This window comes from Sylvia atricapilla, chromosome 6, assembly GCF_009819655.1.
Source record: "Sylvia atricapilla isolate bSylAtr1 chromosome 6, bSylAtr1.pri, whole genome shotgun sequence".
In the NCBI taxonomy this organism is placed as follows: domain Eukaryota; kingdom Metazoa; phylum Chordata; class Aves; order Passeriformes; family Sylviidae; genus Sylvia; species Sylvia atricapilla.
Window position 1 is genome coordinate 33,770,788 of NC_089145.1, and position 144,179 is coordinate 33,914,966.

Below are 144,179 nucleotides of genomic sequence, written 5' to 3' on the forward strand. Positions count from 1 at the left end.
GACTGTCTGGCAAAATGCTACTCTGTTGATTTACAATCCTTGGGACGTCAAAGGTATGACAGGTTTTAATACAAGTTCTAGCAAGAGAGGAATTAATATTTAGCAATATAAAGAATTTGATTAGAACTTAATAACATATTGCGGTTTGACAAGTCATTGCAGTTCATAGCATAAGCTGTCAGTCACTAAATCCATGATGACGTATTTCAGATAGAAACTATGCTGTATAATAACTAAAGTGAATCATGGACTTTGTGTCATTTTTAGTAGCAATATTAAAAAAAAAAATCTCAGAACTAAAACTTCCAGATGTGAAGACACCAGATACTAGAAGATTTCATTTAACCCCACTACAGGACAGGGAATCTTGGCAGAGGTGGTGAAACTGTCAACACTGCAAAAATCTTTCATGTGAAAGGGATGACCAAGTTACAGCTTCTTGTATTTTCTGACCATTTAGAAAGAAAATTAGGACATCTCTTTGCTTTTCATTTGGGTTAAACAGCTCTATTACATTAGCATTTAAATAAGAATGGAAAAGTTGCTTACCATTTTGGAAATTACACTTGAAAATGGTTGAGTTAAAGCCATTATGAGCCTACCTTAGAATGAAGTTACCTAAGCTGGTAATGAGAAACACGTGTTCCACTGGTGTTAAAAAGCACAGTCTCCCTACTTTTCTGTTCCTAACTTTTCTTAAAGTCTCAGATCACACATTCTACAGGAATGATCCTTTATGACAGCCACAAATGACATCCTTTACATCTGATTTGTGCTGAATACAGGGTTGATAATTTAGAGGTGTATGTTTTTATTGCTGAGCAGGGCCTAGACAGAACCAAGGTCTTTTCTGCTTCTCATACTGTCAGGCTGGTGAGGGGGCTGGGGGTGCAAGGGAGGCTGGGAGGAGACACAGCTGGGACAGGTGACCCCAACCAACCAAAATGACAGATGTCACAAATTACAAGGCATACATCCTGAAATGCTGAATTCTGTTGCCCATTTAGGTTCTAGACGGCCCGTTGTTCTTTTGGAATATACCTTTCAACTGAGAATCACAATGCTCGATTTCTAAGTTCCAAACGAAGGGACAGAGAATATTGTGAAGTATGTTTTAATCTCATTCTGCTGAGATAACTGCTCAAGTTTGGCTGCTTCAAATACTTTTTTCAGTATGAACCCTTGTAACAAATACCACTGTAGAATATCAGTGTTCCTAATGCTGTATTAGGATGCATCTTCTCTTCCTTGAATTACTTTTCCCATGCTTTTAGGAGGGAGGGTTTAAGTGTTTCAAAAGGGCAGTTTAATGGAAGCTGCCACTGACTAAGCACTGTGTATCTCTGACACAGAGGTCCTTTTGTCCTTAGACTAAATCAGAGAATGTCAGAAAACTGTTTGAGCACAAGGCAACAGACATTTTCCCCTCACAGTTGCTGAAGCCTGTGACAAAAGGCATACATACACACAGCATTCCCTGAAATACCTTAAACTGGGTTCTTTCATTAATACAGTCATTCAGCCGGAAAGCTGACTGTTCGCTCTTGCAGTGCAAAATCCAAGAAGAGCAATGATGAGATTTACTGCTGCTTTTTCTTAGCTCTCCTTTGGTGCCTCTCTTTCTCCAGATACGTTTTTGCAATGACAGATTGATCTTTGCAAACAGCATACATTGCAGGCCTTGAAAGATACTATATTGCTAGAGCAGGAAGAATAAAAATGTCTGTGTGTTGGTTTTGGCTGGGGTAGAGTTGATTTCCTTGACAATGGTTAGTATATGGCTATGTTTTGGATTTGTACTAAACACAGGGTTGATAATTTGGAGGTGCTTTTTTTTTTAAATTGCTGAGCAGGGCTTAGACAGAGCCAAGGCCTTTTCTGTCAGGTTGGTGAGAGGGCTGGGGGTGCATGGGAGGCTGGGAGGAGATGCAGTTGGGACAGGTGACCCCGAATAACCAAAGAGATATTCCAGACCATGTGGCCTGGTCACACCCAGCACATAAAGCCAGGGGAAGAAAGAGGAGGCAGGGACATGTGGAGTACTGGTGTATTAATTTCTTGTCTTGCTTTGCTTGTGTGTGTGGTTTTTTCTTAATCTATTAAACTGTCTCTATCTCAACCCACGGTTTTCCAACTTTTATTCATCAGATTCTCTCCCAGTCTCACTGGAGGAGGACTGAGTAGCTGCATAGTGCTTGGTTGCTAAGAGGGGTTAAAGCCAGAATGAAGGGTACTTTTGTATCTGATTTTTTTTTTAACAAGTCAAGAAACTAGAAGTATTTCCATTATAATCCTGAAATTTACTATTAGGACTGGAGAAACTGGAGTTTGTGTTCTCAGATCTCAATTCTACTCTGGTCCATTAATTTACTCTAAATTACTTACTTCCAGGGCTTATTTTATACCTATGAAAGAAATTTTATATTTCGCTTTGAATTCTTGTAGGGTGAAATCCCCTATCTTTAAGATACATACCTTGTGTTATTTATTACAGCTTCATTACAGACTTTGGAGAAAAAGCCTTTAGCAAGAATAAGGAAGAAACACTTCAGGTCTAGCACTCTGCATTTCTGACTGCAAAATCTTATCCTAAATCTTTTTAGACATGCTGAAACACCTTCACTACAAATTTAACCTTGTGATGTGAAGTATCCTCATTTCATGTGCAGTACATGCTTACATCTTCAGCTATAAACAGCAACAATCTGCAGTTAATAAGTAATGCAAGAGCAGCTATTCAAACACCAAAGAGCAAACACTGAAGATCCTACTTCATGTTGGCCTTAAAAATCCTGATAGTTCAGCTGTGGAGTCACCCCTTACAATGACATACTTTCAAGTGAGCAATATGACAAAAACACAACACTGAATATTGAAGACTGTATAAAAGTGGGAACTAGGAAGGACAGGTGGGGTATTAAAGGAAGCCATAAATAACTTTGTACACATACAGTGTTAGAAAGAGGAACAGATTCTATGAAGCCTACCCAATCAGTGAATATAAACACAGAACCTCTTTCTTCCCAGCTCACTTTCCTCTTACAGTGCCATTGCAGAGATTGCCATCTAGAATAGACTTGGAAAAAAAAACCCCAAACATTTTAATCTAACATCTTCTAAATTGAGGTGATTAGCAAATAGCTAACCATTAATGATGCTTTTGACAAGAATGGATGCCAAAAGTTATGAAACCTTGCCTGGTAGATAAATGGTACCTTTCTCAGCCATCTGTCTTAAAAATGAACCTATATATACAGCTATTATTTCACTCAGACGCTGGCAGCTCTGCAATTGTTCATGGTCTCAGTGAAGAATACTTGTCATGCTTTTTCATTGCTCTGACTTTTAACAGACCTGTTTCAGCTTGTCTCAAATGTTGCACAACTGCACATAGCAAAGAACCAGAAAAGAACAGGTAAGATAAAGACCGAGGGCACTCACATTTTTTTTTATGCAGGCTTCAAACACCTCAGAACTATCCTGAAGAAATTTTACTAGAACATGCTGCTAAAATTGCAAATAGTTCTCTACCCATTTGTGAGAAAATACTACACAGTCTGCTGCTTTTAGCTGGTACAATTTTCTTCATAGTATCACGTAAGGGCTTTTGTTTTAAATCTGGGCTGGAAACAGTGCTGATAATTGAGGGTTGTTTGAGTTATTGCTGAGCAGACCTCGCACACTGTCAAGGCCTTTTCTGCCTCTTGTACCACCCTCAAAGTGGTTGAGGTTAAACAATGGACAGGGAGGGGACACAAGCAGGCACTTTTGATTTGCAGCATGAACAGTGCTAACACTTCCTTATTCCTAAAAAGTAATAGTGTGATGCTTTTGACTTCTTACAATTCTCAAATGAATGCAGCAATCTACTGTTAAATCTAACAGCCTTCTCTTTTATGTTTCCTTACTCTATATTTTTCTCACAGAAACAAATAAATGTTTCCAAATGCTATTTTTCATAAAACCAGTGAAAGTTTAGGAAAGGATTCTCATTAAAATCTTTATACTTCTGACAAGTAAAGGCATTTTCTGCAGAAGTCCTAGTTCCAGGATCATGCCAAAGCAAAGAAAGCTTTCCTATGTCTATTCTTTCTGAAGTAGGAAAAAACCCAACTGGTTGGGCAGTAAACCAGCATGATTATTATTGATAGTTGCACATGTTGAAGAATTCCTTTTCAATATAGTATGAAACACTATCAATGTTTTCTCATTTATTTTTTACCACATTTTCATTCTCTTCTCTCCAGGAAAAATACTGAACATAGATGAAAACTGTTTCTCTCTCTTTAGCAGCAACAGAATTTCAACACAATACAGTCTTCAAGTCCTCTGCATAAGTTATCACCCTTTTACCTACCAGGGACCTCTGAAACTGTTTAAAATATCAATTAGTAATTTGTTAGATATCTATTTTCTACACTTCTAAAGCCACCTGACTTGCCTAGTTAACAAGGTTACTTTTCTACCCTGGATACTTGGCCTGCATGCTGAAAATCTAACATAATACTATACCTCCATCTAACAGACCTTTACACTCAGTTTACTTTTGTTCAGTCATTTTAAAATAGCCAAAATACTTTTTGGGCCTGTAATCCTATGTCAACACCAGCCAAAGCTAGATCATCACTAAAAAATGCTGGCACAATTCAGACTGCATGAGGTGATAGCAAACAAAAAGACAGTAACAACTCAAATAGAAAAAGTATAAATGAAACAGATATAAAATACCATTCAGCACTTCCAGATGATGCACAAAACAGGCTGTAATGATGTGCTACAAAGTAGAAGTTGGTGCTTTGGAATTATTAGGGAAGTTACTATTTATATAAATTCATGTCATTGCATCAGTGGTAGCTGACCACTTCCATGGGGGACAAGCTTCAAAGTAAGAGAAAGCCATTTTTAATCTGAGACATTGCAACCCTTTGTGAGTACTGGACAGCACCCCAGCTCACTACCTGAAGTACTGTGTTTCTTTATCTTCACAGATGCCACGACTTGTAGCTGAAGAACAATTTTCTCAGTCAAATATTATCCCTTCAGGAACATACTAACGTATCTTTTACTTAGCAAATCTAGCATACTGAATCAGCAAACATCCATGTATCAGCTTCTTCCATGACTCAAAGATGACAAAAAACCTCTCAGCATCTTTTCCTTAATTTATACACAGCAACAAATAAGGCTGGTATTATGAAAGTCATAACACTGATTAAAAGATGACATGGTGAAATTGACTTAAAAGAACGTTCAAAAATGAACCAAACATTTTGTCTTTCTAGTTTATAGGATAAACATACAATAATGGAAAAGAACTGACAAATAGTTATGTTCAATCTACAACAAATGCTGTCCAGATCAAATTAGCTTCTGATCCACCAGAGATCTATTTCTTTTACTAAGAGGTTCATACAGGTTGGGCAGTGGGGATGTATGGTATTCAACATCTATGGATAACATGAATTCTAGCAAAACCTACCTAGTAACTACAGTAACTGAGTAGTTGACAGTATCTGCTAACAAGATATTTTTGAGATTAGGATCACAGGGGTCATACTTAAGCCTGAAAAAAGAGATGGCAGCAAAGTCAGTTTGCTTTGAGTATGGTTCTTGTGCAAGTAGAGCTCATTTCAATCTAACAGAGTGCTTCTCTGTGTGTAGAAGAATTCTACCTTTATAGTTTTATTCTTATAAGGTAATTAAAATTGCTTGGGCATTGATAAAAATTATCAATAAAATTAGATAGCCAAAAGAAGATATTAACAACTTGAGAACAAGTATTTCATAGGAGAGTAAATTATCAGAATTCTTTTTAACCTACAAAGCCTTTAGGTAGGGTGCTAACTTCAACCTATGGTAATTATTTTCTGGAATCTGCTTAGACAGGAAATGCTTTAACCCAGTTTCCACTACTTCTCTTTTAATTACAGTATTCTAGAGAAAAATTTTATCACGATAGCAGAAAATATTTTTTATTCAGTTTTGCTAGAATTCAATATAATTTTGCTAAAGTGAAATATCAAAACCTAACTCAAAAATAATGGACCTTTTGAACAGAGAACTCAAATAATCCAAAGACAGTTTTCATCACAGTAAAGTATTTAATGACAAAAATCAGGGTTTCCAGTAGTGAGTCAAGAGAGTAAGTCCCACTTTTTTTTCTCCCCTGAATGGCACAAAATAAATTTCTACATCTTTGAGAACTTCCAAGGAATTGGTTGCAACAGATATCAGCAAGTATTACAATTCTGGCAAATCATAGCAAAACCTACCTACCTTTAAGATCAGTTTTAAGAGCACACATTTTTGTTAATATTTCACATAATACACAACTTTTGCTAGACACAAAAGTAGCCTTTTAGGACAGAGTTTTCAGCACAGCAGTCAAGTCTAACAATACATTATTTTTATTCTGTTCAGAACTTTAAAAAGATAAAGAAACTATTAATATTGTTACAATTTACAAATACATTCTTTCATATGAAACATTAACCTGAATCATAGTATATGTTATGTACATGACTATCTAATAATACTAGGTCGTATACACTACAAGCTAAGTTCCAGAAGGAAACTGCTCTAAGATTTACCTTTGGATAAACATGTATACACCTTGATTTTTTTTTCTAAAAACTACCAAACTTTGTAGTTTAATGAACAGCAAGAACAAAGTAAACAGACAAACCACTTTTCCTTCATTCAGAAGACTTAAACTTCCCCTAGGAAATGGCTTTTGATGGTTGGATTAAAGTCCTGAGTTATGATAAAAAACAACAGACTTAACAGGAAGATATAAAACAACCCAGAATGCTCAAAAACTCAGGTGGCACTAAAGCAATGTTTTAATACAATTCAACTCACAAGAGGTCTGGAACTTAGCAGTGCAACTGTGATCTCATCCTGTCCAGCTGATATTTATGTAAACACTTCAAAATATATGCCTTTTTATCTAAATTTAGACAACTAATTATTTTCAGGTTTATCTGACCTGGGTTTTAGACATTTCTTCTAATTATCTGCAAGCTTAGAGGACTGGCTAGATGGCAGCAGTTCAGAATCTACTTCTTTCTCTCGAGAGAGAGACTTGTGAGGTTAGCAGCAGAATATAGTTTTAAAAGACTGGAAAATATGACAAGAACATAGATATCTATGTGGTGAGAAATGTACTCCCTGACTGATTTATAATCTATCTTAAAAAAAAAAAGCCTAACATTTTGTATCTAGCAGAAGTTTAATTTCTGTTTAAAGAACAGACACTGTTTTCCTGGTTAATTGCAGAAACACCCAGTCATCATAATAGCATTCAGACATTTCCAGGGTAGGCATTACTTACACATACCTCAACTAAGTGTTCAGAACTTGTGTTGTTAATGACCATGCTCTGATTTATAACAGAAGTGGCCAAATTCCATTTTAGTAGGTGCTAGATTTAGTAACTGTTGGATTCTGTTGGATTTGATGCTAAATAGAGCTAAATGATCATACGGTACTGCACAAATGACCCATTCTCTCAACTTCCAGTGTGAAATTAGATAAAAAAACTTCATACAAAACTGTTTAAATTATAGGAAAAAAACCCCCACAAAACAGATGTAAAGTTTGAATGCAATCAGCCACATAGACAGTGTCCTTAGTTCAAATGAGAATACTTTCTTACAGGCAAGCATTTTTTAACGAAATGGGCATTTCCATGAGATTTTCAGTTATTTCAGCTTGCGGTAAGTAAAATATTCTCAATTACTACAGTAGCTTTTATCTCTCTTACAAGCACTGCTCTGAGGATTTTAGACTGTTGTGTCATTAATAATGCAAAAATCATATTCTATAATGAATACAGTACATTCACATAATGCCAGCTTTTCTCTGGTAAGATGAGAGCAAAAATGAAGTGCAGGCATTTTCAGAAAATGAAGGCTGTACCTTCTTCAAGGATTTCTTTTCTAGTTTACTGGTTTAAAAAAAAGAAAAAAAGCGACATATTTTTCTTTTTTTCCTTTTCATTCTTGAAGCATATTAGACCATCTTAAAAATGTTAAGAAAACAGCTGTGAAGGAAAAAGGTAACCTACTTATTTTTGTACGAGAAATACAGTCCATATATTGCATGTAATGAATACAGATGAAGTAGAGTCATCCTTCCAGTGATAACATATTGAAAGCTGTGACTTAAACTAGAAGTTGGTTCTAGTGTACCAAGACATGCTTTTTTGAAAGCCTCTTTATTAAAAATCAGACAACTTGCTAACACAAATGTCATTAAAATCAGACAAATTTCTGACATATAGTTTCTCTTACTGCAGAATTTATGAAAAACAGATGTCTTGAAAATAGCGCACTCTCATCTTCCCAGGCCTTTCCATTCTCATTTTCATAAGCCTTTAGCCACAAAATCACAGGTAAAATGAAATGCTATTTTATAAGGTTGCTAAATCGTAGATTGTGTTTGAGGCACAGCTATGTGCGTATAGATGTAAAAATTACTTTTTTCCTCAATTTTAAAATCTCAAGCATACATTCTCTAGGTTTCGGCATATTATTCAAATAATCGGTGTGAAAGTGAAAACAGGAACATGTACAATGCTGATATGAATGAGACTTAGATATGCACTTCCAAATGCTGGTGCACATGCAATGCTTCCTACATTAGTTAGAAGAAACAAGTTCTTCTGTTTTCGAGGACAAAGCAGTTTGTCCTCCACTATAGCTATAACCCCAGATGTTTAATTCTAACATTCATTCACATTCTGCTGATGCTACATTAAATGAAGAAAATTATACTCCTTCTTTGGATTTTATTTCCACACACATGTCCACAATCAGTTAAATCTTTTTTTTTTTTTGTATAGCCATGGAAGAATATTACTATTTTAATCCTGATCAGCTTGTCATTTGGTCCTTTTTCAATGTTTGCTTTCACTCCTGTAACAACTGAAATACAGGTAGAAAGTACCGCAGGACTGTGTAGCAATATTAAAAAAGAGGAACAAAAGTAAGTCAGAAAAGTAGAAATGCAACACTTTTTCCTGCACAGAAACTGAAAGAACGCATCTCCACTGAACAGGAAGGAAAAAGCACACAGAAGGCTGAATCTCCTGTAAAAGCTGCTGATTGTAGCCTTTTCAGCTTCTCTTGAGAAGATTTCAACTTTGGGCAGTATCTCAGCATTTGTGCTTCATGGCAAGCTGAAAAAGAAAGAAAAAAAAAAATAAAGTGGTATCACTGAAAACGACAGTTGTATCAACCTAACGTGGCTAGTCTGGAAAAGCAGAGTCTGTAAGACAAATTCTCCAAAAGATACCTGAAATCTATTAATTCCTTTGCATACAGATATACAGTTATTTCCTTTCCTGGGACACACAGGCAAAGCCTCTCTGCCATGCCAAGGAGGCAGGCTTTATCTGCTTTCCCAGCTGTTTCCCAATATTCCAATATTTTGCTCTCTGTGAGGAAGGCTAGAGCAAGACACCAGAAACAAAAACATGCTTAAAAGAATAGTGATTTTGACCCAATGATTTTGAGTGTTAACTACAATCAGAGATTCTACACAAGTAATTTAAAACACCTATTCAGGAGCTCTACTACATAATGATGAAAATAAAGGACTGATTGCCTTTCCACTTCTGTGATTACCAATTATTTCCATTTCAAATAGTTCAAGAATTGACTTAACGAGGAATAAGAGGGAGAAGAAAGAGATGAAGAGAATTAAAACCTGTAAAAAATGTGTAGACAAACTGACTTTGCAAACCAAGCAGAGAGCTTAGGGTTAGGTTCCACATAATAAAAAATTGCTATCTGTAGATAATAGATGCTAACAAAGCTGAGATTAATGAACCCTCTGGGAAATTACCTAGAAAACAGAACTGGTAGGGGCAGTTAAAATTCACTCATTTGCTACCAGTGATGGCAAATAAATGAATGAAACTAAACTAACAAACTTCTGATACTGAAGAATATGGTTATGAATAGCTATTTAAAGAAATTAATATTTGGTGTGATATAGTAGAAATGTATTTCAGCATAAAAGAACTTAATCCAACAGTTTTCTTTCTTTCCTCAAACAGATTTTTTTTAAGTGTCTTTGGCAGTAACTCTGACAAGTGTTTATTATATGAAACTTATAACTTTTGAGATCCTGTGCAGTCACCAACAGACGGAAGGGATTTTTTAGAGGCAAAGAAGGTGTCACAAGGAGGATTTGATACATACCCTAAGCTAAGTTCAAGCCTTTATACAACTAAGTATAGATACATGCTTTCATTCAACAAACTCTTGCAGTTAAATGTCTGACTTAAACCTACTGAGTCTTATCCTGCTGAAATCTTACCTTATGTGCAGTTTCTGCGAACTGCTGAGCACTGTTTTTCAGCTCCTCTGTCTTTTCTTCTGCACGACCTAGCCTTTCACCACGTTCATTCAATGCCTGACTTGCCTTCTGTACTGCACTTGTCACACTGTCTGCTGCTGAATGGAGTATGCTGTTTCCTGCAACACCAAAAGATGCCATTAGAGCACTCAAGTGTATATATGCTTTGTATTAAATACAATTAATTTAACTTACAAAGTTCTAGAGCTGGTGTGCTATCTGGACTGACCTCACTTCACTACGTCTCTTAGGGTGGTTGTAGAGAGCGATGAGATCCCCCCGAGCCCCCTCGAGACCAAGCAAACCCAGCTCCCTCAGCTGTTCCTCAAAAGACAAGTTGTCTGGACCTCCCACAAGCCTTGCTGCCCTTCACTGGACACACACCAGTACTTCAATGCCCTTTTTGAGGTGAGGGGCCCAGTACTCGAGGTGTGGCCTCACCAGTGCTGAGTCCAGAGGGATGGTCACTTCCCTGGTCCTGCTGACCACACTACTGCTGATACAGCCCAAAGTGGCACTGGCCTTCTTGGCCACCTGGGCCCACTGCTGGCTCACACTGAGCCTGCTGTTGACCAGCACCCCCAGGCTCCTTTCTGCTGGACAGCCACCCTTGCCCAGCCTGCAGTGCTGCCCGGGATTGCTGTGACCCCAGTGCAGGACCTGGCGCTCTGCCTTTGTGAACCTCACGCTGGGTCCTTTGCCCACTGACTGAGTCTGTCCAGATCCCTCTGCAGAGCCTTCCTTCCCTGGAGAGATCAACACTCCCACCCATCTTAGTATCATCTGCAAATCTACTGAGGGTGCCCTCAATCCCTACATCCAGATCATCAGTAAAGATGTCAAACAGGATTGGCCCCAAAACTGAGTCCTGGAGAACACTGCTTGCAATTGGTCACCAACTGAATTTAGTTCCATTCACCACAACTCTCTGGGCCTGGACATTCAGCCAGATTTTTATCCATCAAAGAGTCCACCCATCAAAGCTGCAAGCAGCCAGCTGATCTAGGGGGATGCTGTGGGAGATGGTGTCAAGCACTTTACTGAAGTCTAGATAAACAACATCTACGGCCTTCCCCTCATCTACATTTTGTCTTAGGACATCAGGGGAGTCAAGCAGCGCCTTTCTCTCATAAATCCATGTTGGTTGGGCATGATTGCCTGGTTGTCCTGGCTGTCTTCATTTTTTTCCACAGCATTAAAACCAGATATATAATGCTCTTACATGAATTGTTTTGGTAACTGTATGAAGCAAATTCAACACAGATGAACTGAGCACTACAGCAAATCTGCTCTTAAAGTCTGCTATTCTTACTGAAGTACAAAGACAACTGAAAACAGACAAAAACACACTGCTTTTATCATTAATCTGCAAAGTGTACCTACTTCAAAAATATTCTCGGGTTAAAAAATAAAACCCAAACATTAATTTAAAGGGCTATTTTGCTACTGGTTTGTTGCAGTTTAGTCTCCAGCCAGCAACCAAGCACCACACAGACCCTTGCTCACCCTTCCACCAGCAGGACTGGAGAGAGAAGGTAAAAATTAGAAAACTGATGGGGAGAGATACAGACAATTTATCAGAGAAAGCAAAAGCCATGCACTACTGTAAAGTAAAACAAGGAATTAATTCATTGCTTCTTATGGACAGGCAGGAGTTTAGCCATCTCCAGAAGAGCAGGTACCCATCATACAGTAACAGTTCCTCATTAAAACAAATGTCATTACCCCAAAATTCCTCCCCTTCCTCATTCTTCCTTTTGCTTTATGTACTGAGCATGATTTCATGTGGTTTGCAATATCCCTTTGGTCAGTGGTCTAAGCTGTGTCTCCTCCCACCAACCTCCCATGCAGGCCCAACTTCCTCACCAGCATGGCCAGTACGAAAAGTAGAAAAGGCCTTGGTTCTGTGCAAGCCCAGCTCAACAGTAACAAAAACATCTCCATATTATCAACCCCATGTTCAGTAAAAATCTATCACATTGCTCCGTACCAGCCACTGTGAAAAAAATTAACACAGCCAAAACTAGCACACAGTTTCATTAGAAAACAGAAGAACAAACAACCCTTTCAGACCCGGTTTTCAAATAATAATCCTTTCCTTAGAAAGGCCAAACAAACAATGAGTAGTGAAAGTAAAGGCTGCCCTAAGTAGCCTGTGGAGCACAAGCTGCATATGCAGGAATTCCTGAGATAAAGAAAACTGCCTCACGATTTTCTTAAACTAAAACTCAACTGGTATTAAACTATGGAGGTGAGGGAGAGACTTAAGAACCTACACACAGTGACTCACAGATGATGAGTCAACATGAGAAATAGCAGAAAAACCCACCCTGGCCTCCTATATACCAATACCGTTACATTTTTACATGTCTTATTGTTACATACAGGTTTGGAGTTTTTTTAAAATATTGTTGCATTTAGAAAAGGGATGTAACAGCTGGCATTCTTGTTGAAGACATTAATATCTAACAATAGTGTGAGCTGGAACTTTGCAGAGATAGAAATTAATCTTTTCAAGTGGTCTCCCTTCAGACACTGAGGAGTTTGATTGCAAAACCAAACAACTTTATATACTGCACACTTTCTTTAAAATTTTTCAGTCAATTGCTATTTTTTTCATAAATTTTTAAGCAGATTATTATTTTGGCTTCTGTTTGGGCAGCTTTTACAATAAACACATGTACTGAGCAACACTGCACTGGGAATAGTTTTCCTTTTTTGGTGGTGTATTCTAATGGCTTTGGCCTCTTGTATAGTGCTAGTTTTCTAGGATAGGAGTTTTAAAAGTTCCCAAGAAGGAATTAATTCTGTTTTTCACAAGATCGTAAAGCCTCAGCCGAATTCAAGCAGGCTACACTTAGTACAAAACTAAGCATCTTTTTAAGTCTTAAAATGTGTTAGGGAACAGAATTTAACATATTGTTGACCTTCTGTCATGTCAATAGCAAACTACAGAACAAAAATATTTCTCATTTTCTTTACTCCTAAAAATATTCTTTATTTCTGTACTCCTAAAACTATTTGTAGATTTGTGGCCAAAGATTGGTATCTATTTCTCCCCATTATTTGCAGCAAAGAAGAATGAACTTGAAAGTCTGGCAGAACGACAGTAACTGTTTTTCCCTCTAGCTAACAAAATATTGTGTTCTCTCCAGTTAAGATCTACTGTATTTTCTCACGGGCAGTGACTTGCAGAGAAGCTGCTATTCTGAGACTGTTCTGAAGAAACACTTTTGGAGTATCTTTACCAACTGAATGTCAGTAAAACAATGAAAAAAATCTGCTCTCATCTATGTGCAACTCAGAAACCCACATGCCAGTAGTCTATGGAATTTCATCAGTGTATTTCTAGAGCACATGTAGGTGTTTGCTGCTGTAACTGACTATGCCTCATCCCTGTATTAGTATCACAGCAGGAATAGCAACACTTGCACTGGACATATTGGAAAATCATTCCTATGAATAAACCATCTACAACCTGAAAAACTTTCAAGCTGTTCTTCAGGAGGTAACTACTCAGATTCAAAATATCCTGAGAAATGTTTGCCATGTTGATGGAATCCTTTAGGATTTCAGTAAAGCTTCTCATACTGTCTTTCAGAAGATCCTTCTGGACAAAATATCCAGCTCACAGCTGGATAAACACATCATGTGATGGGTGAGCAACTGGTTCAGGTGCAAAGGGTAAAAGTGAACGGGGTGACATCAGACTGGCGACCTGCCACTAGTAGGGTTCTGCAGGGCCCAATTTTCAACATCTTCAAAAGGACTTGGATGCAGGACTCAAATGTATACCGAGTAAGTCTGCAGACAATACTAAATTGGGAGGAGCTGCTAACTCCCTTAAAGGCAGAGAGGCCCTGCAGAAAGACCTTGACAAATTAAAGGGGCCACTCAATCACCAGCTACATGAAGTTCAAGAGAGCAAAGTGCTGGATTAATCTGCACCTGGGATGGGAGAAGCCTGGATTTATGTACAGACTTAGGAACAAGATGCTGGAGACCACTGCCATAGAAAAATGCAGGTTCATTTCAAGTTGAACACAAGTCAGTAGTGCCCTGCCCTAGGGCCAAGTGTGTCCTAGGGGGCATCAGGCACAGCATTGCCAGCGAGGCAAGGGAGGGGATTGTCCTGCTCTGCTCACCTCAAATCCTGTGTGCAGTTTTGGGCACCACACCACTCAGAGGATATAAGGCTATTGGAGAGTGTCCGAAGAAGGACTACAACGGTTATCAAGGATCTAGAGGCGAAGTGATAACAAGGAGTGGTTGAGGTCACCTGGCTTGTTCAGCCTAAAGGAGACTGAGAGCAGATCACACAGCAGTCTACAACTTCCTCAAGAGGAGCAGAGGAGGGGCAGGCACTGATTTCTTCAGTTTATTTTGGATATTAGAAAACTGTTTTTTTACTCAGAGGGTATTTAGGCACTGGAATGGGCTCCCCAGGGCAGTGGTCACAGCACCAGCCTGACAGAGTTCAAGCAGCATTTAGACAATGCTCCCAGGCACAGTGTGTGACTCTTGGGGTGTCCTGTGCAGAGCTACGAGCTGAGCTTTGATGACCCTTGTAGGTCCCTTCCAACACAGATATTCTACAAGCTGTATCAGAGGCTCTTACATCCCATGAAGTCACCTTTAGGACTTTTATCATGCACAATGAAAAGTACATCCTTTAGCCACCATACCAAATACCTGAAAGATACTGTTATAATCAAGTATGCGAAGAAACTAATTGGTCTCTAGAGATACCATTTAGATTGCATCATTTGTTTTATCACACATTCATTAAAGGTTCATTGCATTCTCTATTAGCCCAATCAAATATATTTCAGCTCAATGCAGAGATTTATCTTTACATTAGTGATAACACTCTACAGTGACTGATTTGCAAACACAAGCATTCAATTTAAATTGTACATGCATTAATAAAACATTTAGCAACTACCTACTGCTGAGAAGGAAATCAAATTGAGCTTTGATTATTTGTAATTAGTATTCTTGCTGTTACTCAATTTTCTTATCTTATTGTTTTCAGTAAATTTTTCTCATCTCAACCCATAATCTTTGTCTTTCAAGCTTTCTGCTGAAGGGGGAGGGGAAGCAAATGCTTTTGCAGTTTTGGTTGGAGCACTAGAGAGGGGAATACCATTCCTAAACTGCAATGCTGCTATAAAAGACAAAATACAAGACTAAATACATTCTGCACTGATCTGACTTGAATTTTCTTTTTTTCAAGAAAATTTCTCAAGATGTTAAACAAAAAAAAAAATCAATGGACAATTATGAAAATTATAAAAATGCAAGAATCAGCAGATGCTTCCAATAAAGTTTCAGAGCAAAAATATAGATATTTATCTATATTTTCCAGGACTACAATTATTTGTGGCTTTGGGGTTTTCTTGAGTCAAAGAGTATCTTTGCATGTATATTGACTAAAATATTTCCATACATTTCTCTAAAAAAAGAACTACCTCTACTTTTAGCTCCAATAGTATTATCTCCAACATATCAAATACATCTGGATTATTCCTGCTGTTTTAACTCCCATATTTCAATATACGCAAACCAGAAACACAGAAACGAAAGAAAATCAACACAGCCTGAAACACAGCAGACAATTAGCTGACAAAAAACTGAAAGCTGCACATGAACAGAATGACTTCTGCAGACCATAGGAAATAAAATTTAAATCATGAAGATGAGGTCTTAAAAAAACCAACCGAACAAAAAACCATCCTAAAATATGACAAAATAAGTTATCTTAATAACCTTAAGAGTTAAACAATTCAATATTTTTATTGCTTACCAAACACAGCGTATTCACATTTCTCAGTGTGGCTTGCAAAATCTTAGATCTAGAAACATCTGTATTACATAAAAACAACCCTAGTTATTGGTTCTTCAAGGCACTATAAAAATCTCTTCCATGGGCAGTTAAGTAGGACAAGCTTTCTTGCTAGAGACATAAGAAAAAAAGTTTTATCTCTGATGCTAGTGCCCTTTTATGATAAACAGTCATATTAAATAACAAAGGGGCTATTAGAGTAAAACAAAAAGATTTTTTTCAATGATGAGGCATCCTGAGAACAAAAATACCTCCTGCTCTACTGAGATTTTCTTTTATTCAGTACTCCACAGCAATGATATAATGTAAATTATTCACACTTCTGAATAGTTTAATTAATTAGAGTGTCAAATTTCAAGCAGTAGAATCAGACAAATTACTTTATCATATCTTTGTGTCATTCTAGTATAGGAACTTGTCTCTGATCATTACTCTGGTCAAAGTGTTGTTAATCTTGGGGTGGGGGCAAGGGCTGTGGAATATGCTGTTACCTTTACTGCATTTTCAGCAAATTTATTCTTTTTAAGCAAGTATCTTCTTATACATAAACCCCGACAAATTAAAATCAGTATTAAATTACATTCAATCGTGATGGTTAATATTAAATGGGAGGATTGGGCTAGATCATCTCCAGAGGTCCCTTCCAACCCTAACAATTCTGTGTTTAGTGCTTATATTCAGGACAAACCATTACAGTCAAGATTACTAAATTCACATAAATTTGTACATTTTGGAAAAAACTTCATCTCTGAAGATGCAAATGAGAAAAAAAAAAACCACCTTTGTATGTAATAATGTTGAAAACCCTACAGGAAAAAAGCCTGATTTGTTTTCTATAATGGGTAATTTTCTTGGATAGTATAAACCCAATAATGTCCAAAAATCTTACTGTGCAGTGACCTTTAATCAGTAGGACAATTTTGAGTTAAAAAGGCTTACTCTGAAAAAGTTCTGGAATGCGGCAGGATCTCAAGCAATACCACTATTACAGCCAACCTGACAAGAAGCAGAACGTGTAATTAAAACAAAGAACAGCAGCTACACACCTCTGAGAAGGAGATGACAAACTAAAATATTAATCTTAAAGCTGCTCCCCTGGGGTCACAAGTGAGAACCACTGTGAACACCAAAAAAATTTGCAAGCTTTGCTGATTTTGATCAGCCAGCAGGGAAAATAACTGGAAATGGGCTAACTCCCATGTCAATTTTTATTGACACTGATGTCATCCTATAAAGAAAAACTATGAGGGTTTTTTTAGTTGAATCCTTCCAGTCATTTCTGCTAGTAGTGAAATGCTGTACTTACTACATTTCTTCCTGACCACAAGCTGAAATATTCAAACAAATCTGATTCAAAATCAGAGTAGTTTTCTGTAGGGAATATTCTGAACAAAATTAACAGATTTCATATAGGACAAGAAAATCCCCCAACCAGTGACTACTATGAAGAATTATATTTAATATTTAAAAGGAAAAAAAAATCTGTTTCTAATGAAAGCCTATGGTACAAATGATGCAAAAAAAAAAAAATCAGTCACCGCTCAACACTCACCACTGGCCCAATGCTCAGATAGTCCTTGAGCAATGTCTACCTTGAGAAAAAGCAGTTTCCCCTCCAGTTTAATTCTGAGCACACTGTTACACGGCCTGGAGCATCTCCCTGGTCAGTTTTGGTCAGCTTCCCTATTTGTGTCCACTCCCAGGCCATTTGCTAGGGGGCAGGCAGAAGGAAGAGACCATGAAGGTCTTGATGCTGTGTAAGCACATCTCACCTAAAACACTGGTGTGTAACCAACACAGTTTTGGTCACAAATCTAAAATACAACACTGTACTGGCTGTTATGAAGATAAATAAGCTCCATCCCAGGCAAAACCAATACAAAGCCTAACAGACTTTTCCCTGTCAAGGCAGTCTAAAGTCTTAACATTTAGTCTTAACACAGTCATAGCATCTCCTGATGCAATTTTTTTATTTTATTTCAAATTGAATTCACCAAAGTAATGACATTTCTTTTAGGGTGAGTGGGAGATTTAGACAGCAACATGCCCTGAAGATGAACCACAGGATTTTTCTAAACAAAGATATTTCTTGCAGACATTGTGTCAATACTATTGATTAAACTTCTGCTTAAGTACTCTTAATTATTATTGAGAAACATAATGCATTAACCTGCTACAATGGAGGCATTAACACAGTGTATTTGTCAACAGATGCCTATTTCTTCATCAGGTAAGCGACTTTGAAAATTCTGTGTTTGGTATTTAAGAAGCATATTCAAAATCCCCAACTGCTATGACCACGTAAACTGAAAATAAAGTTATGGGTCATGAATAAGAATGAAGACTGAATAAGAATTGGTGAAGGTCAGGATGAAATCAGTCAAGAGCAATGGTTGGAAAACATCAAATGAAAAATGCAGCATCTGACCTGAGAGTGACTGGCTGTGCCAGGCCTGTCCTCAGGGTAATCCAGGAGCTATACATTTAATATATATATATATTTTAGCCCCATCTCAATCACCTAAGATTGGTATGACTGACAGATTTTTATGTGAGAACAGTTTTTTCTGCTAATATGCATATTACTCCCATCTGTTTCAATCAACCACTGTCAATAATAAATAGCTTGAATGTTGCTCTTATAGACAGCATTTTACAAAAAAAAAATTCTCTTTTTCCACCCTCCAAGCTGTATGGAACCACTGAAAATAACACTTTAGAATCAATCAAGTGACCACAGAAAGCTCAAGAGGAAAATACAAGTTTTGCTAATCTTAAAGTTTCTTCTATTCTATCAAGGTTCAGGTGACTCCCACGTATTTGCTATATTCACCAATCAAAATCATGCATTTTGTTGGAAGAAAGAACTATGGGGGGGAAAAAAAAAAAGTTAAGAACTGCTCATTACTGCAACATGGCACTGAAGACAAGGCGGCAAATCTTCCACTGCTAACACTGTCACGACATGGCTCACAATAAGGAAAAATCTAATCTGGAATGATACTCAAGAAATACCACAATAATTATAAAGGATTAAATGAACTCTAGGCATCTAACTCAGGAAGCTATAGTATTTCAAAATAAACCTATCTAGACTGGTGAAGCTTTAACCAATGGTGGCACTTCACACGTCCACTGGCTGCCTCTACTTGCGGAACACATTTGTTTTGTTGAAATTATCATTACCAGAGAGTTACATTTCCTAGAATAACATCAACCCAAGGCTTTCCATCACATATGTAACACAGTACCTGGTTATAAGGTTCACAGGACAAACAAATTCTTCCCCTTCTTCTTTATCCCTGTCACTTCCCTGCCAACTGTTGCATCCTTTCATGTATATTGGTGCTGTACTGACAGCCTTGGTTAAGAGCTCTCTTGAATAAAAAAGGGAAGAGCTACTAAAAAGGCCAAAACAGAAGAAACCATTTCTGACCTCTCTCAAACAGTCATGTGAAAACCTTATTAAACAGCTTGAGATAATACGTAGAAGCTGACAGAAACAGTACTATTGTGATTGTAATCCTGTAAGATAATACACACTTACAACTTAATGAATTTCTGTATCACACAAATGGAATGTTCTCCAAATAATTTAGATATTTAAATTATCATTCAGAAAGGACAACTAAGTGATCTGAAAGACTGAACATTCATAAAAAGTAGAATCTTCACTAAATTTCCAGCTTTGAAAACTTGAATCTGAACCTAAATCTGAACATCAGCTTCTCAACTTATCTTTCAAAGACAACTTGCTCCCAACTTATGTTTTATCCATAAAATCTAGAAGTCTCATGACCTGCACAGGAGGATTGCCATGGACTTTCACCTTCTTCGAAAGTAAACAAAACACTCCTGTAAGTCTTTGCACCTGAATCTGGAAAGTCTATGGCCTTCAAAAAGCTTTGGTTACCAAGTCCGGTAACTATTTTGATGTAAGTGTACATATTCTGTACTTAATGTAGCCTTTACTAATCATGCAATATTAAGAGTCACTGTACTCCCAAGGGACACAATCAACGGTTCCATCTTCATGAAAATCTTATTCTGCCCTGAAAAGTAACACAGATTTCAGAGTAAGAAGCGATTTAAGATCTCAAATTTAAACTGGTTACAGTACTTTCCCCTGTTCTCACGAGGGCTAGGCAATTTCTTCTGACACATCTTGATCTTTTAATATGCATCAATACCAAAACCAGCCAGGAACAGATATAAATATAAAAAGGTGGGAAAATATTGCACATTAGGTTGACACAAAGAGATGTCTACATTAAAAATTCATCTAATCTGGTATTTTGTCCAAAGCATGTAAGACAGAAAAAGAAAAAAGAAAAACCCAAACCAACAGTATATTATAATCATTCTTGAAACCTCAATAAAACTATTCAGATTTGACCCCATACTTTTTGGTCTTCCTGATTTGCAACACATGAAATAAAGTCTACATCTGCACACAATTTATTTTTGTGTATCTGAAATCTTGTACTTTCAGGGCCAAAAGAGGGCAAATTTATCTCAACTCTTACATGAAAAAAAAAAAAAAGTATATTTTATTCCTCCTAGTAGTTAAGTAATACCTTTAATCCTAGCAGTTAAACAGATGCTTGCAAGTCATTTCTAACAATAACAAAGAACACCTTGTGCATCATAACATTATACTTTTAAAAAGGTCCTACCAATTACAGAGAATGTAGGAGGCAAAATGATCATCCTGACTGTTCAGCATCCTCATTAGCAAGCAACAAAATAAGATAAGCCTTACTGACAACAGAGATAAATTTCTTCCTCTCCTCTCATTAGCTATGTCAACTCCTTAGGTTTGCAAGGTACATTTTAAGATGGGGAAAAAAAAAAAAAAAATCAGTCTAGTGGGTAGCATCCCAGTTCTTGTTTTAGCCTTGAGTTTAACTTTTTTTCCACCAAAAACGCTAAAAAAGAAAGGTCCATGCTTTCCTGGATTGATTGACTGACGAATGTGTGCATATTTCAGATTTCTGCAATGACTGCAGCCTACATAGCCATTCCAGAGGTGGACTGCTGGCCAGGATCTTGCAAAAAATACTGTCATAGCTGCACCCAGAAGAGGCTGTGAAGTCTATCTGAGGACCTGAGTAAATGCCCTGATTTCCAGACTGTTATAACTAGATTAAGGCTAGTACTCTATTTGCTAGCTGAATTATGCTTGATGTGTTTGCATGAGCTTTCTTAATCACAACTTTGTGAAAACCTTCCAAACGAGAAACTGATGGAATAAAATTTCTTTACTTTTGCATCACTATCAAGCATGAACCTTGTAGAGCAATCACAGTATCCAGGTACTCAACAGCTCACTAATTGTGAGCTGAAGTTCACAGTGAATAAAGAGAAGTCAGCCATGGTCCTGGAAGGGGGATAAGGGAGTCTGAAAGACCTTCATTTGTCTAAAGTGAAAGCATATGCTACTAAAAACCTGTCGAGGCCAGCAATGATTCTCCAAACTGGAAGCCTTAAGTCAACACTGTAGAGAACTTTACACTCTGTTCCTTCCTGCCCAAAACTATAACCAGTTTTAAAGCATCATATTAGCACCAGCCTGTAGAGGAGAAGGAAGGAGGGGAGAAGCAAACAGGAAGAACAGTGTTTATATAGGTGTGCAAACACAGTATGTACTGATTAGCAAAAACAGCACCTGGCCAAGGTAGTAATTTTATATCTTTGCCAAACATAAAGAAAAGCAAATATGGAAAAACACATTTGATGTTAGTGGTCTGGCAGTGGAGCAGGAACAGAAAATGTTATACGGATCCATCAACTATGTATTATTTTAATGAAGAAAAATATGTTATGTAATAAAGTCTACAGTGAGTGAAGGTGATGTACATCCATTCTGTTTTGCATTTTATGAGTGAGTTTAAATACTGTGAAGAGAGAGACAGAAAATCAATAAATTACCTACTTAGAAAATTACTATCATGGCACAGTAGGCATTCTGAAACAATCTTTTTGTAATTCTGAAAAATCCAACACTTTGACCTAGGACATCACCAAGACTACACACTGTGTTCTATTTATTAATATTTTATATTAAACAATAATTCTAATCCATGAATATCAAAGTACCAAGCCATTGCAACTAAATTCTGTGAGTTATTTTTCAAATGGCTTAAGTAACCTGGAAGACATTTTTCTCTTTATCTGCTACCTAGACAGGTGGTCTACAGTCCCATATCTTAAATTTACCTCTCCAATGCCAGAAATGCAAAGAGCTTAGAAAACCTGGGTCAGGAGCAAGCTTTCATATACATGTTCATTTGGAGACCAAATGAAAGATCCTATACACCTAAAAACTAGCTTTTTGTTTGAAGTCAAAGAGTGGAGACTAACAATCTGTTCCAATGTGGATGCTGAATAGGTATAGTTAAGCCAGGATAGAATGACTGTTAAAATAGAGGGATAGAAAACAGAATTAAAATGGGCTATTTTAGATAGCAATGAAATTGCTTCAGCGTTTTCAGTAGACTTAAAAAAAAATTATGTACACAACTGAAATGAAGAAAAGATGAAAATATGGAGTATTTAATTGCTCAGCAATAAAATACTTAATAGTGTTTCTTAGTTGCAGATCTAGTTTTGCTGGACACAAAATTAACTATGTATTAACAAACAGAACTACTAAAATCTTTATTTCTTTATTCCTTTAACCAGGGTCCTGAATCTGGAGGTTCTACTCCAAGTGACCTGGAAAGGATTATATTTTATTACAACGTGGAACAAATGGATCACTTCCCAACATCCCAGCTTTTTTATCCCAACATTTTTTATCCTCTTTCCCTACTATTCCCAGAAAGTCTGGAGATGAAGAACGCAGTTTAACTGATGTCATTTGCTTTGTCTTCACACAGATTAAGTGTGGACCTTTTCAAACATTTAAATATGATTTTCCAATATAGTTTTTGGAAGTCCAGGACCTGGAAAGACATATTTAAAGGTAATCTGAATTGTGAGAACATGGCAGGAGGAAAACAAGGCTAATTTGTTCCACTGTAGCAGTGTATTCTGAGTTGCATTTTCAAAGGTTTACAATAATACAACAAACCACACAAAAATACAAACAAATGAAAAACAGCAAAAACCCTGCAGCCTTTATACTATACATACTACAAATTAAACCACAGCTATCAAATAAACATCTGAAAAATCAGGAAAAAAATTAATGATAGTAAATGAGACTATCCAAACAAAGTCTTCTATTTTCTTATGTCAATAAGGGAACTGTGAAAGACAAAGAAAATGCTAAAATGCTTCAGAAGAGAAATGACCTATGCTGTCAAAGTAGAAAGATTATACATACTGAACTGATCCTATCTGTGACAACAGAAGAAGTTCAGAAGACTGGAAGTCCACACTAATGAAGTCCTGTTAGTCATGATGGACTACAATGTACTAAGTTTAGAAAGATTTTTTGGGATGGCAACCATGCTGGACAAGTACGAGATAATTCATACTTCCTACTGACTTTGTTCTGATATATAGTAAATGCAATGGCCTTATGGACTTTCACAGGGACTGATAATGAAAAAGATGGTATATAGGATTTTCATACAGAAGATCAGGAAGTGATTCTTTCGACAGATCCTTTCTGACAGACGCTGGAAAGAATTAAAATTCAAAAAGGTAACAAAAGGATAACTCTGCAACAACTATACAGCAATTAATTAAGCACCATATATCTCTGTTTATTTCTAATAAGCTAGAGGCTATGTGATTTGCAAACAAGATGAGGTCAAATATTCAGAGCAGGGTCATTAAGAAAAAGCTGTCATTTAACACTTCATTTGAGTTTTCTGGTCTCAATTAACCCGAGAATTTATGCAAAATTTATTCTCAAGAGTCTAAGAAGCTCAGAAATACTGAGAAACGGATCTGGGTTCATTCAACAAAGTATGTTCCATAGAGGTATTTTGAATAGTTATTACTATTGATGCACCACTTGCATTCACTTTCCAGACTGGAAAAAAAATGGCTCTAGTAAATGACATAACAGTGAACTAATGTGGAAACGTAAGAAATATTGGGTTGTAGGAACAGAAAAGGAAGATTTTAGTTTTTGAAACAGCAGGGCATTCAGGTGGTGAATTTTTCCCTTTAACCGATGTGTCTATCAACAAAAGCTGTTTTTTTCCCTTCTTTAAAAGAAATAGAAAAGCATTCTATTTTACATTTCTAATAGTTCTGAAGTCATTATGAACATAGACAATCACCTTTTCACATCAGAGGTCAGCTAGATTAAAGGAAGTATTATATAGTATGAAGAAATAATGTCTGGTCTTGCTTGGTTACACACAAAGGTGACCAGAAGATAGCTTTCACCAATCCAGTAATGCTCAGCAGCACAAAACAGAACTGGCATCAATCTCATTTTAAGCAAAAACGGATGAATTTGAAAATGCTGTAGAATATATATTCAAACCCAAGCCTATGTTTTATCCATACACAAACGTATCTACCTAAGTATAAATATACTGAAATATACTGAGTATGTACAAATCAGACTTCAACCTTCAAAACCTATCAAAAACACTAAACTAATGAAGCTAGGTGAGGTGAAACAGTGAAAGGTATCTTCATAGAAGAAATCAGGGTAAAACTGCCAGTGAATAGCTCTGCCACTGTGACCATAAATTACATTCAAGATAAATTCCACCTCTGGGTAAGAAGCACTTCAAGAAGTCCTTGAGGTGGGCTAACAGGACTGAGAAACTGAGTGTGTCATAACTCAGGTGTGCTAAGACAAATCGATGAGTTAAGAACATCAACCTTCAGCTTACATATCATCATTTTCTATAGGAAAGCACAGAAAATACCAGCTACCTGCAGAGAGCATTTGGAACATGTTGCAACTTTTTACCAATATCATAACTAGTTTATGGGTCCAGGCAGTTATATTTCATCATTTTAACTGTATAGCTGGAGGATGTGACCTCTAGCATTTATTCCCTGTAATGCAACATGGGAGCCTGGCTAGTTTTCGTTGTTGTAGGTAGGATTTTCATAGATAACGGCTTTTTCATTTTCTTTATACCTAATTTTTTTTTTTTTTAATTTTTTTTTGGTCATGATCTGGGCTTAGTGGCAATAAATGTAAAAAAAAAAAAAAAAAAAAAAAAAAAAAAAAAAAAAAAAAAAAAAAAAAAAAAAGAAGAAAGAAAGAAAGAAAGAAAGAAAAAAAAGAAAAGGCTGTTATTTATAGTTTTCCAAGCCCACTACATTCACACAGTGAGATTCCTCTAGAGTTGAACATCACCATAGATTTTTGATTTCTCCATTGTCCTACATCAACACAATACTAAATTTTTAATTTTCAAGTTTAGTCAAATTACTGAAATTAGGAATTAATTCTCCCTTTTATAGATTTCATTTGTCTGTCACCAGGACTGCTTTTTTTCCTTCTATTTAAAAAAAACCAGAAAAGCAATTCTGTTTTACATTTCTAGCAGTTCTAGAGAATACAAAGAACAAAGATAAAGAGCTGAATGGACAGGCAACAAATGCCTTACAGAAAATCTTATCTTCTCCCATAAATGTTCTTACTTACTGCCCTTGATACCAGGACAGGTTGTTACTGTATAATGTGTGTTAGTTATAAATTAAGGAAATACCTAACTAGGATCAATTTCATATTAAAACAATGTTTATCTGCTTTCCAAACAGATAAATCTATTTAAAGTTGTTAAACTTTGAATTCTAATCTAATCTATTTAAAAAATTAATGCTAACTTAAGTAAGCAATATTTTCAATACTATTTTCAATAATTAAGATTTACACTAAAATACAGTCTAACCAACCAGACACTTTCAGAATCAGTAACTATAACAAAGCACAAAACTCCAGTCTGGCTGTGTAAACATTAAAACCTAACAACTAGATGAAAAAAAATTCTATGGCAAACAACAAAATTCTGAAGATCTTGAAGATAACACCTCACTTAGACCTTTAATCTTCAGAATGTCAAGCAAATACTTTGCTTGCTGCTTTCTACATTACCTTGTCTCAGGGTTATACGGATCAGAAAAAGGAACCAACCTTTATAATAATAAATGTATTCTCAATTTATGTATTCCTACCAGATTTTGCAAGAACATAATGCACTTTTTTTTTTCAAGAGTCTCCTTTTAGAAGTTAAATTAGAGTTCCGAGTATATGCCGAATTTCTATGAAAAAAGATCTCAACTATTCTTATCCATTCTAATCCCAATACGTGGCTTTTATGTTTAAGATCACTAAAATACTTATAGTTAAGTAAAACTGCAAAGCAGAATTAATCTTCACACAAATATGCAGGGCATAAAAGCAAGCATCTGAAATGGTCTTTGATAGCAGAAAATTAGCTTCTAATATTTTAACCTCTAAAATGACAATAACTTAGTATTTGGTATACACTGGCAAGAAATACCTAAATAAACTGCAAAACCTTTTTTTCTGTATGGAAACATGGCTGAATTTGATATGTAATTTCGAACCAGCAAAAGACCACCAAAATAACAGATATTGCAGATAATTAATCTTTGTGTTTGTTTGTTTATTCATTTTTTGGGGACCAAATTAATTTCCATCAGAACTAATTTAGAAGTGAATGTCCTCAAGAGTAGTATGTTCAAATAAACACTTTTTTCAATGTGTCTGAGGTAAGAACTGACAGGAACAACCAACTACCAGGTATTTGACAGCAGGGAGGGCAACAACCGTCGTTTTTCCCATCCTAATTCACAGAACCATAAAATGGCCTGGGTTGGAAGGGACATTAAAGATATCCTATTTCCAAATCCCCAGCATGGATAGGGATGCCACCCACTAGATCAGGATGCTCAGGGAAATTCCTAACACAGGTTTTCATTCAACTTCTTTAGTCAGTCATTAATGGTAAACACTACTAATGGTAAACACTACTAATGCTCAGCAGGTCTCAAATGTGGTAAGCCAAGATGAGTAACATTGTACGGAAAAAGTAGTCATTACCATTCTTGCACTGGCATTTTATTCTTGGAGGAAAAATAGTGAAAAATAACTCCTGCAGGGTGTCCTACAGAAAAGGTTACAAAGGTAAAGATGTCACCATTTTGGGTTTCCAAGAATATTTTGATTAATTCAGCAGAACAATTGTTAAATGCCAATGCATACAGGTAGGACAAAGCTTAAAATCAAATGCATTTCTAATATGCATCTAAAGGTGGCAGCAAATGTTTGTTCGTTATTACAGACCCAGAGTTAATCTTTGAAGAGCCTCAAATGCTGTATCTCAAGGTTCTATCCAGAAATGTGAGTCAAACGTAACCTCAATGTCAGTTTAATGTTATGTCAAGAATCAAACTGTTCCAACGAACACAATCTTTAAGTGATGAAATTTCTGCATGCCAGCCATCTCCAACTTTGCTTTTTATATTTACTGATGTAAAAGCAATACAACCTGACTAACATGGCCACCAAATAACAACATAACACAAAGATACTACAAAAAAAACCACATTCCAGTATCAGAACCTGTATGTTATAAAGGTACATAAGGGAAAAATATTTCCTACCTCAGTCAAAAAAAGCCCTCTAACCCCAAAGCCTGCCTTTCTTCTCCAGCATAACATCCAGAATGCATGTAAGCCATGGAGAGGGCTCACCTAAATTCTAAACAAAAGACAAACTTGAAATATTTAGTATAAAACACTAGTAGGAGCAATCTTGTTACAGTCTTCCTAAACTTGAATTTGTTCTTTCTTCTCAGAATGAGCACCCACACCTTCAGTTAGTTCTAATTATTGTTGCAAAGTACTGATGTCATTAACCAAGTTACAAAAAAGAGTCTAGCCTATTCAACTCTGCAGACTATACTTACATGACACGCAAATGAAAATAAGGAAAAAAAAAGATTCTGCAGAAGGAGAGTTAGTGGCAGGGTTCTGGTCTATAGGGGGAGGTGTGCCTGTGTGTGTGAGAGAGTGAAAGGAGGTAAAAGGAAGAAGGCCACAAAGAGGGTCTGGAGTTCCACAGGAACACCCTTATTTACTTAAAGTTAAGCTTCTAAACACTTCCTGCAGAAACAGGAGCAGCACGAATTTCACTTTCTTCACTCTCATTCTTTAGGAAGGAATATGGTTCAATAAGGTAAGTAGGCTTGTAAACAAGCTCTTCAAGTTCTTTCATCTTCAGTTCCACTTGGGAAAAAGTGTTCTTTGGTGGCAACTATTTTTTATTTTTGAAAATATGCATTACCTGTAAGACATACATTACACATATGATGGGCATATCTACAGAATGACTTAAAAGAATATGTGGGTGCATACATAAATATATTCTAATAATTTATATTTTAAAGTTTTACAGAGTATTAGAAGTTAAACTGGCTAACCATCCAAAAGAAAGAAGTATCACTTTTCACATCCCAGAAAGTTGACAAGAATATTACTTAAAATACTATGCAATCTTGGCTGAGGGGATGAAGTGACAAGGCTCATCTTGAAATCTGACTGCACTAAGATTTAAGTATGATTTGAATATACTGCTTTGACTAGTTAGCAAAATACACCAACATAACAGTAACAACAAAAAAAACCCAAGTTGTGAATTCTCAACTGGATATAATAAATTTCACACTATATTCTCAGGTGTATGTTCTTTAGTTTGCTTACATACCTTACTTTCTCCAGTCAGGATGAATTTGAGCTTGACAACACACTGCAACATATTTTCCAGAAAATGCCTCATGTTTTGGACTAAATGGGTTCTGATACAAACAGCTGGCTCAGTGAAGCTGATACACAGCAAGTAACTGAAATTTAGGGTCAACTATTACTTGCTTTACAGTTCTTACAGTCCTTAGTTTCAGTCAAATTTAAACCTACCGACAGGGACTATATCACCCAGTATGAGGAAAAAGTTGATAGTGTGAAGAACAGCAGAAACACCATAGCCATGAGGAGATTTATTAGTTGCTATACAATGTCTATATGCAGCACTCTGTGTGAACACACACACACACAGACTGGACTTGTGCCCAGTCAGAATGACATGCAAGGAATATGGAAATGGTCACCATCTGCTATCAGAGGATTACTGAATACTCCCACTTTATCTAGGAACTTGTCAATGGGAGAATCTGGGTGTGCTTCATGGGACATGGTACGATCTAATGTGTGTTGAAAAAGGAGAAGTTAAGCGTATGTTTATGAACCTCAGTGGCAATTTTTTTTCCACTGCGATGACACTTGTTTAGGATAAAGTTAATAACTGGGTCAGTTGAATCAGGATCTCAATTTTGGACAGGTCAAGTTTAGGAGAATAATACAAGTTCAAAGGCAAAATGTGTTGTAGTTTATTAATAACAACTTATTTCCAGGAAGGATAGAAGTGAGAAACATTAGCAAACAGATAGCCAACAGGAAACGTCACATATGAAATAGAAAAATTGTAGAGTATATCTTCACCAATTAATGTAGCCCCCTCCTCACTACCACACCAAAAAGAAAACAAAGGAAATCCTATTAACATGGAAAAGGAAAGAATGAGAGAAGACACAAGAAATTTTGCACATTTTTTTCTTAGTTTAAGAAGACACTAAAAGAAAACTATAGATTGACAAAGTTATCTGTATCTGTTATTAGCTTCAGTAGCTAAAATGAAAAGAATTAAAATGTAACAGAAGACTGTGAAGTGGTGCTTGATGGAGAAATGTTGAAGCTTAAAAATGCTTACTGCTAAGTTAGCATGTTCAGATCCAAGGTTTCAACATGTCATTAGGCTGTAGCTTATCTGAACACAGAATAATTCACATGCAAATCATTTCACATCCAATTGCAAAGTATTAAGCTTTGATTCACTCACCTCCTGTAATTTTAGATTGGCAATTGATAAATTCTGGCTTCTTGTCTGTAAGGTATCGCTGACAAGTGTGATGTAGAACCTGAAAGAATGTGCATTTTTCTGAAGCTGTGTTTGCTACCCATTGGTCAAATGCATTTTCAAATATTAAATCAAATTCTGGGGAATCCTAGAAGAAAAAAAATGCAAAACAAAAACCTGTTATTATCCCAGTTTTAAAAATGATTTGGAAAAAGATATTTTTTAAAATGTACTGTGCAGAAAGTACATTCTTCAAGTACATTTCTGCAAAAAGCAGAAAGCTCATGCAACCAATAACCATCCTGGTATTACTGCATATTTCTGAATGAAAAAGACCAAACAGGCAGGATTTTTTTTTCTTACTGTTATTTTTAATGAGGAATAATCAGCTATGATAAAAATATCTGAAAACAAAAATAATTAAGACCAAAACACTGAAAGTCAAATTCTCATAAGAAACCCTTGGTATCTTCAGATATGTAGCTATTTGTGTCATCTGTATTATGCAACTATTTATGCCTCTCAACACAAAATCTATGGTCACACTATGTTATAGAAGATGTAGCTCTGTTCTCCATGCTCAACCAAACAAATAAACTAAGTCCTAAGCAAATAACATGTCCTAGATATTGTATTTAATGCATTTTCATGAAATGCGGCAAAGGACTCAGGATAACATGAGCTAAAGGCCACTCCCAGAACAAATCACAGTGCAGCTCTATACCAGATTTGGCTGCCAAAATAAAAGGATTTTGTGCAAGAAGTAATACTATACATTTAATATTTGTGAAACACTGATTTGCAGTCTAATCTAATAAATGTTCTTTTCCAACTGGTAACACTGGGAATTTACAGGGAGATGAGTCTGAAAGAAACATCTCTAAGCTTAAGAGCTTGGTAGGACTTTCAATCTGTTATGTACATAGCTGCATAGCAGATGTGGAAAACAGGCCTAAAACTCATATCCCTTACCTATTTGTCATTTTGCTTGTTTTCATAGTTCCTTTACCCATAGAAAATATAATTCCATTCCTTGCATTTCACAGGGCAGTGGCCAAGGGCTTCTTTTTTGTACCAAGTCTTTTGTTAGTAATTAGACTTGGTACTAGGCACTTAGGTACTAACTGAGACTTGGGTAGTGACAGAATTTGGTGCACCACAGTTAAGACACTTAGGTGGCTGATCAGAGCACAACTTTGAAGAAACCAAGGGAGTTAGTCAGAAAAATATTTTGCTACAAAAAGAACTCTAAATCACTTTGTGAGCACATAGTATGAGCCACATTTTTAACTTCTAATCATGTTGTTTTAGTACTGGAGAATTTTATTCATAAGCCTAACACATATTAGTACCACTTTATCTTGAGATAGCTTAAGGTGGGCTGTGTAGTCCACATTAAAGGAATACTTCCCTTTCACAGCAATTTAATACAGGGTTGATTTGTTTTATTTTAGTTTTGGTAGTTTTTTGTTTAAATCAGTGTTCACTTGGCATTTGCGGCTAAAGGACACTACCACATTTGCTAGCATAAGGTAAAGGACTGCTGAAATATCCAAGGAGAAGACTGTCCTAGAAAAAAAAATGCAGGATTCACAAGATTTCACCAACTTGAATTTCAGCAATCTCTTCTGTACTTACTTCTACCTACTGCTCTATCTCACAGCACAGTTGCATGCCAAAGTAGAGCCCAAGAGGCTTAAAGCTGAAGCAAACAAGGTTCTTACTTTGCTCTTCACAAAGAAAAGACAAAGTAGTAAGAAAAGTGTGGAAAGACAAGAAGAAAAAATTCATATGACTGAGTTTTAGCCTCCTCCCATGTTTCCCATTAAAATTTACTTCACATATTCCACTTATTTATTTTTTGAGAATTTGCACTTAAACCTGTATCTTATATTTCCATATGCTTCTGAATACAAACAATGCCTGGTTCAAAAATCAGTTACATAACAGCTCAAAAGTGTTCTAGAAAAGTGTTCCAACTCACCCGATTAGGGTCTATGCCATTGACCTGGCGAAGCTGCTCGAGCATCCACTGCGTCCTCCTGACAAATGATGTGGAGCCTTCAAATTGCTTCACCTTCGTAATAGATGCTTGAGCGGGTTTCTTGTTTGTCACTGGACACACAGAAAAAAATGTAACTGAAATGGGCTTTGTGATTCAGGAATGTGCTGTTTACTTCACTTATCAGTAGCTGTTTTGCTGGTGCATATTCTACAGTGCTCCACAAAGAAAATACATGTCACCAACTCTGATGGTAGAAGGCATTCCCTTTCCAGGAAAATGTACTGAAAAGTGTATTCCTTATTGTCAGAATGGTGGTATGATGCCAAACAAGCTGTCTACTACTCAAAAATGGATATATTTTAGCCATTATCAACCTAAGTTACCAACATCCTGTGAAAAACCCCAAAACTACAAAAAAGGTCTTTTCACTTTATTCTTACAATCACAGAATGGCCTGGTATGGAAGGGATCTTAGAGATCATCCAGTTCCTATCTCCCTGCCATGGTCAGGGACACCTGTCACTCCACCAGGTTGCTCAGAGCTCCATCCAATCCATCCTAAACACCTCCAGTGACAGGGCACTGACCACCTCTCTGGGCAAGCTGCTCCAGTGCCTCATCATCCTCATAGTAAAGACATTTTTCTCCTAATATCTAACCTAAATCTGCTCTCTTTCAGTGTGATCTGATTTACCTTTGTCCTATCACTACATGCTCTTGCAAAAAGTCCTTCTCCAGATTTCTTGTAGGCTCTCAGGCACTGGAAGGCTGCAATTCCAAAGCATTCTCTTCTTCAGACTGAACAAACTCAAATCTGTCAGACTTTCCTCATAGGACAGGTACGCCATCAATTACCTTCCTGTTTTCTTTTCCCCATACTAATTTGCTTAAGTTTCTCATCTTCAGCACTGAGCATTAATGCTTTCTTTCTCATCTTCTCAGTTTAGGAAATAGAGAAGGAAGAAAATCCAACCACATGACCATGTAAGTATATGCACCTTATTTAAAAAACCTGCTACTTTAGGCTGAATTTCATATTGTTGATTGAAACAAAACATTTTTCCAGTCTTTTCACAACATGGTACATGTAGGTCATGCTTGTGTAACACTACCAAGATCCGTGACATTTGATTACTAGTCAAGAGACATAGGCATATGCACTTACTACACTATAAATCCATCAATCCATGCATTAGACAATAGTGAAAAACACAAGTATAAGAATTAAGGAACTAAAGTTTGCTTGACACCTCCCCCTCTAAATATAATCTACCACGAGCAACAACCACGAATAATAATGATATTACTTATTATAAACAAAATGTATGTTAAAAAACACAAAAAAGAAGACTACTCTGATTTTGGAAAATAACAAAAAAAGGAAATATAATGCTAAAATTATTCTATCATTAAGTCAGAACTGGGTTTTCAAAGAGTACTTAATAAGACTAACTTTTCAACAGCAGGAAAACTGACTTCCTGCATTAGATGTTTGTCTAAACAAATATTCTTTTAATCAGTATAACTCGATGGAGGTTCCATAAGCAGCTTGAGACACTTTCTGTAGTCAAGTGTATATTTTATTTACATGTTACTTATCTGTTGCTGTATGGTAAGTCACTCCCAAACACATTTCCACTTTCTGTGAAGAAATATTTTGTATAATCATTGTATTGCATAATCTACTAAAGCTGGTGTGTCATCAATTTTTTTTTCTACTTAAACTCTTTCCAAAAATAATTTTACCCATATGGTGCACCAAATAAGAGTATTACCGGAAAAGTCACTTGTCACCGCTTTTAGATGCTGGCAGTCAAAGAAAGCTTCTAAAATAATCAAGACTTAAACAGCAAGACTGCTTATTTTTGTGCACCCCATTTGCCCAAATAACCAGAAAAAGTAAGAGGTTTCCCACTCTGAAAATGCATGCTGCATGCACTTCTGCACCCAGGGACACAGTTAAACAGTAAGTAAATACTGATGTAATCCCTCATCATTCCATGAAGTGAAAAAGTTAATACTGGTCCTTAGGATGAAAATTTTAAAACGCACAGATCAGTGTCTTGACGTTAAATGTACTTTAAACTGATTTTTAAAACCAAATTAATATGAAAAGTTCTTTTCAATATCTCAGATTCAGATGCTTTCAGTTCTCTGTGTCTGTGAAAGTTCAAACACCCTTATGAGAACTAAACTTGGTAAACAGAAAATTCATTCCAAGGAAATTTTAGCAGGAAAAAAACCAAACCAAAAGAGATACAAGCATTCCACAAGGCAGAGAAGTTTTTAAGAAGCTACCTTGGAATAGAAAGCACAGCTGGACTCAGTATATTGATCAGTCTATTGACAAAAATGTAGTAAACAGATTGCCAGAAATCTCATTGACAGTTGAAGCGCTGAGACCCAAACTGGTGCATGGTGAAGTATGTGATTTAAAATCTTACATCAAATGGTACAGAACACAGAAGATCAAAGTAGTATCAGAAAGGTAGCAGCAAAATTAGACCAGAAATGCAAAGACTGCTATTAATAAGAAGTGAGATTAGTATTAAAGATTCATTGCTTGCTCCATGGCCCATGAATGCAGACAGGAAACCTATCTATACCTACAGGGTATATACAGGTTCTGTTTCTGCTTCAAATCCACCCAGTACTGAGTGGGAAACAAACTCAAAAGCTGTACAAGTTTATGTGCCTATCTCCTCTAAATTTACTCCTTGTCTGTATTCACGTCTTTTCTGTCAATTCCAGTGACCACTTTGAAACCCTTTACAGCATTCTACTAGACCAAGTTTCACACATCTTCTACAAAGCAGTACTAACTGAAGGCCATTTAACAGTGACTCAACTTCTATGGCCTGTGGATTGTTCTCTTTCTATGCAAAATGAGCAACGACCTACTGCTAAATGAGCTATGTATTAAAAAGCAAAAATTTCCAAACTTCATCACCTCCCAAAAATGCCTATTAGTGATAAACTATAAAAGCATCTTGATTAGATGACTGTTTGTTTCTGTATCATCCACCACATAACTCTGGGAGAGGTCAAGAGGGCTACTCTTCTATGGAGGAATCTACAAGGATTTTGGGTATGTCATCACCTTAGGCAGAAATTCAGCCTTAAGCTAAATGATGCAATCCTCTTGGGAAAACAGAAGTTCCTCCTCTACATCTCACACTCATGACTACTGTGCACAGCCAAACAGATCTAGTCGCATTTCAGCTTTTGTGTCTTAGTATTTTAGGAAACAGCTAGCATTTCCATAGCATTCAAAAAAACAGCTACTCATGAACCCACCAAACACAATTTAAAACCATCACTTAGTCCATGACAGCTTGACAGTAATATGGCAGTCACTGTAACTCTTGAGAAACCCTTTGGCAGCTGGAAAACCATCCTCACTAGCTGCTCATTATGTTGTTTAAAATACTAAAGCATTCCACCAGTCACTGAATGGGAGTTATCTTGCAAACATGCAAAAAGTATTTTCTTAAAAAATGAAAAAATGTGGAAGCAATTACATACACCTAGATGCATTTCCTCTCCGACAAATAATTTAGGTATTTTTGCTAAGATATATCATTATCACATGATTATCATTATTATAATCACTGCCTATCTTAATAAAAGCCGATATTTAAATTATGCTTCAATTTTAAGTGGGTTTTTTGCTTGCTTTGTCTTTTTTAAAAAACTGTAACACTATGCCTTCAAAATAAGCCATACAGTGTGGACAAAATAAATTTATTTGGAACCCTACAATAAATGGTAGGTTTATACTGTATTTCTATGTGTAGGTTCATACTGTATTTCTATAGATGGAAACAAGATTTCTTCTTTTTAAGCAACATACATTGGTGAAGTAAGAAAATGTGTGAGAAATCAACTACAGCAATTTATGTTGGAAGACATTGTGAGGCTTGGTGACTTTTTTTGTATCTTTGTCCAGCTGCTACTCAATTCTGCAATGTTGGACTTTTTGATTCAGAGGACAAAGGACAAGTAACTTGCAGAAATGCCCTCGAAGTTTGAAAAGAAATATTTTTTGAGTTTTCTTTCAAATAATGAAGTACAAAGGCTCAAAGAAAAACCATTAAGATATCTATGAGGACTGGCCCCCATTTGCTATTCTCACCTAACTCCAAAGCAAAAGGCAAGAAAAGATGATCCATCTCTATTCCTCCAACATAAGAAGCCCTTACTTCTGTCACTAAGACAACCTTACAATCGTTTTGCCTCCATTTCAAAATCTTACCCTCCCTATTTTCTTCCCAAAGCAAGGAAATGAAAATTAGGCAGGGGAAAGGACATTAAATAACACATCCCCTTAACCTTTCTGATAGTACAAATTTGTATTACTCTGTTGTGCAATACTACAGGATAGTTCAAGCTACTACTGTTCAGGTCACACAGCACCCGAAGTACGGTCCTGGCAAGCAGCTTCCAGATTTTCCTCCAGTAACTTTCTGACAATCAGAAAAATCAAGCTGAGAATTTAGATGGGACAAATAAGTGCATATATACTGTCTATTTCCAGTCTGCTTTATATGATGGTTGTGAGCTTTGCTACCTATTAATTACAGCTTTGAATTTGAGCACCAAAACTTGTAGTGTTTCATGTTTTCTCAGAACAGTTTCAACTAAAACTGATTTAATGTGGAGTCTGAATTAATTCTAGAATTTTCAGCCTTCCCATAGCGATTGTCTGACTTTTACCTCCTGCACATCTGCTACACTTCTTAGACCTCAACTATCTATAACAGAAAGGGATGGTCTGAGAAGACTGAGGTGTAGGAAGAACTCAGACTAATGCTGCCACTTCTAGGATTTTTTTTTTTTTAGGTACAGAGAAAAGAAAGGATATGTTTGCAGGGAAAGACAGCTAGCCCAATTGAAAATAAACAAAGCCAGCTAAAACTAGGGCAGGTTTAAATTCCTGCTTGCTGGTCAAGTCTTGCCAGGTGTCAAAATGTTCCTAAGTTGAGGCTTGACTTCTCAGAATGCTATCTCCTACTTTTGCCCATATTTCCTCTTTCCTTCATTTGACAGTGCTGCTTTCTCACCATCTGGGATGTAAGGAGCTGAAAGCAGGGCCAAGCAGCACAGTCCCACCTTCTCCACTTGCCAAATGGGACATGAGGATCTAAGTGGCCCTAAATACGTAGCAATGTAACCAAACATTAATTCCTTCTGTTTTTTTAGGCACGGCATAATGTTTTGACATCAAATTGGAAAAAAGAGAAGCTTTCAGATACCAAAGAGGCAAACTACTCCCAAGTCTAAAGACATACTGGTTTTCCCACATCCCTTTCCAATAACAATATGCATCATCTGTCTGCTTAAATCAGCTCTACTGCACCACTGTCCATAGCAAGTTGCCAGCCTCATGCTTCAGGATAAAAATGGATGAAACATCTCCCTATTAATATAAATTCATACATTGTTCAAAATGTAGTTTTATGTAATAAATTTTCTTTCTACATGCAAGTATTTTTATCTGTTGAACAGTAAAAGAAAAAGCAAGTATTAAAAAAAATTGGTTAACCTGGAAATTCAGATTAAGATATGTGCTGTATCTTCCCAAGATAAAGGACTAGACAAAAGTGTGTCCTGGTGACTTTAATTTTTTTTCAAAAAAATACTGCTTGGAGTTGCAATAAAAAAATACAGTTTTTTGTAAATGCATATGGCACCATGAAGTGTTGTAGGCCTGAAGTGAGAGCCTGTTTGCTTTCCAACATGACTGTATTAATAAAAAACTGCTGCTTAGAGGCAGAATACCTTGCCTTTTGTTTTTTCCTAGCGATATTCATTTTTCACAGAACAATGTAAATACTTGTCCTTAAAAACAGGTTTTATGACTATTCAAACACCTGAAGCCCCCATCATTCCTATCCATTACAGAAGACTCAAATTTTCATTTCTATCAAAATTTTAAAGCTATAAATATAGAAATTTTTCAGTTTTAAATTATTAACTTGCTTAAATTATTCTTCAAATACTGCAGCAATATAGTTTAGGTTACTTATATCAATGCAACTGCTTTCCATAGTGGCAGTTATATAGACAAACGTAGATAACAGTGGCAAGAATGGCAGACTTCATTTTGTAGCCAGAGAGAAAGCTTCTGCTTAACTACAAATATCTGGAAAGGAATCTTATTAAACACATTCTCACTTCCAGAATGATGACTGAACTTCCAGGTTTTGTCTGAATTGCCTTTTACTACTTTATACTGCAAAGCAGCCAACTTTCAAACTTTTCCCACCTCCTTTTTCCTGCACACAGTCAGCTGCATTTGAGGACTCAAGATATTTCTAGCCAAAACCAGCAGCAGATTATTGTCTGTATGTTTTTAGTCAAAACCTAGTTGAGAGGACAGGAAGGTGCTCGGGCAGATCTACTAAAGCAGGGTTACTATAGGGAAAGACAGTAGATATTCCAGCCAGGTATCACGGAAGAATGATGAATTTCTCACAACCCAGACATCAAAATCTTCATCAGGAACCTCTCAATTAGAATAAAGCTCCAGCTGATCCTGACCTAGAGCATTTTTTATTAGTAGTTCACCCAGTCCTGGTATGATAGAACCTCATCTCTTAATTGGATAGTATTTGGTGTTTGAGAATTTCAGTTCACTCTATGTTTCTGGATCATTTATACCTTCAACCTCCTTTGCTCTCTTTTCCTTAAAAGGAATCCTACATAGACTTTGCTGAACAGCATACTTTGAAATCACCTTGTAAGCATTTATGCACACTGCAGAAAATCTCACTTCCATTTAGCTTAGAAATCAAGGCTCAAGATACAGACCACAGTGAATACATGTGTGGGTTGTCCTTTTATCACATTCTGGTCACTTTAGCACCTGAAACAGTGAGGAACCAATTAAAATCAATACCACAAAAGTACTTGTGAACTTAAGTGGAATTTGGCATAATTCCCGTACAAGTTAACAGATGTGCATCCTGCAGCAGAGAGTACACTAGCAATTACCTCACCAGCCTGAAAACAGTGTTTGAACCTCACAGCAAGTGTCCTGAGAGGCAGGAAGAGGCTCTGGAAAATTAAAGCCTGAATTTGTTACTCAGTAACTCATAAAAAGAGCATGGTATTTAACAAACAGTGCTTCATTTCTAAGCTTGCTTACATAACTTGAGAGGCTTCAGGTTCTAAAACAAACGGGCCAGTGACTATTAAGATCCTATAGTCTAAGGGAATCCTGTTGTAACAAGGTAGAGGGTTTACTGGAGCTTTTAAAGTTACTTAGAAAACTGTTTTTCTTGATTTTGCACTAAATCAATGACCTAAAATACAGCAGATGAGACTGCTACTGAAAAAATACTTTCCATCAGCAGATGCAAGAAAGGACCATTACAGACATTCAAGACAAAATCCCCAGCTTTTGCTATACAATGGGCTAAGTCAGAACAGCAGCGGACAAATTACTCCATACTTATAGCTCAGACTGCCAGAGAGAATTCTGGAGAACCCTTTGTATGAAAACATCTAAATCTCAATATAAGCAACTAAAAATGTCTGTCAGATTTCAACCACTTAAGGCTATTAAGAAATTAAAACACACACATACACACATTCGTAAACCAATAAACACCCCAGAAATATATCAGTGGGGAGGTACCTAAGGGTACAGCTGAAATGCAATATGAAGTCAAAAGAGAAAATAAATTTCAGCTTGGAAACATTTTAAAGTTCTGTTTTGAGTTCCAGGTCAACAGTGAAGTGTTATTTAACAACTCTGTGTAGACTGAAATAATTTTGCCCATCATCGCCAAATGCCAACAATAGAAGCTACTACTACAGATGCACATTCCAATTTTGCTCTATCAAGTACCAACTATCAAAAAGACCAAATCCAAAACAAGAAACTGCCATGAAGCCAGAAATAAATCCATGTCTGTTAAAAGCACTATTGCTTGTCTTTTTGTTTTGAAGTATCTGAAACAATAGAACGTAGATAAGTATTAATTACTTGAAAGTGTCTGTTTAGACCGACTGTATTGGGCGAATTTCCTACCAGAAAACAGCCAGTTAAAGTATACACAAGTTGACAATACACAAAGGCAAAAGAAACTTACACTGAGGGAAGGATACTTTTTTTAAAGCAATATCCATAGTGTTCCTAGACACAGTACACTAATAACAGCCCTTGAGAGGGGGAAACCAATTATTTTCTTTTGCAGATTTTGTGTATTAGTAATACATTTATATTTATAGCCAAATTAAAAGCAGGTGGAAGAAAAAAAAAGAAGAGTTCCTCAGATCTGGATTTCTCTACATTTGAAAGGTTAAGACTAAAGATATTCTGAAGCAGATAAATGCAACGGTTTGAAAGATTGTGAACGGAGAAAAAAACACCCAAGGAACAGGCATGAAACATACAGAAAGTCTGGATCAGAGAAATCTATAATCTCAAATAATTGAAGCAGTTTCACTATCTAGGACACTCAGCAGTTTGAACTTGAGACACTAGACATGCCCCTCTAGCTGCCAGCCATGCTGTGCATGGTGGTACAAGATCTATGATGGATGGAGCTGCCTGTTGTCTTGGTGAGTGGTTCTACAGAGAACACTAGTAGTGCTGCAGTCAAATTTAAAAAAGACTCTTCCATGTATCAGGAGAGAAAAAATACAGTGTTGCAACAGTGCAAAAAAGTCCTAAACCATATGAGCATCTGAAGAACAGATAATTCTCCAAACTAGGAGAAATACAGTAGAATCACTTTAAAGAGGGGAGTGGGGGGAAAAAAAAAAGAAAAAGAAAAAAAAAAAGCCCTAAGAACAGTCTGGGTATGAAGAAATGCCAAAACATTACCAACAATCTGAACATAGAGAGAACTGATACTACAAGCAGCGCTGTAACACCTTAAAGGTTTGTTCCTACTATTGTCACTATGTATTCATAGCAAAATGCAAGGAGAGGGATGTATTTTACAGTGGATGAACTACTCATTACATCTCCCTGTGCTTAACCCTTTTAGCTGATCTTCAGCTTTCCTCTAGTACAAACTGAGCTGCAGACCACCATAGGATAAGGCAAATTTGGTACCTGGCAAGACTGTTAAAATGTGAAAAAACCCACAAAAAATATTGGTAAGTTTTCTAAACCTATGTATTTGAATTTATGAATTTTAAACACAAACAGTTCTGAAGACATGCACAACCTGAAAAATGAAATCTGATGTTGCAGCTTTTTTGTCTCATGACCTTTCATTGTCTTGTGACTGACTTTTTTCAGTCCTTTGCAGTGCATTGGAGGTAACAGAGTGGATAACACATACCATGCTACATATTTTACTAGAAACTCTGGAAACATACTTGGTATGGAAAATGCATTTGATTTCTTCTAGCCAGACACTAGAAGGTTCAAACAAGACCAGATGAAAGTAATTATTCTGGTTTGTTTAAAATGGAAGACTGTAAACAAAGCTACTTCTTGAATCTACTGTAATCTGTTGAGAAGGCTCAGCATACTTGCTGCCTAAATCATGAGAAAATGGGTAATTTGTGTTCACTTGCATACAACTGTTGCCACACTTAACCTAAAACAGAACACATCAGGTCCACCCATTACAGGATGGGATACAGAAACACGTCAAAAAACCCAACATCCATTCAACGGTGCCAGAATTAACATGTAATATCCACCACTGAAAAGCAAAGCAAAATTCAAATATCAGCTTTAATAAGACTTGAATGTGGGATTTCCTCACAAGGGAAATTACTCTGGAAAGTTAAAAATCAAATGCAATTTCTCTCAAAGCATTATGTTGTTCCATCCTGACATAATACACTGATAAATTTTGGAAAAGATAACCAACTAATTTATGATTAAGCAGAGATACTTTTGGCAATACTTATCAGGAGCAAGTATAAAACCAAGTTAGTTTTTCTTGGATAGAACCTTTCAGCTCTCACTAGATGTCTTGCATTTACCAGCATCCTAGTTCTTATGTATTGGACTTGTCATTCAAATCAAAGTCAATTCAGACTAACAGCTATCCAAACTCAATCTTCAGGAAAAAAAAAATGTCCACTGGTATATGTGACAGTCTTAGAAAGCACCCAGCTTGTTGACAGAGATTTAATCTGAATCTAATATTCTGCTCTTTCTGCAGAAAAGTTTTTGCTGCTTGTACCAACTCCATCATGAAACTTTAAAGAAGCCTGTACAAAGCACTCAGATTACCAAAAAATGCCTGATTTCATGACAGACTGGAATTACTTTGTCAAAACATGCCAGAGTTCCTTCAGAGCTGCCTGATCATTTATACAATTCAGAATCACAGAAGTGAATCTGACCTCTCAAGGGCACCTAGTCAAATCCTTGCTCAAACTGGAGCAAACATCAATCAGTGAGGTTGCTTAATTGCAAAAGACAGTAAACCAAGTGAAGAACTTCACTTGTTCTCTTCCCTCCATTCAAAATTAAACTTCTATAAAGAAACAGATAAATCTCCAAACACCAGGACTAACAATTGGTTATATATATAAAACTATATATAACTTTTGTATATAAACTATAGAAAAAATTGCTATTTTTCTTGTATGAAATTTATTACTATGCAGCTTACATGCATTTTTGTATTTGCAGTTGCCTTTGTAAACAGGGGTTTTTTTGTCAGTTGGTTATGACTTCCTAGGAGTATTTTCTTAGTCTCTGCTTTATATATCTCTAGTAAAGAAAATTCCCTTCCTGAAAGAAAAGTTTCTCTGTCTCTTCTGATGTTTTATGTATAGTAGAGGATTTGCTTGATTTTTCTGTCCTCTAATATGCATTATTATTATACTTTATTATTCTAAACCTCATGGCTTCTAAACTTGCTGCTAATAGCTTCTTCCCACAGTTACAGCCAAGAATCACCATGACTGTTGGCTCGTCTGCTGCCTAGTCCATGAAGGCTGTCCTGTAATTAACCTATTCCAGTCATCCATAAATACTTACTGATAAAATCAGACAAATGGTGCAGCAAAGAAGAAAATCTGTCATCTTGACTGTAAATTGCTTAGTTTAAATGTACCACTGTGTTTTTCAAGGGTTTGGAACTGCATTAAAATTTGCTGTTTAAGACATGAACAGAATGGCTTTAACTTGAGCTACAGTAGTGGCAATAATACCTCCACAGGTTTTTCTTAAGCCTTTAACCTTTGTGAAATAAAATTCTTTCTAAGCTTGCCAAAAGTCTTGAACACATAAAAACCTTTGCGGTGGTAGCTACTGAGACAAACAGCTAGCCATGTTCTCCTCAAAAGACAATAACTGGCCTTTTCAAAATAAAAAAGTCCAATATAAAATTTGATTATAAAAATTTTAATGAAAATACAGTTGCATTACTTAAATAACTAATAGCTGCAGACAAAAAAATGTGACTGTGTCCTGAATAATAACTTTGCAAAGCAAATCAGTATCGCTGCAACACATGCACTCATATTCAGCTTTGGCAATTCACAAAGTAAATTCTGAACACCAATCAGAAATTACATCAAAGCACTTCCCCTAAGATAGTCCATGAACTATTTCTGCTTATTCTACATGAATTAAGGATATACTTTAGAAGATACTTTGAGATTTTACCACATTCTATGCCTCTTTGCTGTCAGTTTCTATACTGGAGTAATATTTGCAAGTGCACAAATGTATAAGCTAATTATTGCCCCAGATTTTTATATCCTTCCAATAGCCTAAAAAGACTTTCCAATGCCACCATCCTAAAGCAAATTGACACTACTTTCTTCACCTCCTATTAGTAATGCCATGTATTTTCATTGCAGATTAGTAATTTCCTGGTAAATCAATTAATGATACAGAAGTTAGGTGGATGTAAGAAAAGGTTTACTAACATCCTTTGAAATTACATTTGTCATGTGATCAAACAATGAACTAAGAACTGAAGTCATAGCATTCAGAATGTAACTTACATTGACTTCTGAGCTTAAAAGCATTAAGAAAAAGATATACTTCTAGATCAACGGTACACATGGCTACTTTTTTAACTTAACATTCAAAAATCATATGATGAAAGTTGGCCAACAAAAACGGGTCAAGACTTCCTGAAGAAAATAACTTTCCTTTAAAGTTGAAGTTTTTTTCAATTAAGTTAAGCATCAACATCTTTGTCCAGTGATATACATTACAAAATTGATCCCTCAAAAGTATTCATTTTAGTGAATAATGCTTTTATAATTCCACAGAAAAAAATACGACAGTGTTGACTCAGATTTAAAAAATTTAAATACAGTGAAATTTTAAGTTTCTGGTGTATCATTATCAATATATTAAAAGTAAACCTGACTTAACTAAAGATACTCTATTTTACTGAGACCTTTACCATTTACTGAAGACAGAAGACATGAAGTCCCTCACCACAGACTATGATATACCATGCAATCTGTCCAGCTGGCTGACAGGCTGTCAAGAGGTGCAAGTCCCAGTTCAATCCCAAATTAGACACATAGCATTTATACCCATTCATCAACTGATACAATTAATACCAATCCTTTTATGACTGTCTATACTGAGGACTTAAGATCAGATGTTTTATGGCTTTAAGAAGCAAAAGAAAAATAAAGTTCTGCCAAAGCAAGAAGAGAATTAACTTTGGTGTCATTAGCAGTTTCCAGTGAATGCTGTTTAAGATTTACTGAGAATCCTCAAATTTATAAAAAAATAAGTCCAGGAGAACAGTGTAACAGGACAATTGGCAAATAAATGTTAGCATTACAAGCAATCTATTTCTCATTTTTAATGCCTAAATACCACTTGAAGAGCTGAACCAGGATTTACTTTAGAGATAAGTGATTAATGTAAAAACCAAAGAAAGGCTATTTCTAGTAAACAAGTTTTACACTGTTCTCCTCTCCCTCATACCCCAACCATCTTGATGTAGATGAGTTTGATTTTTTTGCATTTTTACCCAGGATATATGTTTTCAAAGTTATGCTAAAAATTGAGAAAAATGCATATCTTATCTTGAAACACATAATCTTCTATATTTTAAGTATAACACCCTTTTACAATCATTATCAATATAGAGAATCTAACACTGAATTATCTGTACTTCTTTTGCCCTCTGCTCCTCTCCTCCCCTTGCCATGATTAAAGAACTTACTAGGACTGCATAGCCATAATCAGAGGCTTCTTTTTTCAGTGCATCTCTATTAAGACCACTCCCATCTACATAAGAAAAAAACCCTTTTAACCAATATTCTTGTATAATACATTTTTCTCATGCAGAGCCAACTTTACATACTCAAGAGTGACTATTCTAGCCTGGAAGCTAGCTATACTGCTGAATCTTTTATGAACAAGACATTATTGGTAACACAGCAACAAATCCATATAACTCCACTTTAAAAGTTCAAGCTTAGAAGCAATACTAGAAATACTAAACCAAATAAATGAATCAAAAAGTTTGTAAAGATTGTGCTATCATCAATTTTAAAAAGAATTACTGACCATTTCAACAAAATATATTAGCCAATACTAAAAAGGAAAGAAATATAAAATGGACAGGAGATTAAATAGTCATTATCTGACAAAGACTCAACGTGGTTAAAAGAAAATGCTGAGCAGTGAAAAGAACACTGTAAAAGTCTAAAACATACTGGTATGAGCAAATGAAAGCCTCATTTCAAATCAAAGCTTATTTTTTCTATGCAGTTTCAGGAAGTGGGGCTGGGAGATGCAGGACTGCAGCCCATCAATCACTGTTTCTCTGTGCTTAGAGCCAGACATTTGTATTATATACCTCTACTGCCTGCACAGTTCAGACTTTTAACACTTCCCTTTCCTATCACAGTGCTGCAACAACGGCATGACAGTCTTCTTAAGTCAAGATAAAAAGAGAACAGACAAGGAGCTTTGTCACAATCTATTTTCTCCTAATGATTCTCTTCCGCACCATTTCCCAGCCAGCCAGGCCCAGACATCAAGAGATAACTGGATCAGGGCTTCATGTCTCTGCCCAATGTTTCAGGAGAGAACAGCTGCATTCCACTGTCTTATAAACAAGGCTTAAGGCTAGCATTTTTTGTTGGTATAAACTGAGGACAATTTCATCCATGCAGCGTCAAACTGTGTCCTGCTTCAGTAATAAATAACTGCCTTGATTTGTTCAGCCTGGAAAAACTCACTACATTGCATCAAGACCTGTTTTATTATTAACATTTATATTTTGTGGTTGGCTCTCTCAATGCTAGGAATCAATTTTTTGTACAAACAAGCTGCAAACAATGAATCACTTTAATGTTTTGTTCCTTTAAGATAAGCACACATCTTAAGGAGACACAGGTAATTCAAAGCAAGCCACATGCGGTGCCTGGTTTCTCTGTCCACTACCCAACAAGAAAATACAGTGCACCTCCAGATCTTTTCCTTCTAGAAAACTCATAGCATTTATGAATTCCTTAGAAACTAAAAAATTAAACAGAATTTTTGCTGAACACTTTCTCTTAGAGAGGAGAAAAAGCATTCACTATTTTTCCATAGGAGCATTAAAAAAAGAAAAAACCTCCCACAAATTAGTCCTAGGAATGACAAACCTATTCAACAAACCTTTACTTTGTTTTCTTTTGCATACCAGAACCTTACTGAATAAATAAATTTCAGAGTTATGAGCTGGAAACAGACTCGAAATTTTAAAAATGCTTGAAACAAAAATGCAAAAATTTGTGTACTTAAAAAAACACACAGGGCTTTCTTCACACTCTAAAGACTTGCTTTCACAGCTTTGAAGAATTTACAATAAGAGCATACTGTCAACAGCTATTATAATTTCTGTAGGTCTGACCCTGTCTCCCAGTGAAAGTTGGAAAATCAGTTGGATATTTCCAAATCCTAAGACTGTAGCAATAAAGCTATCACATAATTTAAGTTGCTCTGGAGTGAAATTTAAGAGAAATCTCCCAGAAACACAAGTTTTGAAAAATTATCAGTATTCAATAGCTTACTTACCTAAGTACACACTAATAGTAGCAGTTAGACAGAACACCTTAAAAAGGAAGGGTGACGAAGGGAGGAAAAAACCCCACAGCCCCACCCTACAGGCTAATTCTCCTAGTGAGAAACCTTATATTGTTTCACAAATATTAATTTCCACTACCTTTTCCATCTGGTAGTTAATCCCAGTTAGTGACCCATTGCAAATACAGCCATTTCAGCTTGCACGCAGAACAGCATTCTGCTGCTAGGTAAGATGATCTACTAAAACCAAAGTTGTTGGGCTTCCCCCCGAAATACATAAATAAAAGATCAAGAATAGCACCCCTTGCCTTAAGGGTTTTAATTATCCATTCCATCTTTTCACATGATCATTTGAGAACTCAAAAAAAATTAATTAAAATTACATATTGAAATTATTACGCCATCGCCATTTGAGTTCCTCCTTACTTAGCACTTTTTCTGTTACTGGCATTCCAAGAAGCAATAACTTGTCTTTGACAACTTAAGTCTCTGTTCACGAAACAGTAAATGGGACATGAGAATACCTAAGAACTATTGGGACACAGTAATTAGTACCTATCATTTGATTTGCCTAACTACCCCAAGAGCTGTTCATAATGCTTGCTGCAAAATCTGCCATGGCATCAGCAAGAGGTGCTCACTGAACCCTTCTGTCCTCCCAAGCCCGACAAAACTGAAATGGTTTTCTCTTACATGAATGAAAATCTTAAATCAACAAGATTACCTATGAATCTAATGAAGGTTTTGTCTGTTAGACACAGCTATGTAGAAGCAGTACATTGCAGCATCAGCTGGTTTAGCAGTTCTTAAGTGAACACATCTGCATCCCAGTTCTTTGTTTCCACAGACTGACTATCATAGCTATACAGAATATACTAAAAGAAATGAGCACTACCCTAGAAAATCTACATGCTACAGGGACAGGTATTCAAGTACTTAATAATTTGGCACTGTTAGAAGTGCAGGGGTGTGTCCCTATTAGCATTTCAGGACAAAATATGATGGTAATGAGGCCTTCAAAAGGCTCTTTATAAGTCAATTTAGCCTTTTCAGAGATTTACTGAATGTGGTATAATTGCAAAGACACAAGAAGTTGAAAGTGATCCAGAATATGGCTATAGAAACTACATCATGGAAAGAAAGCAAAGGCATTTGGACTAAAAGGATACAAGGACTAAAATTACATGGGAAGGGAGCAGAGTAGCCTTATCCCATTTGAAGGTTTTCGGCTTAATGTCTTGCTCTCCCTAGTCAAACTCAGCAGCATGATGCACAAGAAATACAGTAATAATGAACAGACTTTTAAAAGAAGCATCTCAATAGCTTACAAATGCCCAAGCATTACTGGACAATGCCATGGGAACAGTAAGGTCTCTAGGTTTTAATTATATTTTAAAGGTACCTCTCCTTCAGTTGTATTTTCTGTGCCAAGTTAGGCTGGAACATTCCCTAATTAACAAGTATTGAATATGACTAGCAAAAGTATAAGAATACAACCAGGATCAGATTACTTTAAAGCAAATAATTAAACCACATCAATTTATCTTAAGGAGAGCTGAAATGCATCATCAGCCAAATGATGTTTCATAGCTACAATCCCCCTACATACCAAGCACATTTCCAGTGTTATGTGTTGGTCAAATTACCCAGACATAAGAGTTATTAATTTCATTTTAAAAAGACCTTGCAGAAAGGCCACCCAGGCCTCTTCCCACCCATCAGTATCATACTTCCATGCAAAAGGGTGCTATCTGATGCAATACTGCTCTAGAAAGAAGCAGTCCTTTACTGATATCCCACCATAAGATACGCACAAGGATTAGAATGTGGTAAGAAAAATAATTCTGTATGTTCTCCCCAACTCACCAGATACCACCAATCAGAATCAACATTTTCCTTTAGAAAGATAAGTATATATTATAAATTTATTTTTGCAATACATGGCATATTATGTTAATTAATTGCAATGCACATAAAAAGGAAGATTTAAGACTATCAGCAATGTAGCTACTTAGCAAGTCTTTGTTCATTAGCAAATAAAGTGCAATAGTTTGAGGAAATAAATCACATAAATCTGGTAGAAATATGGGCCTTAAGTCAGATATCCTCTATACAAAGGGCTAGCCACCTCTGAGGCTTAGGTGACTGAACCAGAACACTTACTTGGGTTGTGAGCTGTTAATTCTGCTGCTAAGAACACTTCGCTGCTTGTGAATGTATCCTTCATGTAATGGGCTCTCACGTCACCCAGATTCTTCTGAGTGTATATCCTAGATACCTAACTGAATCACTAAGAGGAACCTATGGAAATTACTATTTTTGTATAAGGGGGGAAGCACACTTGAAGTAAGCAGTAAGGTACTAGCACCAGTTGGTGCATAGGAAAGCACTTGCATAGTACATCAGCCTTGTGAATTTCACTTTGCTCCTGTTTTTATTATTAACACAGAATATTCTTATTTACTTTTAATAAATGCATAATTTGTTTATGAACCCATTATTTGATCTCAATAAATTCAAATACAGCTTTGGACAAATGAATGGAATCAGTTTATTCAAGAATTGTACTAGCACCAAACAACAGTGACAGTGCAGAGACAGCAGAAGTCATGGTCAGAAGTTTGGTACCTCTTTGGCATATATCAGGTACTGCTGTCAGTTGCCTCCTCCCATTGCCTTGGCTTTCACTCTGTCCCATGCCATGGCTTTCAGTCACAGGTGGAACTAGACTGCAGAGCAAGCAGGATGAAAAAGAACACAGGAAAAGGAAAATATTTTTCAGTTGAATCACTTCCTGACCTGGATCAGTAATGTGACTGCATGAACTGAAGTGCCACTGGAAAGGGAGAGAATGGCAACTCGCTAAAGAGCCACCAAAGAAATAAAATTAAAGACTTAAACCGAAGGATATCTTGCTTTGCAGATTACTTTCAGACCTGTATTTCATGGTTTTATTTTGTGTGGGTTTGGCTTCTGCTTTGTTCTGTTTATTTTTTCATTCCGATACATCCCTCAGTACATTATTGTGGTAATCCTTTGTCTTTTATGACTTGGACTATGTCAGTCCCCCACTAGACCAGGTAAGAGCTGACTAAACATCAGTTAAACATCAATTTGGTGGACAGACTTTCTTCTAATCTAATGTTTTATAAGTTCTGGTTCAAGCTGTGGCCTACCTGTTGATTTAATACTTGCTTAAAACTACTTCAAGAGAGAAAAAGTAAAAACAATCTATACTTAGCTGCTTGAGTGAGAAGCTATGAGGTTGTCAGAAGTCATACCACATTAAGTCACTTTCATAAAGAAAACACCATACTAGTTTAAAAACAGTTTCTTGACCTGTGTTACCTATAATACTTTTCAAGATAACTATATATGACTTGAACTCTCTCTTCTGACATTTAATTAATTTAAATATTTTACCAAATGACTTTATCTGAAATTATGACTGCTTAATATACAAAATTAAAAGAAGAGGTCTACATCTTTCAGCAAATAGTTAAATATGAAGTTATCATCAAGCAAATCAATTCCTTCATTTTTATAAACGCAATTGCACAATAACTTTTCTTGCCTTAGAACCCTATCCACTTTCCAATTCACTGAGCAACGTAACAAAATGTGACACCATTAAAATAAACAGCACGTGAATTTTGTTCATGTTTTACAACTAACCTATGTTTTACTGCTGGATTAGTCAGACACTTCTCTCCTTAACAAAACCACTGACAATACAGCACTAAGTACAGGGCAGCACTGCCAATTAGTTGTAACAGTTACAAGAAGAAGACAGAATGAACTAGATAATTAAAACCTTACAACTACCAGTACAATAAGCACCACTGAATATATTACTAAACTCACCCAATGTACCCATATTAATGCTGAGGCAAATTATCTGGATTATTGCTAGAGGTATTGTTGATATTGCTGTAGAGAGGAATGTGAACACATAGCTTTGTGCAGCTGCTGAAGACACTGTATTTCACATATGCCTAAAGGGGATTGACCAGATGCATTTAATTACAAATCAAGGTAAGAAGATAAAGCATTTTAATCTGGAAAATCAAATTAGACCACAATTACATTCAAACTTAGTTCACAGAATTTTAGAATGGTTTGGATTGTAAGAGACCATAAAGACCATCTGGTTCCATCTCCGTCTGGGCAACCTGATTTAGCCTGCCCACAGCCAAGTCCCATTCAACCTGGCCTTGAACACTTCCAGGGATGGGGCATCCAAAACTTCTTGGGATACCCAAATTCTAACACACAATACACGAGTATTTTTTTTTTAAAGTATACTTAAGTATCTGTGATCTATTGCAGATTGATTATTTTAACGTTATCAAATAAGGCTATTATTTCAGGATTTTCTTCATAAACCAAGTCAATTAATTCCCAGAAGGCTGAAAATAAAACAAATCTAAGCAAAAGACCTGCCCTATGTTCGGGTTTCCTCAGATACATCCTTCCCTTTTTCTATCTCAGAGTCTTCCCTACAAATAAAATCCAGATTTTTAACATTTGCAGGTTTCCCCACATAATTTGTTGCAGTGGTGAGACTAGGAGTTTAAGCCACACACCAGGATCCTGAGAAACACCAGTGTGTGCTCTTTCATATGTATTTGTCTAGAAATTCCATGTATAAACACAAGAATTCTGTTTAAGAATGCCTGCAGTCCTCCTCAATACTACAAAAATCTCACTCAAGTACTACTTAAACTGAGAAAGATAGAGCTATCAGAGTTGCATGTACTTCTCTCAATGAAGCAAGTAAATATGGATTCAAAAGCCCATGGCCTGAAATAACATTAGCTAGTTCAAGTACCTGGAGCAGAAACAGTGATACTTGGCTGAGTTATTCTCCATCCCTGCTTGTAGCTGTTTGAGAAAAATCAGCCATCTCAACATCTACTTCAAGTTCCTGCAATTCCTTACCCTTCCACATACACCGTTCAGACCAACTTCTGTGTTGAACAGGTCTCAGAAGGAGTTATATCTTGAGAAATTATAAAATGTATAATATTAGAAGCAGTGTTTTTCAGGAGGGGTAGCTCACCTATTTTTAAGATTTTTCCATGAACAAGGATGAAATCCTTATACCCTAAGTATTAAACATAATTAGATTTTTAACAGATTATTTCCAAATCAAAATCTTATACTGTATGTGCTACCATTGTTCTCAGATTAATATCTCTTTCAGGGCTTTCCTTTATTAATATAATATACTCATCAGTTCACTTAATAGGAACCCCAGACTTTACTAACTCATTCTTTCATCCTATGAAGGCCAGCCTTAAATTTAATTTAAGAAACTATACAGCAAATTCACAGTGGATTCTTGGTGTATTAATGATGATGAAATTTAGAACTGAACACAAAACGAAGGACAAGATTATACAAATTGCATCTGTAATATCCCAGACTGCAGTAGATTTCTCTTGCCATTGTTATTAAACCTATTTTTATTTATCCTTCTGTAATGAGTACATAATGAAAAGGATTCAATAACATAAGCAGCAGCTGCATCTTGAAAGGTTACACAAATGCTACCCACAGAGATCCTACAGAATATGTAATACAAAGAAGACACAGCCAAGACTGATTATCATATGAATGACCTTGTAGAGTTAAAAAAAACCAGCAATGCATGAGCAGAAAACCATTACATTTTTTTACTGCATTATGACAATGCTAATCCATAGACCAAGGTTTTGCAGATTACACAAGTGTAATCAATTGCACATCAAACATTTACTGGTCCAACCCAAAAGATAGGGAAGACAACAAACTCATTTTGGAATATTTTCTGCACTACAGAGCAACAAAACAATCCCAAAAGTGCACATATGAAAAGAGCTATCACATGTCATCACTCTGCATTTGGTTTCAGAGTACACCCAATTCTTTCGAGATGTCCATAAGAAACACCTTTTCCTGCTGAAATGTTATGACCCCTTCCAGATTCTAAGCCTTACCAACACATGTTTTGCATCCATTGATAAACATCAGTTTAGTACATTAACCTCCTTCTACACGCCTGTTTGCTTGTTCAATTCATTACTGTCAGCACTGAAAGGAATGCAAGCTCATTTATTACTGCTACTACTTGTACTGTTCATTCTTTTCTTATTGTATTATACTGGTGAAGAAACTCCAGCAGATCCTCATGGCATTTGAGATATCCAGAAATAGTATCTTGATGCCTTGCCTAATCACATTTTGGATATTCTGCAGCTATCATAATTTCCAGTGAATGATCTTTGTGGCACATGCTAATTTACGCTCGTTATGCCCTTAATCCAGGTTTCATTTCAACACAATTGAGTACCAAAAGCTAAAATATCGAATCTATGAACATGTGCCCCAGAGGTTCTGAGCTGCACTCACCTGTGGCTGATGATTCTATGCTTAAAAAGATGTGCCCAGAGAGAGTTACACAGCTGCATCCTTATGATGCAGGCTGCACATTGTACCAAGCACACCTTGCACAGTATGGCATCAGTTCTTTCCAACACTTCCAGACATCTGTACCTCATACAGATCCTGCTTCCACTTGCTATAAAAAATAAAACTAAACATTAGCCAACATTTAGAGTAACAAGGAAGTACCACACTTTGTGGAAAGGCAATCCTACAAACAACTATATTATGATTAGAGGGTTCTTGTAAAGTAACTTTTGGTACTCACTATTCAGTAAAATAAAATTAAATTCTGTATGAATCGCAGCCACATCAGTGTCAAAGAATGAACCTGAAAAGTTAGACAAGAATTCTTAGATTCATACTGGAAACATCAAAAGTGGGCAGTCCTACCCCTTATGCAAGCCTATAGTCACTTAGCAACTTGGTGGTAAGTGCCTTTGTTTCAAGAATATTGATAACTAGATTATGAAACTACTGGTTCAGTAAAAATAACACCTAAAAATAAAGGACATGTCAGTCAAGTGACTCCTATTCTAGGAAATTCTATGTGTACTCTGAGTCAGACTGCTTTGACAGATAAACCATATAGTCACGAAATAGCTTGACAAAGTTGCATGTGCCTATATTAACTTTTCAGAATTTTCTGAATATCAATTTCATCCAATTCTTGAGGTGTTTGTAATATGCTCAGAATGAAACAAACCCCATGCTTTAAAAAAACCATTTCTATAGTTAGGAAAACAATTTTAATATCCACCCTCAAATTGATGCATTCCTGTTATGATTTAAATTAAATTGTCTGCTTAGGTAGCACTTTAAAGCTCAAAGAATTTTCATTTCTTCTATTCTGTTTTCTATATACATATACAGACATTTGACAAACTGTGCTATTAACATGTCACACTATTGGAGATAAAGTATTTTATGAGAAATAATGAAGTCACCATATTATTCAACTTTTATCTGTATTCTTTTGCAAGAAATGCTGTGAGAAAAACAGAGGAACTAAGTCTAAAACTATTTTTAGAACATATGAGGATGTATGCATTAAAATCAATTTGCATTCCTCTCAAACATGTTTACTTAAGCCAAAACACATGGACAATGTAAGAGAGTATTTGTTATCTGTGATGGTATTTGTGGAGGACAAGAAAAGCTGAAGAGGCTGTAAATTCTCTTTTCATAGAGATTAATAGGCAAAAGAGAATGAAGCATGAACAGTAAAGCCAAAAAGCTTTCCTAGAGGGAAACAGGTGGAAAGGAAGCCAGAGCACAACTAGCTATTACAGGAGTTTACAGATAAATCCCAAACATTCAAAGTAATGCAACACAGTTGTTTCCAGTGCTCCATCCCTACAAATGCGTCCTAATGAACACTCATAAACAGACAAAAATATAGCTTTACAAGGCTGATCTAGCAATCATTATTTCTTCACTTTTCTGTGAGCTCCTTACGTTTTTCAAATAGTTCTAAAACCTAGCTCTGTGGCCAAAAAAAAATCCAACTATTTTTTAGGAACAGTTTCTCTGCCCTCCTGTTATGTGCAGAAGCTTCCTGCACAGAGCTGACAAGCAGCTCCTAAGACTGCTTTCATAAATTATTACACAAATCAACTGAATACCTTTTGATCTCCTATTAGACAATGCTAAGAAAGCATGGAGTTCACAAAACTTGCCAGCAACATCAAACGTGTCCAACTGATGTGCAGACAAAGTGTTCAGGGAAAACAAGAAATAGGAATTCTGCGCTCCAAGTGATTCCTCCTGAACCTGGAATGAAGCCAAGTGATAGCATATCAAATTTTCACGGAAATGGCATAGCGGAAGCCTGGGTTTACAGCTGCAGCAGGATTCTAGAAACAAAAGGAAAAACAAAGGAAAACAAAAATATGGTCCACAAGAGCAGATGAGGTATTGAAAACTTAGAGCTTGACTGCAAGATGGAAAAGCCAGAAAGCAGACTCTTTAAAAAGTGCAGGAAGATAAAAGGGGATGGAATAATCACATGAGGTTAACAATCAGCAACACTACTAGTGTGTGTGAGGAACAGAAGCAGTTGGTATAAGCAAATCAGGATTAGTGCTATGTTTTGCTTCATAAAAGGATAGATTCTTGCAGAGAGCTGGACAGCTGGAGATTGAGTTAAGCAGAAATAGCGCCAAGTGGACAATGGCTTGTTACTAGTGAATATTCACATTCAGGAAGGAAGTGCGCAAAATTAAAACAAGAATTAACTTGAAGTGAAGCAACTGTGTTAGGGACTGCAACTTCTCCAAGAAGCAACAGCCATAGCTAAATAATATTATTAAGTAATCATAAAAAAAAGGGAATATTTTAGAAGTAGAAGTAAAAAGTAGAAGTAAAAAGAAAGCTTCCCCAAGTAAAACTTCCACAAATGAGAAGACTAAAAGAAGTTGTCCACAAATGATTTCTTTTAGAGTAGGAGCCACACACAAAAAGAGGGAATTTCAAACATTTTTCTCATCTTCTATCTAAAGGCGTTACAGATATGCAAAAAAGGAACAAACATCATGAAATCAAGTTGATTGCCCTAAATTATGCAGGTGTTTTTTAAAGCGAGAAAAAAAGCAAATGGAAAAAACAGAAATACTGTTTGAACAGGTCCACATTAAGCAGACAAGAAAACCATATGAAATTCTTTAAAGAAGTGACTGAGCTGAAACAGTGAGAAACCATGGCTTATGGATAAACACAACAGAAAAAGCAGAGCAGTAGATAGTCACAGATACATGAAATTTTTACAGGATTTTTGACATATCATTAAATTTTGAGTCCAAAGCAGTAGTATGCCTCTGGTCATTCAAGTCTTTGAGATTGTGCTACCTATCTAAATGAATGGCTGAAACTATTCTTGACACTATTTCTAGTCATTAAGGCTGCTGCTCTGGTTAATTCCAGCAGACTGAACAACACCAGTGCCTCACTATACACTATTTTTAAAAATGTATTATTTAACAAATATAAGCTGGACCAGATGATTTTTTAAGGCTCCTTTCAACCTGGGTTGTTTTGCTATTCTCTGATTAGTTTAACATAAGGACTGAAAAATGATTAAACGAGGAAACATTTTTATCATATTTAAAAGGCAATTAGAGCCTTTAATGAAAAGTTGTTTTTATCACATGGATCACAGACCCTCACAACCATTACATACTTTAGTCCTCACAGTGTCTCAGTACAGACTGAAAGCCTTAACTTGCAAAAAGGCAACATCATGCTCCAATAGATCATTAGAGGCAAGAGAATGTGGTTCAACCAGCTTGTATAGTTGCACATGCTGATTCTTTCTGTTCTGCTCTTCCCCTCCTGACCCTTTCCCCCCGGCCGGAACAAAAGCTATTTGACCTAAGCACAAAAATATTTTATTAGGCTACATCAGGTTTTAGCTGGAACACAAACAAACCTCACTTCTGCTTAAAAATTATATGAACACTGATACCAGGACACATCCCTGGAGGTGTGAAAAAATGACTGGACATGGTACTCAATGTTATAACTTAGCTGACAATGTGATGACTGGTCAAAGTTAGACTCAATGATCTTAGAGATCTTTTCCATCCTAAATGATGATGTGAATCAGTATTTCCAAAGTACAACATATAATCCAAAGGCAAACTTGCTTACTTTTTTTTAATCTCTGGGCAGTCAGGGGAAAACAGGAGATGACAGGAAAACCTATTTTTTAAGTTTCAATTAAAAAAAATAGGAATCCAAATGAATAGAACATGAAAAGGTTTTATCAATAAAAACATAAAGTGGTTTATGAGTTTAGACTCTTCCTAATGCCACTGCAAAAACTCTCCTTTTTCCAGTTCCTAAAAAATTTCAAAGCATCTCCTCAACTCATTTTATGTTCCCCATAGTTAAAGACAATTTTTGTTCTTCTGTTTCCCAACTGCCTTTCATTACAGATTGAACACTGGGCAAAAAAGCATCATTCCCTCAAATAGTACTGTTGAAGGATTGTTTGCATATTTGTATGGCAAACTTATCTGTGCTAAACCTAAGAAAACTACTCTTAAAAGAAATGATGATACGTGAATACAAAAATAAAGAAACAGAAGCAGAACAGAAACTATTCCAGAATTTTTAACAGTTCTCTACCTAGATGTTGTTTTCTTTTGAAGCAAATGCAACAAATTTCAGCTGCCTAAAATCTTCCAGATAGTAGACAACTTCAGATATTTCCAGACACTTAAACAGCCAAACTTTCTTTAGCAATCTGTCATTAGTGCAAGTGAATAAATATAATGAATGGAGGTTGAAAGCTTTTGTTTATTTCAGCTTCCAATTTTTTTGCCTCACTCAGAAAAGCATAAAAAGCATTTGTGTAAATGCTTTACATACACGTTGTAAACACTTCTCTTGCTAGAAGTAAGAGAATGTTCTTTTTAACAGTTCTGTTTTCTTCCAAGTCATTGATCCAGTCACAGAAAACTGCTCTTGCCATACTACTGTGTTCCACAGAGTGACATGAGGCACAGATTTAAGAAAACTAACACAGCAGGGGCTGATATCATATTATCCACAAAAAGCATTTACTAGTTATTTCATCCAGCAAGATGTTTATGTTGCAGCTTCCCTTCCAGCTGAGCCTGTCCTCTGAAAACAGGTCTAATCAGTCAATATGAAAGGAGAACGAAATGCTTAAAAGTAATTTTCCAATAACTGTTTAGAATTAGGGGCTAAAAATTACCAAGGAACTTCACTGCCTGACAAGTATGTTCCACAATGTTATAAAATTTTCTCAGATTCAGCCCCTAAAATTTTCACCCAAATGAAGTTTTCTTTAAAATAGTAACATTAGAGAATTTGTAGGGCTTAATTTTGTCATTCCCTGAGGCTACTGAGAGTTACTGCGTACTGCTGAGCTCTAATGAACAGAAAAGCAGCTGACTGGGTGTGCCAGACATTCTCTATGAAGTTGTTCCAGCTGAACAGTTACTAGAGATTGTTTTAACTTGGACTAATGGGTAGGCTCCTCCCTGATACAAGGCCAACAAAACTTTGCACAGTTTATATTCTCTCAGCCTCCCCACCCTTCATATGTTGTTTTTTCCTTCTTGTTAGGATATGCATAATCAAAGTACAAAAACAAATTACTGAAAATCTAAATGTAAGTAGGCTGGAGGAAAAACAATGTCTGCTGTAAATGGGGAGCACTTGTTCACAGTAGCACATATACATGCATACATGAGAATGTGAGCTTGTTTTTATTGCAAGAGTGAAACAAACACTCAAATATTAGAACAGTGAGGAGAGATTGGACAGACTTAGTTCATTAATAAATTCCCTCCCTACTCTGTTCTTCAGGTGTGTCTTGCTACTTGATTGGTATATGAACTCCGTTGGCAGCAGTTTGCATAAACTGAGGGATACAAGCAAAACACACCAGAAAATCAAGCATCAGTTCTGATCTGTTCTTTTTCAATTTAACTTGCTTTAAAGGGATTATTTACAGAATAAAGTCCCAAACAGAAAATATTTAGACATCAGAACTGCATTATTCATATTTTTCTTTGTCAAGGTAACAATAAAATCTACCTAATGATAGAGAACATTGATGTAGTATTCTAATCAGCTTTGCAGTTTCTTTGTTAAGTACTTCTTATGTGCTGCTCTGCACTGAAAATTATTCAATAGTACAGTATTTGGAGGCCAGATGTATGGTGAAAACTTAGAGGATTTGACTCTTATAACTTGAGTACCATAGAAGGATAAGATTTTAATCTGATGTTTATCTACTAAAAGAGTCTGTAATACAGTAAGCACTGGTCAGAGAGAAAGAGAACTTCTGGTTTTGTTCACAAGATGATATTACTTCTAATATAGCAGAACTATACAGCAATCAACAAGATGCTTTCTGAAATGCAATGTCAAGGGAACATTTCAGATGCTTTCTGTCCGGTATGATACAAGTTCAACAATCCATAATGCAGTGAGTCAGGGTATTACACATACTACACTCCAGCACCACAAAACTAAGAAAACTGTTCAGAATGAATCCTATTGCAAAGCAAAACACAGCAGTTTTAACTGTTATGGTACCACAAGAACAGTTCTGCCAAAGCTAGAAATTAGGCATACTCACACAGGTCTTAGGTACATGGTTGCTGTACTCCTGCTTGAAGGGAGAGCGACCATGGAAATTTGTTTAATACAGCCTTACTTTACAGCTCTGCATTTTTAGCACATACAAGATAGCAACAAACCCTGCCAAAAGCCTCACTTGGACAAAGAATGAACAAACTGTTTCCAAAGACATCATGACATTCAAACATTTTAACCCGGCATTAAACTTGATGCAAGCATCTGCCATGGTCTGGGCAAAACATGGCACTGAAATACATCACTGCCACTGAAAAAAGGCGCTGCCAGCTCTTAAGGAACACAAACCTTCCCAAGTAATTACAATAAATGGATAGAGCAATAAAGTAGCAATAAAGTAATTACAATAAATGGATAATGCTCTACAGAGCCCCCATTCTCTTCTCAACATGGAGGGGAGCAAGGGGGTCTGCAAGACAACTACTTTCTACAGTAATTTTCACAGTAGTTTTTGCACACCTCCATGAAAAAGGCCACAAAGTCCCACTACTAATCTCATCAAGCTTCCTTTATGATGAATGGGGCAACAATCAGCTCCCAGTGTAGAACTTCCAGTCTACTGTTTTACAACCAATTTGTTTAATGGATAAAAACTTGCTTTGCCTTTATGAACATGGAATTTATTCCTTTTAATTGCTGCCATTTTACATATGACTGAACAAATAGATCTGATGCCTGACATTTCCTATCAAGTTTTCAATGTCTTTGTTTTGCTCACATTTTTTCCCTTCTTATTTTTCCAATGTATCTCATTTGAGATTTTGAAAATCTTACCAAGGATTTTATGTCTGGTTGAGGTGGAAGGAAAAGCAAACTCAAGAGATCAAGTCTGAATAGAATTGAAAGCATCATTAGTAACAAATTCTGTGTATTGACACATCATTTTAAAAAACTGAAAGTGCTCACAGAATCATTTAGACTGGAGAACATCTCAGCTCATAAACTCCAACCTTTGACTAAACATCATCATGTCAGCTATGCCACAGCATTAAGCACCACATCCAGTCATTTCTCTTGAACACCTCCAGAAATGGTAACTCCACCACTACCCTGAGCAGTCCATTCCATTCCAGTGTTTAAGAACCCCCTCTGTGAAGAAGTTCCTCCTGATGTCCAGCCTGAACCGCCCTGGCATAGCTTGAGACCATTTTCTTATCACTGGTTACCTGGGAGAAGAAAGAGGCTGACCTCCACCAAGTTACAACCTCCTTTCAGGTGGTTGTAGAGAGCAGTAACAGCTTCCCTGAGCATCCTGTTCTCCAGGTTCAACAACCCCAATTCCCTCAGCTGCTTCTCACAGGACTTACTCTCCAGAGCCTTCACCAGATTCATTACCCTTCCCTGGACACGCTCCAGCTCCTCAATGTCTTACTTGCAGTAACAGGTCTAGAACTGAACACAGGACCTGAGGTGCAGCCTCACAAATGCTGAATACAGAAGGACAGTCACTGCCCTGGTCCTGCTGCCCACACTGTTGCTGACAGACCTGGATGGCACTGGCCTTCTTAGCCACCTGGGCACACGCTGGAACATGTTCAGATGGCTGATGACCAGCACTCCTAGATCCTTTCCACCCAGCATCCACCCAGCCACACTGTCTCCAGCCTGTAGTGCTGCCTGGGGTTCTTGTGCTCCAAGCGCAGGATCTGACACCTGACTTTGTTGAATCTCATACCACTGGTCTTGGTCCATCGATCCAGCTTGCCCAGATCCCTCTGCAGAGCCCTCCTGCCCTCCAGATGCTGAACTCGGTGCTGTCTGCAATCTGTCTGAGGATGCACCTGATTCCCTCATCCAGATGATAAAGATATTAATCAGGACTGGGTGCAATGCTGAGCTCTGGGGAACACCACTGACACACGGTAAGCTGTTAAGCTTTATCAGTCTGCTACAATTCTATTTTGAAGGATTTGGGGGAAAAAAAAAAGAGGTGCTAAACAGGAGACACATAACTGCAAACCTCCAGCTTGCAATTCAGAAAATATTTCCCGCATATGAATAAGATCAAGTAGGGTATTGGGAGGATGCACAGGAGCACACATACATTCCTCCTACACCTTAAGAAGAGGGGGAAAAAAAGCTAACCAGAACACATCAATCTTAAGACTAAATGCTTTCAAATACATAATTCTGTAGCTTTGCTGTAATAAGATGCCCTCCTACACAAAATTCTTGTGGAAATGGACTGGTTACATTACATTGGACAACTTAGAATTAGGAGGGATCAATCAGAGCATCAAGACATATTAAGGTTACATACAAAAAATGCATCCTACCCTCCAAAGCAGTTCATCATTTTCCCCTGTCTATTTCAACAAATACAGAAAGATCAGTAATGAAAAAGAGAAGGTCAATCTGTCTTCCACTCAAAAATGCACCAGTTTTGTTTTTCAAAGACCCTTAACGTAAGATTTTTAAATTTATTTTATAAAATGGAATTTGAAATTTATTATCATTATGAGCAACTGCTATTTTATTTTATAAAAACTCCTTATTTTTAACTCCAGGGAATCCTGGAGTTAAAATACCAGAAGTACCTAACAAAGTATGTTCTGACAAAGAAAGGAAAAGAGTCTTGGTTAAGAACTACATTTGGTATGAAAATTATTTAATATAAGTAGATGAAGGCAATTATATTTTGACAGCTTAATATTAGCGCTAGAAGCTATATGCTGCATGTGTACACTTAATATATATTTATTTAGACACACGTTATACAGAACATGAATGGAACCATGCTATGTGACAATTAAAAAAACATCAGTGCTTTCCATTATCCAACTTATGGCCAGTTTAAAGCAGTAAATATAGGTCAGTGAGCACACAGCAAGAGAAGCTAGACATTATTTGCCCTACAGATACCTGAATGATTATACCTTTACCTTAAAGAAGCCATTACTAAGACAAGATAGCAAAGAAACAACCTTGGGTTTTTTATCTGTTGTGAAAAAAGGAATTTAAATTTTCACAACAAAACACAATACAAAACTTGCACTGGACTTTGTTCAGCCCTTGCTGAACATCCCAGTCTGTGCCCAGATGTTCAGCCGTGATCCCATGGGGCTGGGAAAAGCACCACAACTGGCCTGCAGCTATCTGCAAACAACTGTCCAGGTCAGAGCTTGCAAAAGACTGGACCACCATTTAGCTGGTATGCTCTTCTGGGCTGACCAAATCTCTTAGTCAGTCATGACCTTTTTCTTATAAATAATCAAATATTCAGTAGAGTCTGAAATCTAAGTGAGTCAGATTGAAAGTGTATATGATGAACATTTTCACAACACTTAACCAGAGGGGAAAATACCACCTCCACCCTCTCTACCCCTACCCCACAAAACATCCACTAATTAATCAATAAAACCTATGGGCAGACAAACAGAGCATTATCCTGGAAAGTCAGTGGAAAACGATGTTTACTTCATTTCTCACATCCTGAAAAGGAAACATGAGAATCCTATAAGCTCCTGAAAATGGGATGTTTTCTTCAACAAGAAAATTCTGAAAAAAAAAAACCCCTGTGAGATTGTCACTTCAGTAAAACTCAAATGAAAAATAAGAGCACATTAGGAGAAAACTGAATTCTTTTGATAACAAGTTCCGTCTCACTATTTCCCAATTTCAGTTCGGCGACCATGCTGAAAAGTCAATTGCACTTAATCTGTCCTTGACCTCCCCATGAAATTATGACCAGTTTCTGGCAGCCACATCAAGTGACCTTAAAAAAGCAGCAACCATCCTGGGTGTCATTCTATTCCATGAGCAGCCAGTATGGAAGGAACAACGAATTTGTAACTGGAAAAACAATTCTGTGACACCACGGCCTTACAGCCAAGATACCGAGGGACAAAAGCTCATGACGCAAGTGCAATTGAGTGGTGTGGCTGGGCAGCACCTGTAAGAGTACAGCTGAGGATACCCACACAACTATTTAACTGCACAAACTAAGCTCTGTTTCGCTGTATACTTAGAAACAGAAGTAAAAAAACCCAAAAGCCAATAGCTTATTGTGATAAATGCAAAAAGCCTTCTAGTTATTGACTCCCTATCTTTTCAACAAGTCTGCAATTAGGTCAATTAGGTCAACTTTTAAAGAAGGGGAAAAGCCCAACACATGCTCTCCCCATGCATGTGCACCTTATTTTTATGTATTATGTCTTATGATCTCTTTGTATTTCCTTTTGACTTTTCTAGTACCATTCTTGATAGACTGTACTTCCGCATCAAAGCAAACAGAGCCCTGAACTGACAGTGTTAATTTAATTTGGAGATGGCAAAGAAAGAACATTATTAAAAGTCACAACTACAGGGGGAAAATGCTTCACTTTTGGTTTTAAAAACCTTTAGATACACACTCTAATTCCAATGTTTTCAGCAGAAGGACTAGAAACATCGGTACAACTAAACTGAGGGTTATGACACACAAGAATTCAGGTTCAAAAGGAACCATCTGTTTCATTCAGGTCACCACAACTGCAAAAGATATTTAATCCTGAAAGGTCAACACAACATCCATCCATACAAACCAGAGTATTTCCAATGCATTATGACATTAAAAATATTTTTAAATAACGTAAGTTAATTAAAATATATAATGATAGTATCGAAGTACACAGAACTCTGCACAAGCAAGTAGGCCAATGACCTATATTTCTGAAGTGACTGTTTAAGTATTTTATTTAATTCAAAATTCTAAATAAGGCTAAGAACTATTTTAAACAAGTATGTTTCAATTACATAAGACAATGGTGACAAAACTAAAACTTAGACCTGATCCAATAACTCTCACTAGGTCTGCTAGAGTGGAGGAGGTGATAAATATCCATTTTCAGCTTTGAATTTCTTGTCTTTTCTCTGTGTTAAATCCTCTTGTACATTACAAAAAATCCCAGTGTTCATTTTCTCTGCTCTGCCTACAGCCACCCCACCTCTGCGTTTCCCATCTGTCTACTCCTTTCTTGCTGTTCTTCAGCTAAATAACTCCTTGAAGATCTGTCTTGGCTCTGTTTGCCAATTTAACTTGGCTAGCTCCAACACCGGGATAGAAAGCCGCAGGTAACCCAACTGCCTGGTTTCCACCAGACTGGCAAGCAGTCTTGCTACAGCTTTCTTAACTTAATCTGTCCCCAGTTTCAGATTACAGGCTTTAGGCATATCTCTTTCAAGCATTACTGCTTATTTCTAACCAACTCAGTATTCAATATTATAAACTAAAAAAACCACAGTTCATACTTCAAATACCAATATTAAGGAAGAATCTCCCTTACTTTCCCATCTTGCTCTGCTTGATATTTGACTCCTTTAATGGTTCACTCTTCCATCTCTGAGGCCTAAGGGCATTCTCCCTGCTTAGCATCTCTATCCATGCTTTCAGATATTCAAATAAACAAAAACTATGATAGAATGTATCTTCAACACCAAACTTGAGTTCAACACTGAAAGGAAAACATTTAACTCTGGTTATAACAATTTGTGTAATTTTCAGTTACAAAGTCAGCAGTAAACAGAAGTACTGTCACAGTGGCTAATATTTCATTTTCTGTACCATAACTTGGATGAAACTACAACTAGACAAGATGTTTTATATTCCCAAATATTTATACCCCTTAAGTAAATAAGGAGTCAGTTTCGGAGTCAGTTTCTATTCTTTCAACTGAAAAATTCTGTCCCAAAAGAGTAAATTATCTAATTCCTTTCAGCAAAGGCCAAACTAAGTACATGAAAAATATGAATACAGAAATATTCCAGTCACTTTGTTTACCTAACACATAGCAAGCCTGGCAAAAATGAGACAAGAGTCAAACACTGATAAAGGCATTTCCAGGGAAAGAGGTTGCAATACTCAGGACTAAAGCACGTGTTGCTTGAAATAGGAATACAAATCCAGAGCTAACCAGCACTGTGTCTGCTTTGCTGTAGGCATTACATCAAAAAAGGAAGATAATTAAGTATATTCTATTGTCCCAAGATACAGTCCATCTTGGACAGTTTGGGGCACAGCTAAATTGCCATGCCCACATTAACTTAGCCTTAAAAAAACTTTTTCTGTGACTCTTGCTGCAACTAAAACCATGCTGCTCCATAGCCATCAGGAATAGGAAAAAATTAGTTTATCCTTGTCACAATTTCTTTTATACACAGTGGCAGAAATACTTGTTCTCCAATGCTTGGTTTTGTGCCTTTGATGATTCCTGACTGAGTAACTAATGGCACTTGATCCTACTGAATTACATAATCTTTCTGATCAGACTCTGTTTGGAATGGAACATCAAACACAGCCAGGCAGTCCTCTCCCTAGTCACTTTGTTGGCTTCTGATATTACCAATCATATTGTACTCTCATAATATAAACTAGAAATGTATATGAGAAAACCCGGTGTCAGATCTGTGCAAAATCGCATGAATGGTGAGCCACTATTCAATATGTGAGGGTCCTTGCAATACCAATATGCAGCTTTTCAGTGTCTGCCACAAAGTAATTTTATTTAGAGCCTAAATGCTTCTCCTTATCATAAGTGACAAGCTCTGCTTAGATCAGGGACCATTCACTGTCTTAAAATCCATGTTGACTGATACATACAAATATAGGGTAGGGGAGCTGAATTTTACAGAATGGCAATTAAACCCCCCACCAAAAAAAAACACCTATTGAATAGCTAGCCTACAGAAAAGCGTAAACATAGATCACATCTCTAACCTTTAATCATAAACATGGGTACCAAACACCTTTTGTATCCTGAAACTTACTGGACAGACCCAGAACATGATTGCTCTTTACAAGAACACTTACAAAAAAAATTGGACCGACATTTGAAAAATATGACTGCTAAAAGAAGAGTTTAGCTTTGCTTAAAAGCATTACTGATTTGAACATGTCTTTAAAAGAGTTGAGAGGCCTAGATCCATCAGTTTCCTCTACACCTTGAGAAGACTTATGCATGCACTTCTTACATACAAACAGAGCATCCCAACCAAAGGTCTATGGAACAGCCTAGGGGAATCGATTTTTATATCCTTCCTTGAAGCTCTGTATATGGTGAGAATGGCTGAGGTCAACTTGGCTTGTTCAGCCTAGAAAACAGGAGACTAAGGGAAGACCTCATTGTGGTCTACAGATCCTCAGGAGGGGAAACAGGGTCACACATTGATCTCCTCACCCTCAGGAGATAGTGTGAAACTTTGTAAGGGAAGGTTTAGGCTGGGTATCAGGAAAAGGTTCTTTATTCAGAGTGTGTTCAAACCCTTAAACAGGTTCCCCAGGGAACTGGTCACAGCACCAAGCCCGACACAGTTAACAAAGCATTTGGAAATGCTTTCAGACACATGGTGCCAGTTTTGGGTTTACCAAAATGCAGGGCCAGGAGTTGGCCTCGATGATCCTTGTGGGTCACTTCCAACTCAGGATATTATATGATCCTATAATGACAAGCAAAATACTCAGCTGTAAATGAAAGGTCTTCTGTTTTGTCTCATTGACCTCATTATGCATATGCATTTCCTCTGAAGCCTGTATTTTAACATATTTGTATATATGTATCTAAACAACATCCAAAAACATTCAGTAAATGTCTTTATTTTGGGCACATGTGTGATGTGCTAGAACAGTAGTAGAGTCACTGAGTTTCACCTTCTATGCTTTGCAAGTTTTAACACTACTTAAAAAATATACCACCACAATTTAAGAGTCCATGAAACTTTCTCATTCAGTCCAAAACTAATCGTACTTTTCTGAGAGTCACCATACATTTCTTCTGGCCTCTAGTTGTACTTCCAAGATGTAAGACATACACTCTCAAAGGGAGCAACTGACAGCCCTAAAAACATAAAAGATTCACCCTAAAATACCAAAGGTATTCACACACACTGGGGTTGGCAGACACTGAAACACGGTATAAAAAATTACATTGTATATCACTTTAATGTCCTGAAAAGTTCATCCTTCTAAGAAATATCTTAATCTGACTAAGGAAAGACTGTTAGGAATTATTCTCTTTGTTCATACTCTGTGCTGTGAGAGAACACCTAGGGGTTTTTAAACAATAAAAGCACCTGTTCAATTTATTATAGTATATAAATATGAATAGCCTAGAGCATGTGGCTCCTCAAGACAAAAGGTATAAGTGCTATAATTCTCTCATTACATTATGAAGATTGGAATCACCCAGCTCCTTATGGCTACAGACAACAGCTAATCAGTTAATCAAAGATAAATCTAAACAAATAACTGGATGTCAAAAGCCATTAAACTTACCTGACAGGCAGATGTATGTTAAATATTCACCCTGACCCCCAGTAGCTAGAAAAGGAATTTTTTTTTTTGTTCTTCTTTTCACTTGAACAGCTCCCAGCATCCTTTCATCATGTGGGGCAAAAATCTCTTTGCTGATTGCAGCTTTGGCATTCATTGTAGATCACAGGTATAGCAGACTGCTGCTCTCTAAAAGTAAAATCATAAATATAAAACAGTATTAGCAACTCTTAAGTTATATCAAAGTTGACTTAACTTACCTGGGTGTTAAAAACTCTGACCTTCAAAGACAGTTTTTAATGCCTCAAAGAAATTAGAAAATAGTTTCATATTTTTAAAGGAGGAGTTTTCAAAGTATTTGAATGACTTCAGTGAAGTTGTTCTCCACAGTTCTTAAATTTGCTTATTCTAGCTTAGCTTATTTTGGGCAGAAGCACTAGCACTTCAGTATGTTGCAAAATCTTCTCAGAGAAACACCCTGTTTAACCTCATGCAGCATAAAACCTTCATTAATTCCCCCTCTGATAGCTAAGGGAAACTCAGATCTGTGTCCTACATACACAGGGAAAGCACTGCAAGGGCACAGGGAAGGAGCACCCTGGTTGTGCTGGCACACAAGAAGTCACGTTCACAAAAGACAGAGAAAGCTTCAGACCTGGTGAGACTGTTCCTTCAGGAGCACTGCTCCTGGTGACAGCACTTGATTGCATAGCTCTTGCACCTCTTGCACCTTTAGCACCTCATCCCTGCAACTCTGGAATTACTGACTGGGCAACTGCACAGGAAACAGTGTCAGTGACACCATCGGGGTCAGAAAAAACCACACCTATACTTTCGTACTATGTAATTTTGACCCAGGTCAGTTCCTCAATGCGTTTCGTAACGAAACTGCACAGCTGACTTTGGAGAGACATCTGTCTCAGGAGGGACATACATATTTGTAAATGAAAAAATTATTGTAGAGAACAGGGAGGGAGGAGGGAAGCTGTTTAGTCATGCACATCCCAAAAACCAAACCTCACTGCAGCTTGCAGAAGAGCCTAACTAAAGGAGGGAGAACTCAGAGGGGACGTTAAGAGGTTCTTTGTGTAAGCTCCCATTCCAATTAGTTCTGCACTGACGTTTTGTAACACATACACAGGCCGCCATTCATGGAAACTGTTGAATGACACCTTTAATTGTTCCAATATAATGACACTCCAATGCACATACAATAATTTACACTTTTCTGTATTACTAAGACTTTCAAGTTGACAGATCTTTCTGACCACCTTAGCTTTCTTAGCACAAAGATGATTACAGTCAAGCCTGAACTACCTGATACTTCAGCCTATAGGATCATTTGATATTTGCCATAATTGAAAATAAATGTAAATAAACTACAGTCAAATTAGATTATGAAACCAGGAGAGTCATGGATCCATTATTTTTTGTGTGCATACTACCAGCAAAGTAATTGTCTTAACACTTTCAGTCTCAAGGCTTTGTTGTCATTATTTATGACATTACCTTATCTTAAAAAAACGGGAAAATTTTTTAAAAAGTGCATGTGAGACAACACAACCTAGTCCAAACTGAATTCACCACCTGCTAATTTTGGGATGCAAACAGAATCCTGTGCCAAAATAGTCTGTAACAGTATACTCAGTTAACCAACAAAGAGGTAATTGAATTCTGACACGTTTTACCATCAGGTCATTTTACGTGAGCTTTTACAAAAGTGAATTGCATTTAGAAGCTATAGTGAATTGCATTTAAAAGCTGTCTCCATCAAAAGAAAAATCTATACCAGTTTCAAAGGAACAAAGAATGTATAGCGCCTGACAAGGTGTGATCTCATAACTCCCAACACCTTAGTTACCTATCCTTTAAAAATTAATATATCAACATGAAAATAGAATCAAAAGAATAAACTTACATAGTAGTTACTTAGAAAAAAAAAGTTGTGAAAGAAAATGTGTTGTTTTCACATTCATCACATACTTCTCTCCTCTTCTGCGTTACAGAAATATTTGCAGAGTATGTCAGTCATACCAGCACTTAAACTGTTGGGACATTGCAACTAGCTTTTGGGTTAATTTTTTTTTTTTTTTTTTAATTCAAGACTACTGTTAATGACTATGGATTTAAACACACAGATCTCCTCCTGTCTGAGAGAGAGACTGATAGTCTTTGCAAAACCCAGACCTTCATGTGCCTAAAGAATTTTCAATTAATAGCTTTTTGGGAAGACACACAGAAATGCTGTCAGTTCAAAACACACTCAACTGACATTCAACTGAAAAAGTGCTTTCCAGATTGCAATGATCTCATGCTGTTAATTCTGCAACTGAGTTGTTGAATAGATGTTTTCACACATTTTCTTAATGGTCATGGATTGTAAAATAAAATATGATTTCAAAGATTACTCAGGGATGTAACGGCTTCCTGGATTAAGAGAAGATGCAAGTTTTTCTTACCTACTGTATCATAAAATGTTAGTGATTTGTTGCTATTGGCTTTGACATTAAGCTGGTTTTGTATATATCTACCAGAAGCTGTATACAGACACAGTATATACCTGGACTGTGGCTGGAACCTCCAACCAATGCGTGGGTTCCTGGCTTCAGATATTGCGATCATTCTGTTCCCAGAACTTGGGCTGACAACATCTTCAGAAGCCATATTCAAACAATTAACCTAACACAGTGTGGACTTGACACAACTGCCAAATCTGATGTGAAAACTGACACTAACACAAACCACAGAAGCCTATTTACTTAAGGAAGAAAATAACTAACTGTGCCTGTGCACAAACAGACTTCTGACACTGAAATGTCAATATAGTTTAAATGAAGTTGTTTTTCACATGTCAAAAAATCAGCAGCTGAATTCATACAAGCAACCTTTTCCCTGTGCACTAATAGATGTATGCAAAATACCTTTGTTTAAATAAGTAAAGCCTTCCAATGCACCTTGTTTTCACAAGTGGAAATAATACAATCTCTGGCAGTTCTAAAAAAAAAAAAAAAACACAACACACCACAAACCACAAAACAAAACAAACAGCAACAACAAAAAAAACTTCCTCAAGGGACAGGAATAAATTTCATTTTTTCCCATTCTCCAATAAAATCCCTCTTTTCATTACAAAAAAACCCCAAACCACTGCCTGTACATGCACAACTTCACGTCGTATATGCATATTTCTTTGCACAATAATGCTTTTTCGTAGTTCACATTCCAGGACAAATTCAAACCATCAGCAGTTTCCACTCAAGGCCCATAAGAACTCATGCACTGGAACACAATTTTTTTCCTCCCATCTGTACTAAAATACAAAATAAAATGCCTTAAAGAAACTTCATTGGAGGATCTCAGAGCACTCAAACTGCATTTCTGCTCGCAACATTAGCCCCTCTGAGGCAAGAGGGATTTAAAAGTTTCAGTAAATCTAGGAGTCCAGAAAGAGAGACCAGATTTCCTACCTCACATGCTTTATTCCACATGTTTACTTGTACTCAAATTATTATAATGATGCTTTTGGCTAAACAAAGACCTCATTTTTCTTCAGCAATCTTTCACTCCATCTATTATAGCATTATAGAACAGGATGTTTGCATTTATGCTGTGCCCCCAGCATACAAAAGAAAGACAGAGAGGGAAGATTCCTGTGTGGATTTGAATAAGTGCCTGCAATGCGCTGCTCATTTGCATCTTCTAACATCTTTCTCTACTACAGTTCTTCTCCATTATATTTCTATCACTAAAAACTCCCTCTATGAACAGCTGACTAGAGCTCTAGAAGCAGGTGAGGAGACAGCAATTAAAAGCAATTTTCTAAAAAGAAGATTAAAAAAACCCAAGATAATTAAGCTGAATCCTTAATGGATCCCACACGTTCAATAACAACAAAAAATTGGACAGTTTTCTGGTCAGCCAGAATATCAGACTGTTTTCAGGCACACAGCCAGCAAATGGCTGATTTATCTTCACACCCACATATTGCACAGGACTCGATGCAAGTAAGTGGAAAAAAAAAGGAGATTTACAGTATTTTTGTTGAGGGTATAGGTATGCAGAAAGAACTGGGAAAACTAATCCTCAGCCTGCAGAATTCAAATAGGAGTAAATTACAACACAAAGCAAGAGCTGGAAAAGGACATAACTGTTTCCAAAAAGGAAAAAATGTTCAGTATGCTAAACCTTGCTGTTTTCAAGGATCTTTAGCTTAATCACAAACAGGGATGGGCTCACAGGACAGGCTAACCACTGAAATGCTGCCTGCAGTGTGAAATCATCTGAGCCACCAACTATTCTTGGAATAGTAACTCTAGCAAGCACTCAGATCTGCTTTTAATAAAGCCACTATCCTGAAAGATGACATCTACTTTAGGAAATCATTGCAAGACACTGTAGCCAAAAGAACAGCTTTTGCAAATGTGATAGTTGCGTGGTATTTACTTGATTGAAGTGTTTAAACTACTTTGAATATTACAGGTCACCAAAATCCTGTATTTGCTGTCATCTCAAACAAATAGCTAGTACAAGTCTGGAAAAAGCAAAAAAATAGTTTAAACCCCAAGGCCACTCATTTATAAATCTTTAAAGAACAGATATTAGAACATACAAGTCCTAAAAGTTGGTTTGTAATACATTTATTAAGCATGCCATCATCCTAGAGGAATAAAACTAAGTTTAATTAGCTCTGCAAACAAGAATCAAATCACTGGATCAACCTTATTCTGAAACGGTCGAGGTAAAATCTTTAAAATGCTTGAACAGAAAAATAAATCAGATCATCCTCAGTCATCTTTCTATTTTCAAATCTAATTTTGCTTGAAAGATATTTATTTTAATTAGGACAATAGCAGCAGCCAGAAAATTGCTATTACTTCCTACTAACATGGATTTACAAGTTTCAGAAGTATTTACTGGAAAAAAACTCAATCATTTTCCAGAGTTATTTGTAGGCTGTCACATTTCCAATTTATTTTTCCAAATAACCTCTCAGCTAAGACTGGTTCATTTGAACAATGTATTAATTCCAACATACGCAAATTACAAAATTGGAACTGTATTTGTATCAGCTAAAAACAAGAAATGTGTTTTCACTGACATATGTAATTACAAACTAAACTGCTGATCAAGCTGAACAGGACATAAGAAGCCTTCAGAGAGCAGCTGCTCCTAAATGCAAAACTTGAATCTTACATGCTAAGAAGTAACTTCTTTCTGTCTTTTAAGTGAAACTTCATATTGTAGCCCATCTCATCCAACACAAACATGTATTTACGGTAAATTTGAAATACAAGCCTTAATTTGTTTTCTTAATCAAGACATTTTTTGATTATGGGAATTTAACAGCATTGTTTACTAAAACTTTGAAGAAGCCTGGTTTGAATCACTGAATCTCTCAAAAGCTCCTAGAATAAGCATTAGAAACAGGAAAGACTATACTAGCTACTATACTGTGTGGCTGGGAACATACGATGTTTTTGGTCAAGGAAAAAAATAGGAGAGGAGATGTGCACAGCAATAGGAACTTACAGTCAGACAGAAGCAATAAATACCTCAATGCTTGACACATTTCTTCACCTGAGGCAGGCAGCCTGAGCCCCTGAGCAATTCCTATAATCTTTCATTACAAGGGAAAATTATTTGAATTCTGTGCAAGTTTTATGGACATACAGATTTAAAGAGAAAAAGAACTCTAAATGGAACCTGTATTTATAAAGAGGCAGTAAAAAAAAGGGATGCAAAAAAAGGAAGGTATCTCTGAGTTTATTTCACCTGCAACAATCCTAAAAAAAAAAAAAAACCCAAACCACCTAGAAGTTTTGTACACCTTCCTCCATCACCCCACAAAAAACCCAATCATCTCCTAACAAAGAGAGATTACCAGGGACATCACAGAAATCCCACAAATGGGCAAATGAGAACCAGTCCCACTTTCATGTGGAAGACAGAGCAGCTGCTTTCATTTCTACACTCTGCTCTGCTGAGTGAAATACAACCATAGAGCATCATGGTAAGTAATACCTCTACTTCCTCAAGGGAGATCCAGCAGAAGCAGAAGATGCAGTATCATCTGGTTCTTTTGAGACTGTGCCCCTAAACTGTCTCCAAACGGTACAGAAAATTAAATAGGAGGTGGCATAAGAAAGCACCAGAGACATACTGAGGGATGGGTTACTATATATTCCAGGTCATAAAGCTTTTTCCTGTTATGAAAACAGCAATTCCAGATCTAGAACCTACTGTCCTAGTAAACAGTATCACAGATCCAGCTAACAAAAAGGATGTAATATTGAAGTGAACCTAGAACACCGCAATCTGGGAAAACCAACTCAAATATAAGACATAACATTTCTGTACTGCAATTCTGTGTGTGAATGGCTGCAGACTGTTAGTAGATTATTTTAAATAGGTATGCAAGAAAAATATATATTCAAGAACTGCAGCAAATTAAAATTTACTTCTGCTTATGTTTTCATAGCATTCTGAATCAAGAGTATATTCATAAGAAATTAGTAAAACAATAATGCAAGAATCAGTGGACGCTGATTTTTCAGCATTTTCCTAATTGCCAAAAGCAGCAGCGTTCCCTGAATGTGCCCTCCCCTGGAACTGGTATGAAAAGCTAGAGGTGTTTCTGGGAGCTGCCCCATGGAGGCAAAGGCATCTCTGCACAGATGGTACAGCCCTCTCCAGGTCTTTCTGAGTGAAGAGCAACAGCTGCAGACCCACTCAGGTTCTCCTTGTAAGAATCCTACAATCTGAAAGTCATTATTATTTTGAAAATGTAAGAATTTGAAAATAAAGATGGGACAATACTACATTAAACAGCACCACCCAATCTACAAAACTATTTACCAAAAGTTAGTCAAGACTTATTGGGAAGACTCTGCTGGAGTCATCCTTTTGAAACATGAACATTTTGAATCACACAGATTCACCAAGAAATTTATGAACTGCCAGATGTTATAACAAAGCCACAGAGAGTCCAGATTTGCATTTGTAGAAATTTGCCCTCAGACCATGGGACATTCACAGCAGTAAGAACTACTACTTTTGCACAACAACACTGGAAATCTTAGTCTTAAAAGGTTATTTTCTTAGGATCTTTCAGAAGTGTCTAGATCTTAAGACCAGTTATTACAGCCAAGCTTAGACTTCCATTTGCACAGTTAGTTCTGTCATTCCTCACAGATTTCTTCCTCCAAACACCTCACCTCTCTAGACTTTTTCTCATTAGCCTACATCTTTTCTGAAATGCAGTCCTCAAGCCTGGACTCACAGCTCCATTGATGGCACCAGAGCGAACTGAAAGGACTATTTGTCCGGTTTTTGGAATAGGCTCCCCAAGTAAATGGTCACCTCACCAAGCCTGTCAGAGTTCAAGGAGCATCTGGACAATGTCCTTAATCATATGAGTTAGTTTTAGGTAGTCCTGTGAGGAGTAAGGAGTTGAACTTAGTGACCCTTCTGGGCCCCTACCAACTCAAGATCTACAGACTCCTATAAGGAGTGAATACTCCTTATACAGCTACTGCCATACATAGTCAGCAAAACACCAGCTTCAGCTCAACATCTACCATGTTCTTCAATCTTTTTGTGGGGCAGAAAAAAAAAGACATTTGACAGCTGAATAACTAATTATTCCAACTTAGCGGAGGAGTTTTGTGCTTACTGCTTTAAGGTTATTTCTCCTACAGTAGAATAGTTTTACGATCCAATTCTGTCTTTTAACACTTGCAGCTGTCTAGATAGGCACCCACCAAAAAAGTCAGGAGGTCCATTCTGTGTGCCATCACTTTGGACAATTAAAATTGTTTGAGACCTAACACAGCCTCCTTTCACTCCTCCAGTAAGAACTAAAAGATACCAATTCATTTCTGTGTTCCTGCATCTTATGCTACTTTCATGTGAACCTAATTTCCTTAGTTAACCCAATGTGTCTTGTGACTAATATCACAAGACAGCATCAGAAGCACCATTAAAGTAGTTCCAACTTATTACATGGCATAATACTTTATCACGAACCCAAATCAACTGGTTTGAAGTTGCATTTGAGCTACTGCTGCTTGTTCAATCATTTGTCCATATTTTGGCAAAGAAAAATCACTAAAAATATGAAATTAAAGGATACTGGTGAGAAGGAGCAGAGATGTTCCTCAAGGAAAGAGGAACTAGCTGAAAGGGCTGTAGTTAAGAACACACAGAGTTTCTTTCAGTAGTTTGTGTTGTTTCTCATTTAACTTATGACCACCTTGAGCACCCTTACTGGTAGAAATTACTGATTTCTTTTTGTGCTTCCCTTCCTTATGACAGCATAAATGCTTCTGTAGTAGTCCAGTGAACTAGCCAAGAATTAATCCAGTTTTAACCTATCTCAAAAAAACAGCGATTAGTTCAGGTTTTACTCAAGTTCCCTGATACAGTGCACTCCACAGCTGCATGTCAGCACATGGGAATGAAGTGCAGGTAATAAGATTAAGGCTCCCATAGGTGCCCAGCACTAATAGTTTACAAGGATCATGAAACTGCACTTGAAAGAGAGAACCCAAAATGTCATGTACTTTCATCAAATATTGAAATCACTGACTGAAGACATGGCATGGAGCCAAACTAGACAAAATTTTTCAAAATCAAAACTTGCTACAAATAATCAAACTTACTAAAAAGTGTTAAAACAGGAGTTCATATGAGGCTTCTCCTTGATAAGAAAAAACGGGGCTCAAGCGAGTATAAAATTTCTTGGTATACTGACTGTTACTGGATGGGTTAAACAGAAGGGTAGCAAAAAGTCAAGTTAAAAGTCAGGCTCTGTTAGGTGGCTATCAGAACTGCTGCCTACAGGGATATACAAAGCATGATGCAATGCTATATTGCTGCAGGATAGCACCCACAACTACAACACACTAACTCACATCACCTACTCTGTCAAGACATCTTGCAGGAACCAGATTCTGACTTACTAAACACTGATCATCGAAAAAGTACATTAAATAGATTCATAGTTTAATGAACAGGTTGCCAAAGAGATAGGTTATTCCTACAGTATTGGCTGAAGGTGTTTTAAAGAAAGAAAAAATAAAACTCCACAAAACTGTTTGAGCTAACAGCTGGCACATAGTACTCTTGCCACTGGCTTTCTCCACCTGGTATAATTCAGTATGCTCTGGAATCAGATTTTACAAATCCTCCTGCAGTTCCATTCCTCCTCACATAACTGATATTGGTACAAATTGCAAATTTCTGCATCTTACAGTCATCCATTAAATTAAATAACCCAAAAGAAAAGGAGGGAACAAAGTCAGGTCTCTCAGGCTAACTATTTTCAATTTTGTAAACTGCAACCTGCAACATCCACATTAGGAAAAAAAAGGTTCCCTCATATTACTTTAACACTGAGAAAAAGTACAAAAGCAGAGTAATCCATTGGGAGAAGACAATAAAACATAACATCAAGGTATTAAAGCATTTTATTTCATCCATCTAAGGTGAATCAACATTCCCCGGTAAGTATAAATAGCGTTTTTTTCAATCACTCCAAATGCCTAAGAAGAATAACTTACCAGCAAAACACACGGTGCTTTTAAGAATGAAATATATGCAGTTCTGGGGAAATTAAAATCTCTCTAAGAGCAGACACCTCTATGAACTACTATATGAATATTTATCTTGAGGCAAAACAAGCATCATGTGAAAGTAGTAAACCATCTGCTGGCAGTGTCCTGATACTTTGCAGCAGTAAAATAAATACAGTTTTCTTTTTGGCAAATAACACAACCTGAACACATTTCTGACATGCTGCATACTACTTTCCAAGAATCTTCCAGCAGTTACAAGCATCACTAACTTCAAAATGGGCGAGTTCAACAAAGCTTGCAAAATGGCAGACTTTGCTGCAAACTTAAGAAATCACAAAAAAAAAAAAAAAAAAAAAAAAAAAAAAAAAAACCAAAAAAAAAACCAGTGTTTTGTTCAAGGGATGTTATCAACTCAAAAATGATTAAAAATGTCATCCACGGCTTTTAGCCCCCACTATGTTTAATAGCTTAGCTCTGCTCTTCTGACAGAATCCAGTTAAGAAAACCATGACTGCAAACAGACCTTGTATGTTTGAAATTTATGGGGCTTTGTGAGAGTTTTTTTTGGGGGAGGAATTGTTGTTGGTTGGGTTTTTTTAATGACTGATCAGTTCAGACAGAGAAAGCTGGAAAAAACCTAGAAAGGAAACAATTGGGTTTTTGCCTCTCCCTCAAGTAATTCCTTCTTATTTATTTTCATAGTAATTGGCAATCAGTGATCGGTAGAAGAATTAATTCTATTTTAATAGCTAGAAAGTTTCCATCAAAACATGGAGATGGTAATGCAGAAACTTTGTCAAGTGATAGCCTGTTGGGAAAAAGACAGTCTTTAAAAATAAAAATAATAAAAATAACAAAAAAAAGTCACTTTCCCCTCTGCACTCCTTGCAGGGAACAAGTAGTAGCTTCTTGAGAACGAGGAAGATTCATCAGGTGTATGGATTCGAACAAACCATTAAGTTCTGGAGTAGTATCTCTTATAGATCAGTACGGTATTAATCAATGTATGGGATACCTGTAAAACACATCTCTACATTCTGCAGTTCTACATGAAATTCTGAGAACAACAGTATAACAACACAGTGAAGCATGACAGAATTATGGCAACCTATATCACCCAAGCAAACAAAAAACATCCTTCTCTACTTGTGTGATTTTACATTTTGCCAAGAAAGAGACTGGGATACCTTTATTTGAAGCGTAAACATTAGGAGCATCACGTCTGTTTTGCATGCCTGAAACTAAGACAATACAATATGAGGGCATGACCGGGTGGACCAAGGAGTAACATCTATGTTTGTGTACAAAACATTCTGTCCAGGGAACAGGGACACAGCAGGACAAGACAGCACAAACCCTGTTTCATTCAGTTCATATATTCAGGAGTCATTCCATGCCTACTGCACACAAAACTTAGATTTATAGCCACTAGGTAACTACACATTTCACATGTCAAAGTAAGAGGGCTGTTTAAAAAAAAAACAAACAACAAACAAAAGCCATGACAAAATATACAATGTATGTCTTCCTTTAGACAAATCCCAGAAGACACTAGCTTAATCAATGTATCAGACACGCTTCCAACTTAATGCCAACTGCAACTTTACAATGAATAATTTACAATGTCTCTAAAGAGCAGGCACAGCTATGGACTCTAAAATTACATCGTCTCTCAATATATCTTCACAGGCTTATGAAAATGTAATTTTAGCACCAAATGCACACTTGTTTGATAAATATACATTTTAAAATCGAGTGGCATTTTTTCTTCTACCAGATTCGTATGTATAGTAACTGACAACATCCTCAGCAACAAATCCTCTGCAAAAACTCTGTGCCAAAATCAACTTTATACAACCCACGTGATATTTTACATTGCCACACCCTTAGATAAAATGGCATCCAACCAAAAGAACAAGCACATCTTCCATACAGAATAATGATTTCTATTCCACACTTACATTCTGCACCAACAACAGGAAGAAATATACTCCATCTTTAACTAAGACATCTGAATACAAGGTAAGGGAAAAAAAAATGACTGCCACACAGCCCTGGTTGTGGTGTGCAACCTGGAAAACAAAAAAATTCATGTAGATACAGACGTGTTCATCTCAAAGGTATCCTTTTCTTAGCATAAACAGCCTTATGAAAGCCTTCCGCCTGTGCAAAACCTAACTACCAGTACACAATAGTAGCAAGTCGTACAATTGCTCAAGGACAGAAATTCCCAGTTACAGACAGGAATACTATTTCACAGAGAAATAAATCTAGTCCTGTCCTCAACCAAAATAAGCTTTTCAGTACTGGCTTATGCCAGAAAAATTGTGAGATGTTACCAAATGAAGGGGTCAACATCCTTCATCTCCCAGTATTTTCCTGATTTGTTAGAACACTCAACCTATACTAAAATTTGCAGCTTCACATTCGTCTCAACACAGTGAGACTGTGGGAGGAATACGCACTAGTCTTGGCAGTAACCTAGAGTTCACTGGGTTAATTCATTCTTCAAACTTTAGCCTCATGTCTGCACATTCCTTTAGAACCAAGCCCTAAAATGACATTCTTAAACTTTACTATTTTTGAACCCTAAACTCATCTCAGGGATGATATGTCCTGTTACAATGAATTTACAGACTCCTCTGCAGTTTTTTTTCTTTCCTTACTCAATAGGACCTATAGCCTCTCCTAATCCTAACACCATACTTTATTAAAAACTATTAAACTACTTTGCCTTTGTAATCCAACAATCAACATAAGTAGTTTAAAGCAATTCTGTAATTCAGTAATTAACTGCTTACATATAGCATCTAAAAGTTTTTATGTTATCTTATCATCTTAACATCTTAAGTTAAATCAAGTGGTCTTTTTGCTATAGGCTTTTCCTTTCATATAGTCTACAGGCATAGTAACAACAGAAAGCATAAAATTCATAAAAGGTATCAATGGCATTATCTCTAGACTTGTAACTCCTCAAAATCACCCATCTAGAAATCAACTACACTGAAAGAGAATGGTTAATCTAGTAACATGAGTGATTCAATCAAGCTTCACTTTAGCCTTTACTTTTCATTTCACACTGCCAGTAGGTAAATAAACATGACTGATACTTGGCATTTCATTAGGCTTAATCGTTCTAACAATTTACTTCAAACATATTCATTTCATAATGGCTAACAGGACAGGCAAAAAAGTTTAAGAACTTTACACAGGTGGCTTTAAATTCACAATACACATTTACAACTTCCAACACCTAAAATATGCTTGCATGTTTAAGGTACAGAAGAACTTAGTAAGACAAACAACATACTTTAAGAAACTGACATCCACATTGAAAACACTTTTAAAGCACTTTGCCAATATTAAGTACATAATAAACAAAAAGCTCACTACATCTGCCTTAAAGCACTAGCTATCCAGACAGGCACCATGGGCACAGGTGCAAGGAAGGTAAGACGCAGATGAAGGAAATGTATGTTTGCCAAAACAGTATGGGTACAGTGAAGAAACTTGAGAGCAATCCCAGCTTCCAGTAAACAAGGGATGGGACACAGAGAACATCTGCTGAAATGCCAGTAAAAATCAAGTATAACTCCAAGCACAAGAGGCTCTTGATTTAGAAGCATTTGGCAAGTGACACAGTAATGAACTATTTATTTTACCACAAGAGATTAACAAAGATGTGTCCACATTCCAGACAAAAGTGACATTCCAGACAAAGGTTATTCTTTAACCCATATAACACAGTCATCTCCTAGCACAGAGCAGAAAGAACCCAAACTCTACCAGAAGAAACAAATTGAGTATGTTATAATAAAAAGGGCAGGGACAAAGCTGCACTTCCCAAAATGCTATGATGATACAAGAACAGAAATACACTGCATTGGGAGTACATATCTCGTCATTTTGTTCAGCCTCCATAAGTCTCCCCTCACGCACTGAGGAAGATGTTTCATCAGAGAAGGTAAATTTGTCAAGCACGATTTACCACCCTGGCTCACACTACTCACCCTCTTGTCCTTCATGTGCCCAGAAATGGCCTCCACTGGCAAAATGCGAGAGCCTGCTATGACATCTTGCGACCAAAACGGGAGAGAGGGAAATGCAGGGTATGTATTCTGTCTCTCGTTACTATCCTGCTGCCTTCACACCATATCTCAACCATGATGCCCTGCATGGCCTACCAGCACCACACTGGTGGCTTTAGTTCTCTACACTCTCTACACTCTTTGGCAGAGAGACTCCTCAATCCAACAATGAAAAAAATGACAGTAGAAAATACCAGTAAAGGAGGCTGAATATTCAGACTACCCAGGGAAGAAGAGGAAGATTAGAACTACTTGCTGCAGCATTGCAGAGATCATCAAGGATATGTAGGGGTATGCATTATATGCTTTTGTTTGATGCTTTTTAATTGCATTTTAAAATGGCAAGACTTTCTACAAAACACTTGAGGAACTCCACTTCTGCTACACTGATACAATATGTTGCAATTCCTGTAACTGGCATTTCTTCTCAGAATTTATTCTGTGAACAAGATGCAAAACAGTGGTAGTGAACAATTCAGTAAGTCTGTGTACAGCTGTTACAGTATTTTGTTTAATAAATAATAACTTGCCATTTCCTGGCAAAGGAATTGCAAAGTGGAGAACTCCACCCAAGGTTATCATTACCTAGTGACTTCCAAGGAAAAAAAGTAAACCCCTTGTTCAAGGCTATTGACTTAAAATGGATTCTACTCCAAAATGTCTCTTTTGGGCAGGTAAAAAGTATACAGATCCTCACTTTTATGCTTTTCATTCAGGTACAAGATTATGAAAGTAGTTTATAATTCTCCTTCAACACGACCTCTAGGCTGAGACTGTGAAAAGATACAGTTCTCCCATCTGAGTGCAATCCATAGATGCTTGCAGCCAAGAAAATAAGGTTTCTGCCAAGGACTTCAGCAAAACCCACCAGCTACAAAAGATCCAAAGCCAACCAGGAAAGACAGACACTTCATTCTTCTCTAGCAATGGATATGAAATTGAGTAGTGGAAAAGGGCAGCACAATCCCTGACTAGGTTTCAGGGAATCAAGAGGATACCTGCAGAAAAGCTGTTCCCTCTCCAACACTGAGCTCAACTTACAGAATGCCAAACCTTGACTTTCAGCACCTAAGATGTTTTTAATTGATATTTTTTAGACATGCAGTGTCTAAACAAAAAAAAAAAAAAAAAAAAGCTGTTGCTTCAGAACTTGAATTGCTTGTTTATTTTACTGCAGGAACTCATGTGCAAGTGCAAGCCAAGCCCCTCCACTCAGAAGCACAGAGTGGTCCTCCCAGGCCATATTATGGAGAGTGAGTGGTGAAATCCAGAACTGAGCTTTACCACACCGGACTACAGCTATGCCAGGGGCTGGCTAGATAAGGGAATGACAGAAAGACATGGGAAGCAGTTCACTCTTGTGCCCTAATAACCTTGCCAAGGACAAAAGTAATTGTTCAGGCTCCCAAAACCTTAGGATAAGTCTTCTTCCTCAATTTCTATGCATCTAAGACAAACTGATGTATATAAAAGACTTTGAAAATTAAAATTTCTATAGAAAATCACACTCTAAAAAGGAAATAAAACTCTGCAAGGGCCTATTAATAATAAATGGAGCACAGGAGCCCACTGCTTAATGAGACTGTCAGATAGAGAATCTAAGAACGAGAATATATGCAAGAGACATGGAGACAGTGCCACTGGCCACCATGGTAACAAAATATTTCAGAAACCTGGGATCCAGCAGCTAAGGTACAAATATTAGATTCTTTTAAGGGACTGAGACTGCATCATTTTCCCTACAAATAAAATTTAGAGAATTTTATGAAGTGTCAGGAAGAAGAGCTCAAGTGCAAAGTGACTGTGCTAACATGATCACATGCATTTCTGCCAACAAAATTACTGTCTATTCTCACCTTAAGAACTACAGCACCAAATCTAGAGAATACAGATACAACAGCCTTGCTAGACGGTATTAAAAAACCTGGTACAACTCCTACAAAAGTTAGAAGGAATTAACTGAGTCAATTCAATTTGACTGAGCAGCAGTCAAAGCACTGAGTCACTTCAATTTCTTCTTGTAAATAAATCATAACTCAGCTAGATAAATAAACTAACATTTAATAAATAAAACTTCAGAAAAAGCAAGTGCAGAAGAACACAGTTTCCTTTTCAATGACTATTTTCCATTTCCTAGTGCCATAATACTGCTTTTCAAGTAATTTACAGTTAAAATCTGATTTTCTTTGACACATTTCTGGACTACTTCAAGTCAGTCATCTCAATGTTTTTCCCTCAGTGATATCACTTATCCATATATAAATTTAGGCCAAAACTGAATTGGCAACAACATACTGCTCCTCACCACTCCTGACATTCTTCATTCTCTCTCATCATATTCAGATTGTTAACTTTTACTAGTATACAGTTTTGTTCAAGTGCCTTCAATCCTTTTATTGGAGAATAAAAGGAAACTGCTCTCCTGGAAGAGAGTTCCCAGTATCATAAACGCATAAAAGTCGGTGGCTATGTGCAAGTGTAAAAGGAGGTTAAGTTTAAGTTTTACTAACTTCACAATATATTTTTTCTTTCTGGAAAGCACAGTGAAAACTCTTAAGTCTTCTGGTGATCTCACTGCACTGAGACCAGCACAGTTCCCAAATCCATGACTCATTCCAATCCCAGAAAAAAAACTGCTGGAGAGAAGATGTTTTGTTTATGAATTAATTCCTTCAGTACGTCCTGCTCATAATAAAAAATAATCAGGCTTTACTTTGTATGCAAAAGATAATACAGTTGTATTCCTGCATTACTCTTTTCTAAATACTATTTTATGAAAACTGAAATGGCAGTGGATGTAGGTAACATTTGAATACCTTATTTAGGAAAAAGAACTCTGTCTTGCCAATAAAGATTTAATTTCCTGGTTATGAACACTAAAAATGTGTAGCTTCTAAATATTCAGGTTCCTGGCCTTAAAGTTTGCACATGGCTTACTGTTTTCTAGCATTTTTCCTATCCAGTTGCTTCTGTAACACTACTCTAAGGTGTATCTAATTTGCATTCTAGTGAAGAAAATCTGGCACTTTAAACATTTATGGAAACTAAGCACCCATACCTTACTGAAATCCATGGAAATGGAGGTCAACTCCGAATTCACTGTCAAACTCATCACTTTAACTTATTTTATTTATGCTCAAATATGTTGCATTACACTTGCACTTAATGAGATGTCTAGTCTTTATTCGATAACCTAGATGCTATTCAATACTGCAGAAGACTGACCTTTCTCACAGCTTTTATACCAAATGCAAGACCAGACATGGGTCCATGCAGCTGAAATTTTAACAGTCTGTTAAAATCCTACAACAAATGTATACCTTTACTCATTTGAGTAAAGATGTAGCCCAAACTGAGGCTAATAACTGTGAAACAGATGTAACTTGAGCTCGAGTTCCTTAGTTAACAGCATGCTTATTCTGGTATGAAAAATACTTCTTTTGATATGAAAAATAATAATTACAAAGCTATAATCACCACCTCCTTACAATTCTTGACTTTCTATTATTTGCGTCAAAGCAATTAACATACAACTGTTTAATTTGGGCCTATTAAGGACATTTGTATCCTATCTGACAAGGATACAAAAGTACAGAATGTAACAGCTTGAGTCCACTTACATCAAACCACATTCAATACATCAACACAGTCATCAGCTGGTAATTTCTCTGCTGGGTTCAGAGAAGTGATTCTGCCCCAGTCCCACTGCATCCTGCCCAATCAGTTTGAGATCAATCTGGTTTCAGAGCTATGAGAAACAATATTAGAATGACCTGACTTTGTGTCTACCTTCTAACTTAAATAACATAAAGCGGCAAGCAAATCTCTTCGAAATAGAGCAAGTGGTTGATTACAGTATTTTCATAACCAGGTATTTTCACAAAACCATTTGCTTTACATAATGCTCATAGTAAGATCAATACATAGCACTACTTTGTTCCTTTATGTACAGCAAGCAGCAAAACCCAGGTCTCATTATTCTACATAAAGTAAAAACACTTTGGAGAAAGTCTCAGACTTTTTGTTGTTGCTGCAAGCCATATGACCTTTGGCACATGAATTAGATGAACTAAGTTCTTCATATATCAATTCCTATTTAGCATAAAGAAGAAAGAAAATACATAGATGGAGAAGGGGATAGTGGAAATAACCTGTTTTTCTCAGCCAAGTTTCAAATGTAGGCTACAATTCAGCAAGAAGACATCTGCAAACAAGTGATGACAAGCTGTTATTTCCGTAACACTCAATCTGACCAAAAAGGAAAATTGTATGCTAGAAGTATCAGCAAGGATACACAACAAGAAATATTAAAACCCTACACCATATCACTGTTATAGAAGAGAAAATTTACAATAAGCACGTTCAAGAAATAGCTGGTTACATTTTATGAAAGTTACATTTTATGGTGTCAGAAAAGATTGCCAATACCTGCATGATCTTTCGGTGCTAGAAAATATCCTCAGCCATGTCTTCTCTACACTTGACAACCACTTCACACAGGCATTTTAAACTCTTCTATTAAGCATTTTAATTTTACAGCAAAAATCTTTGCATAGGTTTTGTCATGATCCTGACAGGATCACTGGCCCTGTATAGTCCCCCAGACACCACACCCTGCCCAGGATCACATGTCACCCCTGCAGTTGTCAGCCCAGCAGGGCCCATCTCCAGCTCCCACCAGGTGGACACAGGTCCCACCAAGCCACCCACCTGTGGGCCCACATCCCAGCCTGGCCTCAGGCCATCCCTATAGCCCTGTCTGACCACAGCTCCCCTCAGCAGGCCTGATACCCCAGCCTGGAATGACCTCATCCCCAGGGATGTCCCATGCCCCAGGCTGAGGCCACCCAATGCCCCACACCCCAGGGAGCCCTCACCACTCCTGGTGCCACAAGCGCAGGGAGCCTCCAGCTCACGGTGCACCTGGGCAGGTTCAGCAACGCCAGAAACAAAAGATCAACTTAAAACCAGCAGCAGCTGTTTGCACAAGGAACACCAGCAACAGCTTGAGTAAACACACTAAGCAGCAAACAGAACCCAATGCCTGTGCTTACTCAAGCCTTTTGCTATCATACAGTTATTCCAAGTCTCATAAGGATAGGAAAAGGGAAAACAAACGAATCAAGCAAATGGAACCGATTTTTACTTGCTTTTAGAAGGTTTTAAGAAATGGATGGCAGATCATGAGAGAGACTACTGCGGAAGGTACCAGCAAAGGACAAAGTGGCAAGAGTAGAGAAGCACAAGGAAGGAAAGTCAAAACACCTAATCATTGCTTGCACACAGTAATTCAGCAGCAGTAGCCAGCTGGAGCTATTTCTTCTTCAAATAAAAGGTAATTATGCAAGAGACTGCCCAGCTCAGCAGTGAGAAAGAAGACAAAATTCACCTGAAAAGCTATACCACTGGATCAAAAACTTTCTGCTTATATGTGGTTGGCAAAGGCAGAAAGGACTTCAAAACTACAGATGGAGATCTTTAGAGGAAGGGCTGCAAAACTGCAGAATGACAGCAGCAGCCTGATTTGAGGATGACCTAGAACGGCTATAGCATCTCCCTTAGTCTCCACACCTCCTGTAGGCAAGCCTCAATGCACAATGCCGAAGTGACTAACAACGTTCTTTGAAACACCAGCACCGCAAGAACATACTTAGTCCTGCTGAAAAACTCTGAGACTTAGTAGAAAAGGAGAATGACACAAGCAGTTCTAGTCTAATAAAAGCATATTAAAAATTGCTCCAGTGACACTGGCAAGAAACCCAGATTTGATGGGAGGCAAAGGAACTACCAAGCCTTGCCAGTTCTTTCACTCTAAGTCAAGGTAACAAGATAACCACTACAACAACAGTAGGATAATTAGAGAGCCAAACACATCATATATGTGTCAATAACAAACCCTGGTTATTGAAATACAACGGTTCATACATTATAGAAGGAAGCGCTCAGACTACAACTCATCAACATTCATCAACATCCTGGGAGCATAATCCCATTCTAGTAAGATGATAAATAGAGCAGCCAAAAAGGAGAATTATGCACTAAATGGTCTCGCTCACAGCTAAAAATGGTTTCTGTTCCATATGGGCCACCAGTAAGCAGTCATTTGAATTTCAAGGAGACTCTGTTCTGTAAACTTGAAATTAAAACAGAAAATAAATCCTTGAACCACTAAGCACTAAGTCTGAATAAAAAGAAAAAAGAAGGTCAAATAGTTAGCATTGCTATTATGTACTCATAACAGTGGAATTAACACTAAAAATTAGTTTTTTGAGCAATTTGTCCAGTGGTTCGGAAAAAGTTAAAGCAGTTTCACAGATACTAGAATAGGTAACTATCAATAAGACACTAGACTACAAGCCTCAGTAGTTTAATTCTACCTTTCAAAATGCTGGGCATATAAAAGACTGCAACTTCACCCTGAACAGTTGTGAGAAATTTTGAGGTAATATTTCAAAATGAACCTTGCTAAACTTCAAAGGCTTCAATATTTTCTACAGGTTTTCTCCCCATTTGGTGAGTGGAGATATAAAAGGAGAAGCACAACTGCCCATTGTAAACAAGCACTCTTACACCCACTTCTAGATAAAACAGATTCTTTTCAGCGTTCTCTGTTGCACAAGGAGACAACACTTTGAAATTCAAAATAGAAAATATCAATAAAACCTAAATAAACTGGTACCAATGACAGGCAAAATTTCAGTTAAGACTTACTCATAGTAGAACACCAAAAACAATGGATCAACTTATTTCTGGTGACAGGAGAATGAGGAAGTTTTTGTTCAGAAAGACATTCAACTCTACTGAAACTCAGAAAATAGACTTCAAAAGCATTTCAAAAGATCCAGTCCCTACCAGGGGTACCTCAAACATACATTATTTACAACTGATATTTCTCTAAGCAGTTAACATCAACTCAAGGTAACCGCCTTCTAAAAATATTTTTTTGCCTCAGGACACAAACTCAGGAAATGTCATCACTACATCTATCTAAACCAAAGTAAACCACTTTAAGCATACAAGGTAATAAATAAATAAATGGAACAAGCAATTGCTTGGCTTGTTTTAATATCCTTTTGTCTAACTTTAGTAGTAATGTCATTGATATGAATTATATCTCAGCCACATTTGTATAACACTTCAAACTCACAATCACTGCGGAAGTGCATAAATGCTTTAAAAAGTAGTAATGAAACTAGAAATCTGACATTTCAAAATCAGAAACTATTGCCCATCTGGACGTATAAAATTAATTTGAACAGCATTAGAAGAAAGACAGATCTAAATCTTCAAAATTCAAATTTAAAATTCAAAAATTAAGAGCTTTCTATTTAAGCACATGGTAATCCTGCAATTTAGTATCTGACAGATCAGAACTGCTAAATACCTGTCCATCCAAGGGATGAGCACTTACTTGTACATTGTGGTTGCAGAATATACAGCTCATATTTGACAGATGGACATGTCCTGTTTGCACCATGCTTAATTGCACTGCTCCGCCAAGCATTCCTCTCTTACTTGAGCATTCCTTATTACACAGCAGGTTCATGCCTGTGCTTGTGACACATGAGGTAACTACAGGGCTTATGCACAGGATGAAGGCATGCAACTGACTCGTAAGTCACACATATCTATGCTGGGATAGCTCAGCACTTTTGCAGCAAACCACAGATAGCCCAATGGGCAAAGGATAAATGATGACCTTTATAAGTGTTTTAAGATGGACTCCTCACCAGCTGCTGAAGAGATCCCACAGACCCATTAAAAGCACTGCAAGAGGATTGATATAATCGTCAAGAAAGTTGGAAAATTCGTATCTATTCAAAAGTGGATTTGAAAACTGTCACCTAAACTCAAGCTGTCATTTTCACTCAGCTAAAAATCCACAATGACAGCCATCAAGCATTCCCAAAGGAGAAGGAAAGAAGAAACATAGAGCATATTCATAAAAAGAGGTTAGGTGAAGCTATAAATGAAACCAGCCAAGTCTTTCGTGACAGTTGAAATCAAATAAAAAACCCAAGATTCGAACTCCTATTGATTTTTCCTTCACAGTCATTAATTTTTTCAAACACAAATTACAAGTCTTTAGGCAGAAAGTTTAATTGCTTGCTTTGTATCAAGCAAGTTTCAGACAGAAACAGACAGTTTTCCTTCTTTTCCAAAATTACGCTTTGACTGAACAGAATTATGAATTATTATTATGAAGCATGCAGATTATGAAACATGCTTACTAAGCACTGCCAAAACAGAAATTCCATGTAACTTCCTTTCGGTTTCCTTTGAATTACTGCATGTGTGAATTAGTTACCTTGAAGAACAGCAAATTATATTAATTACAATGCATCCTTAAACACTATGAAAAAGCAAGATGCTAGTTACCACCTTCTAGCACAATCATACAAAACAAAGAGGTTATCAATGAGCAGAGAGCACAGCTCTTCCTTCAAGCTAAAGCAGCAAAAGACATTATCAACTTCACTGACAAACAGTTATATTTTAGGTGGTCTAATAATACAAAATGCTCCAAAATACAAAATTTTAAAAAAAACCTTGAACAGTCAATTCTAAAGTAATGAGTGATTATTCTGTGCCAAGTATATAAACAGATGCAAACTGAAAGTATACTGAAATAAAACACTAGATTTGAAAACTCACATTCATAAATTGTATCCTGCTGTCCCACATAAGATTCCCTTTTCCCATTTTAGTTCTGAGACAGCAGTCTACATACTATAACAGAGGGGTTAACATGGGTCTATCTCCAGTATACCCACTTTATTAAACCAATAAGAAGAAAAAAAGGAAAAAAGAAAGAAGCAAACCCATATGGAAAGGTCAGATTTCCAAACCATTCTCACCTGAGTACGAGGACAGTACCCATACACGAAGATTCCCTTTCTCCCCGTGCTCTATTTCAAAATGACCTTTCTTTGATTACCTTCATACACTTCTCTCACTAAATTGGAAATATTTATGAACATTGCTGAGTCCACTGGTGGAAAATAGTGGTAGACAAAAGGACCTTCTTCAGTCACTCTGAATCTTGAACACGGAAAATAATGCAAAAAAGGGTATGCGGAAGAGTATTCATTTCTGTTTCCAGAAAATGATGCATAGTATCTTGTGCTACCACTGAGGTCTAGAATTTAGAACAGCTCATAGAAATAATATGCATTAGGCAGCCACCACTGGCATTATGAAAGCTTCAGTGTGACATCAATGTTCTTTTAAAACCCAAACCACTAAACACGACTGATGCCTACTGACTTGGGGATTAAATAAGCCGCTTGCAATGAAACACTTAGTTGACTTAAGAGATTGCATTTTTAGAGAACTATTTTCTGGCAGTCTTACTGTTGCACACATTAGCAGAAGATATCAGAAATCATATTCTAAGAGAGGAACTGCCACCTCCACCTTAGAAAGGAAAAAAAAAATCATCCTAACAAACTTTACCAGTATAATCATAATTCTAGTGTCTGGCAGGAACTGTCTGTCTCCTACTACAATGTTTCCTCTCATTACACAGTTTAAGAAAAAAAAGTTCATCTCTGTGCTAAATCAGCCTCAATATCCATTAAAATCATGACGATAATCCAGGCACAAAATTATTTTTTCACCACAGTACTACATTCTACTCAAAACCTCTATTTCAACTCCACCAAACTGTAAACTCCTGAGCTTATTGTTTTGATAAACTTTTGAGGAATGTCTTGAGTGATTCAAATTTGCAAATTTCATACCACAACCAAATACACAGAAGTGATAATGAACATAGCTGGTTACAGGAGATGACATCCTTTCCCAATTTATGGATCTCTAATATGTATTTTTGGAGGGGGAAGGAGTGGGCACTACTATGCAGGTACAGAGGAGAAGGAATTAGGAGCAAAGTGTTGGATTGAATGCCCTAACTGTGGAATATTACCAGTTCTGATCTACAGAAATCTGCTTTTATTGGCTTTTTGGGTGTGTTTCCCAAAGAAGACACAAAAGAAATTACCTACTACCACTTTTTACATAAATTTAGTTTCAGGAAGTGCTTATACTACTTTATGCCTGATCTTTGAGCCTGTATCCTCTAGTTCACATATACTGGTAGACTACATTTGAGAGTATGTCAGTTTTGTTTGAAGAACAATGTTTTGATGAGAGAGATCTAGGACAGTTTTACAGTTTCAATAAAATGCTCCATTGTTATTACTCAACAATAACTTTTAATAAGAATAGGAATTATCTCATTTTTCTTACCTTTATTTAGGAGAGGCAGAAACCTACAACACTGCAATCACACATGGTTGAAATTTGTGGTATGATTCCAGCATAATTTCAAAATGTGAATAAAGGGGTGTAAGTGAAAGAGAGAATAACATTCACAACTTGCTTCAAGTCACCCAAGTTTTATGAACAAGTGTGGTTCTACATATTTCAGGGCTTTTAAATCTACACTGAACAGTTTACTTGAAATTGACATGTTATTCTGGCTACATCTGCTGTAATTGACAATGAACGAAGATGAATTTCATCTTCCCTTTGAGCCCATGAAATCTTTTTAAATTTGCAATTTGTCAACACCCCAAAGATATAAAGGATAGTCTTCAGGCCTATTCCCAGCCTATTACTATTGCTGGGACAGAAAGCTAAAGGACTTTTTCATACAATGCTTTCAAACCCCACCAGTGTGGCCTCTGAAGTTCTCACAAGAAGGTTACCTCATCCTCTCTTCCCTTGTGCTGCAAAGATGATGCTAACTACACTTCACACACAGAAAGAACTAGGTCCTTCAAACATCACCAGGCTTTCTCTGCCTTCTGTTAAGAGAACTCACCCTTCCCAGGATCTTACCTCCCAGTAATGAGGAGGCTAGTACAGCTGTATTCACACTGAGGAGATGTGTTTTCAATGTACCAGTACATTTAGTGACTTTAAAGTTTACTTTAAGACCTGTCAGGTTTCCTAAAATAATGTACAAATGTTTGCTGAGCATTCAAATGTGTGCAATATTCCTCCCAGCTTTTGCAGATATGTTAACTGCTTCAAGGTATCCAATACTCAGTAAGCCCAAGATGCAAACAGCAGAGGAAGGCATAAATGGAAAATCAAATTGCTGCTCACCTTATCACCAAAAGTTCCTGCTCTTCTACAATCAAAGCAGATAGCCTTATTAAATAAACTATGTAAATCAGATTCAAGATCAAATGCAAATGTTTACTGTCCTTTGTCTTCCCTGCTATACAACAGAACTATTTACCGCTCCGATGCCTTTTCACAACTATAATAAGAACAATTCAGATCTAGTATTTCCTTGTACACAGCTCTGACTTCACCAGAAACACAATTCTCTCCTCTATTCTTTCCTGAAAGGAATCAAAAATGGCTTGACTCAGAGGGTGTAAGCCCTGTTACAATACAGTGGCAAGGCTAGAGAAGTGTGAGAATGTACACTGAAACCAGAAGGATAATATTTTTAAGCAAATTTGCATCAACTAGGATCCTGTTCTAGAATTGTTAAAATCTTATCCAGATTATTATTACTAATACACTGTGATCAGCACTCTTTGCTGCAATGTGCATGGCATTCTACATCTTGTTAAATGTCAAGATTTTGTACGTTTTTGCTGGTAGCTTAACACTTTTCTTTGAAATCTTCGCCTTTCAATATTAAGCTTTCACGCTAATAATGCTGTAACCTGAGTAGGCAACCTGCTTCAACTACAGTCCTTTTAACCACTCATACCTGTGTGAAATTTGGTGAAGTGATGGAACAGAAGATAACAGAACGGCGATCCAAGTACGTTATACCAGAACAATGAGAAAGAAACTTTAAAAAGAAGAAAACAAGAAAAGGAAGGGAATCCCTACTAATTTTTATATGAAGACAATTGTGCACAGTGACAGGACAGACTTGAGAAATGTCTTCCTCCAGAAGGAAGAAAATCAGCAAGTGTCACACATTCAACAGAGACCCGGAATCCTGTGAGGATTAAAGATACACAAGTTAATGATGGTCTGTGCTCATTATGTTCAACAACTGGGAAAATCCCTGAGAGAGATCTTCAGGACAGGTAAGTAAAGCCTCAGAGATAATTACTTATATTTAACAGCTCTTTCAGTGGCTCTCGCATTATGCAAAGATTCAGCCATGCATTTTATCATAGATGTTATCACTAATAAAATACATGAAACACAGTATAAACAAAAGACAAAAAAATCCAAACAAACAAAAAATTTCCCATACCCCACAGAGATAAGGCAGACCCATTTGATTTTGCTCACATTCACTTTGCAAATAACATTTTCATCCTCACCCAGTAAGTATCAGCTGTCATGTTACCATCACAACAGTTTCTCAGAGTTGAATATGGTAAGTTTCAGTCTTTAAAAAAACAAAACAACCCACCCAGAAACTCAAAAGTCTGAATCCAAGCCCTGGTAGATATAAGAAATACTAAAAAAGATGACTGGGTTTTTTTAATAGTGAGTTTACATACAATGCAGATGTACAGTATGCATTTCTGGGGTGATGCTGAGTCAGAATATAAACTAACAGCCTTTATGCAGGCTAACAAATACAGCAAGGCCACTAATAAAACACAGTGCATACAGATAGGCTGGGGGAAAAAAACAAGACACATTAAACAATATCCTTATTAGGGTCTTAGTGCACTCGAAATGTAATCTACATGTGTTTTCCTCGGTCATTCATCACTAAGGTAGCTGAACTTAGTCTTCCACAAGTTCATATGCTTTCAAGAGTCCAATAGAACTAATTTCTTATTAAACAGTGGGATATTATCAGGATTGCAGTAATCAAACATTTTTACTATTTCTGTCTACACATTAGAAAGTTTTCCAAGATGAAAAGAAGAGTCAACTACATTTTTAAAGTTAATATGTCAAAATACTTGAGGCAGGGGGGAAAGGAGGGAACAGGAAGCTTCAGGTTTTGTTTTTTTCTTTAAAAAAGGATTTGCATTTCTCCATTTGCTTAAAAAAGAAAGAAGCAATTCATTTTCAATGTACACACATGTTATGGACTACAAGATCTATCAGTATTTGAGAAACTTCTGTCTCACCACGAAAATTTTATACAGAAAGGTTTGCAAGGACAGGCAACTGTAAAAACCAGCATCTACAATAAAGGAGCCATGATCATAGGCACATAGCACATGGTAAAAATATTGTTCTTACAACTTCATAAAAGGCTTTCATCTAGCTTTTAAACGGATACTAATTTCTCAAAAGCTACATCATTATAAGAGCTGCTTCTAAAACCTCATGAGAAAGATTCTGAAATTAACAGAGAGTTAAGTGCATTCTTTGCTTTTAGCTACTATGCCTACTGATGTTTCATTCTTTCTTCAAAGAGCAATCTTTTGTATGGCCATCTGCACAGCAAGTAAAGAAAGCAAGAGATGTTTTCCCAAATAATGATATCACAAAACTGTGGGTAAAGCCCTAATAGCCAGATGCATACTTGGAATTCTTTGCAACTCATTAGTTTTAGTTGCTTGATCAGCTTGACAATTCTATCATCATTTATACTTGAGAGACTATTTTTTTACTCTGGGAAAGAACAATTCCATAGGACCCCCAAGAGAACTGAAAGATTTCCATCTGGAATCAAGCAAGGATCTGCTGCTAGTAAACCTTCCAAAAATCTTTTTGCCTCAGATGTCCATTCAGGCCAAAGACCACAACAAAAAACCCCAAAACACTGTGGTTATGCAGAGATGCAAATTCACCTCTTAAAAAGCAAAGATCTCAGGTATATATAAATATGTAATTCATTTACAAATTATGTATACTAAAGATAACTTTTAACCAGTAATTGAAAAGAAGCACAACAGAAAATTCAAAGTACAACAGAGATATTACCTGTACTTAAAGTGCTCAGACATTTTAGAACAATGAAAAATGCAAACAGAAGCAAACCTTCAGTGTCCTGTACCTTGTAATATAGATAATCCTACACTGAAATCAACTGCTCCATTCAATGAAAGATTAAAAGATAAAAGATACATTTTTCTTGCTTTTGAATGTATATTACTCAAATTTTAAGCTTATTTAAACACAGAATACTCTCAGAACAATAATAAAGTATATTAGACTTGCCAGAACCATACTGAGGCAAACAACCACCCATCACTTCAAATTTGTTTTTCTTTTCAGTGACCCTTTAGCACTGGCAAATCATTGGCTTCTTTTGTTCCACTACAGAATAAGAAGCAACGATTTAATTAGATATCTAACAATTGCAGGTCCTTCCTTATTCTATCTACTTCTATTTCTTTCAGCTTTTCATTTTAAGATGTTTGGAAAGAAGTTATCCAGCTCTGCTAATTTAAAAGCATTTCTCCATAACAGCTATTATTGTACTCAATGTGTGTGGAGCATTTCACACCCTGTCACAGAGTGTAATAACCTATCTGGAAACATCCAGAACATACCACAGCGGCATTTAGAGAACACTTACCTTTCATCCCTTATCATTAATAACTTTGTTGTTTCATTTAAAGTATGCAGCCCATGAGAAACCTTGTGAAAGGGGAGTAGAACCAAAAGTAGAGGCAAATGGAAACTACAAAGTAAGTTGCAGAACTATTGAATGGTTTGGGTTGGGAGGGACCTTAAAGATTACCCAGTTCCAGCACACATGGCTGAATCATGTCCAGCCTCTCACCCAGCAGCAGCCCCAAGTCCTTCTGGGCAGGGCTGCTCTGGGTCTGTTCATGCCCAGCCCGTGCTGATAGCGGGGATTGCCCCACCCAGGTGCAGCACCAGCCCCTGGTCTTGTTAAACCTCATCAGATGCCCATGGGCCCGCTTCTTGAGCTTGTCCAGGTCCCCCTGGATGGCATCCTGTCCTCCAGGTGTCTCAACTACACCACTGGGCTTGGTGTCATCTGCAAACCTGCTGAGGTTTCAATTGCCCTCAATTCCTCTGTCCATGTCAATGATGAAGGTACTAAATAACATAGTTCACAGATCCCTAAGGGACACCACATCTCACTGATGGCCCTTGGGACCCTGAGCCATCAACTACTACCCTCTGGATGTGACTATCCAACCAATTTCTTATCCATTTAACAGTCCACCCAGCAAATCCCTCTCTCTCCCATTTAAAGAGAAGGATATTGGAGAGGACCATGTCAAAGGTCCAGATAAATGACATCTGCAGCTTCCCTTGTCCACTGACAGAGTCAGTCCAACATAGAAAGCCACTTGATCAGGCAAGACCTGCCCTAGGTGAAGTCGTGCTGGCTGTCACCTTCCTGTCCTCCATCTGCCCTAGCACGGCTTCTAGGAGGGCCTGTTCTATGACCTTCCCAGGCATAAAGGCGAGGTTAACAAGTCGGTAGTTCCAGGATAGTCCTCTCTAATCTTTTTCAAGATAAGCACAATGCTTCTTCTTCCCCTTTTCCAGTCATCTAAGTCACATCTTACTCTCCCCAAAAGTTATCTTGTTTCTAAGATAAGCTGGAGAAGTATAATTATTTAACTGAAGAAATAAGAACATGAAGAAAAGTGAGAACTCACCTATCAAAAGAAAGTCAATCTCTAGTCAATATTTTTTGAGGAAAGATGTCAAAGTTAATGTTTAAACTGATGCATGGCAGGGAAATACACACCTATTAAGTCCCTTAAAAAGTCCCTGAGGACTGCTAAATGAGGGTTGAAAGAGAACAGCCTCATGATTAAAATCACATACAAGGGTTGCTAAGATAAGGAAGAGTGAGAAATCAGAAAGAAACAGACCAAATTATAATGGCAGAAAACAAAAAGCGAGATTAGAAGGAGATTTGACAAAGCTGAGACCACATTACAGGAATAATCCTTGTCCAAGGAAGACAGCTGAACCAGTGCTACTGGTTCATTAATCAGATAAATACCTCCCATAGCTCCCACACCTCAGAACACAACTCATTGCACCTCTCTGTGTTTCAGTGGTACTGAACTCTCATTTCCTCCCATCTCAGACAAGTTTCTAAGGGGGACTGCTGCACTTCCTGGGAGTCCTGTAATATTTCTTCTCTATTTTCAGAAAATTTTATTCAGCATACCATACTACAATACATTACATCACAGTCTGGATTTTCTGATCCCTACTATCCCCTCCTCACCACAGCTCACTGAGTGAAATGAAAAGCATTTTCCTATTACTGCAAGCTAAATGATGTATTTACCCCTCTATCAGAAAAGCAAGTTTCCCTTTTAGTCATAACAGACATCAGCTGCCAGTCCCACCTCATACCACCCTTTTGAAAAGAGAGGAAGGAGAAATGTTTAAATGAAAAGGTAAAAAATAAGTATGAGCACTCATGTCAAGGCTGGGAACAGCCTCAAGTTCAGATAAGCCTGTGCTGTAAGGACATGAAATAAATACACATAGTGGGGGGAGCATACAGAAAAACAACCTGGGATTTACTGCTTTGTCACCAGCAGGAAGTGAGAAAATGCTCATGGCCACCAAACCAGCTCCCTACGAAACACCCAAACACTACACCTTCACAAGGGCGGCTCTTATTGCTCCACCTGTGAAAATTCATTTCCTTCCTTGCAGAGACATACACAGACTATCTGCAGGGTACATGCACAAACTATGCCAGACACAGTGGAAGACACAGCAGATGCACAACGAAAAAAAAAAAAAAAAACAAACAAAAAGAAGTCCATATACATCACCGCCTGTTTTACTCTAGAAACCTAAGTAACAGGTTTGTCATAAACTGGAAAGGGAAGAAATTTGTGTTATACATTGGGCAAGATTCTCCATGGGATAAATTCACAAATTTTCATACCAAGAGGACTTCAAGCACACATTGAGTTGACAACAAGTTTCATACTGAATTGCTTAAAAGATAATTAAGTCTGATATGCTGATAATCTATAAAAACAGAACTAGAAAGATGTATTATTTTCACAGTTTTACCACAAATATCACCTTGAACAACTCATTAAAGATCATTTCATCCTGCAGTAAATGAGGGGGCACCACACCCAGTTCATGAATGTTTGGGAGAGTCTGGCATCTGCTAAGCACCTGTGGGATCACCAGGTCAGTGTTACAGGGCTCCACAAATGCATTCTTCAGCTGGATCACTGCTCAGAGAGAGCTGTAAGGAAGTCTCACTTTGCACCCAAAGTGGTACCTGTGTTACTGTCCAAGACAATCCATTCCTGCACATTCCGCTGTAACCAAACAGAATAAAAAAAAAAAAAAAAAAAAAAAAACAACAAACAAAAACAAACCCAAAACACACACACACATAAAAAAAAAAAAAAAAAAAAAAAAAACCAACAACAACAAAGAAAACTGCAAATGAAGCTTTTGAATTAATACCAAGCCTACTTCCACAAACAAAAACAGTCAGTATTCTAAAGTTAAGATTTGAAGACATCAGCTATTACTGTTTGAAACAAGCAACTACTTACAAGCTATGTCTGCATCTTGACTACATCCTCCTTCACAAGTTTCCATAGCGGACAAACATGAAATAAACAAGTGTCTGATACTACTGGAGAATTCTGAGTTTTCTTTACCCAAACATCCAGAAAACCAAATTAGAGCTCCCTGACAAACTAGTGGAGAGGAACAGAAAGCAGAGTTGCAAACATGGTCTTATCACCCCCTGAAGAGAAATGCAGAAGCACTGTTACTGCACTCCAAGGACAACAGGATCAAGCCTCAGCCCAGACCTGACCACTTTCTCAAATAAGCAGTCGTTTCTACAAGAATAAATGAGAAGATTTATACAGAAGTAACTAGGAGTAGAATTGGACCACAGGCATCTGGAACCATCATAAGCCCTTATATACTCCCACTCCAAAACACTGCTGTATCCTTCACAATAACCACCAGCAAAAGAAAAAGAAGGGCAGTTTAATGCAGTGTTGTTTTACACAACACAACTAAATCCAGTATATTTCTTAGCTGACAGAGCTTATCTTTGAAGTTTTCTTTTTCAGAGGTTAAAATGCACAATGTTAACTAAAAAAAATATTAGAAGTTACTGAAGTCTAATGTTGTTTTAATTGTATACCTCTTGTATCCTAAAATGAAACACTCCAGCAACCAAGCAGAACCTGAAACTAGTCTTTTATGCAATTTTTATGAGGATCTGAAGGTGCCCAATATATGGCTACTATCTACTAAATTCCTTAGTGGCATAGTCACACTGTTTTTTTTTAATCTTTTAAAGGCTGTCACACAAGCCTTTGGTCAGATAAGGGCTCTGAGATAGAATACCATATTGGACACAAAGAATTTACTTTTAAGAAACTAAATGTCATATTTCAGATCCCATCAAATCATTAAATTGAGTTAAAGGTCCTAGGTCCTAGCTTCCTCCTGAAAATTTTCAGATAATCAGCTTACCTTCCCAAAGCTCTCTCAAGAGACACCCCCATGCAACTGATTTCCTGGGCTGGGGACAAGAACCATCCACAATTCAGTATGACCCTGGCAAACTGGGGCATGCAGGGACAGTCGTGTGTCAAGATGTGTAAATGAGATGTAACCCAACAGGCACAGCTACCTTCAGCTATCACAGTAGTCACAAAATTGTATTGCCTTACTCCCAACTCACATAAAAGCTATTTCTGTTCATGCTTTTTAATACTGCTTACTGAAGTAATGTCATCACTATTTTGTGAAACACTAAAATGCTGTGATTCATGCCCCCAAGGCTTTCAACGCCTTCCACTGACTAGACAGGAAATGTGGATACCTCAGGTCAGAAGACCATCAGGTGCCTAGGCAGCCAGCATTATCTCACAAGTCAATGCAGAACCAACATAAAAAACTCTAGTTTTAATCCCAGACTGAATCACAAACGCAATCTGTGTCTAAGTGCAGGTTAATTAACAACTCTGCCAGGTACAACTGATGACCTATGGCAAATTCTTAATCTTGTATTTAGATATTTAAACAATTGACTATATACTGGAACTATGTCTCAGCATTTAAGAAACATGTTGCCTAGTCCTATGGTTACATACTAAAGGAACATCTGAAGCCTTACTAAATATACAGAACACAGAAATGTAAAGCAACTCTATGGGACAAAGCGTGCCTGCCTGCTCTGTTCAAGTACACTGAAGTCAGCTATAGCCTGTCCACAGAACAGGCTAAATTAAATCAGAATCTTCAAAACAAACACTTCAGTTGTGAATTTCTGTATGTATATTTCAGGCTCTGGTAAACTGCAAGTGATCCAAATACTCTAACTTAAAGTAAACTCAGTCTGATATTATACTCAGTCACTTAGTCACTCAGAAAAAAAACCCAAAACATGTAAATACTCAGTCTTGGTTACATTTTTCAAATCCAGATCATACATTACCAATGATGTGGGAAGCATCGAGCACTTCATATGCTGTTGACTCATTCTTTGCTCCTCTGACAATAACTTCTGAACAGCTGCAAATGCTCACAGGCTGCAGTAAAACTGATGTTTTAAATAAACAATTGACACATTAATTTTCTTAAGTTGCAAGTTTTACTAAAATCAGTCAAGAATAATGCTTCTTCAAAGAACATATTGAGAGCGTATTTATACTGAAACTGAAATTCTGTATTGATCGAGACAAAAATTAATAGCTTGGGCACAATGTAAGATGATTCTGAAAAGGTCCCCATTTAAGGCTCAAAATAATGGAAGTTAGGAAAATTTCAGTTCCAGTAACCAAGAACTCAGTTCCATCTGTGAATGTGCCTCTGACTTCACTCAGCTGTCTGCTTAGAAAACAAAGTCTTCTTTGTTTGATATCCACTCTTACTAGTGAACCTCTATATTTACAAGCTGCAACTTCCTTTCTACATCTCTCAAAACAAATCATAGAACATCCTGAGTTAGAATGGACACTCAAAGATCATTAAGTCAAACTCCTGGCCTCACAGAGTCAAGCTCAAGAATGACACCATGAGCCTGAGAGCACTGTCTGAAAAAAATTAAGCTTAACACAGCTTTTCTCCTAAAAAGAATGGTATAATAAAACTGTAAAAAGGAACTTCCAGAGGTCCCATCCAAACTCACCTGTTCTACAGTTCTGTGACCTTCCGGCAGGTTTGTATTTTTAAGTCAGACTGCTTCATTCAGGCAATCCCTTCAGTATAGATCTAGATTTTAAAATGACAAAACTAAGTTGTGAATTCAGAGTTTCAACACATACCTTTAAATCTGTCCTTAAGACACTAAGGGCAGCTGAGCACAAGTTTTTTGTTGGCCCTTCCCTGTGGAAAGACACTGGACACTTTTTTGTCTCTCTAAATCTTGTAACATTCATTCAATGAAATATATGGCAAAGGCCCAGGTACAGAGCCCACCTGCAGTGCACACCTACCACCAAGGGACCGATGGGCACCAGGAAGCCAGAAAGAAGCCCCTTTGCATTGTTACACGTGAGCAGAGCATTTCGCTGAGCATCCATCCTTTCTCCATGCTGCCTTAAAGCCTAAGGTCCCAGCACAGAGCCCCACAGACTAACAAGTGTTTGCTGTTACAGGGTAGAGTTGATTGTTAATCTACACTGAACAAACTGCCACTTCAAAAAACTATTTGCTATGTTTATATTAAAGTCATACAGATGCTAAAAGACTAGTCACTAACCTCTGGGAATATCAGAGGACGTGGACACTTTATTACACTGTCAGGAACCTGCCATACAAGCTCAAGATAATAAATGAACTAACAGGAACTCTCTCTAACTGCGTAACTCCAATCTGTCAATAACAGATCATATTCTTTCCTTCTTTCTTTCCATATACGATTAACAATGTTGAACTGAGCATTGTGTCCTTTTAAATGAATACAGAAAGTTGATATGCTCAGATAATGGCCCATTAAAGGCAAACAATTCAAGAGGAAGTTCGTGAACATCCTAGGATTTCTATTAATTGCCAGGAAGGAGTTTTCCAACTGTATATTGCATACGGCCAGTTGTTTGTTCTTCCCCTTCTCCTAAATACACTAGTAAGTGGAAAGGTAGAAACAAAATTAGATGACATTTCAATTTTGCACCTCAACAATCCTGAAAAAAGACCTCTAAGTAAAGTTAAGGAACAACTGTTTTGGTTCTCCAAGCAAGTATTTGCAAGATTCAGAATTGTGTTTTCTAGAACAGCCTGCAAGCACAGCACAGAATGGCTTGTGAAAAGGAAAATGTATAAATAACAAACTTGTTGGCCAACACAGTTTTAGAAAGAAGAAATTAAAAGTATTTATTTTTTGCAGATGAACTGCTGGCAAGTGCCAAATTTTACAAAAGTCACATTTCCAGTTTTATCTTATGGTGATGCATCAAGAAAAAGGAATTGTTTCCACAGCAGCAGAATCTTAATAATTTAACCATGGCTCAGTTTAACTCAAGTAGGAGTATGTTAATTTCTTATACTGAAATTTAATCCCAAACAAGCTTATTATTTATTACTGTTATATGTTTAACTGTACTGTTTTATGCACAGACAAGAAAAACTCAACCTACCCAGAAACCTGTTTTCCAAAGTCTCTCCATCCTAAGTGTTTCATACAGATAATCTTGGGGTTTCCCCTATTATTTACAGCTCCATCAGCAACTACACAGCGTGTTTTACACTACTTAGAAACTTCAGATATATAAAAACCATGTGCAATCTCTACGAAGAGATAACGAAGTGAAAGTGTCAGAAGTTTAAAACCACACAAGATAGTAACAGCAGAAGAAAAAGAAAAAAAAAAGATTCCTGGAGCTGGCACCATTCTCATGACTACAGCAAGACTAGAACCAAGTTTAAAGGGAAAAAAGAAAAAAAGTTCAGCTTTTAGTGCTGGACTTTACTCCACAGTTCATGACAGTAAAAGCTTTAATAACTTGTATTCATAGCCACTGGTAAGAATACTGCACCACTGAGCAACCTTGAACTCCCACAATGCTCCTGTTTCATTAAGGAAATAAAAATAATACCGGAACAGAAATGTCTGGATTTTTTTTCTCTTGGGGATGCTGACAGTAGATTACCACTGCTATCTACATATGGAAGTCTGAAACTGACAACAAACACATACAGAAACCATCTTCCAAGCATCAGAAATCCAATACAAGTGCTCTCTTGTAAAGAACACAGCCCATCATTCCAGGAACATTACAGTCCAAACTGCTCCCAGACCTGCAGCACTTCAGCGCAGCAGGAATCCTTTCCCGAAACTATCTGTAAAGAAAAATCATGAAAGGGAAAGTAGGAATATGTAATATATCAAGCTAACCTACAGTCCCATTTACAAAGGAATCTTTTATACTGATGACAAAGAAGCCCCACAGCACTGTGTCAAAAACCTCAGGTGAAGAGGATGTCTGCCTAAGCTTCAGATGGAAAAAAGGCAGCTTAATGTTCAACTATGAGCTCTAGAGCACCACAATGAACAACATGTGCCACAAGCCAACTGGGCCTTCAACCAACATATACTGGAAAAAGGAAATGGACTACTGGAAAAAGGTTTTTCAGAATGCAAGAGGATACTGACAGTTTTGGAAGAGTTTGAATACAATGATTTTGTTAAATGCTCTGATCTCTATTTGGCCCTTAGCTACCCAGTGAATATATTTCATGAGTTTATTTCTGCTATGTATAGCTTCAGAAAAGCATTTGCTTTTGAGAAATCATTATTCATTTCTGTGATAGCGGATTACCCAGAGGAGGAAAAAAATAAAGTAGTAAGAGGCAATGTCCTTCCTCCCACTCCCCTAAGACCAGAATGCCTCCCTGCACACCACAGCCTAAATGTTCTATGACATCATTTAGGGAGGAAAATCAACAGCCCCTTCTCTTGCTAACACAGTTCTCATTTTGAATTATCATTATTAGTTTCCTCTCCCTTTCTCCAAGCTTAAGAAATTTGTTGGGGATAAAATAAAAGATCTGTATAACCAAGGAATGCTACACAACAAGAAACTAAACAATCAGGCAATGTCTATTTAGCACTGATAAAATAATAGATACACCCTAATTTCCATGTCCTGACTCAGAACAAGAAACAGGCAAACCAAAAGCCTAAATTTAAACACACTTCTATACAGTTAAACCAGCACTAACTGCTGCAGTCATATGCAAAAGTCTATTAATGAATTCACTGGCATGTCTGGATACAAAATAAATTAATGTCAAGGCTTTTTAGTTCATCCATTTTTCAAATCCCCAACATCACCAGAGACCACCAATCCAGGACTAGGCAAATTAAGTGTTTCCTTGAAGGACTTGATTTTTCTCTGCACACATTAGCTATAGCATTCCTGCTTGCTTAAAAACAGAAACAAAGCTTGTTGTATCGTCGTATTATCTGAACACCTGTGATTAAAACACTTATGTACAACCTTGACAATGTTAGCTTACCAGCTGGACACGAAAATAGGCATTAAGTTACAAGGAAAGAAGAAAGAACAAATGAACTATTACTTAGACAGCATACTGTCCCCAAAGGAGACTAATGGCACTATTTTGCAGAGGTGGCATTTCACAGAATTTTACTCACAATAATACAGAAGACATCTTATCCCATATAGTCTTATAAGCTGCATTTTTTAAAAAAGGTACTTTAAAGTTTCGAAAAATGGATGCTTTAATCTACTAACAAAACTACAAACACAAGAAGAACCTATTGATGAATTCAACTTTCTTAAGAAGCTTTAAGTAGGAAAAATATTCAACAAGGAGGAAAAAAAACAAACCCTTCATACTGAAGACTTTATAAATGGCTTATGTCATCTTCCCTGTCTAAACAGCCCACATGCACACAGGACTGAGGTGATCTGAACATAAATCTGGAGGAAAAAAAACCCGCAAAGTACTCTCTTTGACCCTTCTATAGCTCACAACACCATATTAGCATCACAATTCCCTGCCTTTACATGTTCCTATCCAGACCATGTCTAGGAGACTCTCGGAAACTTGAAGAAAAATGAAATAGACACGAGAAATTGATATGTGTGAGTTAACAGACATCTCAGTCACCACAGCAAACATTCTTACTCAAAGGCAAGATACCCCTTACTTTCCACTGCACAATCCTTCATAGTCTTTTTTTTCCACCTGGAAATTCCTTCACCTGAGGAAGCTATCACAAAATGGTGTTTGGGCTAACTTCCAAAATGGTGCTTTCACTCTACACTCAAAATGTTACAGTACTTTTTATTTTCATTGTTTTACCTTGGTGCATTTTTAAAGGTGCCATGCAACTTCTAAGAAGTAGTCTTGAGGAAGATCATGAGTGATAGAAGGGAAATTAGGGCAACACTACTACAATGTAACTGCACTCCCTCAAGCAGAAAGGCCTTAAACGTTTCATTGAAAGTGACTTTTTCAAGTATTTACCAAGCAGACTAACATAAGCCCCACGGGGAACATTCCTCCTCGGGGCAAGAAGCCATAAATTTGTATTCACAGAGCATGGGTGGGAAAAAAACAAGGCCCAACTTTCCCATTATGACTACCTGCACTCGAACAAGTATCCCTCTGCACTCATTACATTTGGAGTTATAAGGGCCTCATTAAAATAACTTACTAGAATTACAGAAAAAATCGGGGTAAAGTGTGCTTAGAAACTACAAATGTGAAAATGAAACCCCTGAGCTGCTAACTCAATGCATGACCAGCAAGACACAACTTCCCCGCCCTCTGCCCTTAAAAGAGATGGCAGGTCACAGACCTCCCCTACAGTCACTGCAGCATTGATTGGATGTCATAATCAAAAGAGAATCAAGATACCTTATTGTCATCTTCCAGTATTTCAGGCTGGAAAAGGTCCTGTCTGCCTCAGTAACGTTAAGCAGAGTTGCCAGATGATCCCCATCACATGAGCAACAATTCTTAAAACTCTTAAGAGAAGTGTCATGGGTCTGTGGAGCCTGTTCAAGCAACGAAAAGCAGTAACACTAGCTCTGACTCATAAAAGGAAAACAGCCAAGTCGAAGACATCCTAAAAGACAGTTTATATTTAGAGAAAGATAGAAGGATTTGCAAAGTGATGTAATTCCTTAAACATAAGCTCCTCTGTTTGTCAGGGGGCAAAATACGACGAAAAAAGAACAACACATTTCTCTAAATAACGGTAAATATTTCCTTGAACTTCGGATTTCACCAGCATAACACCAGTGGATAATTACGACAGCTATTGTATTTTCCTTTTCCATTAGCAAAGCTGGCTCAAACAGAAAGCGGGGAGGGTGCTGGCGGTTTCACTGGGCTGTCAAGGTTACTCCTGAAACATCGTGCTGGAGGGGGACCAGTACATCTGCTTAATGTTTCCTGGCTGCTTCTGCGCTGCTCTTCACCTCCCGCAGAACCTCCCGGGATGGTCGACACGGACCGACCACCGCCGGGCTGCAGCAGCGGCTCCCGGCAGCGCAGACTTCGGGGCCGGTGTCCGAGCAAAGCCTGCTGTGCCGGGGGTGGCCGCGGGGCCGCTCCCAGAGCCTCCGACGGCGAGGGCTGAAGGGCTGCGCTGCCGGACACCGCAGACGGCGCTCGGCGGAGCTCGGCGGCCCGCCCCCGGGGTGCACACCCGGCTGCCTCGGCCCGGCACCGCGGGGGCGCCCAGGAGGTCCCGGCGCCGCGCCGGGGCTGAGGACGCCGGGCGGAGTTGATCACTAACTCGCCGCCCCGCTCGCTCCGAGAGCTCCGCCCGCGGGGCGCCGTGCAGCCCGCAGCCCCAACGGGGCGGCCGCGGCGCGCCACCGAGGGAGCCGATGGGCACCTCGCCCCCGCCCACCCCCCCGGCCCCCGCGACCCGCAGCACGGCGTCTGCCTCCCGCACGCCCACCTTTCCGCAGGCTCGGCGCGACTCCTCTCTCCGGTCCTCGCCGCAGCGCCCCGTGCGCTGCGCGGAGAGCCGCGCGGAGCGGAGCACGGAGCGCTCCCCTGCCGTGCCCCGGCGGCCGCGCTGCCAGCGCCGAGGCGTGAGGGCGGCCCCACGTGCGCCGGCTGCGCCAATCGGGGCCGCCCGCGGGCCGCCCACCGCCCCCGCCGCCACCGTCCCGGGCCGCCCGCCACCGCCGGCGCGGCGGGGAGGGATGCCGGCGAGGAGCGGTGGCAGCGCGGGCAGGAAGCTGGCTTGGGAGGCGGGAGGAAATAAGCGCGTTGGAACGGAGTTTGGGGTCGGCGAAGGGAGGGGAGTTCGAACGCTGCTGCTCGGGGGCTGCGCGCCCGTTCCGCGCCCGCGGGGCCGCCGTGGGGCCGGGCTGGCGGCAGCGGCGCTCCGCGGGGGAGGCGTGCGCCCGCCGCGGCCCGGGAGCCTCCCGCGGGCCGGGTTCCGCCGCCGCCGGAGTCCCGCCGGAGCCGCTGGGGCGGGCGGAGGCGCCCGGCGCCAGGATTGAGAGTTTAGACGGGCAAACCTCCAAAATTAACGTATAAAGCGCCCTTTTAGCTCCCTGATGAGTTTTGCAGCGCTAAACGTGCTGGAAAGAGAAACACGTTCTCACCTTGTCACAGAGAGCCCGCGGGGCGGGAGCAGGGTTTGGCTCTTCCCGGCGCGGGTAACGCCGAGCGCGGAGAGCCGGGGATCGGTCAGGTGTGCCGCGGCTGCTCAGGGCCCCGGCGAGGTTCCTCAAAGGCATTGCCTCCTGCCAGAGCCTCACGGAAATAACAGAAGGCTGTTACTCCACACTGAGAATAAGGCTGGAAACAAATTCTGCCTTATTTTGTAAACAATTGTATTTTCTACACTGGGTGTCAGTGATGTGTGCAGATCCTGGGCCACATTGCTGTCTGTCCACTGTGGCAGTCAGTGCTGGGAATGTAATGCTTGGAAATAATAAGCTGGTTAGTTAGAAAATAAACATTCAAAACACAGCGAAATATTTTTGTACTTTATTTTACGTTTAATTTATAACTGTGTTTTTGTATGACCGTTAACGTGAATTGTAGTTGGTACAGCTAACCTTAGTTAATAGGAAGTTGGCTGTTTGTTCAGGGGGTGTGTATTTTGATCCTGTTATTTAATCTAATGGTTGTTGATGTTACATAGCGGCAGTTTGCTACAGCCTCAGTTTTTCAGACCATTACACTCAGTTATATTGCTGTTCCTCTAGATCTCTCTTAGAAATGCTGTGAAATCCATTCAGTGACTCATATTAATTCCAATAAATTTTGTATGCTTATCATGGAAATAGGCCAATCTACTTTTGTTGTAGGCAGCAGCCTCCTACAAATGCCTTCTCATCTTATATGTAAAACGTTCAACCCCCAGTGGCCTTCAGCTGTCCCTCTATACTAAAACCAATTTTTCAACAGGTAGATCCCTTTTTTCCTCTGAGTATGATTGCCAGTAGAGTTCAGTGTCTCCAGCATATGTGGACTTCAGGCCAGATGCAGAGCCATGAAGAGAAAACAGGGAGAACAGGCCACAGTTAGGAAAGGCAAAGTTGAAAAGAAGGTTATTTTTTTCTTTTTTTTTTATGAATCTGAGCATTGAGACCTTCAAAGAGTTCATCATGAGCTTTTTTTTAGAAAGATAAACCTGGGAGCATCCAGATAAATGATCCATTTTTATCTACGATCTAAATACCAAAGCATTTAAAATGTTATTTTCTAATTTTTCTGCAACCATACAGACTAGTAACGCTGCAGTTGCGATGGCTATTTAAATGCCTGATTATGGAAAGCAAGGACAGAAAAGCTGAATATGCATTCACAAATACTAATAATGACACTTTTCAGCCCTTCAACTTTCACCCCTTTTTCCTTTTCTTTTTAGTGTATCTTGGTGAGCTTTGGGGTTTGAGAATTTTTTTGTTTTGTTGAGGTTTTCTAGTTTTGTTTTTGGGGTTTTTTATCTTCTTTTCTGTTTTTTATTTTTCCTCTTGTCGGTTCTTGCAGGCAATGTGTTTTAGGTAAGAGTAGAAATTCAAGTCCATCTTTTATTTTTGCAGCTACGCAGACTTTTCAAATTTGTCTCATTTTTGCTTCCATTGTCTTTTGAATTGATAGTATTTAATTACTGGATTGGTGCTTCTATAAATGTTAAATTGTATTGACGGTTTTGAGTTTATATTTAAGCATATAGCCTGTCATTTCCAGTGACATGTACCCTTCTTGTAAATGTCTTCTTCAATGTCCTTGGACTTGTCAAGCTGAGTGACATTCATGGGCTCAGCCATTGTTTTCCTATGGCTGGATAAATTTATTAGTTAGACAGATTTAGCATTCAAAAACTGTCCAGCAGATTTCAGCCTTCATGCCAAAGAGGTCTAGAAAAGCAAGTGGGTTTACACATGAAAGTAGCCTTAAACAACACATAAAAATGCGCCGGTCAACCATATAAAATTATTTGGGTGCTTAAGGGGTCCAGTTAGATGAATAAATTTGAGAGGTTAATGCCCACTGCAGTATGCTAGACTTCTTCACAGAGCTTACTGTCTTCATAGTAGAACAGGACATGTTTACATCTCTCCTACCCCAATTCATAGTCTATTATCTCAGTACAAACAAACCTCACCTCTAACCTAAACATTCCTTGCAGCAATCTCTGTCCAGGAGGCAGAGCTTAAATCAAGGAATGATAGTATTTTACATAATTTTAAATGATTGTACCAAAACACATCTCTGAGAACCGTAGTGTTTGCAGGAGTGAGATCTGAGAAACAAACTCAGATCTTGCCTGTATGTCCTGTAAGCCTGTGGGATCCAGAGAGAGGTCCAGATTCAGAAAGGTTCTCTTTTCTGTTCCACATCCATCCAGAGATGAAATAGAGATATTGGTGGTTATCTGGGTGTAAGACTCATCTGGGTATTCAAAAGTGAACTTTAGCCTTTGCTCCAGGAGGACAAGAGGCTATTGAAATGATTTGTGTACAAGATACTTAAAATTATATTTAGGTAATATACTGTTTCTGAGAAAAGTGACCTCATAATTAGGACTAAAGAAATGTTTTGCAGGCCTGGAGACCAGAAGTCTGACTGCTATAGTTGTGCAGTTGAACCACCAGATTGTCACCGATAAGCAGCTTAATAAAGGACTAGCAAGTGGGATATCTACAATTCCTCACAGTACTAACAGTGTAGCCTGAAGTCGTCTATAGGAAATAATTTTTAAACATATATAAAGATATGCAGCATAAACTGAATCTGCAAGACTGCTAATGACAAGTTCTGGACCTCCTTAGTGCATAGCTAAAGTCATTATGCAATTTAAGTGCTTAGTTGCAAGACAGAGAAAATGAATCATAAAAAAGAAAGTGTGTGATACAATTGACTGATGAACTATATAGAGAGGGGAACTGTGTCCTGGACTTTCTGATTTCTCAGGCTCCAGTGCTGTAGGAGCCAGCACTGGGTTCTGAGTCACCTGCATACACTGTCCCCCTAGCTAATTATTCTAGTCCTTGAACCATAAAACCCCTCATAGCAAATCCACCAAGTCTGTGGCCAAAAGTAAAGAGAGTCGGGGACTGGGTGGTGACTGGGACAGTGTATAGAGCAGCCAGTGTTCCTGTTGCCTAGGAGGAAAGCAGCCAGTCTTGAAGAGAGGACTCTTTGAATTGCTGATGGCAGAAGGGCCAAAACCTTGTGCAGTGTAGATGAAAGTGGAAACTACTCATCTGTGACTGCAGAACTACAGCACATCCCCAGTGTGTCATCTGAAGGACTGCCGCTGTTTTTCTTTTTTTGCTTCAGAATGAAAAAAGTTGTATTGTTTCTTTGAATGATAAAGGAATGCATCCATGTGTACGAAGGTAACTGGGCAGCTTTCCTTCTGTGTTTTTCTAAAACATACAAATAAGGATAAAAAGGATACTTCCCATGATCCTTGCTGAATCATATTTTCTTGAAGTCTTCGGTATTAGCAAGTGTTGCTTAACGAAAAGAAATTTAGTACAACCCAATCCACAGAATTAATGATTTAATACTGTTTGCAAAAAAGAAGCATTATGTATCTATGCACTGCAAAAATTATGTCTATATTAGTAGATACAGACTTTTTGGTGATCATAAGGTCATTTGGCAAATTGCTTCTAGCCCTTTCTTCCCCCTGGAGGGAGCATACAGGAATTCTGCACTTCTTCCAGCAGCAGAATGCGTGGCAGATAGCAAAGGAGGAATTCCTTCTCTCTTATCTTCAGGACTGCTCCTTTCGCATATAATAAAAACATATCTGCCCTCAATTACCTTCCTGAAAGTATTCCGTCTATGCAGCTGAAAGAACAGCCACAAGGATCGAGCATAGGAAGCAAGACAGGCTGAGCAAAAAACCACATCAGGATATGGGATATTCCAGAGCAGAATCTGTGGGACATGTAAAGAAAGCAAAAGGGGTTCACTGTGGGCCTCTCATCTTATGGCACTATAAAACAAGAGCAGGAAGTTTCACTACTCCAACGTGTCAATAAAAGAACAGTATGTGTAGAATGCTGTTCTACATTCAAAAGATGTTTTTATCTTTTTTAAGACAGACGAAATGAAGCAGGAAAAAAAAATTTCACCATTTTTCTGTTCACTCTTTATTCACTGGTATCTTCTGATGTTTATTCATTTCCTGTTTATATTAAAAGCAGTCTCTCTAACTGCAAAGTCAGATCTTCTCTACGTCTACCAATTGAAAATTAAAATGCTTAATTAAGTATGAGCACTGTCCAAAATAAATAGCCCTTAATTCAAACCTAATTAAGATAACAAGATATGCAGAGACATAGACAGATATATATGTATCCATATGTGGAAAATCCAAATCCCTAATTACTGGGATGCATTAAAATTGTCCTAGTTCCTGCAATGAAGGCACTGGATCTTGTTGTCAGAACATGCACAGACCAGTTTAAAAATAACTATGTGAAAATGAGATGAGTAATTGCCTTCATTGACCAGTGAAATATCAGAAAACTTGCAGGCACAGCAAGGCAGAGGAGGATGAAGGGGTACAAGTGAGCCCCAGACATCTTGGAAATGTTTGTGATATTGTCCTAAATTTTTTTTAGAACATGCACTTTTCTGAAAAGATATCCAGAGTGTTAGGCAGCAGTGGAAGATTTTAAGGGAAGCTTTTGATTCATCCATGCTTATAGAACTGGATAGACCCTGTCATTTTATTAGATCTGGTTGGCTTAGTCATTAATTACAGGTTTCTTTTGACCAGTAGATAAAATCTGCGCATAATGTTTATGATTATCAGGGGAGTGGCATCACGTGCTGCCTGGCCTATATGACCTGACCACAGAAATTCTAGTGTGATTTGTAATAGGGTATGGGGAATGCAACATGAAATTATATCATATATATGTCATTTGCACAGCATGCCTTACTGTTAATCATCACGTAATGGTTAGTTATCATAGCCATGTGAACAGTGGTATTAAACATCATGGGTCTGAGTATGACATTCAAGGACTTTAGAAATGTTAGAAATATGCTTTCATGACAGTTAATTGAAATTTTTTTTACATTTTAATATTTGCTTTGGAGTCAAGAGTTCTTAAAAAGTTTACAGCAATTATTTTAAAAAATGCCCTTCATGGTAAGGGGAGAAAAAGCAAACAGCACTGCATAATTTACTGTGATGCCTGTACAAAGCACTTGTGTAATGCTTTATCAGCTGCATAGTATTCTTTCCTAAATTATGTTCCAGGCTAGGTAATACAAATGAAAGAAACAAGTTTATTTTTCCATTTGATTTGCAGCTGTGAATAAAAAAAAGAGAAAAATCTGATGGCCTTGGGAAAGCCTTTTTTCTTCCAGAAAACCTGCACTTTTTGTTATTTCAGTGATTATGAACCCTAATTTTGTTTAATGTGTAAACCATTATATGGTGTTATATTTGAAATATAAGAGGGGCATGAAATGTATTTTCCTCAAATAGATATTATTTTTGCAATACTATATTTGAAATAACTTGATGATAATGTGAGGGAGCTTTCAAGACCATATATGTAGATAACTGAAGATACATGCTAGACAAGGCATTGAAAATAGATTTCTGTAAACTGTCGTCTTTTTATCAATATCATATTGTTGTTTTCTCAATTGTTTAGGAAGATGCAAAGTTTCCAAAGCCTCCTCAAACTGACTTTTATTTTTTGCATATGCAAGTGATAAAATTAAGGTCAAACCACCTTGTGTTTCAGTTGGCTCTGGAAGTTGTCCAGAATGCTTTTGCTTGTGTGTGCGACTGCCTGGATTCATAGTTAGTACATACATATATACATACTTATATACATATTTAAACACTCTGAATTGCAATTGAAAGAAAAATATTAGACAGAGTCTCTTGCATTCCATTTAAAGTTTAATTCTATGAGACAGTTGAAACTATAAACACAAATATTGACAGAAAATCAGTGATACAAAGGAATCCATATTTAATAATACATTGTACCTAAAAAACAAGCGTCTCGTATTTCATGTCTGATTACAACTCAGAAGAGTACCCTGTACTTCCTTGTGAAATTAACAGACTTTTTTATATAAGTCAAGTCATGGACGAGAGCTATGGATAACATATGCTCCAGAGTAGTTGTAGATAGTTTGAAGGTGAAAAGAGTGCTTTTAGTGAAAATCCACAGGTAATGACAGGCTAAATTCACAATTCTAAAGCAATAAACGGAATTACTCCAACTTTTGACAAATGGCATGCATAATCATCTAGAAAGTATTTTTTACCTTTTTAAGTAAAGAAGTAAAGGCCAGATATGGGAAAAACTGCATCTTAGACTTGAACAGTTTAAAATGCATAAAATAATATTATAAGAATAAGAAATGTAAAGTTAGAAGTATATTTTAAAAGTGTGGCCATGATTTCAAGGCAGCTGGCAGGTTTGAAACAGAGTACATTTTGTTCTATAACTTTGATAAGAGGGGCTTGTTTTCCTAATGAGATTTACTGATGTAACTATAATAATTACACATCAGCTACAGTATTGTACATAGACACATCTGTACCTAAATTCTTGGGCATGAGAGTGATGATACACTCTCATAACCAAGGGAGAGGTTGCTCAGGGGAGCAATGGAATAGCCATCACTAGAATGGGCAAATCTGTATTTCAAGTGAGCCCTGCTTTGGGTTTGGGCAAAATACCTCTGAAGGCCTAAACCTAATATTTTCCTGTCTTTCCGTGACTGAGTTAGATTGAAGTGTCCACCTGAAGAACTGGGAGTAATCTGTCTGAGGCCAGCACAAACATTCAAAACCTGTCTGAGAAGATTTTGTGCTGACACAGCACTCTGGGGTGGGGACAGGAGGAGATGAACCTGGACTGCAGCAAATTCTGCAAAGCTGTGCTCTGTCATCATGGTGGTCAGATGTCTGGTGAGACTGAGAAACTTTCTCAGTAACTGTGTATTTCTGAAGTTTCAAAGCAGCAGTAAGGCTCTTGCAAACAGGAAGAAAAGTTGCAAGGACTAACTTAATTGTAAAAATACCAGTGAAATCTCTGCATATAAATACTCATAAGCAGAACACAGTGATCAGACATGCTTTTGAATTATACACTAAACTATAGAAATTTTCACTCACCAGTATTGCTCCTTGTATTTTATTTTTTTTAAAGAATCATCAAATTAAACCATAAAAAACCAGAAAATCCATATCTGCAGAGCAGTTGATCCAGCATCAGTCAAAGAGTGGAAGAACATAAATCTTTGAGAAGCTTTGAGATACTGCCAGGCTTTATTCTCTAGAACTCAGATTTGTTGTTATAATGAGTTTGTTTATTGCAACCAGTCTGAACAAGATACAAGAAGGCAGATACAAAAACTTGTTCAAGAAATAATTGTGCAATAATTGCTCCTTGAATTTTGTTGGCAATTTTTTCTAACACTGATTTAAAACATTGAAATAGATTTCCTGTGGGGTTTTATTTTTGTTTTTCTACAACTGACCTTCTGTCTGCCTTTTGTGAGGATATATCAATTTGAAAATAGTTTCAAAATTGTCATAGACTTAATATATGAAATAGTGTTAAATTCAGGACAAGATTTGAGTCTGCTCGTGGTAAAATCAGCCACAGATCCTGTTAAAGTATTTAACAATAAGAGACATTCATTGTTTGCCCGTTCCAGAGGTTATACTGAAATTACATTAGACATAATTTGTGTGGAGAGGTTTCTTGGATAGGAATTTATGAAAGTAGGAGAATGCTGGGGAATGTTTTTCCTAGTAGTAAGGATTATTATGTAGAAACCCACTTGCAACCTGAAAGCTGTAAGATACATTGCCCAATTACTGACAGTAAATTACATCTTGTCTTCAGAGGCAAAAAGAGTCAAATCAGAGGTTTTAAGAAAGAAATTAATAAACTATTCAATTAATGTTTTTAATGTTTAAATATATATCTATATACTACATATTTATATGTTTCTGTGGGGATACTGTTTAAGATTGTCACCTGCAGCAGAGGGGAAAAAGCCATTTGCATTGAGGCTTAAGCAGTGCAAAGCCAGTGCCTATTGGGAGGAGCAATAGGCATCACAATCCTTCCTTCAGAGTGAAGAGCCTTGGAGTTCAGTCAGCTCCATCTCCAACTTTAAAAAGGTTTCATTGCATAGAAAAAAAGGAAAGCCGCAAGCGTGCATACTTAATAACTTCTGAGTTTCATTTTGTATTAAGGATAATCAATTTTCAGCCCATACATAGCATAGTACTCAGCCTCTTTAACATGAAAAAAATCGGTTAGGTGAAATGGCTTTATGTAGTCTGACAATTATCTAAGTGCCCAATGTGCACTCATAATTATCTGATTAATGGCACCATTTCCTCTGGGGACAAATAAAACCATGTTTGTCAAAATAAATAGCTATGCATGTGTGCAGACACACACATATACACACACAGAAAGGTAAAGCAATAGATGTTCAGTTTGTTTATTTCATTCAAAGATGGAGTCTGATCAATACTGTGGCTTTCATCCTAAATCTCTTACTAAATAATACAATTGTTAACACCATGAGGTTTCTTTAAATACTAAAAATGTTAATTCAATATCTGTAGCCAATATACAGAGACGTAATCAGTTTGGGGAGAGAGAAGTTATTGCATTGACAATACTGCATTTGAGGGATTTGAGCCCATGTAATGGAGAGGTGCTTTAAAAATTTATATTCTTGAGGATTTAAAAACAATGCTTTTCCTTAGTATTAGAAAATTGGTTTAATTGCACACCTATGTATGGCCAGTAATATTAACTTCCCAAGAATGATCATAAACTCTCTAAGTACTTGAAATTTGCTCTTCTAGATATTCAGATAATTTTAAAATGTGGTTTATTCTGAAAAGCTTTCATTCTCTGTATGATATTAACAGTAGTTGGAATACTTGGACTAATTTCCTTACATTTAATTATAGATGTTGCCTGTAAACATTTCTTAGTATAAGTTAGGAAGAACCCCTTTGCACTTTAAACTTTGTCTTGATTAGGCTTAATGTTTAACATTTCTAATAATGATCCAACTTCTTTTTTAGTGGATTCTAAACTGTATCTCTTCCCCAACTTTTACTTTCTGCAAACTGAGAGAAGAAAAAAGTAATAAAATATTCTCTCTCTATAAAAGAAAGAGATAACTTAATATGAAAACCAATCGAATTCTTGAATAAATTCAGTTCTCTAAGCACATTGAGTACTGTTTTCAGAAATATTTCCTGTGAGGTATTTAAACTAATGATATTCAAAATATTAGAATTGCCTTCTGTTTGATAATGTGTTAGCAAATTCTGTTGTTACTTAACAGAAAAAATTATGAAAACAGTTAATGGATAAAATCTAGATTTTTTTTTCCTACAAAACAAATCCTCTCACCTCCCCAAACACCAAGATCCAGTAGCATATCTCTAACTTGTAGTTAACACTTCATTTTGTTACCTATTCTGCTTTTGAGTCATACTATACTACAGGATAACTGAGAAAAGAAACCCTGTGTGGAACATAAGAGCACTAGAGAAAAACTTACTGTATATAAAATTAATTTCTTTTCCATTGCTAGGCCATTTTATTGTCATCTGGCACAGTGTCATCATCTGTTTTTCTTCACTACCGTGCTATTTTTAACCTGCATATCTCTGGCAAACAGGATAAATTCTCTCTTTTATGGGCACTTTAGTGTCTAACTAAGCAGCTCTAAAATAAGCTTTCATTGCCACCATCCTATCTAAGTGAAAAAATGTGAAAAGAGTGCTGGATATATTTGTAGGGGTTTATTTTGCTTTTGTATCTAAAGGTAAACTTTGTTTTTTTAAGGTGAAAGAAAAATAAATGAAATATCCATGTTATGCAACTTCTGCCTCCTGAGGCTTGATTCCTTTGAAAGGGAAGTGAAGAAAGTAGGCAGGCCAGAACTTCCTAAAATAAAAAGGGAAGTTGAGGAAGAGAAAACCATGAAATGATACACTCTTGTTAACATCCAAACACTGTTTTTTAGTGCTCTGTGAATGAGAATGTTGCTATAGCTAACTTGTGTTTTTCCATTGCATATCAATGTTGATAATCGGGATGTGCTGACCCCACTCTGAAATGTGGACTTTGACTTTGCTCTGTTCTTGTGGCTGCCTAATTTCAATGGAGTTACTTCTTGTTTCATCTTGTAATCTTCTCAAATTCTTTTCCTACCCATTTTCCCTTCATGAAAGCAGATACTTTGCTTGAGTAGCAGTGAAATATCTTTCTATGACTGGAAAAGCATTTTTTAGTTGTCATTTTTCAGTTATATATATGAATATATATATATATGTAGGATTTCAAAACCTCCAACACTCTTCTACTGCTTACAGCCAGTAAACCAAATATAAAAGACATTGTTTTTTTTCAGCTGCAATCTTTTATCTGCATGTGTTTAATATTCTTCTGTGCAACAGTGCAGATACAAGTACTTAAAATGGTAAAGCCTTCTCCCCAAGATAACAGAGTACACTGCAGTAATACACAGAATGATATACAGATAACTACACTGTGTCCTTTAAGAGGTTAACACAGTTTAAATTAAATAAATTGAAAACATGACAGTTTTCAGAACACATTTGGTTTCAAAATACTGATCTGTGATTTTGTTCTCGGGTGTTAATACTGAGAGCTCTGAGTCAGGGAACTTTAGCTAGAAGGAGAGTTTAATATAACAACAACAAAAAAATTAAACCAGGGAAAAACTTTTAGGAGAGAAAGGATTCTGTTACTTAGGGCCATACATTCATGTTAATTTTAAAGGGATAGCTGTGCCCTCAGATGACTAAGTAGTGCAGATTTGAATAGGAGTAGGTATGAGCTATACTACTGTAAATGTCATACTATGGCATTTACATCTGCACACTCTGTGGGCACGTGGGAGCCGTTCCAGACTGCCTAGTGTTTTTCCTCTGCTTATCTGCATGGCACATTGAGGAGGCTTTTGGTGGCTAGTTCCTAGGCTCTCCTGTTTCTTATCTCAGAAAAATAGCCTTAGCTGCAAAAATAGCCTTTGATAAAGAAACACATCATTATCAGGATACCTTTGGGCCCAGTAATTTCCAGTGTAGTTTTTTGAAGCCTTTCTGGTCTGCAACCTGAGAGCAGCTGGGCTTTGGGAATGGAGCTATGCAGCCATGGAACAGCTTTGAGCTCTCTGAAAACTGCAGAGTGGTAGGCAGGGAACAGAGCTGGCAGTGCAGCTGATGCATCTGACTGCCAGATGTCTCTCTCATAAACATCCAGACTCCAACACCAAGTAGTGTCTGGAGCCTGGGGACAATACTGACTGAGCACTGTAGTGTGGCCATCAGTGAAGAGGCAGCTTCTAGATGAGAGAGTTGATGCCCATGCACATGAATCTGTGCTGAGTTCCCCTTTTAGCTGATGAGGTAGACAGCTGACATTTCTGGCAATCAGAAAGCCTACTGTTGACTATCATCTGACAAAGTAATTCAGGAGGTGGCATTCACCAGTTCAAAAGCTCTTGCCCATCCTCTCCGTGAGTGACAGATATAAAAGGGATCATCTCTGTGCTTTCTCACCCCAGTTGTATCGGGGTTATGTACATGATGCTGCCTGTCGTGTCTGTTCTTTTTAATTCTCAATTTTTCACCAATCAGCACCCAGAAGACGAGAATCACCCACTCAAAGCCTAACAATTTACTCAGACTATGTAACTGCTCTAACCCAGATGTTCTGGTGGTTTTTTATAGATCTCCCAAGCGCTTGTGAAGGAATTCTTTTAAAGAGATAATCATCCTGACAGTCCAAAGCAAAGCAACATTAAAATCAGACAATGTTTATTGTACTTTCTGTTTTCAAGATGTTAGTTAAGGTGATTCAGTAAATTTTCTATGACTCTATAATAAAAGGTTTTATTTAATATTTATTCAGATTTCATGGTGAGTAAAGAGATTTTCAGTACATAAGAATTGGCTAAAAAAATTCAAGAGATCCTACAGCTCTGAGACTGTAATTAGATTTTTCAAAAAACACAGCTGATCAACTAATTGTTGAAAAGTCAAAGAGTCTGTTTTGAATTGACCTTTTAGCTATTAATTATTAGAATGAGCTTGTTCTCTTAAAATTATTGAAGTACTTTACATAAATGGTTAGTGCTTTTGGATAATTGCTACAAGAAATAGGAAAAAAACCCCAAACCACCTTAATGATTTTAATGTAATTTTTATTTACAGGTCTTTGGAAATCGGATATAGAAACAAAGGACCATAGGTGTATTTCCTTAAAAATATACTGTCACTTTGTAGTGTGCACAAAATATTTAAAATAGACAGAGTGAAGAGTGTGAAGATGTCAAGATAGGTAGTTATTTTTAGGCAGAAACCTTGCAGAAGAAACACGTAATATTGAAAAACACTGAAAACTACTCCAAAAAATATTTTTAACAATGTCATTTCAAGAGGAAACAACTTAAAATACAAAAAAATAATTACTGTTTTTAACAGATGGGAATTGACATTTTATGTTACAGCAACTTGTCTAGGAATAAAAATTGTATATAGACAATAAATATTATTATGTAATGTGATTTTTAATTTAACAGACAAATCAAAGTCATATTTAAAGTTATGCTTCTGCTTCTTAGGATGCCACATTGCCAGCAATTGTTTCTCATGTGAGGGATAATTAATTCCATTATAACTTAATTTTGCTGACTGGGCTGAAAAAAAACACTTCCTGACATTACATCATGCATGGAAACTCTTTCTCATATAGTTAAAATATGTTTGTTTAATATACTCTTATATGTTTGCATGTAAGTGTACTAAGCCTTTGGGGTTTTCTCAGAAATGTAGAAATTTGCAAATAAGGTGCAGTTGCCTTAAAAACACACTGTGTTTGTAGTAAAGAACATACACTTTCCTGATCAAATGGAGGGTGGGACATGAACTCAGACTCAGTTTTCAGTGTGAAACAAGTCTAACAACAGAATCTTTTACATGACACTAAAATCACAAAACAAAAAGTTAAAATTCCGTACTCAGGTAATGAAGAGTACTTTGAATCAGAAGTGTATTTTAAAATCATCTTCATAGGCTATTGTGTCTAACACACCAGTAATTTCAGTATGTTGTCATACTTTTAAAATGCTTCTTATGTTGTCTTAGATGATGATCAGGTAGCTGAACTCCACACTGGAGATTCAGGTTTCTGAAGAAGGGAGCAGGGTTGTGCTATTCCATTAGATAGGTAGGAAAAGCTGAGAAATAAGTATAGGGAAGGAGGAAAGGAAGTGCCCTAATTTTCTATTCTTGGTCTAAGAAAATCTCCTGATTTTTTGTGTTTGTCCTAGTGAGAATGGGTAGTGATGAGCTCTTTGCAAGCTCCTTGCTCTCTTGCCATCGTGGAAACAGGCATGGACATCTGACCTGCATGTGTCTGTACCTGAAACAGAGGTGCTCTGAGTGCTTCAGTTCCTTAGGCCAGCTGAGTCATCACATGTATGACTTACTACTTGAGAATTTTTCAGTCGGTATGCATTTTCTCATACTTCCTTCAATGTGAAATCCCTCTCCATATTCTTTCAGAATATCCCCCACACACTGTGCTGCATTTGGAGAAAAATAATGTTGAATTCTTTCCTTAGGGAATTGCTGCCAAATTCGGAGTTGTCTTTGGCCAGTCTGAAAGTGGGAAAAAGAGAAGAGAGATCTTGAGAAAAACATGAAAAGGCTTGTGGGATTGACAAGGGGACAGAGAAACAGCAGCAAAATCTCTAGAGTGTGCTCTGGCACCAGCCTAGGCAACATCTTTGTCAAACATTAGAGTCCTTGGATGCATTTTTATATGCAGTCTACATAGAGCAGATCGCTATTGTGTACAGTTCCAGTTCTGGTGAAAGGTAGAGAAAAAGTGTGGTGGTGATTAAGGCATCTGTGGGGACCACCTAAAAATTTATTACATGCCAAATATTTCCATGTAGATATATGATGGAGGCATTCATATCCCAAGGAAAAGAAAAAGAGTCTGTTCATGCCAGTCAGTTGCTGGATACCAGAACCACGGGGTTTGCTTCAGAAAGGAGAGAATTGTTTTCTATTCAGCTTCAAAGCTGTGTGGCTTTTTTGGTGCTTGTAAGGACATCTGGGACTGAAATAGAAAGAGAGGGAAGGATCATGAGGAGGTCATGAGCCTTTGGGGATAGGTCTGCAGAAAGCAGGTATTGTTGTCAGGTGGATGCTACTAACATGCTACTAACATGCTACTACTGGGGAGATGGACTGATAAGCACATTTGAGCCTTGGTTAGTTTGGTAGAATAAGACATAACTATGGAAGAAAAAAATTACCACTGATTTCACTGAAACAAATTTCCTCTTAATGCTCCAGGCAATGGACTTGTGGACATGCTTTTGCAGAAATAATCTAAGCAATCTCTCCACCACACTCTCAAACTGAGTGTTTATAGAATGCCACGGGTGGAGAGTCTGTTCGCAGCAATTATCTCTGCTTCAGCAACGAGAACCACAATTCCTCACACTCACTCTAAGTGCTATAATTATTTCTCAATACTTGGTGACTAATTTGAAGCCAAGCACTGTTAGAGGCTGTCCAAGTAATATTTTAGGTATATTTTTAGCATGCATGTTTTTTTGGTTGGAAACAAAATTAATGAAACTCTGGTAGCTCTTACTACCTAACTCTAATACACATCCTGGATACAAATGCAGCAGAATTTGATTCTATCTTAAGTCAATGAAAAAAGCTGTATTCTGGCAATATAAGCTTCATTTTCTGTAATCAATAAGTACACTTTGCATTTCAGTCATATATTATCTGAAGAATTCAGAAGTATGTTGCTAATAAATCTGTGCCTAGAACTTCTGTGAGAATAGATAATATGGCTGTTTCCTAAAGAGCTTCAATTAAGGCAGAAAGATAAAAATTGGGAAAAGAATTTAGAATTCTTTGACTCAACAAATAAATAATCCTTTTTTCTGCATATTTTGCAGACAGTAGAGGTGTGAAATACTAGTTTAAAAAGTAATTTTTCTTTCTAAATCCAACTAAAGCAAAAAAAAACATCTTGTAAGAAAACCCTGAAGAATTTATGGTGTACAAGACAGCAGAACTGGTCACAAATATCCTTCCACAGTTTATAAAAGCAACAGTGTAGTACTTTCCTGCAGCAGAGACAAGACCTTATTTTTTCCCAGCAGATATATATATATTTTTCCCCCAGAGGATATCTAAGAGTCTGATATCCCTCTGTGAATACAAAGGAGCCAGAGTTCTTTCTGAATGTGACTGCAGGCATGCGGCCTTTAGCAGTTTACACTGCACAGAGAGCAAAATCATGAATCTCATATTCCTTGAGAGCACTTGCTCCGCTCTGACCCAGATGCAGGCCTTCTGTGGTCAGAAGAAATTTATATCCAGATTTTAAACTTCTGACAATAACCTATTTCAGTCTATAGAAACAGATTTTTAGGTATCAGGTTTTTTCTAGGTGCTTTGACTTATTTTGATGGATTTACAGCTTCTAGGACTGTTCTTTTAGGGGAAAGTACAGTCATCGTGATTCAGTCTCTGCTATAAAGGATGGAGGGAAAAGCACTATAAGTGAAAAATAAAAACAATTATTTTCCTGTATTAAAAGACAATAGGGGAAGATAGCTTTTCGAAGATGGTTCCACTTAGAGCTCTTAAACATAATTTTTTTTCTTTTAAGCCTCCAGTTTTACTGATCTTCCAGAATCCAAAAGAGAAAGGGTCATATAAATACCCTGGTTCTTGTACTTTTCTACATGCATCTAAGCCACTGAAAGGATTAGATAAACATTTGCACTCACCCTATGGAGTATTAATTTTGTTGCAGTTTTCAGCTCTTACATGAAAAGTCAAGTGAAACACAAAATAAGAACACTCGCTATAAGAAAATGCAAAACTAATAAATTATATCAAGAAGAACGGTAGACAACCTCAAAAATAATGAAAAAATTAAAAAAGAAATTCAATTTATTTTTTTAATTTAATATTAATGGTGTAACACAAAGGCGAGGCTAACAGAAAGTAAGTTTTCTTTCTTAGTATCTTGAAGCAATTCTATAACATGTATTATTGTGCAGAATTAAGTTGACTAATTCTTATCATCATATTCTGAACATATTTAATTTTCTTTCTATGAAATTATCATCCATGTCTGGATTATAATTGATATGACTTACTGTGTTACTTGCAGTGTTAGTCTTTAAATGCTCTAAAGCACTGGGGTGTCCAACATAGTGACATATAGCTATTGATTTTACCTGGCATTTATTTTGTTTTCCTGTGCTCTGGAGGAGATTACAAACCAGCTGGCTCTATCATGACACACTGTAATCTGGAAGTATGTACATTTGTGTGTATATTTATATTTATATTTATATTTATATTTATATCTCATCTAGACCTGCTGCTGGCCAGTAGTTTTGCATGGCTGCTTAGCTTGGATTTGCAGAGACAAATCAGATATATCCACACACTTATTCACACTGATTAAGAAAATTTGTATTTCAGTCTTTCCTTACCTTATATTTTTCAAATATATTGGTAAATATAGAAATTTAGTGGCTTTAGTATAAACCTTAGCTTTTAAGCTTTCAAGCTGACTTCTTTTCTGTTGCCTGCAATATCTGCAAATGTGCAAAATGGCAAGTATGATTCCATATAAACTAACTGCTGTATTTATTTAAGTCTGGTTTATTTCAAATGAGCAGCACAGTCAGATTTGAAGCAAACAAGCAAATAAATAGTGACCTGAAGCTAAAGAGCTACCTGGTTAGACACCTGTGCAGTGCAGTTTAATATGCATATCTGGAAAATTACAGCTTCGTTCTTACAAGGTCACAAAGGAACCCAGCATATTAAGCTGTGTAAAATTTTAATAAACACAATAATATAATAAAATTATTATTAATAATAATAATTTATATAATAATTAACAATATTGATAAATTCTATAAAATATAATTTATATTGCTATATAATGATATAATAATATAAAATATAATTAATAATTAATAGCACAAGTCTTTATGTAAAGTTATCCATTCATGGACAAGGATCTCAGGGGGTATTCATCTGACATATTTGCAATTGCAGATTATCTGGATGGCAGTTTGAAGTATTTTTGAATGATTAACCCCTCAGATGCTGTAGTACTCAGGAAGGGTACAATTTCCAACCCCCTTTTGTCCAATATTCATTTTCTCAATAATTTCTAGACAGATTTTTGTAATTTCACAAGTATGAATTTTTTTCTTTCCAACTCATTTCTCTTCTTCACCTGTCAGATTTACAAACTCCATCTGGAATATGAAAAAAGCAATCTGTTCATTCCTTCCACTCTCCTTTCTAACGAGGAGTCTGCAGACAGAGCTAAGATGACAGTGTGGATGATGTAGAAGGAAAGCTGCAGACCAGCTCAGCTTAATCTTCCATAACTGTGTTGGTAGTATAACACAGAAGTGAAAAAAAAAAAAAATCCTTGTCATTAATGGAAGTATGTGTGCGTCCACATCATCCAAGGATGTAGATTCAGAGTAACAGGACAATAACATTAAAATGTTGGTTTTCCTTACCATAAGCTCTGCAGATTGGTTTATTATTGTATCTCATTTTATCACATTCCTGAGATGCTGACAAGTAATGAACCATGAATGAATGTATTTCTTTATCTGCATCAAGAACAAAGTGTCTCTGTACAGCTTCAACAACAATACAAGAAATACTACTGTGGGAGACTAGAATGTGTTTCTTCCTGGGAAAGGATACCCTTTTTCATTGTCCATAGAGCATTGTTGGACCTGATTGCCCATAAAGCGTTGTTAGACTCAATCTGATTATTGAGTTCTACTGTGAGTGCAAATATGCATTCAGTATCTAACTGTGAAAAAACAAAAACAAAAAAAAACTCAAACAAAAAGATCTGATTTATGAAATCACAAAATAAATAGGAAAGAAAAGATGTCTGTCATCCTAAATGACAAGCTCATACAGCTAGCCTTTTTTGGGAAAGTGCCAATTACCTCCCACATATGTGACTACTGTTCTAACATTAAAAAAACACAGACATTAAAATCATGTAAATATAGCCAACTTTCTGAGATACAACAAGTATTAAACAGTTTCACATTCATTCATTTGAAAGCATATTGGAAAAATAAATCCAATCTGCACTGACATCTGTTATTTTACAGCTTTTCAGTTAGTGCATTACAGCTAAAAAGTGGATTGATTTTCCTTTCTGAAAACTGTAAATATTCGTTTGTTTATTAGAGAAAACAAAATAATTTACATGGGTGAGTTAAGAGGTAATCAGGGCCTACTGTCTTTACTGTGTTTAGCATATACTTGTGGGTAGAATGAACATAATAGACTGTATAACAAATGTCTGATGATGAGAAAAACAATTAAAGAAAGATATTCATAATGGAATTCTGTAGTCTGTAATTCCATCACATGAACAGAAATTATTTACGTACTATAAGCACAGGGAGGCAGGTAAGAGACATCATTGGCATTGAAACAGGATATTACTTGACTCATATCAGTGAATAATAAGAAGAAAAGTGTTAACATACTTTTTATTTTTCCATTTGATTGACATATGCGCTAATAGATGGGGAAGGAATTCATATAACTTCATTAAATGACGGCTGTTCCCTGTTCCAATATGCCACGCAAGCATTTAAAGTCAACAGGAAGAACAGTGCCACCTTCTGAACCACCACGGGGTGAAACCAAACATATTGGATGGTCTTGAAGAAAAAAAAAAGAATGTAATTTTTTCTCATGATCTGCCAATATTTGTCTATAAAATGGAAGCCTTTGGCAAGCTGTTTCAAGTGGAGAAATATTCCTAGTAAAATTACTTCATATAGGAAAAAATCTTTTTTCCTAGGAAAATGGATGCATTTAAAAAACCCCAAACCAAACAAACTAAAAACCCCCAAAAAGATCCTCCAGGTAAAAGAGAAAAAAAAAAAAAGCAACCTTTTTTTTTTCCAGCACTAGTAGATTTTTTCATTATGTGTTTTTGTTTACTTTCCTCTTTTTTTTTTTTTTTTTCTGGGGAAAATGTTCATTTGTGTATTTAGCTTTTTTTTTTTTTTTTAAACACCCCAATGCCCTCAAAATGTTGTCTGAAGATTTTCATTTTTAAGCCTATTCTCTCCATCTACTTTATATACAAAAGAGGAGAGGCCTCAAACAGAAATTTTGCAAAATTTGGCTACTAACTAAAACTGCTGCTTTGTATTTTTAACTTTGTCAATAATATATAATGTATGCGACACAGGTATGTGAATTAGAGACTCTGAAAGCAATTGCATTTTGTCCTCTAATATGATATCAACTCCCTGTATCAGTGGATATTAACAGCTTTCAGTTATATGTAATTCAATACCTTCTATGAACAAGGATTAATGTAGTACTAGCTAACTTCTAATAGCCATTAAATTGTAATTTAGTGATGAATCAATTGTAAGTTTCTGGGGCTTGGTAATAGTTCTCTGCAGATTTCTGCCATAGCATTTAGCCTATTACACAGACAAAAATAGTTCATAAAAAGGACATTTTAAGAAATTATTTGCCATTAGTTTCAGTACAATAGATTAAAAAGCATTCAAGTTCTAAAGATATTTCCTTTGGCTTTATTTAATGTCTAGAAAGTCAGCCCTCTTGGGGGGATTAAACCTGATTAGTTCTGATAAAAAATGATTCTAATATTTCATATAATTTAAGGGCTTAATACACCAGCTGAACAGCTTTGTCATACTACAAATGACCTTTTCCAGCTCACAGCTTATCATGATAGATATTAAGAGAGAATAAAAACCAAACAAAACAACTATTTGCAAACTCTCATGTTAGATATTTATTATAAATGAACATTTTGATTTAATCATTTAGATTCCATTATCCAAGGAAATAGTTTTACTCCAGAAATAGTCTAATAAAATCTGACTTGTTACAGAAATTAATAATATAATTCATAAATATTTATACTTTAATTCCAAAAGACATTATAAATTTAAATATAGTCAGCACAATTTTAAAAATAGTTTTATAATTAATCTAACTTCCTCATATACACAAAAATTATCTTCTGCCAGTATAATATAAAGCTCATTCAAAAGTCTTTATTTTGAAATATTTTTCTTATAACTCATATTTTTAATGATTAAAAAATATTTTCTCAAGTTACAACTCATCTATCACTGTAAGATCAGCCCAAAGTTACCTGTTTAGAAAAAAGCCTTTGACAAATGGCTAGAATTCTGCAAATATGCACAATTCTTCCATTCTGACCCTACCCTTTTTTTTTTTTTTTTTTTTTTTTTTTTTTTTTTTTTTTTTTTTTTTTTTTTTTTTTTTTTTTAAAGACAAAACGTTTAGTCAGTTCAAGGAATACTGTAATTTCACTCACTGTTGTCTAACTGCTGGAGGAACAAGTTTTCATTGTTCTCACCGAAAATAAATGCAAGACTTGGTATAAAATTTCAAGGTTTTTGTGAGAGCAGGCTGATCTAGCGAAGAGCCGTACATCTAATTTCCTCTCTTCCCTGTGCATTCAGCCACCTTTTTATCTGATCCTCACAGGCAGGATGGGCACAGCTGTCAAGGCTGGTGCTCACAGGGCTGGTTCCCTCAGGGTAGATGTATGGCTGAGGAATGGGATCTGCTGGGAGCAACAGAAAGATCTGGATTTACCCAGCCTGGAGAAGAGAAAGCCTCTGGGGAAACCCTCCTGCTGCCTACAAATCCCTGATGGGATGGCAGAGAGAAGAAGCAGTCAGACTCTTCCCAGTGGTGCACAGCAGTGGGATGAGAGGCAACAGGCACAGGCTGAAACATGAAAAGCTCCATTTAGATACAAAGAAACCTTATACCAAGAGGATCAGGTTGGCCCCAGATGTTGTGGACTCCCCAGCCTGCAAGATGTTCAGGACTGCACCTAGCCTGGAGAAACCTGGTAAAATCAGACCTGCTCTGAGAACGGGGTTGGGGTAAATGCTGATGGAGGAGCCCTTCAACCAAAGGCTGATTTGGTGTGAGAAATGGCCAAATGACAGTAGTCAGAAGAATGAGGTGGATGGTTCCTTCCCTCACTGGGAAGCAAACATCTGGATGAATGGGTTAGTTGTTCTGGTATCAGTGTCAGCACTCAGTCCAGCAGCTACCCATCACTCATAAAAAAATATTAGCATTTATCAACCCTGAAAGAACTAGAATATACATGAACCAGACACAGTTTCATGAAGCTATCATTATTTCTTTCTATTAAAATGTGATTAATGAAAAAATTATTAGGGTTTTGATTTGTCACAATATGAAATGAAATTCCTTTGATAGATTGAAAATTTTGTTTTCAAACCCTAGACGCTCGTTCTATTGCTTGCTCTTTTTATTTTAATTGCAAGCACCAGATTTTCTATTTAGTACCTTAAAAACTACTCCTGCTCTGCTTTAGCACATCTATGCCCCAGCACTTTTATTCTCTATATATTTAAGCTTCAGAGCAGTAAAATTTATGTTGCAGCTGATATGGCTATCTCTAAGACCAGTTAATTTCCAGAACTCCTGGGGGGCCAAGCTGCAGCTGTCCTTGTGTTGATGTTACAGCAAAGGACACAAAACCACTGCTCACCGACTCATTACAGACTTACATACTATGCATACTCAATTATAGGCATGATAGACTTGAAATATGACAGTATTAAAATATGGTGCTTTACTGCCAAAAAGAGCAGATACAATTCTCTTGCCCAGCTTCATACATTATCAGCTGTACAGGGAAAAGTTCACCACTCTTAAAGGGCTGCAATGCATCTTTACCTCTAAATATATTCATGGACATTATTTTATATGAGAAGGCCTTGTGCTTCAGATAGAACGTAATTCTGTTTTTAGCTTAAGCCTGAAAGATATTGAAAGGAGGCTCCAACAGAATGGAAGCATTGTATATTTTCAAGAATTTTGAAAATGGCTTTATGTCTCTTAAAACACAGCCTCTATAAAAAGTAGAATAGTATGTCCTCTGTGACTTCTTAATTATGGGAAACTGAAACAGAATTTTTATTTGAAATCCTCTTTTAAATTCTCCTGAGAAGTGTCAGCATTCTACAAGTAACAAAAAATAGACTTAAACAAGTACTTCAGCTCCAAGAAGGCCCACAGCAAAGATCATTCCTCATGTAGCAGAATGAACTATAACGAGTGTAGACTAGCCCATATCTCAATGTAAATGGCCTAAAATAACACCTCACCTACTCCTTTCTCTGTATGACCAGGTGTAGATCCTAAGATGGGAGTATCGTTGAATAGATCAAATATATGGAATCCAGTATAAGAAAGTATAAGAAAGAAGCCTGTAACATAGCAGAAAGAAATCTAACTCTAAGAGAAAAGTAAGATTTTAGGTTATTGGTTCTTTGTCTGATTTGCCTGATTTACTTGCCAATATAATCCTGCAACAAGTAAATGCTGCTAATAAAATCTCAACCTGTCATTTTAGAAAGTATTTGAGCCAGCACAGTAGGCTTGTACCACGATCTGATTCTGGCACTTCTCACATGGGAATTTCTCAGCAGCCATTTCAGCAATTACAGGTCACCACTTCTGCCAGAGAAATCTTTCTCACTCCTTACCTGTGTGCTGCCTGCTCTCAAGGCTCAGTTGTGTCCAAAACTTGTTCATGTGTCAAAGTAGTGAATTGCATGCAGGATCTGATCTGACAGAAAATTATTCCTTTGCCTCATCTACTTCTTTCTATTTTCATCTGTTCAGCTCTCTTGCTGTACACTGTATAAGCACACCAAATCATTTGTGCTGGTACAAGGACTGGAGGAATGAGAATAGGAGAAATTTTTAGTGGTGGTAAGGAATGCTTTTTCCAGCATCTGTGCCAGCTTATGTTTGCTGAAAGTGCTTATTGAACAACCTCGCCAAATCTTCAGTAAATTTGATCTAAAATTTAACAGTTCTTTGACTCTATTCTTGTATACATTTTCAGCAATATTTTGGCAAAAAAACCTTACAAATTATAAAAGTCACCAAACTGATTAAACATTATTGATATATTGCAACTACATATATAGCATGTGTTTTAATATACAACAAGATTCAGAGAAAATATGCATAATCTGCCCTATTTTGCAATAAAAACCAATTTCTTTGGAACTCTAGGGGTTTTATTGTCTTCTGTGGAAAAATACTTCTTTCTGTCTGACATTCCCTGCTGAACCTCCTCAAAGAATAACTGTTCAGACATAAAACTCTTACTCCTCTTGTCAAGCCTTCAACCTTCTCAATGTTGCTCTGTCAGCATCATTATTTCAGAGAACTATTATTTTAGAGTCTTGAATTATTCAAGTTTCAGAAGCGCTCTTTTCTATGTAATGTCTTAAATCAGATGAAATCATAATTCTCCCCCAAACAAAACAAAACAAAACAACAAAACTAAACAAAACAAAACAGAACAAAAAATCAAACAAAAAAATTTTAAAAAGAGAAAACAGCTGTACTGTGGAAGCTTGCATCTAGCATTACCAGTCCCCAAAGCTTTCTAAAGCTGCTAAATTGTCTTACAAATCAGTTTGGGTTCCAGATGGGGTTCTATCTTTGGTGTTTTTTGGTGTGTGGTTTGTTTTTTTTTTTTAATTTACCTTTTAGTGATTGTACTCTGAAGTTTTCCCCTGAATTAATGAGGACAAGATCCTTACTTTTTATGCCATGAAACCTGAGGTTCCAAGATAACACAGATGCTAAGTATTAGAGAGTTAAAAAAATCCAAAACCTGCTAGGTAATGTAGATGTCAAGGCAAATTTAAAAATTGCCATTTTATTGACATTTAGCTGTTAGTATATCCAGGAAAAAAACCTCTAAAATTTCTGGTAACCAGCACAATGGCTACAGAATTTCAGATACCATCTGTCTGTGGCTCAATAATTCTGGTTTCTTGGTAGCTCTATTTACAGTGCTACAAATGGTGTCCATTTACTGCTCCAGTTACAGTTATGCACTTGAATTTCAAAGTTCACTTTAATTTAAGAAACTCTTTAAAGGTTGATCAAATCTGGGGAAACATCACCCTGGAATGGAGGAAAAAATAGATGCATTCTTTAGACGAGAATACTGATTATCTTATAGCATAACTTATCACAGAGAGAAATGTGGTTCAAGAAGTTTTTGGACAATGCTTTTAGGCACATGATGTGATCCTTCAGGTTTGTTTGTGCACAGCCAGGAGCTGGACTTGATGTTCCTTGTAGGTCCCTTGCACATAAGCTTATTGGATGAATTTATATTTCTATCGAGGTGATATGATAGAGACAATTTCTAGAAGCTAGGTAAGAAGCAAAATAAGTTATTAGCATTACAGAAGGATTCTTTCTTCAAACTGAGTTGCTATAAATTTTCCAGAGCTCATATGCAGAGTGAAGGTGTGAAGTTGAACATAGACAAGTGGGGAGAAACAGTGTATTTTAATATTTGTCTTTGTTTCTCACTATTTGAATCTATTCTTACGGGCAATAAATGAAATTAATTTTCCCCATGTCAGTCATTGGTAAGTGATGTCCCTGTCTTTCTCTCCTTACAGTCTTTCTTATCCCAGTTTCTCCTCATCCTGCTGAGTAGAAGGAGGGAGTAAGCAGCCAAGTGGGAGTTTGGCCTTTAGCCAAAGTTAACTCACCATGTTAAAACCAGTTGAACGTGGTTTTCAACTTTTCTAACAGTTCTTCTTGTGTAGACCATCTGACTCATCACAGCTCCTTACAAAATCTTTGACCAAATGCATCAGAGCATTAGAAATAAATCTCCAGGTTGTTGCACAACTACATTAAAATTTTCCCTAGAGTATTTATTGACACACTAAATATGTTGATTAATAAACTCTAGTTTGAACTAAAATTAAAAATTAAAATATTGTTATCCTGAAATTTGCATCACTGTACATTTCCACAGAGAATTTATTTTGTAGACATGTACAATGGAAAACTAGATTTATGCATATGTATATTATGGTGATAATTTGCTCATGGTGCTGTTGTGCATACTTTTGATGCATTTGTCCTCCATGCACAAATAAATGTTTTAGTTTAGAGAACTATGTTCAGTGCTGGATAGAAACTTCTTGAAGAGGGAGCTGAATCAAAGAAAATGATATTCTTTTTTTGTTTCTGAGCATAGACAATTCCTGAGAAAGAATTTTTCTGTAGGCATGGAATACTAAAGCTGATCTGAGATATCAGAGGAAAATGTTTATTTGCTGCTTGATGAGATAGTTTGGAACTGTGGTTGCTGCATGCAAACAAATTTGGATGAGATTATATTTGAAATTAATTATTAAAATATGGGTACTTAGTTTTTAAAAACCATTTATTGACTGCAGATATCTATGACCACTAAGAGAAGAATTGATTTGCTTTTCAGAATGAGAAGTGAAGAAGAAAAAAATAAATTTACATTTCTAGAGAAAATGCATTTATCTAGAAATTAAAGCAGGTGGATTTCTCTTTCTTTTGTACTTGGCATAGGAAAGCATGTTGCAAAAGATAGGACAGGACATACCTGTTGTATGAGGCTAGACAAGCCATTTCATGTCCCTTCTGTGCTCCACTACACAGTGGGATAAAAAATGTTTTGACGTTTATTTCCAAAAAGGCAGATATTAATTAATTACTGATTTTAATTTTTTTTGTGTGTGTGTGTGAAATTGAACTAAAGATAGACTGCAAATCTGCAAGCGGATAATGAAATTAAAGATCTACCTTGTTCATTAACAGAAATCCTGTTTGTTTGCATAATTTAAATAAGGAAAGGAAAATACCTACAAAAAGCAATCAAGGAAACTTTTTCTTCAGCATGTTGAAAATATGCTACAAGATGAATTCTCCTCCAAACCTCATAGTTAGCAATGAGACATCGAACTGTCTGGAGTGATTGTCTAGCGATGAACCGATAAACACCTCGTGAGTAAAAGATCAAAGGAAAACCGCAGCGCTTAGAAATTTGACCAGCAGCTCCAGGCTCTGGGGCTGTGACCTGCAGGTGCCACAGTGGGGTCCTGCAGTGGCAGATTGGGCTCTAGGGACAGCTGCATCCGTCCAACACCTTTGCAGGTGAACATGGAGATGGGAGGAATTAAGAGACACGGACAGGATGTGAGGCCTTGAACCCGCTGATCACATTTTTACCCACGTAACTACCCCTGAAGTCGAATCACAAGCTGTCATGCACGAGAAGAAATTGCTGCAGGAGAATCTGGTAAGTGTCACAGCTGGCCAGTAGCAGCTTCAAGTGATAAAATTCATTAGGATGATTAAGGTTTCATCAAAGTTCAAAAGACTTCTTTGATTTCTCCTCAAATACTTATTCCACTACTTATTTAACTAGTTTAACTAACGATCCTGATTTAACTAATACTATTGGTCCATAGACATTATGAAAATGAGAGACTGAATACAGAATTTTATATTAATCACATTAGTATACAAGCATCTTCCTTTGTGGCCTAACTGCATCACCTTAATTTTAATATCTAAAATATTTCTGCATTCTTGTCTGTAAAAGCAGATGTAGCAGATACTGTGAAACTGGATGCTCCCTGATGTGATGTGTGACTCTAGGTCTGGTAACTCAGTAGGAAACAGCTTGAGGAAGTAAGAGTAATTTTAAAAGTAATTTAATTTTTTTTTCCCTCCCAGTGGGTCTCTAAAAGAAACAATTTAATCTGCACCAGTTAATCCTGTTTATTGACTCACAAGAAAATTATGCTTTATTTCCTGAAGTTTGATTCAGTTATTTATCAGAAGTAGTCTAGAGTGAAAAACACCACTCCTTTAGTGATGACTTCTGAAGAAAATATTATTACAGAAAATCTATTATGTTAAATATAAACATTTCCAGTCTGGGTCACTTTTCTTGATAGCAGAGACATATTATTATCTGATAAAATTATTTTTAATATTCAGCAACATAGTAAAAGCAATGCACAGGAAAGTCATTATGTTCCATGCTTTTAAAAGCTCATTGAAGTAAGACATTAATGTTTTCAACCTCTAAAATTAACTTCTGCAATCAAGTCAAGCAAATCCATTTGTGGTCATTAGTTTCACTTATCACCATTAAAATTTGGGAAATGCTGAATGTATTTAATATATGAGATGTGTAGTGAAGCTGTTGGTACTATTTTTCAAAAAGAATTAGGAAGCCTCTGCTCTGGGACAGTGTCCAAAAATGGCTTTTAGATAAATGTCTACTTAAGGAAATATACAAGGAATGGAAAGAAAATCTATTGTCTGAATTTCTACTTACAACTGCTGCTGCTGAGTGTGGGGCTTTTGCTAACAATGCAGCTTCTCAATGTAAGATCTTCAGAAAGAGGTCAGGTCTCTGTTTCTCTGACAAAGAATAATGCAAAGCTATGTTTTGCATCTCCAGCTGATTTCTTCTCTCATTTTTCCAAAATGCTATATTCAAAGATGCCTTGCAAATCCCTGAGAAACTCCACTGCAAGGAAATCTGTAACCACACTTGCAATTCTTCAAATTCTATACTTTTCTCACAGTGTTCTCTCATTTTCTTTATCCACAAAAGCCCTTCCTTCTGATATAAGTAAAAATAATGCATTTACTGTGGAAGCATTAAGTTGATTCGCTCAGATAAGGATGTGACTTGAGTGACTGCACACTTGGGAAGCTCAGGCCACGCTGAGGACAGTAGATTTCTGTTGTGGGCTCTGTCACTTTGGCAGGTTTTCATGCGCTGCCAGCAAAACAGGACTGTGACTTCTCTGTGGAGTTTTTAAAGAAAAACAATGAAAGGGCAGTGCTCAGAAGGTGTCTCAAGTGACATTTAAAGGTTTAGCTGTTTGAACACTCAGGCTGCCATCATGCCTGCTCTTGTCTACAGATCCTGAGGACGAATTTCCCAGAGTTTTAGTTTTGAACTACAAAATGCTTCAGAGTGAAAGAGAATATTGCCTCACCTCAGAGCTAAAAAAGACTCACAGAAAGGTAAAAATTTAATGCCTATTATATCTGTCTCCCAGAACACTTTCTCCACTCCTTACACCAAAATATAGCTCCAGACACCAGCAAAATCACAACTCCCTCACATTTTCCTCACTGTCTCTCCCACTCTGTAGGCTTACTTTTCCTTACTTCTTACTTGACAGGATGTTTGGTGAGACTGGTATTGAACTTTTGCTTAAAACTTACATTAACAAAGTGATTTTGTTAATTATTTGAAATTACATCCAGCAATTATCGAAAAGTCTAAGGAGGTCAAAGTTTTAAATATGGAATTTTACTGGGGATTTATGGTACATCAAGGAAGATAAATTTGACATTTAAAGATTTGCAGTATGCAAGGTTGACTTTAAGGAGAAATGTTTCACAGATCTTTTAAATAATAGAATTGTGTGAAGCTACAGGTCCTTCTACTGCAAATTTATTTGAATCACGAATTGTTCTTTTACCCTTAGAACTGCTAATAATTTGCAGAATATACTTTCCCAGGTATAGAAACACAGAATATAGAATTTGAACCATACAGACATTCTGGAAGCAAAGAATCACCACATTTTGAGTCAACTTGGCTTTTCAAAATGGAAAACAGGCAAGATTTCTCTTGAAGCTTGTTCATGTTAAGATAGTACCGATACCATATAAGTGTTTGAACAGCCATCATCTGCCTACTAACTTGAAAAAAACATTCAGCTGTTGATAAATATTACCCTCTTCTATTCTTTTTATCTTCCCTTAGAGCTGCACTCACAGGACATGAAAGTGTAAGATTCAAAAAGTCTCAGAAAGTGTAAGATTCCTGTCTTACAACAGAAACATTAAATGTGGAGAAGAAACAGGCACCGAGTCTATATGTCTGAAAATTGAAAGTGAAACTGATGTTTAGGAACGTTTTCAGGATGAAAGCTTTCATAATGTTTGATTCTCTGCATGTTCCTGTGTGCTTGCCAGCGTGTTGCCATTTTATTAAAACTTTTTTAAAATCACAAGGGTTTTTAGATGTTCTGAAAGCCTCACATAGATGAAGATCACATCTCACATAGATACAAATATATGAAACATTAAAAGTCTTTAAAAAGAGAAGTATATTCAATACTCTGGATAGTAATAGCATAATTTTTATTTCTTCCATGAACTTCAGCTAAAACAGAAAATTAAGAGTCATTATGTCCCATTAGTTATTGGTTTTTGAAGAATTAATTATGCAGTTGAGATGGACTGTTATTTTGAATTCATTCTAGTATCCTGTAGTAGCCTAAAAACTAAATTATAGGGATCTTTTGACATTTGATACTAAACAAGGTGACTATCTTACATTAGGTTCTACATATTTCTACAAGTGTATTCTTTCAAACTGTGGACCAACATTTGTGGTGTTGATTATAGAGAATATATACTTTTAATGCATGAACTTTGATTTCTTTCTACCTGACAGGAGTAATTACTAAAAACAACTCCTAAGAAAATGTGTTTTGTGAATATTCTGGTCACAGAATGAGTGACATATGCTTATAAAAGAAATTTCTTGGCTACATTTGCATTTTTTTCCTTCTCAAATATCTGCAATTAAGTTTCAAATCATCTATAAGCTTTGGCTTTTATCAATTATATTTACTCCAAGGTTCGGAAGAATAAAATTTGGAGTATCACTCAGAACAGGTATCAGTATTATCAGCTGAGTAAAGAACAGGGCAGGAAACTGGTTAATAAAGACAGCTAAGTTAATGAAAACAGAATTATCATCACTACTTTTTCTCCTCATAAATGGACAGCACAGGCCAAGAGGAAAATGTAGCCTGACATTACAGAGTTTAATCATGTGGACTGTACCTCTGCTGAGATAATATATAGCACACAGAAGTGTATGGAGAACTGACATTTTTGTTCTTAAAGACAAAAGACATTTTTTCCCTCGAGGGAAAAATACCCCAGCTGCTTAGCATCAGAGAGGTCACTCTGGCTATAAAACAGGAGATTTGAGCATGTGGGACCAAGTTTTCCTCAGGGCTGTCAACAAAACCCTCCAACTTTGGTGCAAAATACTCTCTTCTAGAAAATGCATCAAAATTCTCTGCAAGAGAGAAAAGATAATATGAAAAATATTCTCTCTTCTGTGAAGACAAGAATATTATTTCTGATAGTTTTGAAGTGGAAATTGAGACAGCAATGTCAATAATTATATACACTTCCAGAAAACCTATAATTTTGCTGAAGTTGCCAGCCCTGCATAAATGCTTCGCACAGCTTTGTTGACTGGGAAAATAAATTTTGGTCCTTTCCAATCAATATTAACTATTTATTTTAGATTAATAGAAGAAGAGAGATGGATGTCTTTTTATCTAAAAAGGGAAAAGTCTAAAACCAAACCTGATTTTCAAATGCAGTTTTGCAAGTTCCAGAGAACAAGGGACCAAACTAGATGTCAGAAGCTTCCTTTGCAGAGTCATTTCTGACATGCTTCCCTATAGGCAGGAGGTGGTGGTGGTCCCACTGTTTGTGGGGCTGGTGGTGCTGCCTTTGTCCTCTGGAACCAGGGCTGCCCTGTAGCTTGGAACCACAGGGATGAACCCTCTGGCAGGGTTGAAGCCCCTTTGATCATGGCTTGCCTTGCCCAAGTCCCCATTATCTACAACTTAATATAGCTGTCTACAGCTGAAACATGAGCATAGAGCAGTACAAATGTTTCTTTCCTGACCATCACGACATTCATCTTTGTGTTTGCAAATTTTTTGCAGATTACTCTTTGAGGACCATTTCTGACTGAGGTTAACCTGTCAAATTTGATACATGACAATTTGCTGCTTAAGTAAGTTTGAATATTCCAGAATTTACTGTTGTCACAGGAATGGAAATACTCTTGTAATTTTGATCATCCATGACAAGTCTGTAAGTCATGAAAGTGGTGTGGAAAAATGAATATTTTATTAGGCTGGAGGTTATCTAGGATGAAAAGAAGAAAATATTCCTGAGAAAGGAGTTACAGACCAATAAACTGATCTAGATACCATATTGTCCCCAAATTAAAATACGCCATCAGTGGAAATATTCTGTTGGGCTGGAGAATATAATTTAGGCATAGTTTTAGGAAGAGAAGACTTTTTTAGGGATAATTTTTGCAGGGACCTGTAGGAGATTTATGTGTTCAGAAATGTCTGTTCTTTTCCATGCTTATTAGTTGGTTTGATAATTTATATTCTTCTCTTTACCAATTCAGACTCTTTAAAGGATAAAGATTTTGTACTCATTGTGACACCAGTATTATTACACCAGCTCATCATTGTTGGCCCCAGCATTTTTTTGTTGGTGGGGAGCTCAACAAAAAATTTTGTAGTGGATACATGTACTAATATTTTTGTGTCTTATGCAAGAGACTTAAGAGAAGGATATACGAAACAAGAACAATATGGGTTATTCATCATCAAGACAAAATTTAAAGATAAAAGTATTTAGCTCCTATTGGAAAACAAAACAATAAAATGCAATACTTTTTATGAGGGACCTTGTAACAGTCTGCAGACCTTGTTTCATGCTCACTCTGAGCCTGAAAACACCACATCTTTTTCTACATCTTTAAGAAGACCCAGAAAATTCACCATTGAGGGCTACTTCACAGGTGCATGGGTGCACAACAACTCTGTAAGGAATTTAAGAGTTGCTTTAACACACACACAAAAAAAAAAAAAAAAAAAAAAAAACCCAAAAAAAACCCAAAAAAACCCCCAAAAAAACCCAAAACAAAAACAAAAACAACAACAACAAAAAAACAAACCCCCAAAAAACAACAACAACAAAAAATCACACTTATTACATAATATTTCTAAAATCCATTGCAGGTCACTGCAATGTACTCAAAATGGAAAGGAAGTTTAAAGGAATTCCAGTGTGGATGGACATCATTCTTTCAGAGCAGGAATTGTGCCTGCCATGATGCAGGTGCCTGTGTTCACACACAAAAATAAAACAAACACTGTAAGGAGACATTTATTACTACAGGGTTAGTGAGACACTGGCACAAGCTGCCCAGAGAAGCTGTGGGTCTCTGATCCCTGGACATGTTAAAAGAAGAGGAAGGAAAAGGCTTTGAGCCTAGTGGAAAGTGTCCCTGCTCCCAGCAACGGGACTGGAACTAGATGATCTTCATGGTTCCTTCTAGCCCAGTCCAGTCTATGATTCCATGACTGTGTGATGTGCTGTGGCAGAAGAACTGGGGCACTCTGGGACTTCTGTCTACCTAGTTCCCCTGAGATAAGATTGGTTGGGATCTCTCACACCTTTCGTCTTAAAGATTTAAGGATACTGAGATATCATGATGATTTTTTCACACTTCCTGGGAAAAGAATTCTGTGGTGGGTAGAAAGTTAAATAGAGGTATGTATGGGAAAGAAAAGCAGAATAATTTTCACCAGTAACAGCAAGAATTGTACTGTTATCATGCATTTAATAAATCAGGAAAATACATTAGTTCTCGTATGAAATGTCACTGTTAGAGTGACTGCTGTCCCTTTCAAAGATGTAAAGTGAAGATGCTATTAAAGGCCTCAGAGATGTCTCTGGACATGACAGTTATTACCCAGGTAACCTATATTTCAGCTCAAACGCTCTCTGTTTCAAAAGCTTATAGGTATATGCATATAGGTGTTGTACATATTATCAGTATACAAAGAATAGTAGGCAAGATATTGATTTGATTCATCACTACATAAAATTCCCAGTGAATGATCAAAATGGGCAGACTTTTGCACTCTATGTTCAGGAATGGGAGATTGATTGATGTGTGCAATCACAGGATAGTGAAATTTAATTTAATCCCTCTCTTGTTCTTGTAGTGGCCATGGAACTTCATTAAGAGTGACTGTGACCCGAAAGTCAGAAGAGTAATTTCAAGAGAAGCAGGAAGAACTCAAGGCAAAAATTCCAAAACCTACACATTAATTTGCCAAGTCAGTGTGGATGTGGGGAAGTGATTAAATAAGAATTTTTAAGGAACCCTGGTAGTATATTTTCAGGCTGCTGGTTCAGTTCTATTGACTTTATTTTCTTTGTAAATCAAGTAAGGAATAAGCCCCCTGTATAAAAAAATCACTTCCAAGAAAGAGTCAAGAAAGCAATACACAAGAAATGTTTCCTCACAGCAGGGATTGCATTTGCTGCTGCTGTGGTTTCACTCCTTGGACTAAAGGGTTAGCTGGCTTTGTTATTTTTCTGCTGCTGTTGCTGTTTCTCAAATTAGCCTGACAGCTCTGTTTCCACAGTCTACATCTTCTCATGCTGTGAAGCTCAGTAAAATGGTGCAAAAAGTGTACTGTCCATGCAGTGGGTCAAAAATTATGTATAATCATTTAATCCTAAAAGGTGAATGAAGTGGAATGTCAACTTTATTTCCACATTCCAGAAAAGTCACTAAAGACAATTAAGCGGAAAAACAACTACAGAGTTTAAAAATATCTAGGAAAAATTATTTTTGCAATTTGGCAGGCAATAATAACAAAGAAAGGCTTCTAGCAAGGACTCAAATACTTACCTTAAAACAGTTTAATAAGCTGTTGTTTGCTTTTCCCCTCTAAGAAAATCTTCTGTGGCTTGGGCATCCCTAACAGAAGGCAAAGGTACATTATTCTGTGCAGTTTTTGCAATCTGGTATCTGAAAGGATCACCCTTAGGATTGTGTTACCATTAGCTTTCAACTACCATTCTTATTTTCAGAGAGGCACTTTCCTTCATTGCTGTTTCCATAGTAAGTGTACAGTACTCAGAGTACTACATGAATTGGTAATCTAAATAGTTCACAGACGTTTTTTCAAAACTAGACAGCTATTAGGCCGTTTAAGACAATGCCCATCATGCTGACTGGCAATTGTCATTCTCACCCTTGCTGCTCTGATTTTCCTCTTATACTCAAGATTGCAAACGTGATCAGAAAGGAACCAGCACCAATGGTGTAGTTATGCAGAGTCTAGCACACGCCATGCCATTTCTCCTCCACATTGATATGAGGTGATGACTTCTCAAATTTCCATCTTTTTAAAACCCCTAGAGCTTCTGTCTTAGAATTTTCATCATATTCTAGATAGTATATCTATCCTAGCTTCTAGATTAACACTTGCTGAATGCCTTCAGCTTCTTGATGGCAATCACAACCCTGCTGTAAACATGAAATTGTTCTCACTTGGCTCTTCTCTCAGATATCTGAATGGGTAAGCAGAGGAAAGTGCTATGATCTTTTAAAACATTTTTTCCATTCTTTACTCTCACCTAGATCATTCAAATTCACTTTAGTATTATTTGGGTGCAACCTTTGCTGCACAGAAACGGTCATTAATTTTCAGATATCTTGACTCATTAGAGTAAACTGAATATAGCCCTGATGAAGTCCAACGACTGGAACTGTACTGACATTGGCTCTCTACTTCCCTCTCCTGTTTAATCATGGGAATCTCAGTGGATTTGCTTTTCCATTTTCCCAGTGACTTCTTTTTCCCAATGTACAAGTCATTTGCAGAATGTTGTGTAAGCATCTTACTTACCATCAGGGGTTATATTGAATAAAACATGGTCCACAACATATTTCGGGCAGATCTGTTGCATTACATTGTTCCTTTTCAGTGGGACATCGATTTCAGGATGACAAAATTAAATATGAGATAAAATGATGTGTTTTTCTTGAAAGATAATTTATGAAGTTCTTCATTGCTGAAAATACAGAAAAATATGGGATCAAATTTCCATGTTGGATATTCAAATACTGCATAATATTATCCTTGGTTCTATCTGATACAAATTTAGGCTTGTGTATGAACTAAAGTTTATATCTTCTCATGTCCATGGTAATTTTAGAAAGATATATGGTTGGGCTTGACTTCAGAATAAAGCATTGGCTTCCGAGATTTCCAGAGCTGTGGTTGCTTCCTTGATTTAGAGTATCTATAAGCCTTAAGTCTTTATCTTTTTTTTTTTTTTTTTCACCCAGATTTGTTCCTCTTCATGTAGCCTCACTGTAGACTGAACAGGCATACAGCCCAAATTCTCTTCTGCCCTGTCCAAAAAACAGAAGCAGAAGTATGTGACAGAAAAAAAAAAATTCCATGTATTTAATTATAGTAAAAATAAAATCTGAAGACGCAACCATAAAGAATTTGTAATTTAATATCTGCAAAACCTGATAGTTTCATTTCTGTGTTGACTACTAGTGAATATAATGTAGGGTAAACTGTTAATATAATGCCAGGAATGAAGGTGATGTGTTATTAAGAAGGGGGTTCTTGTAGCTTCTTTGTTTCACATCAAATCTCCTCCTCACGAGGAAGTTCAAACACTTTTATTTCTTGTAAAAATTCCATAATAAAAGTAAAACAAGATAGTTGAAATAGATTTCAAACTTGCTAAACAAAATAATTTGGATAAATGTAGTAGAAATGTTCACATAGTCAGTTATTTCTACCTGAAAGATTTAGATATTGTTAAATCAACAGTTTTCAATGGAAATATTGAAAAATCTTTATATGAAATATTTAAATCAGCTGCATTACAGAACTTGTGACAAAATCTATTGGCTGATTCTCTGTAAGATTTGTTGTATTTTAGTGACCAAAGTATGTTATAATTGTCTTCCAATTTTGCTGCTGATTAGGAACTGATCTCAGGTACTATAAAGAATGTTCAGCTATTTCTGTTATCTTTAAGATTAATTAATTGTTTGGAATGATGGCAGTAGTTTCATTGCTTACTTGCTTAGTGCATAGCCAGGAGAGCACGGAGAAAGGGTAAGAATATAGTAATTGCAATTAGCAACTCCCCAGAAAATTCTCCTGCATTTCTCCAGCATTTTACAGCTCAGACATTCAAAAGCCAGGAATGAATCCTTTATATCTAGTAGTCCTTAGAGTAATTTTTTCTTCCATGGGTGCAATCTTTTGCTTTTTTGACTCTTTTAAACTTTTAAAGTCTACAATTACTTGTGACAACTGAATAAGAAATTAAAATTTTCTAATCTCTGATCTTATTTTACTTTTTTGTGCATTTCTCCTCTCTCACATTGTTTCTGTGTTTATTTTTTTGCTCTTTTCATTCTTGCTTCGTTAGACATATTTTTCCCTTCTCTTTTTCAGCACTCATCTGTAAGACACACTTGAGGTTTTTACTACGTCTTTCTCTAGACCTCCTTTTTCCCTGCTAGTAGCTGTTATCAGTTTCATTTTTCCAATAATTAACATATATATAGTGT

The 144,179-nt window shown here is 37.0% G+C and overlaps 1 protein-coding gene across 3 annotated transcripts; it reads right to left on the minus strand.

Moving 5' to 3' along the window:
• Positions 1–6,081: 6,081 nt before the first annotated feature.
• STXBP6 (syntaxin binding protein 6) lies at positions 6,082–107,452 on the minus strand. 3 transcript variants are annotated; one of them, XM_066321450.1, is made up of 7 exons: positions 107,324–107,452; positions 106,270–106,409; positions 67,872–68,057; positions 32,062–32,192; positions 30,060–30,225; positions 10,327–10,484; positions 6,082–9,181 (listed from the first exon to the last, which is right to left on the minus strand). In XM_066321450.1, exons 3-7 carry the CDS (start codon positions 68,023–68,025, stop codon positions 9,158–9,160), a joined length of 633 nt encoding a protein of 210 aa, XP_066177547.1. In that variant the 5' UTR covers positions 68,026–68,057; positions 106,270–106,409; positions 107,324–107,452; the 3' UTR covers positions 6,082–9,157. The 3 variants fall into 3 exon arrangements, with proteins under 3 accessions (XP_066177547.1, XP_066177546.1, XP_066177549.1); XM_066321449.1 differs by lacking the exon at positions 106,270–106,409; XM_066321452.1 differs by lacking the exons at positions 106,270–106,409; positions 107,324–107,452 and adding an exon at positions 66,966–67,036 and having other exon boundaries at positions 67,872–67,947.
• Between the last annotated feature and the right edge of the window lie 36,727 nt (positions 107,453–144,179).

Coding starts and splice junctions, on each gene's coding strand:
- STXBP6 (XM_066321449.1), bottom strand. CDS start 68,025: ATGAATGCCAAAGCTGCAATCAGCAAAGAGATTTTTGCCCCACATGAT. Junction 32,193..67,871: donor AACATACATCTGCCTGTCAG/GTAAGTTTAATG, acceptor CTGTGTGTCCAG/TGACAAACAAGAAACCCGCT. Junction 10,485..30,059: donor CCAATCTAAAATTACAGGAG/GTGAGTGAATCA, acceptor TTGGTGTTGCAG/GAAACAGCATACTCCATTCA.